The sequence below is a fragment of the Pelmatolapia mariae genome, linkage group LG16_19 (assembly GCF_036321145.2).
Source record: "Pelmatolapia mariae isolate MD_Pm_ZW linkage group LG16_19, Pm_UMD_F_2, whole genome shotgun sequence".
Lineage (NCBI taxonomy): Eukaryota > Metazoa > Chordata > Actinopteri > Cichliformes > Cichlidae > Pelmatolapia > Pelmatolapia mariae.
Genome location: NC_086241.1, coordinates 46,841,947 through 46,962,513, shown reverse-complemented (window position 1 = coordinate 46,962,513; position 120,567 = coordinate 46,841,947). Strand labels below are relative to the sequence as shown.

The 120,567-nt window shown below is 39.9% G+C and overlaps 7 protein-coding genes across 11 annotated transcripts; 3 read left to right on the top strand and 4 right to left on the bottom strand.

Moving 5' to 3' along the window:
* The first annotated feature begins 24,047 nt into the window (after nucleotides 1-24,047).
* Nucleotides 24,048-26,315, top strand: LOC134645034 (nanos homolog 1-like). The gene has a single exon (XM_063498270.1). The coding sequence runs from the start codon at nucleotides 24,164-24,166 to the stop codon at nucleotides 24,848-24,850; it is 687 nt and encodes a 228-aa protein (XP_063354340.1). The 5' UTR covers nucleotides 24,048-24,163; the 3' UTR covers nucleotides 24,851-26,315.
* Nucleotides 26,316-28,986: 2,671 nt separating this feature from the next.
* Nucleotides 28,987-32,010, top strand: neff2 (neuronal intermediate filament family member 2). Its single transcript, XM_063499260.1, has 3 exons — nucleotides 28,987-30,144; nucleotides 30,609-30,733; nucleotides 30,889-32,010. The coding sequence occupies exons 1-3, from the start codon at nucleotides 29,137-29,139 to the stop codon at nucleotides 30,947-30,949; spliced, it is 1,194 nt and encodes a 397-aa protein (XP_063355330.1). The 5' UTR covers nucleotides 28,987-29,136; the 3' UTR covers nucleotides 30,950-32,010.
* Nucleotides 32,011-33,605: 1,595 nt separating this feature from the next.
* Nucleotides 33,606-35,314, top strand: mrps26 (mitochondrial ribosomal protein S26). Its single transcript, XM_063499261.1, has 4 exons — nucleotides 33,606-33,970; nucleotides 34,246-34,392; nucleotides 34,506-34,629; nucleotides 34,715-35,314. The coding sequence occupies exons 1-4, from the start codon at nucleotides 33,750-33,752 to the stop codon at nucleotides 34,844-34,846; spliced, it is 624 nt and encodes a 207-aa protein (XP_063355331.1). The 5' UTR covers nucleotides 33,606-33,749; the 3' UTR covers nucleotides 34,847-35,314.
* Nucleotides 35,315-38,382: 3,068 nt separating this feature from the next.
* Nucleotides 38,383-70,066, bottom strand: loxl3b (lysyl oxidase-like 3b). 5 transcript variants are annotated; one of them, XM_063499256.1, is made up of 15 exons: nucleotides 69,822-70,066; nucleotides 63,116-63,466; nucleotides 61,966-62,129; nucleotides 60,583-60,800; nucleotides 56,412-56,477; nucleotides 52,692-52,899; nucleotides 52,432-52,612; nucleotides 46,472-46,626; nucleotides 44,091-44,246; nucleotides 42,976-43,135; nucleotides 42,477-42,720; nucleotides 41,013-41,128; nucleotides 40,713-40,849; nucleotides 39,258-39,369; nucleotides 38,383-39,151 (listed from the first exon to the last, which is right to left on the bottom strand). In XM_063499256.1, the coding sequence occupies exons 2-15, from the start codon at nucleotides 63,456-63,458 to the stop codon at nucleotides 39,078-39,080; spliced, it is 2,334 nt and encodes a 777-aa protein (XP_063355326.1). In that variant the 5' UTR covers nucleotides 63,459-63,466; nucleotides 69,822-70,066; the 3' UTR covers nucleotides 38,383-39,077. The 5 variants fall into 5 exon arrangements, with proteins under 5 accessions (XP_063355326.1, XP_063355329.1, XP_063355325.1 ...); XM_063499259.1 differs by lacking the exon at nucleotides 56,412-56,477 and adding an exon at nucleotides 45,519-45,689; XM_063499255.1 differs by lacking the exon at nucleotides 44,091-44,246 and adding an exon at nucleotides 45,519-45,689 and having other exon boundaries at nucleotides 69,822-70,064.
* Nucleotides 70,067-71,605: 1,539 nt separating this feature from the next.
* pank2 (pantothenate kinase 2) lies at nucleotides 71,606-77,736 on the bottom strand. Its single transcript, XM_063499433.1, has 7 exons — nucleotides 77,349-77,736; nucleotides 76,480-76,832; nucleotides 75,682-75,935; nucleotides 74,708-74,884; nucleotides 74,232-74,355; nucleotides 73,520-73,645; nucleotides 71,606-73,424 (listed from the first exon to the last, which is right to left on the bottom strand). Exons 1-7 carry the CDS (start codon nucleotides 77,563-77,565, stop codon nucleotides 73,374-73,376), a joined length of 1,302 nt encoding a protein of 433 aa, XP_063355503.1. The 5' UTR covers nucleotides 77,566-77,736; the 3' UTR covers nucleotides 71,606-73,373.
* An 816-nt stretch (nucleotides 77,737-78,552) lies between these two features.
* mavs (mitochondrial antiviral signaling protein) lies at nucleotides 78,553-87,050 on the bottom strand. The gene is made up of 5 exons (XM_063497968.1): nucleotides 86,944-87,050; nucleotides 85,165-85,287; nucleotides 84,454-84,634; nucleotides 82,646-83,385; nucleotides 78,553-80,483 (listed from the first exon to the last, which is right to left on the bottom strand). The coding sequence occupies exons 2-5, from the start codon at nucleotides 85,285-85,287 to the stop codon at nucleotides 79,863-79,865; spliced, it is 1,665 nt and encodes a 554-aa protein (XP_063354038.1). The 5' UTR covers nucleotides 86,944-87,050; the 3' UTR covers nucleotides 78,553-79,862.
* A 17,934-nt stretch (nucleotides 87,051-104,984) lies between these two features.
* LOC134645153 (G-protein coupled receptor 151) lies at nucleotides 104,985-106,757 on the bottom strand. Its single transcript, XM_063498483.1, has one exon. The coding sequence runs from the start codon at nucleotides 106,481-106,483 to the stop codon at nucleotides 105,350-105,352; it is 1,134 nt and encodes a 377-aa protein (XP_063354553.1). The 5' UTR covers nucleotides 106,484-106,757; the 3' UTR covers nucleotides 104,985-105,349.
* Between the last annotated feature and the right edge of the window lie 13,810 nt (nucleotides 106,758-120,567).

Here is a 120,567-nt window from a genome sequence, read left to right as displayed (position 1 = left end):
ACTTGGTGAAGTTGAGCATGGGTAAAGGAAGAACTTGTTACATTTTGGTCCAGATTACCTTTTTTTTTTAACTGTGGCATGGAGCCGTGGTTTGACTACTAGTTTTGGAAATGAGAAAGGAAAAAATCCATGACTAGAAGATCAGAATCTGCTAAAGAATCATGCATTTCAATTCCAGCCAAAGCAGCTGTGCATCCTGTTGCATTTTTATTGAGTTAGAAGTCCTTCTCAGTCACCTTAGGCCAGCCGAAGTTGCCGCGTTTCAGTGAAATGATAAGTAACAATTGCCCTTGAGATTTTATCAAAAGCAAGATTCCTCTAAGCTTAAAATACCTCACTTCAATCTGCCCGAGCTGTTAATGTGGGTGGGATTTGTGTAGATCCCCGCTTTGCTAAGACCCAGTATGTTTGTTATTTGACTCAGGCAGTTCAAGGTCATTTTAGTGACTCCTGTTACACAATGTTTGGGGTGTGAATTACAAAACCTTCCCAATGTTCTCAAAGACCTGAGGAGTTGCCTAAAGACTCTAAAAGTTCGGGGAAAATAGTTATTTCACTGTTTTAAAAAAAGCACAAGTGCTTGATCTGGACCTTGCAGGCAGAACAGCTGTACTCGTGGCCATTAATTGGCTGATGGTGGCATACCTCATGAAGCCCTTTTGATCTGTGTGAGATTTGAGAGCATGAAAGGCCTGAAATACTAATAACATGAACTCTGGTTGAACCCATAAACAACTCTCTGACATGTGGTTGATACATTAACAACTTGCAAAATGGGTCTATATTTAATCTTACTGGTCCGCTTGCCTTTGGGCCCGTGAGAAATCTGTTTAAATGCAGATAAAGTCTGATAAGAGGTTAGGGTTCACAAACCGGCTGGAATCAACATCCCGCCACTCTGAGTCCGGACAAAGCCAATCCCTTACTTAACTAAAGCAAACACCAGGAAGATTAAGTGCATCTTGTTAAGCTAGCACAGTTTGTAGAGCTTTTAACAGAAATTCTCCCTCCCATCCAATAGGAGGAAAAGGGAACAAAAAAACACAGTAACAGACGGAACCAGCAGACACGACACGTTGCTCTCCCTCTACTCTACTTTTTGATATATGGCTATGCAGTAAAAAATCTTCCTCACTCCCCCTCAGGAGAGGTTTCAGTTGCACTAATTGAATGCATTGATTTTAGCATAGGGACACAAAATCTCATTTTTATTCTAATTCTGTGGTTTCTTGCTGCTTGTAAATAAACTATTGATGTGACATGCAGAAGGAGATGACTCATCTTTTGTATCAACGGTGTGATTTGCTTCACAGGCACCCAAAATAAATGCTCCAATGCAGCATTGCAGCCAGCTGGTTTACCAGCCTCTGCTTGAACCTTATAACCTTCCCAGCAGGGCTGCTGCTGCTGTGTGCTTGTCCTCTTTAAAGGAGCGACACTACAAACACATCAGTGTGTGGACTTTGGAGCAACCCACCAAAGTCCAAATCCTACTTTTCCTCACTGCATTTTTCACATCAAATTCTTGCAGTTAGCTCAGTCAGCCTCTTACTGCACAGTCAAAAAGAAGCTACAGTGCCACAAAATTTAAAGTTTTATGTTTTTGCATAGGTTTCTTGATTTACTTCTTTCTTTATGCTCCTTTCACTGGCTTAAGGCTCTGTTGGAAATGCCTTGCATGTCTGTGCAACAACCAAGACTTTGCAACAATATGAATTAAACTCTGATGACAGTTGAAGGGTTGCAACTGCTGCCAAGTATTAACACAATACGCCCACACAGTCCTAAAAAAAAGATTACGAACTGTTTCTTTTTATTGGTTTAGCAATATTTCCGCTATGTTACACCTGTTCAGCTGCTCATTAAAGCAAATAGCTAATCAGCTAATCACATGGCAGCAACTCAATACGTTTAGGTATTCAGACATGGTCAAAATGACCTGCTGAAGTTTAAACCGAGCATCGGAACAGGAAGAAAGTTCACATAAGTGACTTTGAACGTGGCGTGGTTGTTGGTGCCAGACTGGCTGGTCTGTGCATTTCAAAAACCGCTGATCTGCAGGGATTTTTGCACACAACAGAGAATGGAAAAAAAAGAGAAAGTATCCAGTGAGCAGCAGTTCTCTATGTAAAAATGTCTACAGGAGAGTGGTCAGACCTCTTTGAGCCTGATAGGAAGACAATGGTAACTCAAATAACCACTTATTACAACCAAAGTATGTAGATGAATGCACAACACATTAAACTTTGAGGTAGATGGGCTAAAGAACACTACGCAAGAACAGGAAACACTTACATGGTTTCACCAAAACTGGTGAAATAAAATATTGGAAAGAAGTTGCCCGGTTTGATAAGTCTCAATTTTTCCAGCAACATTTAGATGGTGGGGTCAGAATTTCAGATAGAGAAGAAGAAGGTATGGATCCATCGTGCCTTGCATCAACGTTTCAGCCTGCAGGCGCCTTACTGCCACCAGAGCATTGTTCAAATGCTGCAGCATACCTGAGAGTTGCTTTCGACCATCCCTTTATAACCACAGTTTAACAGTCTTCTGATGGCTTCTGATAATGGATAATGAAAACTGTCTGTCTTTTCTCAAATCATCTCAAATAATTAGTGCAATACTTATTTATTTGGTATCAATCTGATACCAAGTAAATACAGGGGCAGTGACGCTGATACCATTACTTTTACAGATAGTTTTAACTTATAAAAGCAGCGTATGTAGGGAAGAGCACTGTGTTGTGATTTATGAGTTAAATCATCATCAATTGGCAACTTCCTTACACATTTTAATGACCTCTAAATCACTGTGATTTTTACTTTCCACAATATTAAGTGAATCCAAGTGTGAGAAAAGTGCAGAATAAAGACAGCATTCATCTTCTGAGGTAAGTCATTAGGATATCCTCAATCTTTCAGCTTTTCATGTACTTTGAAACTGAGTTTTATGGAGACCTGAAATGGAAATGTTCCTGCCTCTAAAGCACTTTAGAGGCAGCCTTAATGTGATAAAGACTAGAAATAAAATTGACTTCACAGTCAACATAAAGAGGTTCAGGCATTTTTTTCATTTCCAAAATAATTTATTTAACCCAACTGAGTGGGTTACATACTGAACTCAGAGGACAGAAACAAAGTATCAATCTTATTGTGCTAGCATTGAACCAATACCAGCTTTAATATCGAACACCAGAGATGTGGTGGAAAGGGAGAGTTACATTAGTGATGTGCAGCTAACAAATCTGCAGCAATAGAGTGATGCTATCATGTCAAAATCTCTGAGGCATGCTTCCAGCACCTTCTTGAATCTATGCTACAAAGAATTAAGGTTCTGAAGTCAAAAGGAGGCTAAATCCCATGCTAGCAAGGCTAATTGCTAGCTGTCCGGTGAGTGCATACTGTTATAGAGACAGACATTTTTGTCTTACCTCTACCTTTATGTCATAGTAAGGTATTTCAAAACACTGAAAAGCATTTTAAGAAAATACTAAAATGACTTGTTATTTTAAAAAAGAAGACGCGTAACATGCTTTAATCAAAATAATGACAACACGTACATTTGGACCAGTTATGTTGGACCAAGCCATTGTTTCACTCCTTAATAAACACGATTCCTGAGATCAACATAATGTTGTGATGGTAGCTGCACACCGTGGGGAACCATCTGGTTGAGTGCAGTCTTTTTCCAACCCTTAGTGGATTCCTTTGTCGCACTGTGAAATGAATACAGTAACTGCCACAATGAGAAATTGACCTTCCCTTTAATCTAGACAGAGGCCCCCTTAACAAGTTGAAATAGCGCAAACCCAATTAGGGAATTGATTGCTTGCTTTCATTTCCCTCATTTGCATCAGGGTCATATAGGGAAGATAAATTAATGCCTGGTCTTTTGTCCACACTGTCGTTGCTGCTTGAGAACTATTTATTGCTAAGAAATGAGCAGGGGGGAAAGTCTTTTGTCTCCCCTTGACAAACTCATCGGTGATAATCTTCAGTTAAACACCAAAAGAAGGAAAGACCTGCTGAAGCCTGAAGGTCCTCACAAGTTTTAATGTTGGGACAATTTGATGGATCATTTAAAGGACAATATGAGCCTTTGTGATTGTTTTAAAAGCTTATCCACAATCATTAATCACGAGACTATTCAAAAGAGGTTTATAGGTAGCAGAGGCTTAAAGAGAACCCTTTCTTTCTGCCACAAAAACAACACATTCGTCCACTCTCTTCTACTTCTTTTGTCTGTCTTTTGCACTCGGCTTCTAGCCCATTAGCTCCCATAAATTATGTAAACCTTTGGATAAGGCTTTAATTTAAAAAAGGCAGCTATTTCCTAAAGCAGCAGGGCCACTGTAGATTTTACACTTGCACACACAAAAGTAAAGAATGCGTTTGTTTGTTTTGCTGTGGCTTAATGCACATTCGGTACCCTGTTAGTTTTAATAGCTACAGCAGGTAAGTCTATGTTGGACTGAATCAAAATAAACTATAGCGCTTTGCCCTGTGGTAGGTTACTGTTGTAGTAAAGGTGGCTGACTCTATAGGTTTTGGACAACAGTGGAGCTGAATGTTATAGAGACAACTGTTGCTTTTTGGCTTTTTCATGGGAACTCTTCACCATAAGAGAAATTTAAACCTTATCTGACATCATGTGCATATTATCTGTAGGCTTATTTGTGGTTCCTAGAGGTTCAAAAAGTTGAATAGGAGACAGACCCTTAAGCACCTTCTTTACTTTAAAGTGAGACTTCAAACTTTCCTTTTTGATAAGGCTTACAGTTAGAGCTGAATCAGGGAATCTTAACAATCCCTCAGTTATGCTATGACACGCTCAGGTTCCTGGGAGTCTCCCCATGATACACTGACGACTTCCCCTCTTCCTCTTTTCACTCTCAATGTGTTTATATCTTACTAACCTTTGTCTTCTCTCCCTCCCATAGTTTGTTTTGTCCATCTTTGGTTTCCTTTTTTCTCTTCTTTTTCCCCTCACCACCCCACCCAAGTCTGGTGCTACCGGAGGGCTCTTGATAGAGGGGTGCCAAGCGCTCACTCGTGGGGGGAACATGTGATTGTTGAGGTTTTCCCTCTAATATTGTAGTCTTTACCTTCCAATATAAAACACCTTGATGTGACTGTTGTTGTGAGCCCTTCTTGCTGTGAGGCAACAGTGCTAAGCACGTTGCAATGAGTTTGTTCTATCTAAATAAAAACTAATTGGAATTCCTTTGTTTTCAGGAATTGCCTGGATTGTTAGAAAAAGCCTCTAACAGTGTCTCTAATGTCTCTAAATGATATTCAGTAATATAGAGCTTCTAACGCATGCTGATAATGGCTAATATAAAAAAAACTGTGACATGGCTTTTATAACACCCAAGTTTTTATGTTTCTGCATTCACATCTGTAATGCCCACTCCTGTTTTATTCATCTAAATAAATTATTCAAGTGTGCAGGCTTCTATGTGTATATGTGCATAATCTGTATGTTTACACACACACACACATGCAGACTACAGGCTGCCAGGGAGGATAATGCCACGGACTTCCTTTGTTGTCGCCTGCTGATAAATGACAGTTTAAAGGTTGAATCTCACATCTCTCTCATCCCTTCCAGACGTGCGCAGGCACAAATTCTGAGCTCGTCACTGTGTTTTGGTCTTTGTCGATGTGATCGATTGAGAGATGGCAGGTATGGGGAGCGTGGCGGCATTAATACGATTAGAGGCTTGTAAACAAAGAAGGCCGCCGGGTTTTTCAAGGCCCCGCCGCTCACAGCGTGATGTAAAGCTGGGCATGCCTTCACCTGCGTTCCCTTCAAGTATTTACGTGACTTAACAGGGGCAGAAATATGTGGCTTCTGTGGAATCATTCAAACATGCAGTCAGGTTGTATTTCATCCAGCAATCGACCTGCATATCTGGAGGTAGCATGTTCAAGGGCATGAAAAATGTCACGGCCTGTAAATCCTCCCATTGTGGCCTGAAGGAGTTTGACTGCCAATAATTGATGCCCACTTCCATACATCACCGGTTCTCAGACCTGTAAAACACGAACGCTTCAAATCTCACACGGACCTCGTCCAGTGGCTGTCTCCTGTTTTTTGTCAAAAACCAGAGATTAACGTGTACAACGGCGAGCAAAATAACGTCACCTTTCATTTGCGGGTTATTCCTTGGACAGTGATTTATAACAGGAGACACTTGTAATAAAATGTAGCCCTCCAGGCTCCTATTTTTTCTTTTTTTAACCAAACTGCATGCATCCTGTGCAAATGAAACCTGTTTCCTTTAATATAGATAATCCTGAGTGGCATGTCAGATCAGTTAAAGGCTTTCATTAAAGAGAGCTGGTGTTTATAAAACCTGCACAGAACAGTAATTTCCTTCTGATGTTTTTCTCACTCATTCCTCTAAGACATCAATCTAGCCAAACCTATCCCGCCACCACACTAAGCTTTATTGTTTAAACACCTTGTGCGAGCAAGAAAAGTCAAACAAGGCAATTTGCTGTGTAATGTTTACCGCCCAGTTAAGAAGCACTGAGGAGGCTTGTTTATCTCTCTTTTGGTTGTAGAGCCTGTGTAGCAACCAGGATGTCTGGGACGATTTAAGACTTCCTCCTGCCCGCCTGCTCGCTCTGCCTGGTTGAAAATGCTGCAGAGGTTCCATCTATTCCTCCCGTTGTAATGAACCTCCCTGGGGGCCCCGGGCGCACCATGTGAAGACGCCTTAGTACCACAGCGATTCATTACCTTGGAAATGTGAGCTTTTGTTCCGTTTTCAGCAGAGCCCCATTAATCTTGGGCTGCCTCCTGGCATGCAGGCCAGGTACTGCTTAGGTAATTACAGTTAATCATCATTCAGACGTGCACATGGACCATGGGATCCTCAGCGGACTCGGTGAAGGAGCACGTGTCACCCCCCCCTCGCTCCGTTGTTTACCTCTAACTGTAACCCTGCATCTCAGCTCCTTCTGTAACCAAATCGCCAGAGTTTTAGTAATTGTGTCCAGTAAGATTTGGCTTTGCGCAACACTAAACATCCCAATCTCCGCTTTCCCACCCCCCACCTCAAACATATACGCTACCCAGCTGTCACTGCTGCACAGTTACCGAAGCCTACTGTTCACCTGCTGTTTGTGATTGTGATTAATGGACAGATTACAAGAAGGATGATTTTTCAGGAGCAACAAGCAGAAAGAGGCCATCTGTATTTTGGCTTCCTGCAGCCCAAGGAAGTGCAGACGACTTCATCACTCAACATTATCGCTGTCTCTGAAAACTGCAAGAACCGTGGTAGATAAAATGTGCCTTTATGTAGGGTGGGAGGCTGATATGTATATTACTCAAAAAGCTGATTTGCACATAATCCAGCTGGCCATTGGATTCAAACCCGGGATATGTTATCAGTTTCTCTGATGACTATGATAATCATCAGATCTAAATTTGGTATTTGATCACATACTTGGCCATTATTAGAACCATCTTAGGGTCTAGGTCTCGTTGTTTGGTTGTTTAAATGTTTCACTTCCAACCTGGAACATCATGGTGGAAATTTTAATCATTAACCCTGTTTATGCGACTTGATGTTGACATCTTTAAGATGAATCTTTCATCATCACAAAACAGCCTAATAGGTTTCCTGTGCTGCTGTGAGTCATTTGCTACAAGTAAGTGTTGCATTTTTACAAAAGGTTACTATTTTATTATTTTACAACAACAAAAAAACACTTTATATGGTGCTCATTCCCAAAAGAATATCCATTCAAAGGCTTTAAAAAAAACCCTCTGAAGAGTCTTTATCAGCTCACTGTCACATATTCCTCTAAAGAGCAGCCACAAGCTCTCAGGGTATTGATTAACATTTTAGATGTGAGCTAAGAAGAGAAGCAGTGTGTGCTGTTCTGCCAGTAAAACATGCCCCAAATGGTTTGTTGTTTGAAATTTGAATGAAGATAAACTTGGCGATTAAAAGGCTTCAGCAGCAGAATGAGATTGTTCTATTGACTGGCTGACCTCCTTCAAGGGAAGAAAAATAAGCCTAGACTAATTCAAAGAAGATGGTGATGTTGTTTGCTTTGCTTGATTGAAAACATTTTTAAAAAGTAAACAAACATATGAGCAAAAAAAAAAAAATCCCCCAAGAAACAACAAACAAAAATACCAACCCCACCCGCTCAAGATCACAATGATCACAAAGTAGGCTGAGGACATTCAGGTCCCGTCTGTTGGAAATGAGAAAAGAAAGAGGGCAGGGCCCCGTTATAAGATGTCAAAGGAGACGGGGAAAAAAAAGCTTTTGTCAGGGTTGTTTCACACCTGTTGGGTTCTGTGTATCGTATACAAAGGAGGAAGACGCTGAAGATTTCCTAACAGTGTGTGTCTCTCCCATAGAGCCACAAACCTTGTTGGATCCGGGTCAGATCAGATAGCGCAGAAGAACTACAATTTGGCAGACAATACCATTGAAAGGTAAGTATTCTAAACATCTTTTTTTGTCTAGGTGCTGAGTCCAAACTCTGTTTGATATCAGCCACTGTCCCTTTAAACCTTCTTGTTTATAACAGTAAAAAGCCAAAGAAATGGCTCTTAGCCAGGTACAAAGATACTGATACTCGAGATGCACTGATTATATCAGAATAACAATTTGGCTTAGTCATAGCCAGATTAATGTGTCAGATAAATACTGGTCACTGACATCCATGAATGCTAGCGGTATCCAACTAATATGTTGATGCATATAAAAAAGAGAGCTAGATTGGAACTGAAATGTTGTGTTTGTTATTAAATTGTGATCATTTTAAACAGACCATTTAAAGTGTTGCAAGTCATTCCCAGGAAGAACTCCATGTCAACAAACTTCCTAAAACAATGAAAACCAACCACAAAGGGATCGTACGACCAAGTATTTCCTTCTAGCTAAAGCCTGATGTTCTTTCCTTATTGTTGTTCAGAAATATTAACATAGAAACTTGAATAATGAGCTGCCGCACTGCACTAAATGACATGCTCTTTCATTTCCTCTACACCAGGGATGTCAAACCCATTTTTGATCTAAAGTGTGCCGGACCAGTGAAACTACATGATATCCATCCATGATAACCATTCACACTCTTCTTCACAAATGAGAATTACTGTGTGTTTGTGTAGTGAACTCACTGCAAAATCAAATTTCTATAGGTCGATAGTGTCATTTCATTGTTTAACTATTACTTAATTACTGTGGTAATTACTGGTATGTCTTTATCAATAGGAAAACATGCAACACTTTTGAAAATAAAATGAAAAGTTTAAAATCTATGCACTCCAAATCTGTCTATGTGAGCAGGATTGGAGTCTTTGCTGGGCTAATTCCAGCCCCCTGCTCTACACCCTTATGAGCTTACTAAATTCATTATAAGTCATTATTCCAGAGTTTCAAAATGTTCCCAATAAAGTGTTTAATTTTGTATGAGCAACACAGTAAATAACTGGACACCATATTTGTGCCCCATTCCTAAACTTATATGGTTTAAAAAACTCTTAAGGGGCTTCCTGCTTTTGGATGTTTTGCGGGATTTATTCAGCGGGAATGATAAGGAATAACACGAGCCCATATCAGCCAAAATGTGAAGTATATAGAATAAGAATAACATAGAATAAAGACATTATCTTTGGTATTAGTTAGAGCGATGATTATGTAATGCTGTTTCAGCTTCTTTGACAGATTTCAGGATTGAACGTTACAGGAAGGACAAGTTAAGATAACACCTTTCTCAGTGAGGCCTCGCCGGCTGTTTACCTTTGTGTCCTCGCCCCTGCCGCCTACAACCGCGAGACACCTGTCCCTTTGTGTGGCACTTTATACACACACACAGTGTGCACACATATCCACTGAAACCTATGGGGGTTTCTGCCCAGTCATTTGGCACATTTTTGATGTTGAATCAAAAAAAAAAAAAAAGACAAAATGAGCGAACGAGTAGGGAGAGGAGGGAGAGGGAGCAATCTAGGCTTTCCACTCCAGTGAAAGGCACTCTTTGTTGAGCACCCCCACGCACACACACACTCACACAACCCCTCCCCTCTCTCCCCTCCAAAGCCTGGGTGGATTTTTCATTAAATGCTATCAGAAATGTGACTGGTCCTATTCATGGGCAGATGGAGGGCTGGCTGTGCGGCTGGAGACCAATACCTTCACTGGAGAATGACAGGAATCTGGGCTGTAGGTGAAGACCGGGCAGACTTTAAAGGACCTGATAAAGGAAGAATAAACAGCAGGAAGCTGCTCTTGTTTGCTTTTTATTTCCTCCTCACATTGCTATTTCCACTGTTATTTTTCTCTGTGTACGCAAGAGGTCCTTTTCCCAGTGCTTAATATGTTTGATATATTCCTTCAGCCTGACGTGTTCTCTCTCCGATTTTCTCCACTAAGTCCTCTTTTGTTTGCAGAGGCAAGACAAACAACCTCACCTCTTTTACATTAAGTGGCAGGTCAGTGTTTTACTTGGCTCCTCCAAGTAAGACCTCCTCGTCCTCGCTTTCTTTTTTTCCCCCTTTTAACGCTACTTAAGATTTAAGAGCACTCTCCCTAAACAAAACAACATATTGTCCCACTGTCGGCTCAGACAAACAAGGTGACTCGATCCATCCGCTGTTCATTTCTCACCAGAGGAAGCAGATGAACCTCTCATTATTGTTAGAGAGTGCTCGATTATGTCACATGACAATGGGAGGCAGCGGGTTGGAAGAAAACACAAACAATGATTTCCGCAACAGCAATTTAATCCTCCGCCGTTAAAACCTGACACAAAGTGGACAAAGGCGAAGAGGCTGGCACGAATAAACCCCAAATCTGAAGATTAAGGGGGGAAAAAAGGGGGGAATCTTTTGTGTAAAAAGGTCCTTTATCTGCTTTTGAAGTCGGTGAGACCTGCCAGCCCGTCCTCAGCTCCTCTTTGTAACCGGCCCCCATGTCCCACAGCAAACCACCGCCTCGCTTTCATCTGCCCGTCATCTTAGGGGGCAATTAATGCCATTCAGGTCTACACGCAGAGGGAGAGAGAGAGCGAGGAAGAGGGTGGGAAAGATCATCTACTTGTTGAAGCAGGAACTTGACAACAGTTTAGCCTAGCCTAATTCGCTGCATATGAAGGAAGGCAAGGGAAGTTTCATGATCTGATCGAATTGCGCTCCCCTCTCCTCTCTCCTGTTTTTATTTATATTTGATTGGGGCTTCTGTTTACAGTGAAGCAGCGTGGAAGTCAGCCAGGCTGTTGCTTAATGAATATTTCACTGCCTCCACACAATAAGCCTCCCATGATAGCCCCGTGAATAAGGTCCCGCTCGGCTCTGCTATTCTGCCATGCAGTGTGCAATAACTCCGACTCGCACTTGATGAAGCTGCGCGTGAGGAGAAGCCTCGGGTTTTACTGTTGACCTTTCTCGCTCTCTGCTGTAGTTCCTTTACTCTGGGGACTCCCACTGTTTCTCCTTTTGCTGCTCTAATGCAGTGGCCCGGGCCCCGGCGTCTCCGAGAGGCAGGGGAAATAAAGCCTCCATTTGCATTACGTAATTTCATGCATTATTCAGAGCTTCAGAGAATCATTTCACCTAGACAACTCCTCAGAGGGCAGTGAGGAGATAACTGTTAGTGACAGGACTGGCTCATGAAATGCAGTGGCTTAACCATGCAATCTGCAGATATTACCCTGGCCTCGATTGGAAATAGACACCGACACGCTTGCACAGATGCGCTCTTAGAGAAATACACACTGGCTTAGTTTCTCTTTCTTTCTTTCTTTGCTTTTTTTAATCGCCGAGTAGGAACAAGTGATATCAGATGCAGATTTTTCTGCTATAGCTGTTTTATGGTGTTGTTGATGTTTCAAGGGGATTTCAAAACCATGGGAAACTACAAAAGAGATAAGCAGTGCTGCATGAGTCTATCTTTTTCTTCTTCTTCATGAAAAAAAAAGCACAAAAGAGGCAAGGATTTTGAATACTGTTAGATAATGATGTTCTATTTCTGCTCGGTGCAGCTCTTCTGCAGCCTATTATGCGGTAGCCTTGTCAAAACGGGGTGCATGTAAAGATTTTATTGTCGTAATCTGTCTTTTTTAATAGGCCGCATTAGTTTGAAAGTGAAGCTCACAGCAGCAGTGAGTCCATCACGAGGCAAAAAAGAGTGGAGACAAGCCAATTAGTGCAATCAAACAGTCACTGGAGCTCGCAGAGCAGGCTGGATAGTGGGGCTGCTCAGAGAAACTGGACATTGTTTCTTTATTGTGCGATGCTCACAACAGAACTGAACAGAGCCGCAGAAATAGCTCGTAGCTCCAGTAGCTCTGCAGTTATCACAGGCAGAAAACACTGCAGCACAACGCTGCTGAGACATAAAGCTTCTTCCTTCTAATCATAGACAATAGAGTGTATTTCATTAAGCCAGATAATGGTGTGTGCATTTCATTACCATAGATAACTAGGAATATTTAGATGAGGGATGAGGTGCTCATAAAGCGCCAGTTGGTAGCCATGGTAACCTGGATCTTGGCAAACAAAAGAGTCGGGTAGAAATGTTTGCTAGGGGAAGGAAAGAAAAGGGGAGAAAAGAGGGAAGGAGGCAGACAGAGAGGAACCTCGGAGCTAAACACAGTCCCAGGCCAAAGCAACCAAGCCGAACACTTCCATGTTGTTTTTCCTTCCTCCTCTCTGAAAGAGACTCAGGTGACCGCCGTGATCCTCCCTTTGTTCTCAAAAGTTAAATATTCTTCTCTCTGTAGGATACCCTGGATAATTACATGCTAATGTAGCCGCGGGCCAAATAATAAACTTAATCACCCAAATGTGGAAATCAATGTGCGGTAAGAAAACCTACCCATCCATCGAGCTCCGCTTCTGTGGTTATTACAACCCCCACGTGCCCCGTTCGCACTGCCAGTCAAACCTGACTTTATTTCGAGTGAATTTCAAATGGAGATGCTTTCAGACAATAAGAAGGGCCTTGGAGCCTAAATCAGTCCAAACCATGACCTTGACCTTGGGAGATGGTTTTTCATTCATCCTGTTTCAGGGCTGTCAGTTTGAGAACAAAAACCAGGATGGTTTATATTACTGTGGATGATGCTAAGGCAATAGAAATTCATTTCTTTTTGGCAGCGTCCTCCATTAAGCTCTGCTCCACAGATGCGAGTCTATCATTGTTAATGTAGAAACATCATTTGGCAGCTCGAAAATTAAAGGTTGGAATAAATGACAGCTCAATGCAGCTGATTTGGCACCGGCAAAATAAAACATTGATTACAGCCGCTCACATTTTTCATCATAAATTGCCCAGTCGAGCTTCTATACACTATAATTACAAGCTAAGTCACCACTGTTTCGAATAATTGAACAGATTAAAACATTCATTTTACGCTATCCTCTCACATATTCCTAAATGAACATTTTTTTTAAATGTGGCATCAGAAAACACATACAGGAAAACTGCTTTAGTTCTAGTTGTTTTGCCATTTTTAGTTACTGCTTTCATTTACAGTACTGTGCAAAAGTCTTGAGCCAAATCTCATTTCAATATTTCTTCCAATTAAATGTAAAAACAAACAATCTTGAGCAGTAGTTCTCCAGGTTCTCTGCACAAACAAAAGAAGTCGTCTCAGGTCCAAAAAACTATCTACAGCAGATGAACAGTATCTGAAAGTCATGCACTTAAGAAACAGGAAAACATCCAGCAAAAACCAAGAGATTCATCTGAACTGCCTGCTACATCAAAGCCTCATTGCAAACTGTCATACCACAGGACTTACACTGATACACTGTGATATTTTAGCACTTCTTCTCCACTCACCACTTTTCACTCCCCATGTATTTATACAGCATTTTGTATGGGACTAAAGTCACTAAAGGTCCAGGTCTAAGAAATACAGACTATATATCAGTCTGAACCTGACACTCCTGTGACCAGAAACACTACAACAGATGATGCAGAAAAGAGAAAATAACTACACACCAGCTACACATGGAGTTCAGCCATTAGGTGAAAGCAGATAGGACTCCATATGGTGGGCGATCATTTTCTTGTTACCCCAGCACTCCACATTGGCAGGAATGTAGCACTGCTGTCAGACTTAAAAAAAAATCAGCTTTTTAAACATTTATTTATCCTGGGAGATCTTTTGGAGAGCATACTGAGTATGATTTCACTAACACCCTGCCTCACATTCAGCTGCACTCATGCATATTTGGGGAGCCTGACTGCAACCTTGATCTGAAAAGCTTGAAGAGCAAATTCAGTTTTTGAGCTCTATCTCTATCAACATTTTAAGATCTCATAAAAAAAAAAGGATTTGCATTCTAAGTAGCCTCATCAGGATTATGCATGATTTTAAATTGTATTTAATATAAGACTGGAAATTAGTTTAGACTGAATATGAGTTTCCAGATATGACACTATGTCATCAAAACTCACTTTATAAATAATATTCACTACTAGCCTTGAAAAACCCATCTGAAAATATGGGCTGTATAATGCACCAGCTTGCACAGGGAGTATTCCCCCATTGTGAAAAAGCAGGGAGGAACCATTGTCCTGAGATGAGAAAACGATTTTCTCAGATAAACATGGGAAACCAACATGAAGTCTGATATTTCCAGTTAAAACAGGAATGAAACCACAGGTGAAAACACACACACAAACCAAAATGAAGCCAGCCTGTGATAGTCAGTCATGATAATGTCGATTCCCCTGATGAAGTATGTGTGGGTGTGTTTGCAGAACCACACTCCAGTCTTGGCCCAGAGTAATAAGATCAGCCTGTTTGGGCCTGACAGGCTGAGCCTCTCTCAGGGTGGCCCATCTGGCCAGCGCCCAAGCCTCGGCGCCAGCCACCGGCTCTACTGTGCAGGGACCCATCTGTGGTCCTGTGTGGTATCGACCACAACACCACCAGGCCTGTTCTCATCTGCACATGGGTCCACTAGTCTGCATATATATGTGAGCTGCAGATGGGATCGTAGGTAAACTAACAGCAGCAAATCGCTCTTAGTGATTGTTTTAACCTGAGGTTTGATAAGTACAGCAGCAACACAGAGATATGTGAGTTGTCAGAAGAGGAAAAAAACAGCAAAATGAAAAGGATAATTTTAACCTCTAACTAGCATTAAGGTCACTAAAACATTTAAAGGTACATGCAGAAAGTCCAGCCTGCCATAGGTTTGAAGAACATGAGAAAGTATTCAAGATTACAAATTACAAACTCCCACGACCCAAAGAACCCTAAAATGTCTGTGTACCTGACACCACAACAACACCACACCCGGATGGATGATTCTGTAGATGTACCTACATACAGGTGGATTTAATGCTGTGGTATATTTCCATACCATGAATAACTGTTTTCACATTTTATTTGAGTTGAGTTAAACAAGGGGTTTGTACCTCTTTAACTACTGAGATAAGCAAACTTTAGTAAAGTTAGTAGGTAGAACTATTTTTGTTAAACAGCTGCTGACTGTGGCTTTATGTTCAACAGACAAAGAAAGAACTTCTATTTTGATCTAACAGGGTGAAAAGGTAATTATTGCGCAAGTGATCATTTAAACAAGTAACTAAAAATGGTGTATTTGATGGTGTATTTTTTATTATTGGTGTCAAAAACAACCAACCTGTTGGCATATCTGTACCACCTATAATAAAATCTGACATCAGGAAAAATCGGGTATTGATGTCAACTCCAAAACAACTTATTTTTGGATACATAATTTCACTCTTTGATATGTACAAAGGACCACTATTATAAACACAAAGACTAAATTAAAAAAAACATACAAAGCTTCATCGAATTATATTCCCCTGCTTATGAATAGACAGCAAGAGAACAAACATGACTGGAGGTGTAGACAGACTGCATTCACAAACAATAAAAAAATATGTTAAAAACAAAACAACATCCTACTTTCTGTCTTTTTTATTTCATCAGACCACCTCCATTAGATCCCAAACCTCCACCTCAATATAAAAGCTAGATCAAATGTGACTATGAAGTATCACATGATAGATGTACAAACCGAGAATGACTTTCCCATTCAGCTATTTAAGCCACAAACCCAAATGAACCCAAAGCTGTTCCCTTTAAGTTTACAGTTTCTTTGTAATTCAGTTTCAGGAAACCAAATGCAAGATGAGAGAGAGAGAGAGCACTGACATGACAGCAGCTGCATAGCTGAAAGATCACAAGAGACAGCCGAGCGTGTGCTGATAGGGCCAAGACACATCTGCCTCAGAGATCTAATGGTCTGGAGGTAGGAGGGATTGAGTTCACTGCATTTTAGAGCTAAACTAAAGGGTTTAAGCACGGAGCAAACAAAGGACAACACTTAACTTGCAATAAGCAGATAATCTCACCACTTCATACACAGTGCACTGAACTCACTTTTACTTTAACACTGTGGATGCATGCATATGGCATTGTTAGCGGTGTAACCAAATTTATGTGCTTAATCAGTTAGCTTCCAGATGTAATGGGAATATCACCAAAATACTGGACTAGCTAAACAGAATGACAGCGCTAAATGCCTGAAATAGTTTTGTATATCATCCTCCAGCTGTCAGTTCACTACACTGAGTGGGCAACTTGAAACAGTCTGTGTTCACTATATGTCAAGATTTTGAAACTGGTAAAGGAAAACTCTGACCTGCTAGTTGTCCTAGGGGGAAAATCGCTAGCATATTAATAGCAATACGCTGCAGACTATGATGAAAGTTTGTAAGAAATTTCACGAAAAGCTATGCAAAAGCTCTTGAGGGTGAACCAAAATGGTAGACTTGGATAACCAACTGCTTTTGCCACTGGCCAGTACACCAATTCAATTCAATTTTTCAGTTTAATTTATATAACACCACCCACAACATGAGTTACCTCAAGTGCTCTATACTGTAAGGTAAAGACCCTTGAAAACCTCAACAATCAGACCACCCCTTGTGACCAAGCACTTGGCCACAGTGGGGAAAAAACCTCCAGCAGAACCAGGCTCAGGGAGGAGGCAGTTATCTGCTGTGACCAGTTGGGGGTGAGGTGAGGGAAACAGGGCAAAACACATGCCATGGAAGAGAGACAGAGATTAATAATAATTAATGATTAAATGCAGATTGGTGTATAAACACTTGGGTGTCAACCATCATCAGCAAGGAAAGTGCAACACAGACAAGACTTATTATTGACTCTAGCTCAACTCTTTCTGAGGCATCAGTTATTCATTTTTTTTTATTATCATGACCGTTTTAAAAGCTTTTTCTGAAAATTAATCTATGAGAAAAGTGTGAAACCAATATCTGTGCAGCTACTTTTTAAGTTTTAGGTCAATTGCGCTGACAATTTCTCTGCAGATCACCTCTGCAACTGAGGAATTCATCACTAAGACTTCAATCTCCACAGCGCTGGAACCACAGGATATTAAACCTTTTACCTTTACAGTCTCACCATCTTATAGTGCTTTGTTACAAACCATTAAACTCAAGACGACTGCATTTATTTAAAGCATCGGTGGCCACAATGGCAATTAAAGCCCAGGCATTATGCTCCAACCATAAAATAGATGTGGATATCAGCATTGTTTTAGCGGAGGCTCTTTCTAGCCTGGCTAAAACGCTACAAACGGACTTCAATCACCACGCAGCCCACTCGCCTGGCTGCACAGTTTAAAAGCTTGACATGATGTGTGGGACAATGGTGGCTCTCGAATGCATTGTGATAATCAGGGCCAATGGAATTTTCCCTGCATCATTAAAAAGGGATTGGCCTGCTCACTGCGTCCATGGGAAGTGCCGTTAGTTAACCCAACAAAGGTGCTCTGGCTGGACCCCCAGAGATGAAGGGCATCGCAGGGGCTCAGTGAATCCACTTCTAATCCCCTCTGCCCCATTGTACCGATATACTCTAAGCCCTTTGACCACTTCCCGCTCTAATCTGCAGATTTGGTGAGTTAAACAAGTTTCTGATCCATGCCCCACAACGTCCCTTCTTCTCCTCCTCTGCTCTCCTTGTGGTGACATGTTTAGTTACAGCCAGTGACCTCAGCAATGGTCCCTTATTTAGCAGTTATATATATATATATATATATATATATATATATATATATATATATATATATATATATATATATATATATATATATATATATATATATATATGCAACTTTAAAATGGTAAATGGCCTGTATTTGTATAGCACTTTACTTAGTCCCTATGGACCCCAAAGCGCTTTAGACTACATTCAGTCATTCACACACAGGTGATGGCAAACTACATTGTAGCCACAGCTGCCCTGGGGCACAGGGACAGAGGCGAGGCTGCCGGACACTGGCGCCACCGCGACCTCTGACCACCACCAGTAGGCAACGGGTGAAGTGTCTTGCCCAAGGACACAACAACCGAGACTGTCCAAGCCAGGGCTCGAACCAGCAACCTTCCAATTACAAGACGAACTGCCAACTCTTGAGCCACCATCGCCCCATCATGGAAGGTACTTTGCAAAGCAGGCACAAAATGAAAATAGCTTCATCTGCCATTTCATATAATATTGTTGTTTTTACTTCATCTGCCATCGTTTTTTATGTGGTGACATAGTAACACACTTTTGGCTTTTGGTCAGACAAAATTAGCCAACTGTAGGCTACACAATCGGGTTAAGCAAGCTATGATTTGTTGCCAAACAAACCCTTAATTTCAATTCAATTTCAATTCAGTTTCATTTATACACCGTCAAATCACAACAACAAGGTGCTTTATATTGTAAGGTAGACCCAACAATGATACATACAGAGAAAAACCCAACAATCATATGACCCCCCTATGAGCAAGCACTTTGGCGTCAGTGGGAAGGAAAAAGTCCCTTTTAATAGGAAGAAAACTCCAGCAGAACCAGGCTCAGAAAGAGGCGGCCATCTGCAGAAATGACCTGGAATTAGCAATAATCCCAGCCTTTCTTTAAAGATGTGTAAAGTAAAAGAAGAAGAAAATTTGCTGATCTGCTGACTGTTTTATAATTTATCAATGAATCATTTTGCAATATCTGTATATAAAACAAAGAAACTGCCAAACTCTATTGGGATAAGGTGGAACCGTCGTAGGTTTGAGGTGTATGCCAGAGATATCGTGAATTTTAAAACACAATACATGTAATTGCTGATTAATTAGTCCAGCTCTCAATTTTAAGGAATGGATTTTAAAACGTGTATCATGGAATCAGCTTTAAATAAAAAAAAATGTCCACCAATCTCAAGATGTACATGCAGATGAACAGTGCTTTCAGTCATACCACTTCAGCCATGTTGAGAGGGTATTAAGTACATGTGTGTGAATACGTGAATGCGTGCTGTTGAGGGGAATGGGTGGAGTCTTGGGGTAAGTAATAGCAGGCGGCATTCAGCGAGTTGTTGGTTGTGACAAAGCACTTGACAGGGCGAAAGACACCCCCTAATTTCAGGTTGACCTTGGCTCGTTTAGCGCTCCCTATTGCTGCTGGTGACAGTGACACGTGTCTGGGGTTGGGCTGAATCTAGGAGCTGGGGGTCTTGGGGGTGTGTGCAGATGGATGACCGTTAGGGGCGCAGGCTTATATTCCCACGAGAGGAGGCAGAGGTCAGGGATCAAAGCCCCAACTGATTCCCTACCCTAGTCTGTGTCTGGGGACAGACAGAGATTGGGAATGAAATGAAGCTCAGGCTGGCCACATTATGCAGTTTATGTAATTAATGCAGCGGCAGGAATGGCAGGGGTCGGCAGGAGCGGTGGGTGTTTGTGTGCATGTGTATGTTAGCATTGAAGGGAGTGTTGTGTGTGTCTCTTGTGCCAGGCTGCTGTAGCTTGCACAATGAAGCAGTGCAGCTGGCACGAGTTACACACACACCACCACACACATTCACACACACACAAACACACTAGAGTCTAGAGAGGTCTTTTAATTAACGGATTTGTTAATTTTCTATTCAACTTGACAGTGATGAATGGGGATGCAGCGGCTGCCCATCTCTGCCTCGGCTGTAGAGCAGACAGAGCTGCCTGGGAGGCCTCTGGGTACCATCATCTCACTCTGAAGCCGTATTTATGCATGAAGATTTTTTTAACCCATTGCAAGCCAGAGTCCCTGCATTTATTGTAGCTTTATCCGTGTAAAACAAAGAAAAAAAAAAAACACTAGCTGTGGCTCGCACTCTGCAATGAGCCTGTGTTGAGGCCAGACAGGGCTGTGAAGTAAACACAGTTAAACAATGGCCACATTTTATGTGAACAAAGCAACATTTGTTACTGCTGGTTGGCTACAATGGAAGTAGTGATTACTTATTGTTATCTTGGCCAGTTACCAGTTTAAGCTTATCGTTCATTGTTTTCAAGTGACTCTTATTGCTTAAAATGTAAATGACGCATTTCAGTTCTTCTTGTTATGTGGCCATTGTGGACAATTTTTTTTTTTTTTTTAAAAAAAGCTAAAATATTAGAAGTTATTGTTTCAAATATCAACTCTGTCTCCAGCGAATGAAACCTAGTAATTTACAACAGCATATTTCTTATCAATGACCTCCATTTAAACCCCAAATACAGCAGTAACAAAGGCAACGCCCCTTTGTGTTTTCCTTAGGAGCATATTGAATGTAAGAAAATCACATGTGCACAATGTTCGTTAATACGAAGTAAACTGTACATAGGATATATCAGAGGTGACGATAACTTTTGATCGTATTACTTCTGCTCTAAAGTTGCACTTTACACTCACGTTCAAAGGTTTTTACTCCAAAAAACATAAATCAAGTACCGTAGGTTTATTCCATCTTTCAGAGAGCAGACCAGCACTGGGCTGCAACTATATTAAAGCTGCAGTAGATGACTACCAGTGATTTATATGTTAGCTTCTCTTAAAGACGTAACATTTAAATCCACAATAAGAGCCACCTTGTTTTCTTTTGTCTTTCTGTGTGGGGTTTGCATGGCTTCACTGTGCCTGCTAGTAAAGCTGCTTCCTCCCACAGTAAAAGACATGCTCTGTGGTTAATTGGTGATTTCAAACTGGCCGTAGGTTTGGATGTGAGTGTGTGTGCTTGTCTCACTTTCTGTGTTGGCCCCATGACAGCTGGGATAGATTCTGGCAGCCCCGTAAGCTTAAGCTAAGAAAATGGATGCAGTTAACTGCATCATGACTTACTAACTAATCAAACATTTCTCTTCTTTACTGCTTTACTGTGTAAAGCACCTATGAGCTGACCTGTCTTTTAAAAGGCTTTTTATAAATGAACTTGCCTATTCTCCTCTCATGCCAGAAACCTTTCTGCTGTTGCCCTGCTTTCAAGTAGTGTGAGTCTGAAATAAAATCTTCTAATGTAAAAATAAATAAATGCATTTCATATTCATTATCAATACTTCCTTTGTTGCTGCCAAACACGTTTTGCATTAAGAATAATAAAGGGTAGGCCCAAAGCAGCAGAGCCACATGTCATATTGGCCCCCGCGCAATTTATCCATTGTGATATGGCAGCCATTCATCTTTTAAATGCTCTCTCATGATTTCCTTTGTGCATGCAGAGCTGGAGGTGACCTTGAAAAGAGACCATGTGGTGTATTCTGATGATAATTTATTCTCACATACAAGAAACTGTCTCGCTAACATGATTTTCTTCATGCTTTTGCGCCGTCTTACACTCACTGGAAACTTTCGCAGCAGCAGCGAATGTAATCGCTTTTAAAAGAAGCCTTCCCAGGATTTATAGGCCCGTGCAAATTTTGGATGCACGCATATTTTCTTGAAGATTTTGGCATGATTTAGAATGAAACTCACCCCCCCCCCTTTTGTGACCCAAATACAGGTCTTATTCCACAATATATATTCCCAGCGGCTGAACATGAACCTATAAACAAGCACATTTATAAGGCGCACCAAAGTGGCTTACAAAACGACGCCGTTTCTGTTTTCCTGTAAACGAATCGCAGAATCATATCCACAGACTAAGTCTAAATCTGCAGCAGACCGTTACGGGTTTTATTTCATCAATGAAAACCACCACAGTCAGAAAATTAATCTGAGCTCCAATTTGAAAATATAAGACATGCAAATGACTTCTGTCTCAATTTTCACTGTCCTTAATATTTCACTTGAGGGTGTGACAAAAATAGTAACACTGTCATTGTCCCAGCAGTCGGGCCAGTTATCAAGCTCTTTTTTTGGGCGCCCTCCTTACAGGGCTTTGACTGACACACACACACACACACACACACACACACACACACACACACACACACACACACACACACACACACACACACACACATACACAGATGTGGCACACTCCGTTTTAATGCATATTAATGAAGTTAAACGGCCTGCTACAGGGACGAGACAATGGAGCAGAGGAGGACTGGTTGTGAGCACCAAGCCGTGGGCTCAGGGGAAGCAGAACATGTGCAGCTTCATGCAGAAGTGACAGGTTCATCATCGGTGAAGGATGGAATCTGCTACAGTGGTCAAGCACAAGATGTTTTTTGTGTGTGTGCGCTTAAAGGTCACTGCTTCTTGAGGCGTTACATCACTATGTCCTACACTTTTTGAATTTTCCTAGTTCCACTATGTGGCACTCTTTTATTTTTTGTCTCTTCAGCTACTGATGTATCCCCAACTCATTCAAACTAGAAAGTTATTGTCATTAAAGTTGTATAAGGCATTGCACAAAACAAACTTTTGGGACTTTTAGTCTAAGGAACAAGCATTAAATCAATTCTCATATGCCCATATGCACAAAAGAAGAGGTTTTGGTTGCTGTAGCGATTCCTCTATCCATATTGGTTATAAGACTCATTCATAATGTGATTCCAGTATGAGATATGGTAGGACAAAGTCTAATATGACCTATTCTTTAAGACACATCATAATCTATTGTTCAGGGCTTGTGACCTCCCTCCCTCCCTAAATCAAAGAGTTCCTACTTGTGACACCTTGTGACAGTTTTGGCATCTTTGTGAGTTTTACTTTTCAGGCTACAGTATGTTATACTGATATTAACAAGCCTCGATTTACAAGTTGAAGATTAAAAAAGAAGCTAAACAAATATCTCATTTAATGTCATCAAAAGTGCAATAGAGCGCAGATGGAAAATTCAACCCTCCTGCCATGATTCTGTGGCTGTGGAGGAGATACATCTGAGAAAATAAGTAAAGTCTGCTGTGCTGAGTTGAGTCTATAAGAATGAAAATATAAGCATGTATCATTCAAATGTAAGGCGGTTTGTCGATTGGTGTGACACAAACAAGGCGAGATTATTCTTATGACCCTTGTGTTGTCCTCGGGATTCCCATATACTTGTTTGCCATTCACCTAGGGGTCATTTTTGACCCGAGGACAACACAAGGGTTAAATATGATGCTGGTCTGAGCAGCACTATTATTAAAAACCAACCAACTACACAAATCCAGTTTGACAACTATCACAATATCTGCATGGATAACAACTTCACCAGGCTGCACTGTAAATCTTTGGTCAGAAAGATCATTCACACTGTTTAGAACCACAATCTGTACTCTCGGTGTGAACTGCTACCATCAGGAGGATGATACAGAATTCTGCAGTGCAGAATGATTTTTAAGAACTCCTTTGACCCTCTATCACGTAAAATTTTAAAAAGCAGCTTAGAAAAAGTTGAGGATACAAAAAATTCACTGGAAGACAGGTCAAATCCACTCTGATCTATCTATCTATCTATCTATCTATCTATCTATCTATCTATCTATCTATCCTAAAAAGCGAAGGGGGAAAAGTAAATTGACAAGATGTCATAAAACCAGTCACATCAGTTCAACAGAGTAACAGCTGATTTCTTTCAAACCCAACCAACAGGGTCGCTTACTTTCTTTTAACACAAAGAGATTTCGGTGCTAATCGTCATATTATGGGAGGGGAAATGATTTCCTAGCTCAGTCACTCCCTGCTCTGTAGACCCTCCTATGGGGCCACAGAGAAAATCAACTTGAACCAAACCACGCCCCCGTGTTTTATTCTGGGCAACTTAACAGCGCCTGCATGCTCAATGTTCTGCAAAGTAGACCCAGCAGGAGCAGAGAGAGGAACCCTCCACTGGATCCCCATGCTGACAGCCATCCAATCCAAAACGCCTATTCATTAGTGTGGACGTTAAACTGTGCGGCTCTGACAGGATGGATTTCTTAGACCGCGGTTACCTGGACGCGCGGTCTCCTTATGATTACACCTTTAATTTTTGGAACGACTACCTCGGGCTGTCGACACTTGTCGCCAAAAATAAGATCAACAGTCCGCCCTTCAGCCCTAACTCTATAACCGAGTCTCTTAAAGCGACTTTGGGACTGGAGGACGATTCCCCGGTTTGCTCCTGCGTAATTGGGCACGGCAGGGACACCAACGACGGACCCTTGGACTGCTACTGCGCGGCCCCGAGCTCCCCGCCGATCTCCATCTATGATCTCAAAGAGCGCATCTCGCTTCTCAGGCCATACGAACACCTCGCTAGTGATTCGCAGCTGGGGGAAAGAGATTCCCCCTCATACAAGGGAAGCTTCTCTGGCTTCGACCTGCTCGCCATGGACCGAAGACGCAAACAGGCTCAGAGGGGCAAACCGGAGCCCAAAGTGTGCGTCTTCTGTCGGAATAACGGCGCACCAGAGGAAGTTTACGGCACCCATATCCTGAAGACAGCGGACGGCAGAGTGCTTTGCCCCATCCTCCGGGCGTACACCTGCCCCCTCTGCAGTGCCAACGGTGACAATGCGCACACCATCAAGTACTGCCCGCTTTCTAAAGACCAGCCGAGCCAGAGAGTGGCAAAGGGGGGCAGAGCGATTGGCAAACGGCTGAAAATCTTCTGAGCGAGCAGATGAAGTTAATGACGTTTGAGTTGCACTGTCTGAAATTACTAATGTGTATGGCAGTAAAATAGCTCCATTTGACGCACAAGACAAGTCTGGAAAAAGAAAGAAACGATCAGAAGAAAACAAGATTTCTATTCTTTTTTTTCTTTTTGTATATGTAACAGCTTCTTTTCCAATGTTTCTGTCTATACTGTAACTGTGGGCACATAGTTTACACTTGGACGCACTGCGCGTAATATAACCCCCAGCACTCTTAAAGACTTGGTGATTAAAAAAATGAACCAAAGTACTGTACAGATCGACCTGTGAATGATCGCCTTCATGCTATAATCAGAAGTTGCTGTGTTTCAAGTAACGCAGTGCCAGTGCAAACAGCCCAGAGTATGTCAGCGGGCTGCTCTTGCCAACATAAATGAATATGCAGCACTCCTGATATGAGGTGAATGTTTAGTCCCACAGCCCATTGGCCCCATGGATGTAAGAAGTGTGACAGGCCGTGCAAGAGATGCAAGATCTACTTCTTTATGTCCTGCACATGTTTTTTTCTCCCTTCCTTGAGATCAATGTTTTCTACCAAAGGAATACACTTTTTGTATTGCAACTTAGCCTAAAGGTAAATTTCTGTAGTTTATACGTCGCTCATGTCTGATATTCTTTATGTGATTTCGTGTAAATAGGCATCTTACACATTTCAAGTGAATGTAAAACACTGGAGGTGAGATCTGACTCGCCGCTCAGTTCCTCTTTCATTTCTGTCATATAGTTCAAGTACACACACTGACTTGTTTTTGTTTTGTTTTTTAAACGTGGAAATGTGCACCTGCAATTCTTGTAAACGTACAAACGATTTTAGCAATGAAAAGCCTGACATTCCAAAGTCTATCTGTCAACTAAAATGTTTTATGTACTTATTTTTACCTTATGTACCACTGGGAAATATATTCGCTGTAAATGACCTCTGAATAAACATGGAATTTGCAGATTTGTTTGACTGTACAAGACTTAAGCTGACACGATCATGATTATGGTATCTGTAGGCAGAGCCTGCAGCAGGTGATGACAGCATCTTAAGTTGAACGTATGCTGTCAAAGGTAAGTGGGGAAATAAATTTATTCACAAAACTATTTCATCTGGAACCATCTACAGCTGCCACACTGGCATGCAGTGCAACTGCGCCACCTAGTGCTCAAAGCCTTGAACGCTTGAATGCAGATATCACTAAAAACGTTTTTAAATCTTTAGACAAAACTTTATGATCCACTGGAAAAGTGTGTGTACGTAAGTCATTCTTTCTCTTTTTATTTTTTAAATTTATGGTCTATGTGTATCTTTTAAAGTCCGTTCTGGTTGATAACATGTTTTAAGCGCTGATCTTATTACAGAAAGCCCCTAAAATCTTCATTCAGATGAGTATGTTATTGTTTTTCACTTCCGCCAAGTAGGTCATGTGACCGGCTCAGTTTTCTGCCTAAGCAACTTTTTATTCATAGAATTTGTCAAAATAAATAAATAAATTAAAAAAAAATAATAATCTGAGTTTCAATCTGAGTTTCAATCCAGGAATTTTTTAAGGGATTCATTATTGTCATGAGATGAAGTCAAATTATATCTTATATTATATGTACATATAATATTGACACAAACACATTAAACTAAAAAAAACCCCAAAAAACTGGAAGACGTTGTCTTGATGTTCTCAAGAAAATATTCCCAGCTAATCTGGTTCCAGATATCCTACTGAATCTAAAGACTGAATCTAAGTTCACGTGTGGTGTGGAGGAATGCACTTTAGGACTGGTCTTTATTGCTTAAGTGACAACCTTAACTATGGAATTAAGCCTTCCACACCTGAACCATGAAACATTTCCCAAAAAATCCAATCTTTGGAAAATTCAGTGTTTATATATGGCTTTTAATGTCTTGCTTTTTTTGGATGGGGGTGGGGGTTGCAATCCATTGCCTTGGGGGGTTTAATGTCATATCATCTCATGGTTGAGGAAGCAGATAATATCACTTCACCCTCCATTGGTCATGGCAGATGGTTGGACGTCCCTGAGCCTGGTTCTGCTTGAGGTTTCTTCCTGTTAAATAAGAGATTTTCCTTCCCACTGTTGTCAAGTGCTTGCTCGTTGGGCGTTTGATTATTATGTTTTCTTCTTTCTAGGTCTTTACCTTACAAAAACACCTTGAGGCGACTGTTGTTGCGACACTATATAAATACAACTGAATTATATAATATCATTAATGGCTGTGTTCAAACATGTCAGTGAGACATAACAGGACACAGAAACAAAAGCAGCATAAGGAGTTTGTTATTAAATGATTTACATTTTAAACCCTTATGTTTTCTTCTAAATCAAGACTATATTTTGTTCAGGATTACTCACAGACCCTTTTAGCCGAGAGCATTTTCATTGCAAAGAAAGTGCAAAGAATTACAGCTGGTAGGTATTTGGCAGAAACTCCTAAATAAAACTTGTGCAGTAAAAGTCTATAGATTTTTGTAATAACTGTCACATATTTTATGAAAGATATTGGCAGTAACATTTTTGATATATAATGTTGTTTTTACAAATCAATTTGAATTAAGCTACCGCACTAACCACAGCAGAGACTTTAAATTTAACACATTTTGCTTCTCTCTATATAATAACACTTATGCATTTCACACGGAAGTATGTAAAACAATACTTCAATAGCCTCTGTTGGGGACTACAGTAAACTACAACATTACATGCTACTTCAATGCAGTCTAAAGTCCGCTCTTCAGTGATGAAGGCCGAATGCTGCCACCTAGTGGCACCGTGTAGCTTATCAGTGCTTTTTAAGGTTCGAGTACAAGTTAAAATGTGATGTTTAAAATACTTATATAAGCACCAAAAAAAGAGTTTTTCCACCTAATAAAAAAAAAAAAAATCTTTAATATAAACAATAAAGTATGGCACTTCATTCTCAAAATGTTTTGTGAGTATCTTGCCTTTAACAGGACGCTGGATGGATTCTCAAAGTTGTAACAGAGTTGTCTTTTTTTAAATGTTTTGCAGACCTTGCCGACATCTTTAGAAACATTTGCTGTGATAAACAGAGTAAAGTGTTTTCTTTAATGGCCAATAAACATGAGCAGAAATTGGAACCATTCGCTAGATCAGCCTGATGCCTCTTTTTAAGTAAATACTAAGGCTGATTAGGCATAAACTCTGACTCATCTCTGAGTGTTAAACAGCCGGAGGGTTTCTGTGTGTCAGCACATACAGATACTGTAGCACTTTCTTCTTCAGTGGTGTCTCCCACACGCACTGTCAGAGTCAAGACAGCTGAAGAACATCCCTGACTCATCAGTTTACAATCTAATTAGATCAAACAGATATGTCTAAAGACACTCTGGAAATAAAAGCAGTATAAGGGTATTGTAGGAGGCTGTATATCTACCAAAGGTCTTTCATAGCAACAGCACAGATGGCAGTTAAGAAAGACGACAATCTAGAGGAAACGTGAATAAGTAATTGTTTGTTAAATATCTCAAAAAGCAATAAACCAACAATGAACCATGTGTTCAGTATTCAGTTCCAATTTATTTTTTTTAAATGTAGTACAAGTCCACCACAAATCCCTCTGATGTCATCTATGTATTAATCTCTGTAGTAATTATTAAATATTGTTCCCTGGAGCATTAAATGCTTTAAATGGCTGTCTGTTCCTTATGGTATATGCCCTTATTCTCTCTATTACTAGTACTATTGATTTTCTCTGACTGGGTTGGGGAGAAGTCTTTGTTTCAAGTCATTTTCATATGTTCTATCCCAGGTTTCTTTTATATTTCATCTAAGCAAGTACCCTGCTTGATAATGCAATTGAGCCTGTGCTGAGTGTATAAAGTAAAGTAAAATACCACCTTTGGGAATTTATAGAGGGATAACAATGATTGATTTCAATGCTATTTTGGAGCACATTAAATAAAAATCTGCCCTACCACACATTCACTGCCTGCTGTGGCTGAAAGTGAATCTCCAAACCAAGCTGCTCTCGCTTCACTGCAGCAGCCTGCTATTGGCCTGGTGAATGCTGACAGCGCTGATGTTTCTCTGTGTTGGAGGGGGGGAGCAACGTGACTCTATAAAAGCTCAGGATCTGCAGCATCACTGAACTGGTGCAGTGCAAAAGCGCTCACTCATCCACACCGATGGTGTGCAGAACAAGGGGGACATAAAAAAAAACCTTCTGAAACATACATTTCCTTTTCTTAAACAAACAAACAAAAAAAAATCCACAACAAAACTTCATCATGAGCTACGATTCCTTCTTCTCCACCCGCCGCCCTTGGGACAGCTACAAAGGCTCCCGAACCACCACCAAATCCTCCGTGTCTTCATCTTTCTACCCTTCTTCACGAGCTCCTCCATCTGGTAAGAGGATCCTAAGGACCTCCTCCTCTTCCTTTCCAGATGGATCTCAGAGGATGAACCTGGCTCAAGCCAGCTCTCTAAACACAGAGCTGCTGGGCCTGCGCTCCCAGGAGAGGGCACAGCTTGTGGACCTGAATGACCGATTCGCCACCTACATTGAGAAGGTGAGGCACCTCGAGCTGCAGAACCGAGCCCTGCTGGCTGAACTAGATGCGCTGAGGAGGCGGCAGAACGATCCGTCCCGTCTGCAGGCGCTCTATGAAGGTGAGGCGCGGAGTTTGAGGGCCATGATTGACTCAGAGAATGGGGAGAAGATGAGGATGGAGGCAGAGAAGGACTACCTGCGCGATGTGTATGAGCAGATGAAGGAGCGCTATGAGGAGGAGGCACGGCGGCGCATGGATGCCGAGGAGGCCCTGCAGAGTGCCAAAGAGGAGGCGAGCAGGGCCGTGGTCTACAACTGTGATGCAGAAGCCACTGTGGCCTCCCTGTGCGATGAGATGGTGTTCCTGAAGAAAGTCTTTGCAGAGGAGCAAGCAGAGCTGCAGGCCCAGCTGCAGGTGGCCAACATCAGCATAGACATGGAGGTGTCCCGGCCTGATCTGTCCACCGCGCTGCGAGACATCAGGGCTCAGTACGAGCGGCTGGCGCACAAGAACATGCAGGCCGCCGAGGAGTGGTACCAGAGCAAGTTTGCAAGCGTGGCAGAGATGGCCAGCAAAAACAACGAGGCCGTGCACGCCATCCGGGAGGAGACCATGGAGTACCGGAGACTGCTCCAGTCCCGCTCCTCGGAGATCGAGGCACTCCGGAATGTCATCGACTCCCTGAATAAGCAACTGGAAGATCTGGAAGAAACACAGGCGAAGGAGGTGGAAAAGTACCAGGTGAGGCAAAGAAATTAGAGCCTGCATAGGGAGAATGGAGTTCAGCCTTATTCTCCAATATGCATTTTAGTTTCAGACTTACAGCCTTCTTCCTTTGGCTATTTTTAGAGTCTTTCTTCTGAAAGAGTGCTGCAGAGAACTGAAAAGGTGGTGTTTACATGGTTAACCAGTACAGCTAAAATGAGAGGAAGCTCAGAAAGCAGCAAGAAGAAATAAAGTTTCTTTCATCTACAGGATGACATGTAGATATATTCTTTGCAGCAGATAACCCTCCCCGTGCTCTACTGCACAGCAGGAAATAATGACAGGCTCACAGTGCAGGTGAACGTCTGCAAGGTTAAAGTCGAAACAAACTGGGAGAGCACACCAAAGCAGCTACTCTTGCTTACCATTTCCCTGCTTGAAGCAGACTGTTGCTAACTGTGACACTTAAACTGAGCTGAAGTGTTTTTTTACTTTTACAGATGAGGATAAGTGAGCTGGAGCGCAATATTGCTGAAGCTAAGCAGGAGATGGCGCGCTACCTGAGAGAGTACCAAGACCTTCTCAATGTGAAGATGGCCCTTGACATTGAAATAGCAGCATACAGGTGACACACACCCTTCTTCCTGCTCATCTACACCAACAGTGTTTGTTTTCAGTAAAGTTTCATGATTTTTTTTCTTACTTTATCTTAATTTGTCTTACTTCAGCTACATATAAAGACATAAACAGTAAACAATCTGTTTTCCTTTACTTTCACAGGAAACTCCTGGAGGGGGAGGAGATTCGTCTGGCGTACCCTTCCCTTCCTGCTCTAAATTAAAACCCTAAATGCCACTGACCCTGGCATAAATCGAGTATATCTTCTTACCTGTTCATCTTTAAGCTGAACACCCTGAGAATTCCTCCCTAACATGACCTCTCTCCCTCTTTCATGCTCTTCCCTTCACTTTCCCCTCTTTCCCTGCAAAATTAATTTCATCTTTACCCAAAAAATCCCAAACTACAAATCAAAGCTCACCTTTCTCAAGACCGCTGTGCCCTTGTGCTAAACAAGAGGTCCACCAGAAGTCCCCCTTCTTCTACACACATTCTGACACTACACATCAAGTAGAAGGCAAACTGCGAAGGGCAGCGTGGCTGCACTGCATTAGTTACACATCTGCGTCGGACAGCAGAGTTGTTTTGGTGGAGTTCCTCTCAGTCAGACGCGTATGACATTCAAGACAACAGTAGAGTTAACCATCTGACCTTTCTGAACCCTCGTTGTGCAAACACCTGACCAATTGTTTGTTAATGAGGATGTAAAAAACCCAACCTATAACTCTCAGTGCTTGGATTTTATATGTGTTTGAGCTGATTTTCCTCAAGGAACTCTTCCAATCAATGAATGTCCTGCATCCCTGGTTTTGTAGTAGTAGTAGTAGTAGTAGTAGTAGTAGTAGTAGTCAGTGAACCAGTAACCTTAAAATTTTCTTTTCATTATGTTATCGACTCATTTGTGTCCTTTTTAGTTTGTCTTCCTCTGCATTGACGTCTACACAAAAGCTGTAAGTAACAAATCAGAGTGAATTTGGGCCTTCCTACTTTTCAGCAAAAACCAATCTGGACATTTAAATGCTGCGGAAGACTAATTGTTACTGGTTCCACCTTATGATCACGTACTGTGTCTTTGAGTCTAACTACACTAGATTTTTTTTGTCCTGTAAGTTCATTCCCAGCTAACCAGTGAAGCCGAACGATAACTGCAGGAGCTCCTTGTTGTTTGTCCGCTGATCGTAGATCTATGTGGTGCTTTACATCTGTGAAAGTAATACAAAGTCTGCACCTGTAACTGGTGTACCTGTAACAGCCGGCAACAAGCTGAATAAACATATAACTCACCTGCAGCACGTGTCATATTTTTTTGTTTCATTTCACACCTTTAAGGATGTTTAGGAGACAAAAAGCTAAAGCACACACCCTGACATTAATACAGCCTGAATTTTAGCTCCAGATGCAAGTTAGCAGTTGAATGACACCTTCTAATGTCCAAAATACATATTAAAGTTAAAAAACTTTTAATCACCAATTTACAAAGCTCAACATCATTCCTTAGTAACACAAATGTGTCCAAAATAATGTCTCATTCAATCATATTTGGGGTTTTGTCAAATATTAAAGAGATTCTGGGAAATTAAAAAATAAAATGTGCAGGAATGATAAAATAATTGCAGCTACCATTTGATACCTGAGACCAGGTTTGTTTTTTTTTATTTGTGTTTAAGGCTGTTGTAAATATCCTACTTGAAAATTCCATATAACAGTAACAATGGTGCCATTTTGCTGTTTTAGATTGCATTCCCACACAGTTTCTTTTTACTTACAGCTCTCAATGTCACCGATCGACACACAGCGGCACTGCACCATTTCCCATCATTCCATGCTGCTGGTGAGCTGGCTCTACCTGTAATGTGTTGATATATTGCCTCAGCAGGATCATCAGTCACCGGTCTGACATCAGGCGTCAAGCTGCTCAACCTTGAAAGAAAGAAGAAGAATCACGAAGACAACAAATGTATACATACAGCTATATTTCCTCTTAAGTGGGCTGAACTAATGAAGATATTGCCTAAAAAGCTTTCAAAATACACCTCAAAATTTGTTTCTTTCAATGTAAAGAAGCTTAACTACACATTTAATCCCTGAGACCTTTTTAAAGGTGTAATTTCAATAATACCTCCTGCAGTAAATCAAAGAAACATGTCAAAGAAACATGGGCTCATTGGGCTTACACTTTAAAGGAAATAAAGAAATGTAGAACTTTGTCCTGTATCAAAAATTATTTGTGAATTCACAGAAACAATTCCATTATTTACTTTTTAACAACTAGGAATTTCTATTTTAAATAGTGAATAGGAAGGAACGTTTCTGTTATTAAAACGAATACCACCAACAGAAAAACTAATTTTCTTGTAATTAACCTTTATCCAGTAGTCTACTTACTCTGGTGTATGACTGGTCATAAGTTATCTCTTCTTCAGTAAAAAGACTAAAACCAAAAACTTAAAATACAGTTTAAGGTTCACCATATATGACCTCCTCCTCTGAAAGTTCCACATTTTCCACAAAGCTATCCAGGGGCCGGACTGGACCCTTTGGAGGGCTCTTTTTGTCCATTTGACACCCCTTCTGATTTATAATTATTCACAATTCTTAATTGAAATACTCCACAAACGTGAAATTATTATCCCACTGAAAATGTCAATCCGACAGATATCAATAAAATAATATAAAATATTTTTCGTAGAAATGGCTTTACTCTTGTGTCTCACATTTAATATATTTAGAAAACAACGTGTATTAAGCTGTTTAACTTAGTTTGTTATCTTGATAACTATTGATAGGTTATTCTGTACCTAACTAACTTTTGCTAACCTCCAGGAGGCAGTCAAGCATGCGCAGCTCGTTCTTTGCTAATCACTTCCGCTGGTCAGAGGGCAGCAAAATGGCTGCCGTGTTAGGTCGATAACATTCGTGCCCTAATGTTAACCTAGACCGCAGATTTCAAACTCAAATGCTCTCATTAAGCGTTACATTTAGCATCTAGGACTCGGCACCTGTTACTACATTTAGACGCTGACATGTTCCAGGTAATCGGCGGGAGGAGCGTGCAGGCGGCGCGGCTCTTTGCGCCCAGGAGCGCCGTGCTCGTGGAAGCTGTCCGGGGCCGAAAGTCCCGCAACGACCCGGTAGCCAAGTCCAAAGAAGGGCGAATTAAAGTGCCTCCCCCCGTCGATCCGGTGGAGATGGTAGTTCTCAAAGAGAGATACACGGAGTACAAGCTGATCATGAGGGCGCTCCGGTACGTTTAAATCACAGTATGTTAAAATCAGTTTCCCGTGACAAATAATGCTCCAACTTAGTGAGCTCCCCGTCAGTCTTAAAGATATTCTGTGTTGCTTAAAAAAAAAGCTGAACTCGAACACAACTTTTTAAACAATTTCTCGAACCTCTTACACACAAATCTGTGACTAAGAGTGTCTCAGAAACATGAAACCATAAATGCTTGGTGTACTTTAAGATTTGGAGTTAACAGACAGTGTAATTGGAGTATTTAGTTTTCTTTATGTTTGTCAGTTTGGAGTTTAAGGAGGAGGTGCTACGAAAGAAGTACGAGGAGGAGACAGGCTCGCAGGCGGAGGAGAGGGCGAGGCAGGAGGCGGAGGAGCACCGAGCCCTGATGGCCTGGAACAACGAGGAGAACCTGCGCATGCTGAAAGCCAGGTGAGCAGAGAAGATAAAGAACATGAATGCACTCTTTGTGTCTTTCTTCCCCTTGTAGAATGGAAACTGTCTCATTCTAAAAGTGATGTTTTTTGGGGGGGAAATCCTTTCAGAATTCTGAGGGTCCAGAAAGAAGCAGAGGAAGCTGAGCGCAAGAGGATTGAAGCTGCCATTCAGCGGGAACAGGAACAGCAAGAATTCATCAAAGAAAAAGAGAGGGAGATTTTGAAGCTGCAGGTAGGGGTTGTTTCTGCATCCAAACCATGCAAGTAGAGCAAAGGGAACATAGTGATAAACTGACAAAACTTTCATTTTCTTTCAGGAGGAAGTAAAGAACTTCATCACCATGGAGAACTTGGATCAACGAATCGAGGAGGCACTGGACAATCCAAAGAATTACAACTTTGCCGTTGACAAAGAAGGGAGAGTCATCAAACAGACAGTGCTGCAGTGAAACGACTGGATGCACAGACATGACTCTGTTGTGGTCCGGACTAATCCCGCAGTTCAGTGATCCAACTCCCTCTGGAGGAGCATTTCAACACCTTTAAGCTGGAAAAAAATCTTCTTTTAAAAAACATTTCCAGCGTGGCATCATCCGCTCACACCTGGACCTAGTAGTTTCACCTCAAGGTCACACAGCCTTTATTTTCCCCATGTGTCTGCTTTATATGGTCCCTTATTTAAGTCATACCTCACCACAACATGTAATCATTGCTGGCATTTGTCATGAGTTTTAGGGTAAATTAATGTAAACAGTATTGAAACGGCTGCTGAAGACCGGGACTTCATTTTTCTGCTTCATTTTGGAGGCTAAGGACCATTACACACCTACATGGTCAGGATCTGTTTATATTGACTTCATGATGATAACTGGTCTTTATGTTGAACCATGGTATTAAAATGCATTTTCTTACCTTGATTGCACATGAAATTTAATCTGATTTCAATATGCACAAAACTTAGGCGGGTCTCTCCCTAAAGGCCCAAAACCCCAATCTGTGCAAGTACAATCTGAGGTTCAAACTACTGGTAATTAATGTTAGCTCTACATTTCCAGGCTGCACACGTGTCAGGGATTGTAGTCCAGTGAAATAATTAGCACGACTCAACAATGGTGCATTCTGCATGCTGAGTAGGATATAGAGTCGTATTATATACATACGTGCCATGCATCCTCTGGTAAGCAAGAGGTCTCATCCCATGTACCGCCATTCTGAGATAATGTTACCTGAGAAAACTTAGATTAAATCGGCTCAAAAGTAAAGCTCAGTCGCACAAGTAAAAATAGGACAGCATCTTCCATGTAGCTACACAAAACATTAAATCAGGGGTCTCAAACTCCAGTCCTCGGGGGCCGCTGTCCTGCAACTTTTCCATGTGTCCCTGTTGCAACACACCTAGTAGGTCATTAGCAAGACTATAGAACTTGACTGCATGCTGAGTTGGCAATTCAGCCATTTGATTCATGTTACAGCAGCTCATGAGTGAATGAACATGGTGCAATAAAAGTATTTTAGAAGTATATGTTTCCAAATACATACATTTACTTAAATTTACTTGAGTAGGTGGGGTTAGGGGTTGCCACCTCAGCATGCAGTCAAGTTCTATACTCTTGCTAATGACCTACTAATTGTATTCAGGTGTGTTGCACCAGGGACACATGGAAAAGTTGCATGACACCGGCCCTCGAGGACTGGAGTTTGAGACCCCTGCATTAAATAAATAAATTAGTGGCTTGCGGTGACTAAATGTTTGTTCACGATCTGACTGAGCCTCTGTCAGTGACAGCAACTCCAGGGGTTTCGACTCAACTGGCTACCAGCTGATTGTATTCTGGTTATGTTCCTATACAAGAGGAAGGTTGCGGAGTAGAAAAGTAATCGTTACATGTGAATTTCTGTCTATGCAGACATCAAAAATATTGGATTTTCGATGATTTTTCACAGTTATTTGCTTTACTATCACAAACAGATTGCATGTAATTGCCAAATTGTTTGCCAATAGAAGCCTGATTCCATCTTACAACAACATTTATGGCAGTTTTGGTGACAATCTCATTTCCCATCCAAAATAAACCCCCCCAAAACTGAAGTGAGATAACGTTATGTCACTGGATAAAACAGATTCTGACTAAATTTAACTGAGGACATAATTTAAAGTTGAAATAAGGTGATAAATCATAATATATTTCATTGCAATACTCAGCATATTGCAAAATGTTGAAATTTGCAATAATATCGTATCGTGGGGTATCTGGCGAGTCCCACCTCTAAATGTTAAATCTGAACAAATTTTCAGATGGGGAGGTTTGTAAAAGTATCCCCAGTGACGCTCAGGCTTAAGGCTGCTTTTTAAAGGCTCACTTTCCGCTTTTCAGCTGCTTTTTTCCTGCTTTTGGCTCCTTGTGATGTCAGTGAGAGTCCATATCCTAAATATGATCTTCTCAAACACAGCAGCCTCACCTACCTGCTGTTTTCCCTTATAGAGAGATGAGCTAGTGTGGCTTGTTTCAGATAGACGACAGACCGAGGGGCTGCTCCAATAAGGATTAGTTTGGATTGTGAATCATGTAGAGCTATCCTAGTAAACCTTAGAGGGGGGAAAGAGATTGAGGCATCCTCTTGGAGTAGATGTACTTTTAGCTGCAGCCCTCTGGGTGGCGCCCATCTCTCTGCATGGGCCTGTCTGATTACTCAGTAGAACATTAGCCAGCTTATGTGTATGACACCGCTCTGCTGAAGCGGCGTAATCCTCTTCTGTTAGGCCAGGTGTGCAGGCTGATGAGATGACGATGACAGGCAAAAACCTTGAGAGAAACCCAAGCAGCCCACAGCAGCTGAAGCAAGAAAAGGCCGCCAATAACATTACATATAAACACAGAGTGTTCCTTTATTGTTTAGTAAACCTGGAGGATTTTCCTTGTTATTTCTTTTCATTTTTGGTCCTCATGCTGCATTGATAGAGTGCACAAAATGATTAGGAAATTCTGCATTTATCCAGTTGTTCCCAAATAGCTTCATTTTTAAACCACATTTCCATGATATCATACATATTAACCTGTTCTAATATGTAAGCAGAAACTTTCTATAGTTCCACATTCTTCAGTGGATCCCGTACATTTCTGTTTCATATATTATGCATCACTGTACATTAAACATTTCTGTTAATAAGCCATTTCAAAGTGTTACCTTTCAAAGTTTAAGGAAGCCGCGATGGCCTTTTTTGTGTGTTTTCTTATACTATAGACACAATTAAGTGATTAAATAATCACATTCAGGGCTTCTTACAAACAGGTGCATACCAGCTCTGCTGCTGAGCCGCTGCAATGTTGCGCACACGGTTGATGTGATTAGTAAGGGAGGTTAACGGGATTGTTCCACCGCAGGCAGGGAAGACTGAGATTAACAGTGGATTGATTTGAACTCTGGGCTTAGAAGCACACAGCTGACAACTGGTTTGAGAGCTCTGTCTTAGTCAGCCCACCTGATTTTCTTTTAATTTAACTGAGCAATCAGCCCTGCAGACCTCTTTGTTTATCTGGCAGATGGGTTGGGGGATTACTGTCTGTCTTTATAACATAGGCTTAGGTTAACAGATCATCTTTTGAAAAACTCATATACCTATCATACTTTAAATCAAAATGATCTTTCACCATAATCTGACTCTTTACTGCTGCAGTAGGTCATTGTTGGATTTGTGCAGTCAGCTGCTGGCTCAGTGCGAGGAACCAAAACAAAAGTGCTATTGTTCTGTTGGAGCATACCCTTGGAGCAGTGGTCCACATGACCACAAAATAATTGCGGGAAAAGTAAAATACCAGCATGATACAATACCAGAGACCAGGTTTTTTTGTAACACCAAAGTATGCTGCTTTTTTTCCACCGGTGTGGCTGGTATATCTGTAGCAGACTGTGTTTACAGGCACTGAAAACAGCTGCTTTACAGCTTCAGTATTGTTGCAGTGAATCATTCCCGGTCAAACGAGTCTCAGGAGGTTTTTCTCTGTTTTATTTGGTGCAGCAGGTGTGATTACATCAGAGTAAATACAACAAATCTAACTGTAACTGTAGCTTTCTTTGGCCTTTGCCCATTAATCTGTCAAAGATTATTAAAGTACGTGTGTGCACTAAAGTTAACGATGGCTTCAAACTGGTCCAAATACTGCTGTTGACCCAGAATGATTCTTTAGTACCTCCATGTTGGCAATAAATACATTCACAAAATACTGTAAACATGAAGGCAGATGTTATTACTTAAACAAGCTGTTTAAAAGCATCTCTGTATATATATATATATATATCTGCAAAAACACTGAAGCTTTTCTCTTTGTGGTGATTAAAAAAATGTAAAAAACCCAGTCATAACTCATAAACGGAACAGAATATAAAAGGTCGATCATACACAGGAGACTGTCTCACTGACTTTATAAAATTTTAATTTGCAGTAAAAATATAGCACGCACTCACCTCAGACTACACGAAAAATTACCACTTGAATATTCAAGTAAAATAATTCACACGTAGAGCACACGCTCGCTGCTTCAGTGACTACAAATCTAGAGATATGTGGTGGGGATCCGTTTTAGCACCTGAAGACAAAAGGTTTGTGTCTTTCTTTCTGAGTTAGTGAGGTGTATCTTTATTCCAGCTTTGGTTTTTAAGTTGCTGGGAAGTTACTGGCGATTAAGAAATCTTGTTATTCAGCTGTCCGGGATATTTCTCAAATCTCCTCTCTGCCTCCTCGCTCAATGCATCCCCTGCAGGGAGATCAAATAATCAGTAAAGGTGGTCAGAGATGCCAATAAGAGTACATTTTATTATCATTATCATTATCTGGTAGTCTTACTGCTTTCCACTGCTTACCAATGTGGCAGTTGTGGAACCAGATCCGATGTCCGTCGTACTTGCAGTTGCACTTCATGGCGTTGTTGGTGAAGTCGCTCTCAGCCACTTCATAGTTTGGATTGATTACAACCTGAACAGAGGAGAAGTATTAAATAAACTATTCTTACTCTGTTGGTTTTATGATCAGACAAGCTGTATGACCCAAAACTAAGTATACTAAGCACACGAAAATGCAGAATGAGACCACAGGGTGATGACAAAATCTAATGCAAGCACTCTGGTTTGAAAGAGCTGAAACTGTCTGCAATTCTGTCCTTTAAAGCAAACCTAAGCTGGATGATAGTGGGCATGCCACTTAGCCATCATTACGCTAAAGATGATTCAGATTTTTTTTCTCTGTAGCAGAATTTTTTTTGAGTATAAGAGAAGTTAAAGAGAAGAGTTCCCCACAGAAAAAGAGTGATAAAGCTGGGACAATTCACACTAAACACTGCTGTATCCACCTTATCACAGTGAAGATGAGTGATGATGTACCTTATTCCCTGGCTCTGGAAACGGGACTTTCAGAGAAATAAAAAAGAAAACTATGGAGATCAACTGTCTTAATCTGCCCTGCAGGTGTTATTATGTGTGGAGCTCTTTAAAAAATTAAGTACTTTTTTATTTCCTTCAGAGAAACACTGAGATTCAGTCCTGCGAAAAACAAAGGTAAAAAGCTAAGTATACCCCATGATTCAGTAGCTTGTAGAAACCATTTAGCAACAATAACATGAAGCAATAATCTGTGACTTTATCAGCCTCTCACATCGTTGTGGAGGAATTTTGGCCCACTCTTCTCTGCAGCATTGTTTCATTTTATTGAATCACATGCACAGCACTCTTAAGGTGACACCACAGCATCTCAGTCAGGTTGAAGTGTGGACTTCTTTTCTTTGTCAACCATTCTGCTGTAGATTTGCTGCTGTGCTTGCGATCATTGTTCCATGACTCAGTTTTGGCCAGGTGTTAAGTTGTTGAACAGATGGCCTCACATTTGGCTCAAGATAGGCAAAGAGTCAAAACATCTCCATTTATAGAGATTGTCACACTTTGTTCAATCAACTCTTTGTACTACAATTAAATTCTGAAGAAGACATAGCCGTGTTGCCATGGCAATGTTTTGTTGTTGATTATGACAATTTGTTTCTAACAGGTATAAGTGCAGTGGTAATAGATCTGCTGGCTTACTGAAGCTCCAGTATTAGCACGATAAACTGAAAGACGGCAGCTGAAGTACAATCAATCAAAGCATCATCTATCCTTGTTTGCCTTTACTAGCACTGAAATATATATATGAATCTGCCAAAGAGCTCTGAAACTGGCCTCATGTGGGTAAAACCAATCTGAATGTCACCATTTTTGGGGTTCTGTGCTTTGAATTTCCACTATAACTCTCTCAAATAGGTTTCTACAAACTGAGTCCCACAGTCTCACCTGCATAATGTAATTTCCAGGTTTGATGTCTGTGATGTCAATCCACTGGCAATCAATGTCATGACGGTACAAATCCCAGCAGCCCACGGTGATGCCCTGATCGCCAAAATTGGCGCACTCGTATCGTTTAGAAATGCCTTAATGTCCCAGAAGAAGAGACAGATTCATTGAGATATGTTTGAAAGACTAGCAGCAATGCAAAAAGGTCATTAGGGAATTTTCTGGTCATGTTTATTTGATAATAAATTCATTAAAAGGAAATCATTGTGACAAAAAAAAAAGAAAAATCATCATTCTGACCTTCTTGACAGTCTGTGTCCTCCAGACAGAAACTGGCTTTGTGTCCCTCTGCCACTTTGGTACCGTTGGCATTCAGCAAATCATAGTGGGTAAATATATCCATACTGTGGTAGTGGCTGTATTTAATATAAAAAGAATTAAATGTTATCTTTTATATCCTGTATTTCTCTTTTGATGACTGACCACACACTGATGTCGAGTTCTCTTGAAGTCTGTGATGGTATTTGTTTATATCTGGAATCTGATAACAGGATGACTTTACAGGAATTTCTGACATGTTGTATATTTGGCAAAATGATAAAAACCAAAGATAACACAGGAAGTGCATTAGTTTGATGCTCATTCTAACAATGCAATACTAGGACATGTTTTTAATAGATATACTAACGCCTCAAATATATGACCTGTGAACACTTATCCCCAAAGTCTAAACACTCAGTCAGTTCATACCAGTCATGTTACTGGATAAACACAATTGGTCCTCTGCTGTTATCTGAATAGCAGACATAAGCAGCCCTTCCTACTTTCTTTCCGCCAGTCTGAGCACATTTTTTGTTTCTCACAGACTAAACAAAAACACACACAGTAGACTGGAGTTATACTAGACTCTAGTCCTTTTTAAATGAAATAATAATAAACATAGTTATCTCCTATGTTCATTTGGTCATTTTATTCATACCTACATTTCTGCTTCAATGGTGAATTTTGTTTTAACACGATTTTGGGAACAGGAAGATACTCCCAAAACTGATTTACCAGTATGTGTGGATCACCTAATGTGTTATAAATATTTTTCTTTTCTTTTTTCAAATAAATCCAGATCAACTTAAGCAATTTGATTTTAATCCCAGACCTTAAAATAAGTAGGGAAAACCCCAACAACACATGATCTCATATGAGTGAGAAATTGGCGACTGTGAAGAACTCCCTTTTAACAGGATGAGACCTTAACAAAGTGAACCTAAACAAAAGTTTCTTCCTTTGTCTTTCCACTGAGACTTTGAGAGTCAGAGACCTTCTGAAATTTTTGCTATAATAAAAAAATGAAACTTTCAAAAACTTATTTTGATCCATCCATCCATCCGTCCTTTTCAGGGTCGTGGGGGGGTGCTGGAGCCTATCCCAGCTGTTATAGGGTGAGAGGCGGGGTACACCCTGGACAGGTCGCCAGTCTGTCGCAGGGCTAACACACAGAGACAGACAACCATTCGCACTCACATTCACTCCCACATTCTCACCTATGGGCAATTTACACTAATCAATTAACCTATCCCCATAAACTGCATGTCTTTGGACTGTGGGAGGAAGCTGGAGTACCTCGAGGGAACTCACGCAAACACGGGAAGAACATGCAAACTCCACACAGAAAGACCCTGCTGGCCTGATGGTGGAATTGTGGTTTAATCTTTAATTCTTTAAGCATATATTGAGGTTATTGTTTTCATAATAGACTTGGTTTCTTACCCGTGACAGGCGTGCCACACCCACGAGTGCCGTCCAGCCTTTGGCTTGAAGTCAGCGCGGCCGATGTTGTGAATCTGAGAGGAGAAACGGAGCAAGCGCCGGTGTCCGTATGGCCAGTTGGCCTTCGCAGCTGATTTAGACAGGCAGTCCTCCTCTGCAGCGCAGTAGAGCATGTGCAGAGGGCGATCCTCGATATAAACTGTCTGCTCAACCAGAGATGCATTCAGGACGAGGTCAGAGGCCGCTAGATAGAGAAGGAGGGTTAGGATTGAGGTATAGTCCTCATTCTTTTTGTGGTAATACATGTGGTCTTTAAAGCACATCAAAGTCTTTCTCTTAATTTTAAAGTGTTATTCTTTCTTTTCTCTGGAGTTTGATGATTGCATTAAGGCTACTGAGTTTCATGAGGTCAGCAGAAGTTTAATCTTGCTGCAGATTTACATAAATATGAACAATCAAGCCACGATGCAAAGCTTTTGTTTGTCTCCGTGTCACTCACTCTCTGAGCAGATTACTCCCGCTGCAAACTTTGCTGCCGCTCTCTGGCAGCTGACAGTTTTGTGGTACTGGCACTGACTCAGAGCCATCTCATTTCCCATGCACTTCACACCGCTCATCACCATGTCTGTCACATTACTGCTGTCCCAGTACCAGGTTTCCTTAAAGAGATATAACAGAACAGGCACACGTGCAAAGACAAAAAAAAACAAAAAAACACGGTGCGTCGATCAGGACAAAATCATTCACAGACTGCTGCAGAGAGTTCAGTGCGCTATTACGTTCTGAAAAACAGATGTTCATGACTCATTTTTGGCTCCTGAATGAGGACACAGTGCAATGCTGACTTTATGACCACTTTGTTCAGATGCTAAGAGACTCAATAGTCTTTCTGCAAGGTTTCTCAACCTCACGCCACAATAGCCTAATCAAACCCTTTAATATAACATGCAACAGTCACTCTCTAGTCATCAAAGTAGAAATCTGCCTCATTAGCTGTAGTGGAAAATTACATCCTTGTAATTGTGCACATCCTTGTCTGCTCTAGCCATTTTTATACTTTAGCCAGTGAGGTTGCACATCTGCACATTTTACTTGGTTTTCTGCTTGGCTTCAAAATATCAGCAATGAACTGAGATTCAAATTCTGTTGCACCAATAACTATAGGTGATCTACTTTTCTGCAAGAATAACATTTTTAAGCAAAATCATTTACAAAAATTGGATTCTGCAAAGTTCAATTTTGAACTTCTACATATTTCTTACAAATAGTTTTTTGTAGGTTTTGAAATGTTAACTTTATATCAGTCAGTGTGACAAATATGAGGGTCTGAAAAGCTTCATTAGCTTTTAGCATTTTCTAAATGCTGTCAGTTAAATTCAGCAGTTTTCGGCATTCCTGTGAGCCTTTCCTCAGACAATAGTTTATAGTAAGGAATCTAAAACACAACATACTTGTAATTCAAATCTATGTTTCTTCAACTTAATAGTGCTTCTACTGCAATCCTGAATATCACATCAGCGAGTCTGTCATGCTATTGTTTTTCACAGTCTGTGCTATCATTACTTCTGTGCATGTTTTGCTCGTGGTGTGATTTAAGTCTTCATTCCTACTTACAGTGATGGCATGCATGGAGTAGCCGAGCCCTAGCTGCCTGCAAACCACCATGGCTTCCTTTGTGGTCCAGCCTGTGCTGCACACTGTGCCCCACTTGGACCCAACCTGAACCTCCACCCGGCCCTCATAACTGCTCCGGCCGCCCACTATCCGGATCTGCAGAGTTTTCCTGCTGGGAGTCAGTGAGGGGACACACTTCCTGTCCTGTCTCTGAACTGTCTAAGCTAAACCTGTCAGTGTTCATATCCAGTCCTCCCGCAGTAGAAAGTGTGTTGTTGAAGCAGCAGTTTGGTTAGTCTTTTCTAGGCGACGAAAACATCGACATGGTTTCCACATGAGGTCACCACATCACTTTGGTGGCGAGCGGTTTTGGGTCAGATTAGAAGCTTCACTTGCACGGAAGTGGGTTGTTTTTTTATTCCCCCAGACAGAGAAAGAAACATCTAACCATATGTAAATTATAATATGCTGTCACATGTTAATGAATGCACGCTCAAATATATTCTTAAAATATATACAGCAACAATTTAAGTCTATGTGTGAGTCATTACTAAAAATGTTATATATTTGAGCATTTATGCACCAAAAGAAAAAAAAGCTGCACACTCAGTGGCCGTTTCATTTATTGCACTCTGTGGTGCGTGTGCCTGTGATGAGCTGATCGCTTCATGATTACGTGCCGGTAAACATGCCCCTGCAGCTACTGCCAGAGAAGCTGGATCCAGCATCTCAGAAACAGAACACCAGCTGGAACTTTTTCGAGGATGTCGGCATCTGGAGTTTACTACGCTACTGTCTTTAAGGCGACAGAGTATTGGTGCTTGGAAGAAAATTGAAAGACTCCTGTCCTCTTAGGCAACATGACCTACACAGCTAAAACTTCGAGGTCTGAGTTTTATCAGAAGGTAACAAGGCAATGGAAAACTACCACATGAGAAGAAACAGGAGATTTTCTATGTATCCATCCTGACTGATTCAAGCAGTAAAGGATGATTTTGGTGATATAATTACAAAAATAATGGACTAGTACTTAAATGACAGCAACCATAAATCAGTAGTCCAATAGAAGACTCAATGATTGTATGATTTCAAATCTAAATCTGCTACCACAGAATCCATGATTGCAGACCACATTTTAAATAGTCCAGGCTCACGTGAGGCAAAATCTATGGCGTGAACACTCCCCAGTCTTAGATTCTGTCTATTTGAGTACACTGTTGCCTTGAATACAGTCAACTGCAGATACAGTCATCTAAACAAAGAGTTTCTTCATTTTTAACAACATTGAAGCCTTAAAAACAAACTAAAATGAAAGGCCATTGGTTGTACATGACAGTATATTATATTTCCATATGATATATATGTACCAAAAAAGACAACAGTTTACTCTATTGCAGAATGTTGTCCTTGGTGGTGTTAATAACCTACTTGCAGGCCCTGGTTAGCGTAGCCCAAGCCCAGTTGCCTACAGGCCACCATGGCCTCCTTGGTGCTCCAGTTTTCACCACAGATCAGACCCCAGCTCTGTGTCCCATTAGGGTCTGAGGTCAGCACCTCGACACGGCCCTCATAGCGGGTTCGTCCTCCTGTGATTCGGATCTGTGCGGGACCAAGGGGTTAGGAACCACAAAGCAAAGTGTAGATGCACAAAGAGACGGGTTTTCTTTTAAAAAAAAAACTCTGTTTCTCTTGTGAATAACCTCTAATTATGTCAAAAATATTACAGGCTACTTTATGAAAAATCTATACATGTTTAACTACGGGTGATAATTAATGAGATTACATTTTCTGAAGGTTTATATGGTTGATAGTATCTAATTTCAGGAGTTTTTAGCCCGCCGTCTGTGTGTATCTACACAAGGGGAAGTGTAACAACCAGAAATACTCAGTTTTCAGAAGAGGTCACTGCTGTCAGAAAAAGCTTTTTCAAACTGATTTGAGATTTTTTAAAAACATTTTGATTTGCTTTTTCAGCAACTCAACAAGGAAACTCATTCAAAGCAGTTAAATGTGAAACTCAAACTGAGGATTTGGCCAATGAGCTTTTTTGTGACAACAGTACCGAAGGATTATTGGTTGAGAACAGATGTGAGATTGTTCTTACTGTTAGCTCTAAATCTCACATTTTTGTGCACAAAGACGAGTAAAGCAGCTTCTACTGAAGGCCAGAAAAGATACTAAAATAAACAGTGTGAAATAAGACAATATTTAACTTCTTTCCTATCCCCCCTGTAGAGGATAGAAACAATCTAAACATTATAATCATTCTGCCTGTTTAGAAAAATAAGTCTATTTGCTATGAATTCCATATAAAACAGCAAAAACTTAACAAATTAACAACTTTTAAATGAAACATTTTAGTGAGAAAGTTCAGGTCTGACCGAGGTCTCGAGGCCCATGTAAGGCACGTTGCAGCGAACAGCAGCGTCCTCCGAGTGCTGGCAGTTCTCTGATGTGATGTTTTTAACGGGGCAGTCCCAGATGGACCTCTCCTGCCCGAGGCACTTCACCTCATTCATGTAGATTGGACCCATTCCTGGACAAGCAGACAGACAGACGCACTGACAACTTTGAAGTTACTTTTGATAGTCTTTCAAGGCAAAATGATGAGACACATCCTACAGTATTTAAGAGCTTGGAAACCTTATCTGAAAACATTGTTTGACAAAAACTGAGGGTTTCACAAAAGTTTTAAATGGTACAAGATCTTTAAGCTGTATGTGGCGGCAACTGCAGTAATCACTGAGCCCCAGGGCAGTTAATTAGGAGCTTAAATCCGATTTAGTACAATCCAGGTCACGACTGCTTTTTGGACCTTTCAAAAGGCTCAATCTGGTTTTGAGAAGCTCAGCCAATAAAGATGAAGAAGCACCCCAAACTAGCAGTACTGAAATTGTAGTCTTTGGATTTTATGGTGGTTATTATAATACACTTGATATGCTACAATATGCAGAATTAAAAGGTCTCTTTTTGCATGGCTTCCAAACTGTATGCAGTACTGAAACAAATACCGAGCTCACTTTTTAACATCGGTCAGCACCACCCTGCTTCATATTTACTCTCTAAACTCTCACTCTGTCTCTGCAAGTCATCGCACCATAAGGTGATTGTGATGCGTAATTTCTGTGGAAGGAATTCCTTCGGCCTCACTCGTTTCCGACTTCAGTGACGTTCAGGAATGTTTCTTGGACTCGCTGAGCCAGGTGGTGGTCTGACAGGAGTCTGAACACACAGCAGAGGTCTGTTCCAGGAAGCATGACTGACAATGTCCGAGTGTAACCCTGCTCTGGATCCACAGCAGCTGATCGGAATGAATTTAATGAAAGAAGCGGCATAAAATATATTTGGAAGGTGCTGAAAATTAAATATTCAAAGATATGTTAACATGGGATAGCTTTAACTCCCAAAAGAGTGCTTTTATAAGAGATATTAATAAATGAATAAATCAATTTAATATCCTGTTCAGTAGATTAACATATAAGTAGAGACAGGATAACAAATGAATGTAGCTCCTGGATTTGAAAAGTGCAGCCAATGCTGTAGTGCTCTAAACCATTAGTCTTTTTAATGGCCAGAAGGGAGTGACTCAAAGTACAAGACACTGGAAATCTATGGGGTAGAGTAAGGGAGAGACAAGAGTTCTTCTTTACTCTGTAGTCGTGGATGAACTGTGGAGCTATGTGAGCAGGGTAAACCCATGCTTATCCCACAGCAGTTTTGCCATTTGAAGCCTCTATATAGATCCCAAGTAGGCCAGCCTGTGTTTGGCCCATCACAATTTTGCCTTTTTGCTAAGAGGGAATTTTGCGAGGATCCCACAATGGCCAGGCCACTGCTGAGGGCTGTGTGGGTCTGCCTATAAAGGCCTCAAACTTGAGTGACAATCCATTCTTAATCCATAGGGTTAAATATGATGTTGGCCCACCCTTTGCAGCTATAACAGCTCTGACTCTTTTGGGGAGGCTTTCCACAAGGTTCAGGAGTATGTTTATGGGAATTTCTGAACATTCTTTCAGAAGTGCATTTGTGAGGCCAAACACTGATCTTGGATGAGAAGGGCTTGCTCGCAGTCTCTGCTGTAGTTTATCCCAAAGTTGTTCTGTTGGGTTGAGAACAGGACTCTGTGCAGTCCAGTCAAGTTCTTCCACAAATTCTCTCATCCATGTCTTTATGGACCTTGCTTTGTGCACTGGTGTGCAGTTATGTTGGAACAGGAAAGGGCAATCCCCAAACTGTTCCCACAAAGTTGGCAGCATGAAAGTGTCCAAAATGTCTTGGTATGCTGAAGCATTAAGAGTTCCTTTCACTGGAACTAAGGGACTGAGCCCAACTCCTGAAAAACAACTCCACACCATAATCCCCCTCCACCAAACTTTATGTTTGGTACAGTGCAGTCAGACAAGTATGGTTCTCCTGGCAACCACCAAACACAGACTCGTACATTGAATTGCCAGATGGAGAAGCGTGATTCGTCCAGAAACATGTCTCCACTGCTCTAGAATCCAGTGGCAACATGCTTTACACCACTGCATCTGATGCTTTGAATTCTGCTTGTTGATATAAGGCTTGATGCAGCCATGGAAACCCATTCTATATAGCTCTCCATCTTCTGTTCTTAAGGTAATCTGAAGGCCACATGAAGTTTGGAGGTCTGTAGTGATTGACTCTGCAGAAAGTTGGTAATCTCTGCACTCTATGCACCTCAGCATCTGCTGAAGCCGCTCTTTGATTTTGTGTACCTGAGTTGCTGTTGTTCCCAATCGCTTCCACTTTGTTACAATACTACCAACAGCTGACTGTGGAATATTTAGTAGCAAAGCTGCATATCTACATGCTTGATTTTACATACCTGTGGCCATGGAAGTGTTTGAAACAACTGAATTCAATGATTTGGATGGGTAAGTGAATACTTTTGATAATATAGGCTTTAAAAGATTCCAGAGCCGGTGCTACCAACATCACCTCCAACAGAGGCAGACTGAGAGAACATCTGCTGCGTGTAATATTTTAAAGGTAGAGTGCTGTTCAGATAAAAATAGTTATTTAAACAAATCAATTTGTCTTCACATTCATATGACAGATAACTGGTATAAACATCTAGACAATGGGAACTTGGTTGGGGTGGTATTCTTGGACTTTAGTGCTGCATTTGATTTGATAAATCATGATCTTTTGATAGACAAACTAAAATGTAATGGATTTTCACCAGCTGCTTTGTGCTGGATGGAAAGTTATTTGTCTGGAAGAAGGCAAAAGGTTTATTATAATGGTTACTTCTCTGAGGGCTGTGAAAGCTGCCTCGGTCCACTTCTCTATTCAGTTTTCACGAATGATCTGCTGTATGTCCTGGATAAATCTCATCTTGTAATGTATGCTGATGATTCTACCATGTTTTATTCAGCCAGTGGCAACTCTGAATTGACAAGCATATTACAACAAGATTTGCTGAACGTGTTTGACTGGATAAGTAAAAACAACATGATTTTAAACGTATCCAAATCCAAACCTATGTTAATAGGAAGTAGAGTACTCTTAGTCAACAGCCCACAACTAAATCTTTCCATAGCTGGATCGGTATTAGAACAGACCACCCAGATTAAATTACTTGGTGTTACCATAAACCACCACCTTTCATGGTCTCAGCACATCGACTCTGTTATTAAGAAAATGGGGCAGGGCATAGCTATGGCCAGGAAATGCTCCTTTTATATTACTTCTTCAATTATGAAAAATGTCATTAATGCACTATTATTATCTCATCTAGAGAACTGTTCAATCATTTGGTCAGCAGCTAATAAGACAGACCTGAACAGACTTCAGTTAGTCCAGAATAAGGCGGCCAGATTAGTGTTAACCCTCTCAAGGCAGGCGTTGCCGATTTGCAACAGTTAAAAACTAACAACCTGATTACCCCACATACATATTTTATGAGTTTTTTTACTCAGAAGTACCACTGCAGGACTTAGTTGTGCATTAGCAACAAAAACTTAATTTGAGCCTGAGAGGGTTAAGGTGTTCATACTATACAAATATTGATAAAATGCATGATAAACTTTCTTGGCTTTCTGTACAAGCTAAATTATACTATGGCTTACTTGTATTTTTAAAGAAAGCAATACTGTTAAACACACCATATTTTTTTTCTGCTCAGTTGCAATATCCAGATGAAATACATAATCGTATTACACGATTTTTAACAAACCGCAATTTAGTAACTCCACAAGTTAAAAGCAACTTTTTGAAAAACTCTGTTATATTTAGAGCATCTTTTTTATGCAATTAGAGAATTAACTTCTATTCATAATTTTAAAAATCACTTAAAAGCCTATTTAGGCAGCTTTTAATTCATTGTAAATACTGTAAGAGGGCAATGTCATTTGTAATGGAAATTCGTGTATTTTGTTTTAGTGTTATTGATATTTATATGCTTATATTTTCACAATTGTAAAACCTTACTGTGGATGTAAGAGCCAAATTATGTGGATATTTGGTATCCACTTTATTGTGTAATATTTTATTTGATTGTATTTGATGGTTTGGGCCCCATGAAGACTAGCAACCACTGTTGTGGAAGCTAATGGGGTTCCTTATAAATAAACAAATAAACAAATAAACATTGATCATGTAAAGAACACCCTGTGTCTTAAAAGCTGAAAACTAAACTCAAGGCATGCTAAGGAACACGTGCCAGTGAGAAGAGCAAGATTTCAGAAATGAACCCAAAGTTTGTGTTACTTTTCTGTCTGGAATGGAAAATCCAGAGTTTATCGCATCTCAGGGTTAATGAATTCAAGGTTTTGACTAAACCTGCTTTCTGGAAGACAGCCCAGGTACACAAAAACTATCTGATGAGCCTCCTTCGCCAACTTCTTCTGTGGTAGATATCATAATGTACACAAACTACAGCAGACATCCCCACCCAGCATTTCTGAGAGCAGGTGTGACGGGTGTGTTCTTTATGAAGTTGCAAGAAACTAATTGTATTATCTATGTGCAGCTGTTGTGTGTGTGTGTGTGGATTGGTTTTAGAAAATTCTTCGAAATTCAGCGCCTTAAACGACCTAACAAAGGCACAATTTGTTCACAAGGACATGTATTTCTTCACACACATACACAAAAAACTGCTTCATTCAGGATTCCCAACCTCCCTGCTCTAAGCCTTCAGTGAGGCTTTTGGAAGCAGATCAGCTTTTCAGCCAAATTTCTTTAACAGTTTCCTACAAGCCAAGGAAATGGACAAAGTGCAGACCAGGGAGTTTAGCTAAACAAATGATTAAAATTGTTATTTAACAATACAACTCACCATAATCTATGCATATATTGTCATAGATTATATTTCTATATGTCTTCAGTGTACACTCATCTTTGACTCTATGCAATGTCTTCTACACCTTGGCAGAAAAAGTCATTCTTGTTGCTCATGTGGAGCCCAGGTGGCTCAGACACATGCTGGCCTTATAAAACTGACTGCCTCGTTGTCACATGAAATGATCCATAGCCCAGCTGGAAAAAAATACTTTTCTGCTCTAAAAGTGCCTGACCACCACTTAGGAATCACAAACACATAAAAAATGCTATTTAATGAATGGGGTACTCAGTAGGAGAATTAATGGATAAAACACACTATGAAAGGCCCATTTTTGTAATGACTTCATCAGAAAATGCACAACATATTTACAGCTCTGTCTCTCATGTCCTCCATTCCTTCAGTTTTATCTTTCTACAAGTGTAGCATTCCTTTACTTTTTCAAAAAGCTTCAAATGATGTTCCGTGTAGGAATGTTAAAGGCAGATTATCAGTTCTGCGGGTTGAAGCGATGACCTGAGAGATTAGAAGGCCAGAGACGGACAGCTGGTGACTGAAGTCCTCTCTGAAGACAGTTATAAACGCATCCTGCCTCAGGTGATGGCTTCAAAGAGATTTAATGCAAAAAAAAAACCTCAAACAGAATCCACTCAATGATCAAAGTCTTATAAAATAAATTTTTTGAATCTGTATAAACATTTCTCTATAAATAACCTCTTCAGTTGAGTTAGATATCTATATGTGGAACCAGATCAGTTAACTTTTATATATGCACTGGTACTGATATAGCACTTTTCTATTAAATTTGAGCCCTCTAAAGCACTTTCTTACTACAAGCCTCATTCACCCAGTCACACACACAAACAGGCAGTTTTTGCTATGCCAAAGTACTTGAAACCTAACATTCACACACTCACGCTCTGATGAATGCATAGGGGGCAGCTTGGGTCTCAGTATCCCACTCAAGGATACTCTGACATGCAGATTGGATGAGCCAAAGATCACCATTGTACAAACTTTTTAATCATTCCTGACCTTGACCCATGCGAGCACCGGTGAGAGCCTCCTTGGCGCTGCCAAAGCCGAGCTCCCTGCAGACAACGCTGGCCGACAGCAGATTCCAGCGGTCGTCGCACACAGTCCCCCACACGTTGTCTTTCAGCACCTCGACCCGACCCTCGCCTACCTTGGCACCTCCCTTCAGCCTCACATTGGTCTAAACAACAAAGAGACACATCACGTTATTCAACTATGCCAGCACATATCTGCGATCACTTCACAAAAAAATACTTTACCGAAATTTTCAGTTTCTTTTTCAAACCGCTGTTTTGCATGAACAGCGGCCCCGGCATGCAGCTAATGACAGCCGGCATGCCGCCTGTGCAGGAGGATGTGGCGTTTGGCTTGTTGAATTCCAGCGGACAGGCGGCCAGATGGACCTCTGTACCTGTACATGCCACAGAGTGAAGAAGGAAGTTGTTCTTCTGACGTTCCAAATACAACCTGGAGGGAGCAGAAGCACGGGCAGGGACTGTGGTGAGTGAAATACTGAGCGAATCAATACCTTGATTGTATTTATGGTACACAGAAAGAAAAAAAGGATATATATATATATATCACACACACACACACACACAATAATAAGAAATGTTGGTGTGGTTTGTTTTAAACACACAAATAAAGATTATGATTATCACTTGGGTTAACAAAGATGTCACATTTTGGAAAATATTCATTACTCTGTCCTGCTGAGAATTTTACAAGAGGATGTATAATCCATATACAATATATAGCTGTAGTTGGTTAGTGTAGCAATAAAGACCACCAACAGGAAACTTAAACGTGCACAAACTTAAATTAAATCTTGGCAAAGGTCTCTGCTTGACTGAGAAAAAAAGTCAGGTAACCTTTTATAAAACAGCAAATGGTTTTTACATTTGCATTTTTCTACTGATTCACTCGATTATAGATTCAGAGCACAGAGAACAGATCAGAGCCTGCTATTTTTTAGTCTTTGTGCTAAACTACGCAGACTACCCGACTCTATATGACAAAAGCTCGAGCTATTTCATCAGTTTTTCAACACCAAAATGCTCTTTATAATAACAAATCTTTGGACATTCAACAACACAATCACATATATGGTACGCACACACATTATGACAATTTCAATATTCAAAATTTTGTTGATTCTACTTCATTTTTTTTTTCATGTCAGTATGTCAGAGTTATTCTCTATAAGTATTCACATGCATGGGACAGGTTGTCATACTGGAGAGAATGAATCTAGTTTAGACAATTTTTCAATTTTTGAAGAGGGGAAAATTCAATATTTTGGCTGCTTTTAGGCTAATCTGGCTGACTTTATTAGCATGTCTGTTGGTCTTTGCAGACAGCTTGAATTTCCCCACTTCGTTGTTCATTCTCAGATTACCTTTTGCCAGGGTTGCTCTGTTTAGACTTAGTGATAGCTTTAGCTTTGGGTGTCTGCCTGCAAGGTAAAGACGGGTTAGAGTGCACAGTTTGGTGAAGAAAGTGATGTGACAAAGTGAAAAATCATTGTAACAAAGACTGCATGATGCACGATAGTGTGTTAGTACAGATACACTCTTCAAAAGGATGTGCTATATTCAACATAGCTGCTAAGCAACTGTCGTTAAACAGTTATAAAACACTGTGTTTTACTGAGGTAATACAGAGTAAAAATGCACAAAAAGCACACAGACTAGTTGAACCAAGCACATCCTTCTTAGATGAATTACAACAAAATTTCAATAAAAACGAAATAGATTGAAAGCAAAACACAACAACATACAATGTTGGGCCATTAGGGCAGAGACACGACAGGTTTAATTAGCATTGACCTAAGTAGATACGCTTTATGGACAAAAGCATACTCAGATTTTTCCTTTCCTTTGTATACAGTTGGTGTGACGATGGTGGCCAGGAACAGAATAAATAGCTATACAGTTGGTATGTCCATATGCTTTGGGCCATAAAGTGTATCACATGTTTAACACGGTCACTGACACATGGTTAGTACAAACTAAGCTACTGTGATTGATGTACTTTTATGTCAGTGTGAACTTTAAGGGTTTTTTATATGGTATGGCATTGCTTTATGTGTGGATGGGCTGCAAACAAAAAGCAGATGTGTCAGTTTCCTGGAGGTCTAATGGTTAAAGGTCACATGACAGTCCATACAGGGTGATCTGTGCTTTGTGTTGATGGATTTTTCAAACCATCTCTGTTAAATGTCATAGAGTTTCTTACTTATCCCAAAAACTTCAAATGTCAAGAACTGAATCAAATAGAATCTGCAAATTGTAAATGTATTGTTTTAACCAGAAAAAAAGAGTATTTCAATGTTGCTTGATTGCCAAACTAATAAGTACACCCTCACTGCTTCAATGTGAATTAAGAGTACGCAGCTTCCAGGTGGTGTAAAGTCTCTATAAAAGCAGAAGCTCGGGCAGGTTGCTAGTCCTTCGGACAGATCAGACCACAGTGGAAATGATGCACACCACCATGTTTGGCAAAAACCAACCACAGCATATCAGCACAAGTGTCTCATACCTACTGTCAAGCACAGTGGTGGACGTAATGATTTGGACTTTTTTGCAGCCACAGGACCTGAGCAGTCATTAGGTTCATGAGATCCTCTGTATACCAACGTATTATAAAGTCTGATAGTTAAAGGTTGGCCAAAACTGGGTCATGCACTGGGACAACAATTCCAAGCACAGAAAAAAATCTACAACAGAATGACTGGAAAAAAAATCTATTTCAAGCTTTGGCATTGAAAACCACAAACTGGAAAAGGAAAAATTAATGTATTCTGATCGTTTTGAGGGATTAGCTGACTTGAAGAAAAAAAAAACAGCATGGTCATTTAAGGCAGCGGTCCTCAACCCCCGGGCCACGGAGTCGTTTGGTTCCGGGCCACGAGAGTTGAGGCTCGGGTGTGAAATTTATGGTTTCGAGGGTTTTTAATCAGTTTTTCGCGTTATTTTTTTATCGTTTTTATCATTAACTCAGTCTCCCTGGGTCTTTTCCCGTGTGTTATGAGTAAATCTTCTTTTTTTTGGTACCGGTACTGGTTTTATTTTGTTGTATTTATCTGCGACACCTTAAAGGCCAGTCCGTGAAAATATTGTCGGACATAAACCGGTCCGTGGTGCAAAAAAGGTTGGGGACGGCTGATTTAAGGTATATTCCTTCACACCACATTTATCTGTTAAGCTTAGCTATTCACTGCAATAATTCATTTTCCTCAGGAGCAAAAGTTTAACCTCAGGACACCAAAAAGTATCATGTAACACATCCAAAAACATCTGTGGTGCGACTTCCTAATACTCACATACCAGGATAAAACAGGATGAACAGGATAAAACAAACACTGTAAATTATTTGCAGATTCTACCAGATGCAGGTCAGTTTCTGTTACATGAACTCTGCAGTCGAATGTCTGCGACTGCTTCAGTTTAAGAACCCAGGATGAAAAGTTGCTGACCTCCTCCAAAAAGCATGCCATAATGAAGAATGGGATTTCCAGCTGTTGCATTAGATTAAAAGGACTAATGCATTAAAACAAACAGGCCTCTGACACTGCACAGATTGACAACATCTGTATCATCAAAAGATTCATTATGTGTTTTGCTATTAATACTGTGGAATGCTAAGAATTTTTAGAAAGAAAGGGTTTGTGCTGATGATATAGAATATATAAAATTTAAGTAATATGCTTTGACTTAGGTATTATTCTCAATCTGTGCTGTCAGCAGTCATGTTAAAAGACAGAAATGGGAAGAAAAGTACCTTAGCACAATGTACCACAACCCCTTCATATGCTCCACACAACATAATAATATGAGATTAGAGAGGGGAAGGGACAACTAGCTAAAAAGAAGGCACTGAGTGGTTATGTTCTACTCCAACTGGAAACCCACTACCAAAACTACAGTAAACAAGAGTACAGACAGACATGGACAGTGGATTTTCCCACGACAGTGTACCTTCCACCGGCTGAAACATTAACCTTTGGCCTGGAGACCTTCTCAGCTGCTCGCTTTTTCAGACGTCTGTAACAGTGAGACAGCCAAATTCCATCACATGCAGGAGAGAAACGACATCCAAGCACACAATTCAACTGGCCGCACACATTCACACTAACGCATACACAGGCTGTCTTTGGTCAATACACACATTTAGTTAAGCTAGTGGAAAGACAGTGGTGAGTAACAGTTCTAGCATTCTGTAAGTACACATACATACACAATACGCACATGTGTGATAACAGCTGAAAGCAAGTCTAACCATTGAGAATTCAGCAGTGCAATGGACATCCTCAGTAAGCAAGTCATCAACACAGTATTGGTTATTGACTAATATAGCGCAGTTATATTTCATAGCTTGAGTGATAAAACAGCCTTGGCCTGTCACAGATGTGTTACTCTACATGTGATCGTACGAAAAGATAAAGCAGGAAAAAAAAAGCTTGAGGTAGTGGTTATTTAGTTTGTCCAGCAAAGCGTGGCTGACTGCACCTTTTGCAATACTTAGCACCATGTGCAGCACATGTGGCAGAGCATGCATCACAGCAGTGTGGCTGCTGTAACGCAGACGCTTTACAATAAGTAATAAAATGAGTTTGTGAATTGCATAATGTAATTTATGTTTGTTTTTTTAGTTTTTTTTTTTAACTCCCTATAAATCAGTATCAGCGCCGGCTCCAAAAATCTATTTTAGTAAGGATTACTACTGAGAAAGGAATTTATTAGTTATTAGTGATTGCAGTTATATATATATTTGAAGGTAATCTCCTGTATTTTGACTTCCACACGCTTCCACACTCATGGCCAGGAACCAACCAGTGCAGAGGCTTTGGAGACGTCCTTGCATGCAGGGCCTCAAAACAGCGCATAGCCTGATGTGGCAGGTCTAATGCTAATCAGTTTAAAATTTGGCTTAAACAGGAAATGGAGTCACAGCAAAGTTCACCACAAATGGGGAAGAGCAGTTTTTTTTACAGTTACAGCTGCAACATATAGAGACTGGTTTGCAAAGTTTTGCAGAGCATATAAAGACTACTGGGTACTTGAATAGCTTGCAGACTGCCTGAGCAAAACAGATCAGGTATCAGTGACATCACACGTAGCACTGATTAGGTCAGCATGAAAGGAGGAGTTTGAGATTTTCCAATTGGAAATGTAGAAAGGTGTTAGCTAAGCCAACAGTTAATGTGAGTTGGACCAGCTGTTATTAGCTTGGACCGGAGGCTGAGTTTTACTTTGCTGATCTGATCTAACGCTCACTTATCGCCTCAGCTTTGTTGCCACATTCTTTATGACTACACACAACTCAAGGTATTTTTAAGTAGTGAAGTATGACTACTGGAAGCTCTTTGTTCTATAAAATATCACCAAAAAGATGAACATTGTGACTCATTTCATGTCCTGGTAGTCTGTTCATTATCTTACCCAGACCCCCTTTCTCTGACTCCAAACCTCCCCCCAAAGCCTCAGCCTTCACACGTGTCTGAGAGAAAACACATTTCCCCTCGTACTACTGTGAACCGTCTGCAGGGGACGAATAAAACGTCCTTGAATGGAGTGCAGCCAGGAATGTCTGCAGTCGCTCTGGAGGGAATCACTGTTCTCATATAACACAGCAGGGTCTGCTCTATCCAGTCTACATAGTTTTAAAACAAAAAGAAAGGCCTGAAATTTGGCTTGATATATGATGTTGGAAGCAAAACATAAAAGTCATAAGATATGTTATGGTTTTTATTGCAATCATAAGACATCAACACTCCAGGTAAAATCTTAACTGGTAATTGTTGTGATAACACAAATCGGACTGTGGTTTCCATTCATGCACACAGTTAACAGTCACTTCAACTTCCTTTGCAAAGTACTGAGTACAGCCCAAGAAGTTTTTCAGCTTTCCAGTCTATCCAAAGAACAACAAAAACATCCTCTGAATGAAGAAATAAGAACCAGAAGAGAACAATCAGACGCTCATACAAAATGCTGAAGCTTTCCTCACACGAGCTGTGCTGCAGACAGCACATGCAGTGTTGGCAGGGGAAGTCTACACGCATTCCCTGTCATAGCCACAGTAAACAGCAGTCACTATAATGTCTGCTCTTTACTGTACACAGATTAAGATCTTGCTTGAGGTTTGGTCAAACTGTTGCCACTTTGGTTTACACACTAAAAGTGTGGGAATAATGTCAGAGAGGCTGCAGCAAATATCCCAAGTGAATGAGGGAAAGAGCAAGTTAGAGCCGTTGTTTACAAGCAGCCGGATTCCCACTGCTGGCACTGAGAAATAAACTTGGAAAAAGAAAGTCCGCTATAACTGAATACATTTTTATAGGCTGTGCAATTGGTTTCTCTTTCCTATCAATTTAAAGGAAGAGTTTGATATTTTAAGAAGTATACTTCTTTGCTTTATTTTAGGGAGTTTGAGATTCATACAGTGGGGGAAATAATTATTTGATCCCCTGTTGAATTTGTGATGTTGTTCACTTTCAAAGAAATGAGCAACCTCTCATTTTTATGGTAGTTTCATTTTAATGGAGAGAGGCAGAATATCAACCAAAAATCCAGAAAAAACACATTAAATAAAGGTCATAAAATGATTTGAAACAAGAATTTGATTCCCAAGCAAAACATCACTTAGTACATGGTGGAGTAGTCTTTGTTGGTAAGAACAGCAATCTCATGAGGGATTTTGTCCCACTCCTTTTCACAGAAACTCTCTAAATCCTTTAGGTTTCATGACTCCACAGATTTTCTATAGGACTGAGGTCTTGAGACATTCTATGACCTTAATGTGGTTCTTCTTTATCCACTCCTTTGTTCCCTTAGTGATACTTTTTGGGTCACTGTCATGCTGGAAAACCCATGCACTACCTATCTTTAGGGTTCTGGCTGAGGGAAGGACGTTCTCATCCAAGATATTACAGTACATATCTCCAACCAGTGATCCCTCAATGCACTGAAGTCATCCTGAATCAACCCCAAAAGCATGTTTGCACCTCCGTGCTTGACTGTGAGGATGGTGTTCTTTGGGTTATACTCTGCATTTCTCTTCCTCCAAACACGGAAGGCTGAGTTGTTGCCCAAAAGATCAGTTTTGGTTTCTTCTGATAGCAGCACTTTCTCCCAAGCCTTCTCTGAATCATTTAGATGTTCTCTGGCAAGCTTAAGATAGGCCTCTGCATGTGCCTTCTTGAGCAGGTGAACCTTGCGGTCAGGCCAAGATTTCAATTATTACAGCACAGCGTATTACCAGTGGTGTTCTCAGTGACTGTGAGAGCACCATTGACTCCTCTCTTGGTGGTGAAGAGGTTGGAATTGAAGGAACTGATGGACAGGTGCTTCATACATATGCCAAGTTGAGATCTGTAATTCAATGATTGATTGATTGAAATCTGTGTGCCGCATGGGCACAAAGACAATCTGTGGGAGAACGAATTTTGGCTGCTTGAAGAGGATCGAATACTTATTTCACTCAATAACCTAAACATGTATGACCTTTATGTAATGCATTTTTTCTGGATTTGTGGTTGAAATCCTGCCTCTCTCTGTTAAAATGAAAATACCATCAAAATAAAGCCTGTTCATTTCATTGGTAGTGAGCAAACTTACAAATTCAGCAGAAAATCAAACAATTATTTCCCCTACTCTGTCTTGGTCTTAAACATGAAGCTACTGCCAGCAGCCTTTAACATAAAGACCGAAAGTAGATGAAAGTAACAAAGGAGGAATAACTGAAACAAGCGTCTAGGTCAAGCTTCACATTTACTATACAGACATGTGATCGTCTCATCTGAGTCTTGGCAACAAAACAAATGTCTGTCTCGAGATTAGTTGAAGATTATTATCAATAAATGGGGGATTTGCTTGTGTTTTTGCTGGTTTTTCTCAGGATCTTGGGTTTCTCCCACTATTAAAAAACATGCTAGTTTAAAATGGCCTATCTTGGCCTAAGACTCTCTCTCTCAAAAGACAGCCTTTGTCTCCAGAGTTTCACTTTCTTGCTAAATAAAGGTTCCAAAAGCAACCAAACGAAAAACACAAACTTGAGATACATCCTTTCCCCTTTAAAGTAGTGTGGGGCCTCTCTTGCTGAAATGATATACACGAACAGCCTCATAACCTGATGCAATTCACTTACCTGTAGAAGTTTTTGTTGACCTTCCTCTCATGAGGGAACCCCAGCATGCCACAGACCACGCGGGTGTTTTTGGCTGTCCAGCCTACATCGCAGATCTGTGCCCAGCCATCTTTGTATTTCACCTCCACCACACCTTCCGTGATGGGCAGCTTCTTTTTGGCCACGCCAACCACTGGCCTGAGTCGCACCTCTTCTACTTTGTTCTGATCAACTTGTGCCTTGCAGAACAGGAATAAATAACAAATATATTTATTTATAAAGGATCACAAGTTGCTCTTGGAGCTAAATTATATGGATGAAAGCTAAATTATTTATAAAACTTGTCCTGCATGAGAGGACCAGACTACACACTGACTCACGTCTGTACCGGACAGTATTTTTCAGGTCTCGTGCTCTCACTAACAGCTCACGAGTGGTAAACGTGACTCCGAATGCCAGCGATGCACTGAGTCACTTCCGCTGCTGTTTATTTGGAAAAGAAAAATCTGGCTCTGGTCGTAGATTCAAGTCTGGATGCCACATTTAAGCAACCCTCACTCACAGCAACAAAGAAAAAGAGGGAAGATGGTCATGTATCTGAAAATCCACTCACTTACTCTTATGAAGCTTTTTGTTTTTAATGCAATCTTCCTGTGTCATCTGCTCATTTAGTCAGTGGAGACGAGTCACCAGAATAACCTTGTTCACCTGGGACCATTCAGTTATGCAAACAACATCAAAGACAGAGACCGACTGGAAAAAAATCTCAGCCAGCAACCCACCTATGTGTGTGTCCTGAGAGGCTCTGAGTTGCACATCTTTATTTATTAAATGAGGGCATGGTTTAACTTTGAGCTTGACATTCATGTATTCTGTATAATGTAAGCCGAGGTGTTAGACGCAGAAGTCTTGCCTCAAGTACAGAAACTCATAAATGAACTGGTGACATCCACTGGCAATTGGTACAAAACGCTTTTACTGCAAAAATAAAAATACAGATCAAGGTGTTGTTACCAAAACTACACAGACCTAGATGAATGGTCAAATTAAAGAAGCAACATAGCCAGAAATTTACTGGATCACCTTTTAAGTGTTTTGCCCAGCTATAACTGACTGTAGCTGCTAAGTTTATTACAATTTCAGCTCAGGAGTATACACTTGGAGAAGCTTTTGCTTTCAGCAGGTTAGACACATGTTATAGAAAAAGAGCTAATCAGCACCATGTGTGCTAGCCACAGGTGGAGCTGCACAGAGGCGTTAGATTTCTTCCATGTGTGTAGTCCTTATATATCAAGTCTATAAACTGTGAAGAAAAAGGATTGTTTATGAACAAGCGACGGCTTCTTAATCGACTCTAACTTTGACTGCAACATAATGTCTCTTAAATATGTTTCGGCAACTTACATCAATAACATTCGAGTCCACGAAGCCGGGTATCCTCTCATCTTTGCAGACAACTCCGGCATCTTCATCGTGAGTGCAGTCGCTGTTGCCCCAGCCACGGGACTTGCAGAATTCGATGCTCTTCTCACCTCCGTGACACTGCACGTTGTCCAGCCAGATTTTTCCTACGCAGGCGACAGACTGTTAGGGAAACTCCACCACACTCCCAGGAGGGAGAAAGCAATAAACCCAAACCTGGAAGTAGCACTTGTTTGCAACACTGGTGGTCTAGGAAAAAACGTTTGCAGCTGTACTTACGATTAAAAAAACAAGTGAAAGAAAAACGGTGGTTATAGTTTTATTAAAGTCTAGGGGGACTCTTCAAGAAATTCAAGATTTTTTAAGGCTAGACATGGCGGCTTTCTAAGGTCGAGCTAAATGCTAACATTGACGTCATTACTTACACACAAAGACAATGCTAACATGTTCATGGAATGTTAGCATGGCAACTTAATTAGTTCCAAAAACCTAAGTACAGCTAGAGGTGATGGGAATGTTATTATTTTTACAAATATTTATTCATAAACATCTGGAAACATACTTCATTTTTTATTGTGTAGGACTACAAAAAATTGTCCTAATGCTAAGTCCTAAAGGCATTTCACAGTTACTACAATTTAGGTAGTAGTCACTGAGGTGAACAAAAATACAACCCCAATTCAAAAAAAGTTGGGAAGCCGTGCAAATGGTGATAAAAAACGATTCTACTCAATCATTTTCAACACATTACACAAAAACCTAAAGACATCAATCTCATGCTTAGTAGTTTGGATCACCAAAGTCAGTACGGGTATCGTGGAGGACGATGACTGTCTAACCCAGTCCAACCCTGTGGTTCCTGAGGTACTTCATTCTTGAGCAAGAATTATTCACTAAATATTAATAATATAATACTGGGTTTAACTTTATATGTAAGTATTATCTTCAAGTGCTTCACACTGGGGAGTCTAGACAAACAAAATTTTATGTTGGCACATAATTTGGTTGGAAACAACTACTTTTCTGAACACCCTTATGTGTGTTACATCATGTAAAACACAAATGGATGATCACACAGTATATTTAACTGAATGCTGAAATTAGACACACTCATGGCTGAAGCCACCCTTACCTTGGCCTTTGCCATATTTAGCACTGTGGGTCCATCCTGTGGCTGAGACGAAGCCCAGATGGCGGCAAAGTACGTGGGCGTTAGCTATCGTGAAGTCGTCATCACAGATGGTTCCCCACTCTCCCTTGTAGAACAGCTCTATCCGTCCCTCGTTGTGTTTTCGAGGATATCCAGACAGTCTGACCTTTAGTCTTTCGGGCCGGGGGGATGGGGATGGTGTCGGTGTCAGTGTGGGCTTTGACGTGACGGTGTTTGACGGTGTAGTTTGAGTTAAACAGTAAGGCAACCATAACCCAAGCAGGAGGCTGAATGCTAACTGCTGCTTGTATCTTGATTTATCCATTATTTCAGCTGCATATAAAAAAAGGTGCAAGACAGTTATTATATACTTCTACATTTACACAGAGAGAAAACACAACACAGATATCAGAGTTGTACTGATTTTTACAACTCGTTTTTCACTGGGAAAAAAGTCAGTTTGTGCTATAATTACCAAATATTCCTTTACATCAATTCAGACAGAGATTTAACTCTTTGAAGTATTTTTTGAAAAAGTCTACCCCTCTTTCTTAGTTAGATCAGCTCCCACTCTAATATGGTTTCATTGATTGGTACAAAAAGGTGACCCCAGAATTTTAACCCTGATTCCTTGAAGAGTCTCTGGGTGCCGCAATGCAGTGTAATGAAAAAGTACTAACCCTCTCTGTGATTTCTTAGTTCTTTTTCCATATTTCTCACATTTTCACCCCTTTTTAAATCATGATTTAACTGAGATTAACCACTATCCTCACACTGGTCTCTTTACCAGACCTGATGAATCCAGAACTCCCTACAAAAGAACCTGTCTGACAAAGTGATGTAGCTTAAAAGATCTCAAAAAAAGCAAAACATTATGCCACAAACTACAGAAACAGCTGAGAAATTGAGTCATTGACATCTGTTAGTCAGTGGAAAGGGTTACAAACCAATTTCAAATGCTTTGAGAAACCACAGCGAGAGTCCTTATTTACAAATTGAGAAAACTTGGAAAAATGGTGAACCTCCCCAGGAGTGGCTGGCCTAACAACTTTACTCCAAAAGCACATCAACGACTCTTTCAGGAAAAGTTCACAAAAGAACCCAGAACGACATCTAAAGAACTGCAGGCCTTTACACCGTTAAGATCAGTGTTCATGGTTCAACAATATGAAAGAAACTGGGCGAAAATGGCGTCCAATACAAAAACCACTGCTGACCAAAAAGAACACAAAGGCTCATCTCACATTTCCCAAAAAACATCTTGATGATCTCAAAGACTTTTGGGGAGGTATTCAGTGGACTGATGAAAAAGAAGTTGATCTTTTTGGAAGGTTTGAGTCCTGCTACATCTGACATAAAACTAACACAGTATTTCATAAACACAGCCAAACATGGTGGTGGTAGTGTGATGGTCTGGGGCTGCTTTGCTGCTCTGTTGCTTCAAGACGTGGACTTGCTGTAATTGATGGGACCATGAATTCTACTGTCAAGCAGAAAATCATGAAGGAGAATTTTCGGCAATGACTTCCTGCCCTGAAGCTCAAGCACACTCGATACCAGCAAGTCCACCTCTGATTGGCTCAAAAAACAAAACAAAATGAAGGTTTTGGAAAAGTCCAGATTTAAACCAGATTGAGATTCTCTAGCGTGACCTTACTCGGGCCGTTCATGCTCGAAAACCCTCGTGACTGAATTTAAACAATTTTGCAAAGAAGAACAGGCAAATACTCCTCCACAGCAACGTAAAAGATCATTACTAGATATAAGAAATGCATGATTGCACTTCCTGCTGGCAAGAGTGACACAACGAGGTATTATGGTTAGTGGTCATTTACCCTTTTTGGATAGGGCCACACAGGTCACATATAAAATTTATAAATAACTTTAAAATAAATGAAATCCTAATTTTAAAACTATATTCTGTATTTACTCAGGTTAGTTCTGTCTAATATGAAAATTTGTTTGATGAGCTGAAACACGTAAGTTTGACAAACATGCAAAAAATTAAGAAATCAGAAGGGGCGCAAATACAGTAATTGCAACAGTATTTTCAGCACATTGCACACAACACACAATCTGCTCGCCCTCAGTGTATTTTCTAAATAACTGCAGCTACTACTGAAAAAAAGCGCCTCAAATATGCTCAACACATGGAAGGATTGATGTTAAGAGTGTAGAGTTGCTCCAGCAGTCTGATTCAAACCATCTGGTCAATACTTGATTCTGATGTGTGTGAGGGTAGGAGGAGATCTTTTTAAAAGCGTAGGTTTTAATGACCCCATGATCTGGCTGAATTTAAAGGCCACATGAATGTTTATATCTATTAAATTAATTAAAGTGTCCTTGTCCCATTGTGTAGTTTTCTGTTCAACCTTTTTCAATTTGTGCGTGCTAATGTTTCACAATGCTGAACAGACAGTACTCTGGGTTAATAATTAATAAATTATTAATAAATGTTTTTTTTCTATGAAATACCAAAAGTCTGATTTTTCTCAGAAAACCTCATTCTGCTCTTTTTGGCAGTGGACACGGCATAGGCCTGCTATTGATAACCTGACAGCCACGCTCCTTTTGAGCTTTTAGCAAGTGGATGTCTGTCCCTCCAGAGACACAAATGCAGCAGTGTGGTGTGTTTGTACAGAAACCACAAACTTAAGTTAACCTTTCCAAAACATGGTCCAAGGCTGAGTACATCATCTGAATCCAGTTTCACGCCATATGGAAGGACACACACATTCACAGTTGGTCAGAAGAGGCTTTTAACGGCATAGCCAGCACGTCTGAAGCTGCTTATTTGTGTGATCTGTGTCTTGAATCGTTCTCAAAAATGTTTTTTAAGAAGAAAATCAAATGCAAACACTGTTTCCTTACATACAGGTAGTTAGCAGAGCATATCGCTGCAAATATTTCCCTTACAGAACTATAAACTGACGTTTACATACTTCCTTGCAGACATTTGTTCTTTTACAATTTGTCTTCTTGTTCTGTCAGACACACAATTTGAAAGCTGCTGCGCTTCTTGACTATGGTCTGTGAGACCCAGTGAGGCTTGTAAGGATGTGTGTGGTGAGCAGATGGAAGCTGGAAACTAAGAAGGACTGAACGAGTTTGATTCATGAGTTTGGCTACAATGAATGAGTTTGATGAGACACCTCAAAGCCAGAAGAGTTACTGACTTTTTGCATATTTTCATTAAATATTTTTAGTGGGTGACAAACTTGGACTACATAATTGTCTCCTTTACTGCAGAATGATGCTGTTATAATATGTGCATATAGGTTGAGCATGGCTTTACTTGGAATGGATGCTATTTAGGTGAAAGGATTTGTTTATATTATATGTCCTTTAGCATTAATGATGTCTTCACAGATGCACAAGTTATCCACGCCTTGAGAGGTAATGAACTGTTAAAGGTTCATGGATGCTGGCTTTTGAAATATGAGGTGCTAACAAGCCAGATGCTCTTCAGCACCAGAGGATGTGGTATCAACTATTTACAGATTTTCATTTTCTTATCATAGAGCAGACATGAGAGCTGAGAATCTGGGTTATTCAACTGTGACTTTTCCCCATGTCAGTTGTATACAGGAAGCCCTAAATTCTCTGTAATTTCAAGCTAAGAACTATTTTTGTTCGGAACCATTTTCCCATCCTGACTATGACTTTGGAGAACTCAGGATCTCTGGAATGCTTTTCCCCCTCTACCCAATCATTTTACTGGCCTGATTCTAATCAACTTCATTGTTAGCGTATTAGTTTCTTTAGTTAGCATCACACAGTTTCACATAGTTTCAACATAGGATACATTTTTGAACTACTTTTTGCATTTTGCATTAAATGATTTGCTTCACTGTATTTTGTTCCCCGTTTTTTCAGGTTTCTTTTGTAGATTATTATAGAGTAAAGGTTGTAAACAAGGTAAGTTTTGCTAAAATATGTGGCAGACCAACACTAACATTTTAACTCTGTTGTAAACATCCATCAGAGTTTACAGACAGCTTCCTGTTTTTAGACATACACATAATTTTTGTGTGTAAAGACCTATTATTATCACCATTTCAAATGTGCTAACTTTTGTCAGTAGTTTAAACCATTTACAACCCACTGTGTGTCTTTGCCTTTACTTTACTATTGCAAAAATCACCATGTTTTCAGATCTCAGGCAGTACTTTGGTCAGTATAGAGTTATCATAATTGACAGATGTGAGACCCAAAAAAATAATGACCTCCAGGTTACGTGACATAGAATCATCCCATATGGAAGCAAGGATACAGAACAATGCAAAGGTATTAGGTCACCCTTAATTTCTTTATGTCTTTGAAGGAAAATGAGAACTAGGTGCTGGGACTTATTAAAAGCTGTGTAAAAATAAATACAAACATAATATATAAGGCAAACAAAGACTTTGTACAATTATAACAAGCTTGAAAAGCAATATTTGACTGTCTACAACATAGCCTGAACTCTCTTAGACAAGCTTTCTTTAAGTAGTCTTCAGGAATAGTTTTCCGGGCTTCTCAAAGGCCATTCAAAGCACTTTGGATGTTGGCTGCCTTTTGTTGTGTTCCCTGTCAAAGATGATCCCATACTGCTTCAATAACGCTGAGGTCTACAACCTGGGGAGGCCAATCTTTTTCTATTCAGGTATGTTTTAGTGGGCTGACAGTGTGTTTGGGATCATTGTCATGGAGATAAATTAAGCAGTTGCCAATCAGATGCTTTCCAGATTTTACCACATGGAAGATCAGATCTGATGATGTTTTTCTGTTTATAATTCCATCAGTTTTGATGAGACCTCCAACTCCACTGGTTGAATTCCAGCCCCAAACCATGACAGAGCCACCACTGTGTTTTACAGATGGCTGTAAAACACTGTTGTACCTTTTTCCTGATCACCTCTGTACATATTGACAATGGTTTGAACCAAAAATTTCCAACTTGGATTCCTGACTTCATATTACCTGCTTTCACTGATTTGTCACTGATTTTCAGTGTGGTTTTCGTATAATTTGGTATACCTTAACCTTTTCTGTTATTGATTAAGGATGCAAAACGTAGATACTGGTCATCTACTTTAGATAGCTTTATTTTAGGCCACTTTTGCGTTTGTCCTCCACTTGTTCAGTTTCCTCAATTTTTTAAAGAACACACTGCACACCATGCCACGTTTTCAGCCAACAGCTATTTGGGAAGTACCTAGACTGTGCAAAGATACTATTTTATGCCGGCCAAACTGTGTTATCTTTGAGAAATAAACAAATTATGTGTTTTTGCAACAGCAAGAAAATATCTAAAGATACCATTTAAAACCAGTTATTTCGTAAAATGTCTGTCATGTATAGACACAAAATAGATTCATCCATTGAGCTAGGTGGAAGACCTCCAGAAAGCCTGAAGAACTAGTGGAGTACAAACAATAACTAGTTATTTTCTGGTTTCTGTAGCCTTAATTAAAAAAGAACCTCCATACAAAGTCTGAATCTGATGTTTCTGATCCAATCACCCATTTTCTCATCCTACTGTTTCTATTTCTATCATCAAAGCAGCCACTCTCCATACCAATGTGCTCATGGATCATGTCTTGTGAAAGGCTCAAATCAACCGGGCAGCAGTTCACCAAATCAGCACAGCTCTGACTCACCCACATACACAACACTCTTGGCCATTATAAAGTCTTACCCTGCACAACATCATGCCCACATTCCCACCAAAAGCCACACATATCTCATTCTTAATCTCTAAATACTTGCAGAAATCTGTACTGTGCTGTACTTTCACAGACTGAAAATAAACTGGCAGTTTGGGCTGTGTGGGCTAAAAAAAGTTTTCCCTGCCTTTTTGTAACATGCTATTGACTTTTGGGGTACTTTGTGAAACTTTATACTAAGAATAGTCCACATGAGCCACAAGGAGTTGGATGGATGGAGGACAAAACTGACCTATAAGCCTGTTTCAATAAAGCAGCACAACATGGAAATCTGTGGTGGCTAAACATTTCCTGGACATTTTGACACAGTGCAGTTTAAGTCTGTTGGCTTTCTGGTTCATCTAAATGCTAAGAAGGGAGTTAGACTATTTAATCTGGATGATTAACTGGCTGTTAAAGCCTTATGAGCACAAATCAATTTATCAATATCTTAATATAAAAAGGATTTACAGTATTTATTTATTTTTTACAAAGACAGAAGATAAGTACCAACATAATAGAATTCCCACACACTGCCATCCAAAGCATCACTCTAATTAATAACTTCCGACTTTATACTGATCTATGAATAAATAAAGTTGCAACTTATTAACCAAATATGAAGGGTTTCTTACTAGAAATTATTCCAGCTTTAAAAAAAAAAAAAAAAAATCTCAGTAAATGGTTCTTCAAATCCAGATCCACATCAGCACCTCACACCACGCAAGAAGTTTCTTGTGAATGGACAGACGGATTTTTCCAAAGTCACTGTTTGTCTTTCCTGTCGCAACATTCCTCACATGTTTGATTCTGCATCCCAAAAAACTGCTCAGAGAAACAGCCTGTTTTACCACTCTGCGTACTGGGAGACCATACGGCGCAGACGGTAAGGCAGCTTCACAGCTTTCAGATAATACAGTATAGTTTTGGTTTTAAATCCAGACTATGACTTGTATAAAAAATTGCATCAAATAATCTGACTAATCATGAAGCAGTCTTACCTTATATTGCCACGGTGTAAAGGTTACAGAGGGTCTAATGGAGAGAGGGAGATGTGTCCTGAAGTTTATTAACTGAACCCAGAGGAAGAATAAAATCCCAGTTCTTGTGCTAAATCGTCCCCTCCATCAGACACAGGTTTCATTTGTAGGGCAGTGGTCCACCTTCGGCCAATGACTTCTTCAAACGTTGTTGTCCGTAAATTGGCAGCTGCCCTCACCCGAGGAGGAGGAGGAGGGTACGGAACTGAAGGGGGCTGGATTTTTTAATTTTTTTTTCCCTGGAAAGACACAGACTCTTTCATGGATGGTTCTGTAACAGACTGTCTTGCCTTTCGTAACTTCCCCCAAAAAGAGGAAAAAAATCACTTCGCCAATTTCACTCAGAGCCTACGTGTCTGTTAAAGCGCACAACGTGTCAGCGGCAGATTTACAACCGGGGTTAAAAATGTGCGACCACATCGACAGTTCCAGCTGTAATGCCTCTGCTAATGGTTTTTGCAATCCACTTGATGTTACCAGTAGTGCTGGCCAAGTATTGGTAGATTAAATCCTCCGATTATATCTCGAAAAGAAAAAGAAACTGGCCAAACTGCATAGACTGTCTGTGCCAAATGGAATAAAGATACACTTTAAGATTTTATATCAATCAACATTAGACAGACATTTCTGTCAAACTAAAGGAGGCGGAGGCGTTTTGGTAAGTTTAAACCAGCAAAGTCAAAAAATAAATAAATAAATAAAAGCGGGAATTATGCATTAAATATTTTCAGTGGTAAATCACTAAAATATTGGTGTTTTGCGGTATTGGAAATTTTGGTATCGATCCCCAGCATTGCTGATACCAACACCGATACTTTTAACCTTTTAAAAACAGCTTATGTAGGGGAGATAGTGAGGCATGATTTATAAGATGAATAATCATCAATTTGCACATTTTGGACACATTTTAATGACCACAAAATTATCACTGTGATTCTTACTATTTTTACATGGCTTTCAGCTTTTCATGTATTTTGAACCTGGCATTTTTGGAGACCTGGAATGTTGGTTAAATGTGCTATAAGATATACATAAAATAGCCGTGACAGTCAAGACAACAAATCTTCAGGCATTTTTCAAAGTGCTTGTTTGAGGTGTATTTTTAGTATCAATCCCATACCAATACCACCACTGTTATTGATACTATCAATATTTTGATCGATCTGCTCAGCTCCATAAAATATGCATTCACTTACCTGAAGCGAAGTTGTTCCTTAGTGCCACGCCAGTGACTCTAAGTTTTCTACACTTATTGTATCCCACTATTTGGCACTTGTCAGGTTAAGTAATAGAAAAACAAAACATCCCACAAACCCAACTTATGCAAAGTCCCAGAAACAGCTAGAAGACCAACTAGCTTATAGAGCAATTAGATGTAGCTTATTGTTAGCTTAGCATGAACAGTAGAAAGCAAAAACCTGGCTATGCCCAAGCATGAAATTTACCCACAACCTCGTTAGTTTTTAAGCTGTGCAATACACTATAGTATAATATACTGCAGTAGAAAAAGTGCTATTTTAAAGAGTGGCTGCTTAGTAGCCAAGCTAATCTGTAACCACATAATTTCCTTTGACATTAATAAAGTAACCTGATTTTCACTATTCTGAAGTGGCTGGTTGAACCTTTTAGCTTAGCTACAGTCTCAGCCATCTCCAAGTAAAAATACATTTTAAAAATGAACTTGTCATTTAAAAATCCCCAAATGATATGTACACGTTTAGTTAGAAACATGAAGAGTTTGCCAAGTTGGTATTTAATAGGGAAATTCAATAAGTAACGCGACATTACTCTATTACAAAAAAGTACAAAGTTTTCTTTGTATAAGCAAAAGGAGGGAGAGCTTGAAAAACAAGTTTTAATTTTAAAAATCACATTGCTGAATACTATACTGTATTCGGTACAAAAACATGTGAGGCACTTCATTTAAAATCAGCTTAGTGTATCTACAACTTGCTCATAGATCTCTAATAACTGACACCTGAAAAACCGTGTCTCCAGCTATTTACCAAGTCATCTCTTCACTGCTTAGATTAACTTTATGGACCCATAATCGATGGATGGACTCGTTACTAAACAGAAAACAATAAAACCGGACAGATAATGAAATTCTAACAGTGTTTCAGTTTTCTCAGTTCAATATTGATATAACCTTAATAATGAAAGATTGTCACAGCAAGTAGTAAATTCACTCAATACCTGACAGCTTACTGAATAGGAGAAAACTAAACTGGGATCACAGCGTTTAAACACCTCTGTTGTTGGGAATCAATCAAGTTTCTGCTTTAAAATGCCCGTTTTATTTATGTGGGGAAATACAGGAGAATGATGCCACGAATATTACCTGTACTTCACATGCTCGTTCATCAATATTTGTCTAATCAATTGCTCTGATTTCTCTGTAGGAATAGACTGGTTCAAGAACAGTTGACACCCAGCAGTGCAGATATCCTAATACATAACACAGTTTTTGATTACCAGCACTGAAATCTCAACTGGGAAGAGCATTTTAAGAGTGCTATATTACTCTTCACTGAGGCAGAAATCATATAGAAATGTTATATAATCTATAACAGTAACAGATCTGCTTAAAGTAGTGGCCTGAAATGTATTTTTCTTTTCTGTTAAATATTTTCATTTCAAATCCAACAATGACATTGAAATGTTACATAAGAAAACACACAGAAAAGAAAAAACAAAAACAAACAGTAAATGGTCATAATTATTTGCAGTGTTAAAGCTTATCAAGGCCACCAGGTGGATGGGAGATCCATCAGGTTAATAACAGAAACTCTAAACTCAATCCATTATGAATTCATCATTTATTACATTACAGTTTTAGAGAGCAGTTACTAACTCCTAAGGTAAAGCTGATACTTTCTTTTTCCAAGAATAACCAGCAGTTGTTTCCATTCAAAACTGTAGAAAAGCTCAATTTTTCTAATGCCAGAGAAAGCATTTAAAATACATTGTGTGTGTCTGAAATTAAGTTGGTGATTTTATAGTCATTTTCTAAAATTTAAGCCACATCACACTGACGAATTATACTTTCATTACTTCTTCCATCCACCTGGTCCCACATTGGGTAACATACACAGTTAAAAATGATCGCAAATATTTGGACAAGAACCTGATACCCACTGAGGGGTAAAGAAAGTCAACATGACAGGACTGCCTGCTGAAAAGTACTTTTTAAATGAAGTGTTTCAGGCAACCCCGGTGAATTTCCTTGAGGTGCTGCAGACTAAACGTCGCTCATTTCTGCAGAGTCCTGCACACAATAACTGTCAGCTTTGCTGTGTACAACTTCATGGCAGGAAACCGGTTTATTTCATCTACTGACCAAAATAGCAGATGTGTAGAAAAACCTAGAAGTGAATTTCACCACTTAAACTTTACAAGATTTACCAGCAACTGGTGGGTGGCTGGAATAACATCTCACCCTGGAACTAATTGGTAACAGTCTAAAGTGCTAATGGTCTTTGCAGCAGATTGACAGGTACTTCTTTGGGTGGATTAGGACGGATGCAGAAGCTCTAACAGGGCTCCAACTGCACCAAAGTAACCCTAAAAACAGCAACAAATGGCACAAGGTGGCAGTTAGAAGTTAGAAGATACTATACATGTGGTCTTTGATGGGAGTGAGGGGTAAACTTACTAACCTCATGGCGAAGGAAGAGTGCCTTGAGCTGACCTTTAGACCAGTAGTCCATGGCATAAGCCAACAGCTTCATAGAGAGAGTGTTCACTCTTAGGAAGTTCCCAACAAACAACACAGTCTCGATGTTCTTTACAAAAAAAACAAGAATAGGGATGGAAATTATTAGTGCCTAAACAACTGATGAGAGACACCAGAGTTTTAGAATAACTGATATCACACTAGAAAAACAAGGGAAATAATGTAACTCATAGCTCAAGGAAAGAAGATCCACAATGCAGTTTACCTCCTCTACGCCTTCATAGCCCTGTACAATGCTGCTTGATCAAGACGGCACAAGGCAGCACCGTAAAGAGGCTGAACGCAAAGAGGAAACAGACAGTAGGAACTGCAGGGGGTAGGGGGCAGACTGTTCAACAGAGGAAGACAAAAAAATCTCCTCAAATCTTTTTATAGTTGTGCAACTGGGAACACAAATCCTAATTCCTTGCAGTCTCTGAATGAACAATGAGGTAGATGGTAGCATATATACTCTCTAACAATATTTAACATGTAAGTGTAGCTGATTTGATCATTTAGAGGCTACACAGCATCCTCCATCTAGGTGGCTCACCTGACAGCTTTACATCATATATATCTGCAATCACGGCCATTAGACTCACAGTGCAACAAATGCACACTTAAGGTGTGGCTGTTACATTCTCATCACTACTAACCTCATTCAGAGCACACATTCTGGTGATGGAGCCGATGTTATTGGTGATGGTGACCAGTGTTGCCCTGGCCAGGTCCTCTTTAGAAACAGACTCCCTCTTTTCTTTAGACATCATGTTGCCGAAACTGCCAAAGCAAGGCAAGATTTATGTTTGGAAGGTCGCTCAATTTTAGAAGCTGAGCAATTATAATTCTGCCTTTGATGTACAGCAATACTGAACATCTTATAAACAACACCAAAGCGGACAGAATACGTCAAAGTAAATTAGTTTTTAAGACAGATATAGCTAAACATTGAAAGCTGCAGTGATGGATCTGTAATTTAGAGCTTACTTTTTACTAAGTTTCAATTGTGAGATTCAAAATTAAGTAAACTTAGCACAGTCCTGGTTCCTTGAATCATCTACTTATGCTGGAACATATCACAAACAGGGTCGTGATATAAAGAATGAACAAAGGCAGCAGCTTTAAAACGCACCTTGAGGCCACAGCCCAGCCTGGCAGCCCAAACCTCTCATAGTCCCCTCCATAGATGTCTCGCACCAGCTTGTCCACACGCGTGCTCTCCCCCTGAGAAGCCATTTCTAAGGCTTCCTCAAATGTAGAACAGCCGGTCAGCAGGCAACACAGGCCAAGGAAGGTCCCACCACCAAGACTGTGAACACATGCAAAGTGACATGTAAATCAAGACATCTTAGAGTAAAATAAAGTGTTTAGGTTCTGAAATTACAGGGAAAAGACATGTCTATGCATTAGAGACTGCTCATTCAAATACATGAGTTCTTTCCCAGTACAGAGAACAGAGGGCCATTATGTGGAGAGAGAAACAAGCATTCATGAGTCCCTTTCAAAGCCAGCAGACAGAAAAACCACATGTGAAAACAAACTAGAGGGCAGACTACAAAGGATTTTTTTTCTCCCTCTACCTAAAGAAAAAAAATGACTATAATTGACCATTTTAAATGTACGGACTAAATCCAGAACGAATTAATTATTTTTTTGTCAAGAAAGCAGTTTGTAATGAAAGTGGAAGGTAACGGGAACGTCACACAAAGGCACCGACTCGACTGGACTGCACCTTCCTGAATCACATTAATCTGGTGTCACGTAGTTTACCCTTTGCTAGTGTCACAATGCATTTTCTGTTACCCTGCTCTTCTCTAATTCATCTTCCTCTCTTAGGACCAAGGGCTGAAACAAAAAAAAACGATGAAAGGTAGGAAAACCCAGCCGGTGTCCATGCTAGTCATGGCTTTTTAGACCTCAAAAGTTGCACTTCACCTAACCTGTAATATCCAACCGTAACCCAAGATTATCAAATTACATTTAATATACAAGTTGCCTTTAAGGTTACTAAATGTAGGCAAATGCTATTTTCCACTTCACTCCTACTCACTTCCCAATAGCACAGAACCTGTTAAGCATCTCATCTGCCGTCCAGCTCATCATTACCTGGTCCCAGTGACTCGTTTGTAGTTGTTCTCAGAGTAGACTGCCAGGATACTGACCCCAGACCCTATATTGACCAGCAGCAGGGGATAAGGATTCTCCAGTGTACATGGCTTCTGGACACAGTGGTCTGGGTCTGCAGGATTTTCAAAGTAGTAACACTCTGAGGGACCGCTAGACATCACCGAGTCGAGGTACAGCACCCCCCGAATCAAACAGTCCAGCTCATCCAGCTTGTGAAGCTCCAGGTCAGCCATCTTTGTTTTTCCCCCCGAAAGGAGAGAGGGAAAAAAAAGAAGTGGGAGAAGGAGCAGAGATAACATCAGAAAAGTGATGTGGTCTGGAGAATACAGAAGCAGGAAAGTGGATGATGGGGAGGGGATAGGGACAAAGATCAGTGAGCAGGCATTTTTATTATAATATAATAAAAATATAATAATTTGTCCAATCCAATCAGTTCATTGGAAAGTGAGTATGTGTGTGTACATGTTTGCTCAACTTCCAACACATTTTTGCTTAGATGAAGCCAAAAACAGTGCTACAATTCATGGCTCATCTCATGATCTTTACTGACCCTAGACTGCCAGCCCCACCCAGCAGAAGTAGCATATTCTCGGTCTCACCAATCTCTCCAGTGTTTCCAATGGATATTGTTTGCTCTGTCTCTATGCTCATCTCATTTGCCTGCCCCCCACCCCTCCTGATCGACCAAGGCAAATAGCTGCCTTTTATTCCAATCTATACCCAACGCCCTACAAGATACCCCCCACCCCCCAAAACAGAGCACAACAGCAGACCCACCATACGGAAATCAGACTCAAACTTGTACGCCCCCCCTCCGGTGGCGCACAGGGTGGTGTGAAGGCTGGAGAAGTGCTTATCGCGGCCCATCTGCAGGAAGGCTGGGAGGTCGTGCGTGGGAAAGCGAATAAAGTGCAGGTTGCCCTTCCTGCCACACAGCGTCAGGTCCTGCAGCTCCAGGTGAACGTCCCTGATGCCAGTCTTGCCATAGGCGGTGTTGGAGGTCAGGTAGCGCCGGATGCTCTTCAGATTCTCCACCTCTTCCTGCTCCTCTTCCGCTGTGATGTCTTTGGGCTCAAAGTAAACGAGCTTCACCAGAGTGCCTCCGATGTCCATCCCAAACCAGGGGAATGCTACATTATGTGAGATAACACATGCAAAAATTATGTTCGTTTTTTTAAAATAAAAATATTTTGCACAGTGATGAAAAATACATACATCTACAAATATAAAATATTTATGGTAAAGGGCACATATAAAGCTGAGTTCTCAGCATTCACCCAGATGATGGCAAAGCTGCTTCATCCATAGATGCAACAGTACAGTGTGTACCGCTAACGCCATCTTGTTGCAAAAAGAAAAAAAAAAAGATTCTGGCTATGTACTGCCACTACAGCCCACCAATAATAAATACGTCGCATGCCAAATTAGTCACACATTTGCTATAACCCCAGTACAGTGGAAGGCCAGTGCAAATATACATTTTTTTAATTTATGTGAGCAACTGCAGGGTTTTCTTGCCAAACCTATATTACCAACAGCGACTGTCTTTAATGGGGAACGCCTCTGATTTTTTTTATTGTAGACATACAGCAACCCCCTTTTCCCAGTAAATACACCAAGCCCACGCTGCCAACATTAACACATACGCGGCCTCGTTTTCTTCACAGAGTCGTGTCGATGCCTCGTCGCCGACTGGGAAGTCCGCCGGTCGGATGTGGCCCTTCCTGCGGTAGTGGCACCCTCACTGTTGGGCTCGTTTCTGAAATGAACGGGCATCTCCTTGTCGGACCGCGGCTGCTTCGAGGGCGTTTCGTTTTCGTCAATAATATCATCGTCGTCTCGCTGGTGGCCATTGAACGCCATTGAAATGACTAATTAGCTACATATAGGCTGACTGTTCGGTCAAATGAAACCAAATGATTTATGAGGACAATGAATTTTGAAGCCCAACGAGGTAGCTAATTAGGTAGCTAAGTAGCTAACAGTCCTTTGAAAAGGCTGGGCTACATGTCCTTTTTGTGTTCGCTGTCAAGACAGAGGTGGGCGGGGTTAACGTGTTAGTGAAGGACGCAACGACCAATCAAACGGCGACATTGACAGTCGGGAAAACAGTTTATAAAAAGAGGCTGATGTCACTTTTTTTCTTGATAGTATGAAAAACGTGATGTCTGGGAGTAGAAAATAGGTTAAATATACACAAGTCAGACTTTGTATTGTTATGTTTTCTCTTATTTAAATAGCGCAAATAAAAAATAGGAAAAAATAAACTTGAACTTTGAAAACTAAAGTAAAATATAGACAAATAACCGTAGTTTTAGTATTTAATTATATTATAAAAATAAAATTAAGACCAAAACTAATAAAAAGTAAACTAAAACATTCAAACAACAGACTGAAACAAGCAAACCAACTGAAACTAAGATGAAATAAAAACAGTCAAAATGAAAGGGAAAAAAATTACAAATTACATAACTATCTAATAACTTAGATGCAAATAGCTAAATCAATCTACCTACTTTTCAGTAAATTAATAAACTAAAACATGCATTTTGCATGAAACATGTAATTCAGTATGATCATTTTTTAAACATAAAATCAAACTGTTTAAACCTCCTGTGTTGTATCTTATATTACAGACTCATATACAGATAGACAGAGAAGCATAGTTATGGAGGCATTACTAGTAACACAATTTCATAAAATACAGTAAATATAATGAGACAATCTGAATTTTATTTAATGGCCTATTATGCCTGATTATATGCAACTATTTCCTAAAGGAATTCAGTAGTTACAGTTAAAAATAAAATTTAAAAAAATCCATACATCTTTTCAGAAATTCAAGTTTATTGATGTGAATGATGAAGTGCAAAGCCAAGTCAGTGCATATAAATTTCAGGTGGAACTTTTACATTTTTACAGATTACATAACCACATGAACTGTAATTATGTCATCACCTCTGCAGCTCAAAAAGGCTCTTAAAAAAGGGCCAAAAATATTCTAAATGAAACATTTCCTTAAAATTTCATTATTGACAACACTATGTACAATAAAACCTCTCAACTTACAGAACAAACCTAAACAGGTTTTTATTTAAAGGAGAAAAATCATCTATTGACAACTTAAATGTTGAATCAAACATTTGCACCATATAAGACAACCTTAGGCTTAAATTGTGCCAATTGTTGCAAAAGTAGGTGCCAGTTGCAAAATATAGTTATTGACATTTTTTAACCGTAAAATAACACTGATTAAATTTAAACATGCATTTACAAGCATGGAAGCAGAAGAGGACACGTGCCAAAAGCCATAGACAAACACCCAGGTTATGATACAATGATCACTGCCATGATAAGAAAACACTTACCTGCTGTTAAAAAAAAAAGAAAAAGTGGTGGGTGGTGCCATGGAATAAAAAGTTCCTACCGAGAAGCCTCATAGCGCTAAGGAAGTTCACAGGCAATGACTTTTTTAAAAAAAAAAAATTTATGCAGGGATTAGCTGACTGACTGCTTGATTGCTGAGTGTTTGTTTTTTTATGTTAACAGCACATCAATCTTTCTTAAAATAAGTAATTAGGTATCTATATAGCACATATATATATATAAATATTTACAAATAAATACATTTAAAGCCATATTTCCCCACTATGAGTAGGGGAAAACAAAGAATTTACACTGTGGGGAACTACTGGTACTCCTGCCTCCACAGTCCCCAACAAGCCAAACTCAGGTCCTTGATTCATTAACTCATGCTGGATGACAGCCAACAGTCTTATCTAGCTTGTCAGAGAACATGCAAACAATGATTAATACACACCTTTAAAAAACACACATTTGCATCGCACAAGTGCATAAATAACCTGAGATTGCAACCCAGTTCTATGAAGTGACCCAACTAGAATAGTAAGGGTAGATTTAGTTTTTGTTCCCTATAGTCAACCTCACTCAATAATAAAGACATAAAATGTCAAACTTAAGAACAGAATGGTAATTAATGACGTGATCAAAGGTCTGCAGAGCCAGCTGTAATTACTGTAGGTAATTATTAAACTGCTGCCTCATGCCAAACCATGGCAGTGATTTCATTAAGGCACCTAAAATCCTTTTCAAAAGCCTTAAAGTCTAATCTTCTCTTTCATTCCAGGTATTATATCCCCTTATTTGTTAAACCTCCACGCCATCAGCAATGCACAGGCACCCACTCCTGCAGCGGCCAGAATGTACTTTGCATTAGGTGATTGGCTGAGAGGGGTCCACGGAGCTGAAGTATCTGTTGGCTCTTCTTCTGCTTTGAAGGTGGTGTTTAAACTTCCAGAATCAGCAGCAGCATGAGTGAACAACGGTGGTGCCGAGGAGATTTCTTTGGCCGTTTCACCATTGACGTCTAGGTTAGGGATAGATGGATCACCGGACGCATGTATCACCAGCTCCTGTGTTTCAAAGCTTTGACACGGCGACTCATACTGGTTCTCCTCAGGTTCGTTATGGTTGAGATTAGCGAAGCCGGTCTCCTGGCATGGCAGTGGCGTGACTTTAGTAACTGTGGAGTCGAAAGAGGACACGTCATCCGGTGGAGCTTCACTTATTTCCAGACGCTCACTGTTGCCCGAGTAGGGCTGCGGCTCTGAGCTGGACGCGAGGATAGTAGGACTGGGTTGATTTTGCGGTTGGATGCTGACAAGTTGCCCTGGCTTGCTCAGACAAACATCATCATTAAGAGAGGCCTCCATCACCGGAGTACCAGGCCTGGGGGAGGCTTCAGCTGCAGTTTCAACAATCTGGGGGGAAAATTCATAACAGAGGTCAATTTTATTGCCCTGCAATTTTTCAATGTCCTAACTTTCAGGTATGTGTAAAACCTTATAGGTGCGTTAAAAGCACCTATATGGAGGTCTGGTAATAACACTAATACATACTACTGTCAAAAATGCTAACTTAAGTTTCCATTAAATATAACACATGTCATACAGGAAAACTTTTATACCGGATTTTCTCACTTGTACAAGTTTAATTGTATTCTAGAGTATTTTCCTCTCTGAAATTTTGAATGAAATCATCATTACCAAAAGTTTCTTTACTTTGTCTAAGTTTACAAATAAATGGGTTTTATGAAAAGATGCCTTGTGAAAGACTAGGCTTATAAGACTGCAAGAAAGGAATTGTTTTTGTGTGTGTGCCTTCCAGTTTTTTATGTATACCCTGCAGTAATTTGAGCATGTGGCTTAATGGCACACGTCCAATGGTGTTATGCCCTTCCAGTGACTGTCAGCTGGAGACTTTTACTCGCCAGGAAATACAGTAATGTCACAACAAAGGTCAAACTAGCAAGGCCCTTTAACATATTACACATTTATCAACATACTTTTTAGGGTTCAAGGATATACACAATATATATTTGGATCATAAAAAAAAGTTAATTACTTAAAAAAAGAAGAAAAAAAGGCTACTATCGTACTGTAATACTATTAGCAAAGGTTATTTTTCTATGCATTTGGAAACAATTGTAGCAACCCTTTGCATGTTTTTCTCTGTCCACAGATTACTGTTCTTAGTATAAATAATGTAATGTAACTTTATATTTATAGAAATGAAATTTCTCTTGAAAAGAGAAAAAAATGCCAAGTATACCACTCAAAGAAACCACAGAGGTAAGGCTTCTCATTTTGAACTAAATGCTGCCTAATTTACTAAGGTGGTTTAAGCACCAAGCTAAGTTAAGTGAATAGTAGACAGTAGTGATGGGATTTCCGGCTCTTTTTAGAGAACCGGCTCTTTCGGCTCAGCTCACTAAAAAGAGCCAGCTCTTTCGGCTCCGAACTGGCTCCTCAGGTTGTTTTGTTGCTTTAATTAACTTATTATTAACAATAATATAAAATTGTGCACAAAAGGAATTACTAATGTAAAAAAAAAAAGTGGTTTTATTTATATATGTTTATATATAAATATATGCGGTGGCCCCTAGAGACAAAGCACGTACAAACTCCAAAACACATTTCTAGTGTTAACTGAACTTCCAAAACAGAGCTACCTAGATCACTTAAATTACACAATTGAAAGCATATGTGTATTGTTTGTGTATTTATACACAAGCACTCATATATATTCTAATAATTTAAAAAAAATGTTCATTTACCTGTTACTACCACACACCAAATCCGGTCATTGGTACTTCCTGGCTTGTGTAGCCACTAGGTAACAAAAGCTCAACACTGCGCCTAGCATCCTGGAGCACTTCTGTTGTCTTTTGTACGTTTTTTGGAGTTTTTACATGTTTTGGAGTTTTTACGTGTTTTGGAGTTTTTACGTGCTTTGTCTCTAGGGGCCACCGTAAATATACTTTTATTTATTCACTCCACATAAAATGTAATAAATAAATCATATAATACAAAAACCAACTATTCACATTTCAACTTTTAACTATTTAAATTTTCAGCTTTTTCCTTTTAAACAAATTTAAAGTGAAACAACACAAAACACTGCAAACCACAACACAATTAAATATAAATTAAACTATGAAAACAAAAACCATGCATATTCTCTGTCATATGTTCCTGCATGAATAAACTTTCTGAATTCTTTATCATCCGCAACTGAAAATAGTTGTGGATGATTACTATACCTTTCTCATGGGAAGTTGTTGTCCCTGGCTCTCTTTCTCTCTCTCTCCCTCCCGCTCTGTTCCTGTGCTACTGCGAGTGTAACTACCGCCCCTCCCCCCTCTGCCCAGCGCAAATGGAAAAAAAGTGCGAGAGAGAGGGTGAGAGTAAGAAAAAAAAACAAAAAACCCACAGCTCACAATAAGGAGCCGGCTCGCGTCGTTCACGTCAAAGATCCAGCTCTAAGAGCCATTTCGTTCGCAACCGACACATCACTAGTAGACAGCACTGCTGCAGGAGGTGCCATTATTCAAGTCTTAAAATGATCATATTTTAGTATTCACCTGTGTAGAAGGAGGCCCAGAAATCTCTTCAGGCTGTGAGACAGCATCAGGATTTTTGTTCAATGGAGGAGTGCTGTCCTGGACCGGAGGCTTCTCTGGGGTCCTTGTGTAGAAAGAGGGTCCATCAGTCACATCAGAGTTGATCTGGGCTTCAGGTGGACTCTCTGGCTCCTTGATCTTTTTGGTAATCGTGCTTTCGAGAGGATCTGCTTCATGGTGTTCAGTTGGATGTGGTGGTGGAGGAGTGGTTTCCCTGTTAACAGAAATGGCACCATCTCCGGAGCCCACCTGAGCTCCAGGATCAGCAGCAATATTTTGGATATCTGATTCAGAGTTTTCCTCTGGCTCCTGGCGAAAATTAATATCGCCCTCTGTGGATGTCACCTGAATGTGTGTGGTCTTGGGGGAAGCAGGAGGTGTTGATGGAGGATGTGCCACTTCAATCTGTGTTGACTTTGGAGGCTCAGGGACAGGCTCAGGTGGGGAAACCACTTTGGGACCTGGGTCTGCTGCACTCGGGGGGGTTTGTGGCGGTGTTGGAATTTTCGGAGAGGGTGGGGCCTGGATAGCAGGCTCTGGGGGAGCTGGAGGAGCTGAAGGAGCTGCAGGAGCTACAGCTGGCGGAGCTAGAGCATCCCGACTGTTATCACCACTCTCTGGAATGGGCAGATGACCGGCAGATGGTGCCGGGTGGACGTGTGCTGTGACAACAGACGTTGGAGAGGAGCCGGGGTTGGAATCTAGGGCAAAGGAAACAGTTCTGCTATTTAAATCTCTCATGATATCCTATCAGTAAATCTCTGTGAAATCCTGAAGGACTACCTAAATGTAAAACTGTACAGAAATGAATTTGTCATGAACTCTGTGATGATGCATATACACATATATATACATTTTCATTTTAAAAATGAAAATGTATATATTTATTCTATATGCAACATGCTCTGCGTAGTGTTCTTCAAAAAGGAATCCATTTAAATTGTAACAGTTTTCCAAGCAGTGTTTACAAATGATGAATCCAATATACTTTAGTCTTGGATCTAAATACTCAGAGTAATGTTTGTTGTATAATAATGTATATATAATCACTTTTCTGAGCAACCGTAAACATGTTTGGGTTGAAACATATATGGATTATCTGCACAAGCTGTTTATGTTTTGGAGAAGGTTGAGTTCAAACTGTTATTTCCAGCACGCTGAGTAATCCAACAAACCAGGACATAAAAAAAATAAATAATCTGGTCTAGATTAGCAAAAACACAGGATATATTACAGCATGTCATTACTTATTTGATAAAAACTGTGCCAACAATGGAGAAATTGCTTGTGAAAACATTTTGCAGAAATAACTTATATTATTTTCTGTATGACTATCAGTCTCTCACATCGTTCTTCCACCCTTCTTCACAGCGTCACTTCAGTTTACTGCGGTTTGCAGGCATTCAACTTTTCAGTTTTCTACTTGTCAATAGGTGTTTTCACTGAAGAATGAAGAACTTCAAAAATGGACTAGGAACCGTTCCCATACTGCTGGACAGGAACAGGATCATTGCTGATGTCTTTCCTCTGGGGAACTGAATGCTTCAGATTTAAAAATGGCCTTTATAAACTGCTTTTGTAGAGGTTTTCACACTTGCTACTTAGTAATTCACACATTACTTCTGCTCTATAGCTTAGTTTTTGTTATGTAAATAACGACAAGTGTGATATGTCATGTCAAAAGTGTGTACCAAGACTGTATCCGTTACTGCTTACATAAACTTCAACACTATCATGTACGGTGCTGGGTAAATTATTTGGCAACTTACTGTTAACATCTGTCAGAGTGTTGTATTCTGCTCTGATGTCAGCTGCAATGTTTGTCTGCTCACATGCCTCAAGCGCCTCAATGAACTGCTCGGGCCAGTTTTCTCTTCTTTTCAGGCAGTCCAAAAGAAGCATCATGCCATTATAATGCCCACTTGTCTCAGTTTTTGCCTCAATGACATCCTAAAAATTGTTAAAAAAAATAGATCAAGGGAGAAAACAAACTCAGTTTAATAGAGGAATAGTCAAATCATCAGTAGTTTAGTCTTTAAAATATGCCTTTACCAGTGCTAATGCCCTTTACTGTTTGGTTATCAATAAACAACCAACCAATCAACCAAAAAGCTAATTTAATCAGTGACACTAGTGGGTTTACCAAAACAACAAATGTCATTTTTACAGTGAGAGTTGTGCAAGGATTGGCAAAATAGTTTGAGGCCTTTTTTGGGGTTGCCTAACTAACAAGGCTTGTACTGCTCAATGTGTTTCCATAGGAGCATTAAATAGTCATTAAAGACAGCAAATAATTGGTTGGTTTAAATTAACACTTTCTGATTTAAATAAAGAAATGCAGGCTACTGTATTTAAACACAGTTCACGTGTGGCTATACAACATGGTAATATACAGAAAAGAAGGTATCAGACTGAGTATACTTGGGGTGCATCTAAACAGAACAATAAAATTCTTAGTCTGTGAGCTTTCTGAAACATACCCTGTCGTGAGCAGTCAGGCAAGGCAGATGCATCATTATTTCTCTCGGTTTCACCTTGGAAACGATGATTGCCATATTCCGCCGTATGTATCCATTGTACAGTTTGTCACAGGCGAACGACATCTGGAAAAGTCAAAGGGCAAAAATATTAAAAATGTTTACTTTTGTTATCAACTCTCAGATTCTACAGCTATTTACAGCTGCACACCCAGATAAACACTTTACTACATTTCAAAATGTCAGATAACACCATTTTATATTTTATTTTTTTAGAGTCACTACAAATGATGTGTGAAAGTACCCTAAAAGTGAAACCATGAAACCGGATCTATGTGGGCTACGACTATTGAAAAGCACAATGAGGGGATTCTTTTCCAATGAAAGTGAAAGTGAAAGAGAAAATGCAAGCAAAGGGCAGCAAAGGAGGGAAAGTGCTATTCTTTCATTTAGAAACCTCTTTTTTCCTTTTAGTCTTGACAAAGCCAAAAATCCCCTCCCAAAGGGAATAATACACTCATAATACACTCATAGTATCAAAGTTGCAGCCGCCTGGAGTAGGAAGAAAGAAAGCAGGCCCCGACTAGTCACTGATTAATCATCTCCAGGATCCAGTTTAATACCTGACTTTCCAATGTGCAGTATTAAGCCCCTGTTCTAAAACACAGTTGCATATTTTCAGGGTCAAATGAAGGCCTGGGATCACTTATTTGTGTGTTGAATACACTTTAAGCCCTTTCATTTGTTTTTACCTAAACAGCTAGATTAGCATCTGCTCTGAGGGGGAGTCATTTTCACAGAATATCAGTGTCACTGCTAGCTTTAAAAAATGATATGGGACTCTAAAGTTCTGAATAAATGTGGGACATTAGCAAAAGCAGTCTGCCTGTGACTCAAAACGGAAGTGATGTCAGGGGGAGCAAACAAAGCGCAAAGTCTTCCTGGCTGTCTTAATAGCCCACAGAGGACATGGTTTACCTGACAGGTAGACAAGGCGTTGAACCTTAAGATTAACAGGAAGAAGTTTTGAGAGTGTGCATTATTTCCAAGCTGGCGTCTAAGTATAAAGCGAGGAAAGATTGTAGATTAACAAGACAAGGAAGGACACAAAAAAATGCACCTTGATACAAGGACAGTTTCTGAACAGCTGAGCCGAATGAATGACCTCTAACGTGGCAGGTCATTTCTTGCCAATATCCTTGGCTTTCCAAGTCTCAGGATCAAGTTTCATAGACAGGTCTGCTCCAGTAACATATTACCACCGCAGCTATTTTAGTCCAATAAAAACTCTCAAGACAAAAAGAGGTCACAAGAAAGAAAGAAAGACATTGAGACGTTTGTGGGGCAATAACTGCTCCAACCCGTTTTGGAGGAAAACACCCAAAGAAGGTCAGGAAGGAGGAAATAGGGTGCACACAAACTACACGTACGACCGCGTGTCAGTTACTGTAATATCACGTTAAACTTTTCAAATCTATTTTGGGGGTCAAACAACACGAAGTTTGGAAATAAATGTAAAAAGGCTACACAGCGACATCACACAGAAAAGGACAGACACCTGCCTGTAAATGATCGAAACCTGTCTGAAATAAAAGAGTATGTGCTAACTAAATAGAAATAGCAGTTAACTGCTGCTAACAAGAAATTAGATAGTCACGACACTCTCCAGCTAAAACGAATTGCTAACATTAGAGCTAAAACATTAAGTAAAACATCGATTCTGTTGAGCAGCACAGTTAATTTAGCTTCATAAATCGTAATGTTACATAACGTAGTGCTCACCTTTACTTTTTCGTGCCCCTGCAGTTCGTCACTCCCTTTCTACAGCGATTCCTGCACTCAATAAGAACCTGCGTCCTCCTCGTCTTCTCACACACACATCTGCTCAGCGGTTTCCCCCCACGAGGGCTCCCTCCTGCTCTCCTATTGGAAAACAGCGCCATCAATCAAATATTGGGCCAATAGAAACTGTAATGAAGACGTAATAAAGGCGTGGCTTGCTTATACTTGACCCTAACCCTGACCTTTCTTCTGCTGTGATGGGACGGCAGCCGTATTACATTGGATCTCGATTTCTGGTTTACATCTGTCCCTAATCCCTGATCCTAATCTGTGCACTCACTCACACACACGCTGCTGTTTTAAATAGCATTTTAAAGCTGCTGCTGGATAGGGTCCAGCTATGTTTATTTTATATCACTTATAGTGACTATAACAACAACGCTCGAATTTTGCAGGATTGCCATATGCAATACGTATGAGCAACAAATTAAAAATACTGGGAAAAAAATGGCAGCAAATAAAGTATTTGACTAAATATACTTTAATATTTTCATGCTTAATCATAAGGAAATAATCCTGGTCACCAAAGTTACACTTTTATCCAGTACTAGAGGACAATAATACTCCTGTGGCTGTTTTAAGAATCACTGTGATTTGTACAGGGGTGAGGGTAAACACTCTTCAAACTACAGTACTGTGCAACAGTTTTGAGCCATATCTCATTTCTTTATATTTTGCTTCTAATGATACACTATCTTTTAAGGTGGTCCCCAGCAATAGTTCTCCAGGCTTCCTGAAGGTCTTTCAAGGTTTTTCTTTGGATATTGGCTGTATTTTAATTCATTTTTGGTCGAGTCCTTGTTTCTAATGATTTTCAGAGAAAATTTTTCTTTTTAATTTTTTTGTTTGTTAAGTCACCTAACACTGAGTGAATCATCCAAGCATAAAAAAGGCATCTTACTCAAGGGAAGAGCCAATGATATGTCTATGCACTGCAGACATTCTAGCAAGAACCACTTTTGAATGACATCTTTAGGCTCTTTTTTACAAGCTGTTGGTCACAAAAACACATCATTTGTTCTCATTTCTTGAATTGACAACAATGTGATTCCAAAGACAACACAGTGTGGCAGGTATAACACAGTATTTTTGTACCAACAGTGTGATTCCCAATGAGCTATTGGTTGAAAACTTTGCATATCTCAGTAGAGTGCAGTATTTTCTCAAACAAATTGAGGAAACTGGACAAATGGAGGACAAAAGATGTGGCACGCCTAAAAAAGTGAGCTACAGGAAAATAAACATTATCTGAAAGACCTGATACAGGACCTGAGAGATGAATCTGGGCCTTTGGCTGAACCTTCTGCTGTTCGAATACATATCAGAAAGGGTGTCAGTGGAAGGGTGGCCTTCAAAAAGTCATTTTTAAGGTAAGAAAACAGGGAGAGGCAGAGGTATTACAAATTACACAAGAACTGGACTGAAATTCAGTGGCAACAGATTTATAGAATGATGAATCTATATTGGATTTTTTAATTCAAATCATTGTCAGTGTGTATGTAGGAGGTTGGAGAGTGGTACAACAGTCAGCATTGTACCATGTAAAACATGTTGGTGACTCTGTTATGGTTTGGGGTTGCATTTTAGTCAGTGGTGTTGGAGATCTTGTCAAAATTAATGGATAATGAGCGAAGAAAGGTACCACTGGATTTGGATCCACATGCAATACTATCTAGAAAACATCCAAATACCATAGAAAAAAAAACACAAGAGCATGAACCTCATCATTACTGAAGCAGTGTGGGATAATCGTGACAGACAACAGAAAAAAGGCAGCCAAAATCCAATGAAGAGCTTTGAATGCCCTTCAACAAGCCCAGAGAATTATTTCCGAAGACTTAACGAAATTATAATATTGTTATATTCATTTTCAAGCTCGTTAGAATTGCACAAACTCTGCTTTTGTCCTATTTTTCTAGAGGCTAAAGCTAAAGCAGAGAAAGATCTTTCACTTGTTTGCTACATGCAGGGGCAATGAACTGCTGAAAGAGCTGCAGTTGCAATAATCCATTTTCTTGAGTGAGTTTGAAGTCCATTATTGCACCTATACCTGCACTTGTATCTGCACTTTTATAGTTATATCTCAGCTAAATAAACTGTAGTTCTCACACTATTTTCACACCAAACTTGATTAAGTTTGTCAAAGGGTAATATGAAAGTGAAAGCAGCAAACAGGTTTGTTAGAGTCATAAAAAATAAAACACAATTTTACAGCACAGAAGAAGCAAAACTAAAGCAAGTCAAACTTAAATCTTGGCATATGCTTATTTTAAACCAGAAGGTGGAGCTAGTCGCTCACTCTCAGAGGCTTACTGTTTATTTAAGGCACTGAGGGATGTGTTTAAAGATAAGGTCGCCCTTAGTGTCACAGTATCATGTCATGAACATGTTTCTGTGTGTTAAAAACATTAAAAATGATACAAATTACTGGAGGAATTTGAAAATGTGTAACATTAACTAGTTCATTTTATTTTATTTTTTTAAATATATTTATTAAGATTTTTGATATAAATAAAAAAAAACAAAACAGACAACGCAACAACAAGGGCAACCCCCCACAAAATTGTCGTTTGTGCAGCAGAACTGAGATGAAAAGGTAAGAGGAAGATCCAAACAATGCAGTTATTGGGTCCGGCTCTAATGTGCAGTTGTACATATCAGAAAAACATTTAAAGATGTCCAGCCAATAGTTGTGCAATTTGGGACCAGAATAAATGGGTAAGAGAGCCTTTTCCAAGTTTACAATGATCGCATATTGGACTAATAGTAGGAAAAATCCTGTGCAATTTACTTTTTGAATAATGAAGTCTGTGAAGCACTTTGAATTGAATTAACTGATGCCTTGCATTTATAGAACAAGAATGGATCCTACACAGACTCCTCTCCCACACCTCATCTCCAATTAGCAAACCAAGCTCTTCCTCCCATGCTGTCTTCAAAAAGTCAGATTTAAAAGTCAAATACTCTGAAAAAGCGTTCACAAAACCAGAAACCAACTTTTTAGAAGCCGGAGAACTGGAAAGTTGAGGATACTCTGACGAACATAGTTTCTTATCTGTAAATAATGTGATGCAGGGACCGAGAACTTGTTCTGCAACTGGGTAAATGATGCAAATTGCCTGTCAATATATAAGTCTTTAAGAGAAAATATACCTTTCTGTGTCCAGACCTCAAAAGAGGCATCTAAACATGAGGGTGGAAATGCAGGATTACGATATATTGGAGTATGGATTGAAGTGTCTGGTAACATTAACTAGTTTATAAGACACTTACTGCACTACAACAAAGGTTTTATAGTATAAATGTTTTAAAACTGCAGTAAGTGAAAGTGCATTCCACAGATGATGCCTCATTGTAACTGTGCTCGCAGCTTTGAGTTGATATCTCTCAAAGTACGTTAGGAAAAAAAAAAACACGTTTCGTTGTCTTGGCCAATTCATTTCCTGCAAATATATATTAACTTTTTTCAATTTTCCTTATTAAACTGGAACTACAGGAACTACAGCTTTCTAATTTCACACATTACGATTAGTTTTCTCTCCACAGGGGGAATTATTACTCTGCCTGTGAAACACTATTCTATTGTCTTCCACTACTCTCAGGGGAACTTTGTCAAGTCTGGAGTCACAAATGTAATTTTCTCAGCATGGGGTTGGAGGTCACACATTTATTTTAAAACCTGGACTAACAGTTTTTTTGTTGTTGTTGTTTTTGTATCCACTTGGGGGCAGTCGAAATAAACTGTGAACACAAGACAAGAAAAATACTGAAAATATCTGCTTGTTGCAATCAGAACAATGAGAAATGTGTGTATAAAGAACCTTGAAGCTGCAATGACACATTTCATATTATCATTAGAAAATGGATTTCCTTATGTTGTTTCTTCCTCCTCATTTACAATATAGAAAATGATATGAGTGAAAATGAAATGAGAGAATATAATTAAGGCGGTGTAATCATTACAATGACGCACCTATAGATATATTTGGTTGTACAAAGGTGATATGTTACTAAATTAAGTATGCTAAATTCATTCATTTTATTTAACCCAGGGTTATGGATGGAAATATTCAACAAGTCAAATTCAAGTCAAATGTACAGATTATTCATTTCAGGAAAAAAGGCACTCCAAGCAGAAAAATATAAAATTTCAGTTTTGGAAAGTCCAGCTGAGAAAGCAATTATTTTTTTCTTTCTCAGTCATTCTGTTGTGGATTTGCAGATGTTCGTGGGATCACTGTCCTGTTGCATGGCCTCACATTTGACTCTAGAAGATGAGATTCTTGTTTTATACTAACTACTGTATGGTTTGTGTAGCATCAGTGGGCGGAGCCAGCCTGTGATGTCTTTCGGTGCATTCCTTTTGGATGTTTCTGCAAATGTGGTGGCGCTCTTTGTCTGTTCATCACTATTTAAAGTGTTCATTTTGAACTACTGGACTGTGAATGAAAAAACAGGTCACAGCCAGGCAATCCCAGGAGAGACAAAGAGAGGCTGAAACACAGTTGTGTTCAATCAGCTGCAGCATGAAGAAATCCAGATGTGTTGTATGAAATTGTGACAGGTTAATATTATAATTAGACAATACTCCTCCTCACTTTGTGCCAAGATAGCATGGTTTAGCATGAAAAATATCTATGAAAGCAAACTGGATGTTTCATTCTTTTGTAATCCTTTTTAATCCTCTGTAAATGAGTCAAAAAATAATCTAAAGTGGTGAGAATCACCTCCTTAAAAGCCTAACTGTTTGGTAACATGCGGGATTATAATTGTGAAAAATCTGGTATTTACTGTAAGAAAACATCAATATTTGACTGAGACCTTTTATGTTTTGTTGGACAAACCCTCTGTAGCAGGAGGAGGACACAGAAAGGCAAATAAAGCCACAGTATGAGCCCAAGGCAGCATCACCAACCCATCACAGTTGAATAGGGGGGAAAGCAGCATGTACATCTAAATAAAAGAGAAGGACTGTACTCTTGTCACAGCCCCTTGGCTGTTAAAAAAACCCACAAACTACAGCATCCTGCATGACAGGCTTGTCATGTAAGGCCACAATAAAGGCTTTGGTATTATAGCATTTTGCACTTTGATGCTCTTAAAATTTTGATCAAAATCATTTTTGAAAAACAGTACTCTGTTAGGTAAATATAAGTTGGAACATCCCATCAGAGTATTCAAACTGTTGGTTATTACATGCTTGGATGTGAAATGAAAACAGTGACCTCTGAAAGCATGCACAGATCTGACAGTCTTTGAACTTAGCTCCGAGGATGATTTCTGGAGGAAACCCTCTGCAAAATAACGAAAAATGTCTCGTGTGGTTAAAAATATGGAAAAAAATCTTCGTTTTTTCAGATTTTTTTTTACTCTGAAGGAATGTGTGTTGAAAAGAATGGCTATGTCAAACTTCAGTCATTGAGACTGAAAAATTAAGCTGAAGCGAAGGAAGCTGCAACTAATAACTTACTGCTCCACCATGTTAACAATGAAGGTTCAAAATGTGTCATCAGAGACCAGTGGGTGAAATCACAGTGGCTCCATTTTACATGAAATATATGATTCCATGTAAAAAAAAAATGGGGGCAATATACCCCCCACAAAAAAGCCTAAGAAGACAAAAATACAGTCATAAGGTTAAAGGTTTCACAGAATTAACCTTTAAGGACCATTCCTGACTTCCTAAGCCTTGGAGATGATGAACCTGGGGTGAACCCTCGTGGCTTTGGGGAGCCATAATTAGACAACTGCAGGATTAGCCCCACATGGGAAAGAGCCAAGAAATCTGCGAACCAGGTTAATGACTACAGTTTCTTTTTTGTTCAAATACAGCTGCATCTTTCACAGAGGACAAGGAAACAGGAAGGAGGCAGACGTGGCTTTTTGCTGAGAACTCCAACCTGATTATCCACTAAGTGGTTAGAGATTATGAATGCCTCAACCCTATGTGCTTCTGATCTGCATCCTGAAAAGCTCAGACATGCACTTACATCACCAGGGTCGTAAGTTGGATCTCTGCTATAAAAGAGAGACATAAAGGCAATTTGTTACATAAACAAAAATGGTTATGCAGTTAGTTGGGGCAGAAAATGCTCTGGTGAAAAACCGATCCCCCCTTAATAAAGCCACATGGACATTAAATCCTAGCCAAATCAACAATAGGAAAAAAAAGAAGCATAATGCGATCAGCAGATTTGTTAGCATTAGATAAATGTAATGTTGTAAAGGCCAAACTGTAGCCCTGCATGAAATGATTGGCTATGAGTCAGCGGTCTAAAATTGTCATTACCTGGATCGTTAAGTTGAGTTCCCTGACTGTAGGGACCATTGCAATCACAACTGAAATGTTTAATCAAACAAGCATGAAGGAATATAAAAGTAACTTAAAATGTAAAAACTGTCAAATAAACTCAAATTTTTATGTTCTTCTTTTTTTCCTTTACAAACTGTTTTCTAAATTACTCCTGTTGGCTCAAAAAATGAGCCATAAATTGTAGCTGTAATGAAAAACTTTTTTTTTCATTTCTTAGGGTCTGGGGGGCATTACAGTGAACTTTACCACCCCGCTGCTTGTTTACTAAAATATAAATGTCCTGGGCAGTGTTTTTATTCTGGGATTAAATGAAAATCTGCTATTACCCCCAGAGATGTTGGAACTGCCTGCCAGATGTGATGCAACACTAGCCTCTTTTTAAAAGAGTTCTGTAAAGCCACTGATAAGGCTGATAAGGCTCTCTCTCCTTCTCTTTTTCAGATCGATAGATAGATCAAGGGTGTCAAACCTAAGGCCCGGGGGCCAGAACTGGTTCGGCAACGACTCCAATCCAGCCCAACTGGATCAAAATATGATAGGGGGACTTTGGACTTTCAACTGTATTTTCATAAGTTTTGCAGCTTTTCCTACTAAAAAAGACCTGTCCAATCATATTCATATTACACCAAATTAATTTAGTAATAAATAATTGGTTAAATGATAAAAACATAGGTCAAAAAAAAAGGAAAAAGAAAAGAAAGAAAGCAAGCAAGAAAGAAACTTTCTGTGAATTAGAAAAGAACTTTCTGGCCAGTAAGCCATCAGATGTTTTTCTGTAATCATACACATTTATTACTTACAATTTCAATTCTTCATCATGTAGGAACAGTGCATCCTGTAACTATTCACAACATTGTATTTAGTTCCATATTTTGTCATGTCACAGCCTTTTTGGATTAAATTCATTTTTCACCTAAACATTCTATACACAGCACCCCATAATAACAAATTGCAAAATGTTTACTTGAAATTCTCAAAAATGTATTAAAATTAAACTGATTAGAGTGATTGGACATGATTTGCAAAAGCACTCACCTGTCTATATAAGACACCATAGTTGACAATGCATGGTAGAGCAGAAACCCAGCCATGAGGTCCAAGGAATGTTCTTTAGACCTCAGAGACAGGAATGCATTAAGAAACAGATCTGGGGAAAAACTTCTGCTGCACTGAAGAGCCCAATAATGACCTCACTGGCCTCCATGATCCACAAATGGAAGACATTTACAACCACCTGGACTCTTATTTGGCAGCCTGGGCAACCTGAGGAATCAGGGTAGAATCAGGCTTCAATCAATCCACCAATCGGGCTTGTTTGGTATAGTGGCCAGTCCTCAATAAAAGGCATACGACAGCCAGCCACATGTTTGACAAAGGCACCCGCTTTGAATTTCTGCTAATAATGCCCATTGTATGGATTGATAACTTCCGAAGCGAGTGGGCAAAGGACACCCGAAGGACTCTGAGACCATGAGAAACAAAATTCTCTGGGGTGATGAAACAAAGATTGAACTTTTTTGCTTGAATTCCAAGTGTCACATCTGGAGTAAACCAGGCAGTGCTCATAACCTGGCATCACTACAGTGAAGCATGGTGGGGGCAGCATCATACTGGGGGGGGGGGGGGGGGGGGGGGGGGAGTAATGCAGCAATGTACAGAGACATCCTATATGATAACGTGCTCTAGAGTCCTCTGGACTTCAACAGGACAACAACCCCAAGCACACAGTCAAGATAACAAAAGAGTGGTTTGGGGAGCACTCTGTGAACATCCTTGAGTGCCCTGTCTGAGCCCAGACTTAAATCTCATTTGTAACACTCAAACATGAACAACATTTACTCTATGAAGAGGTCCCAGATTTTACAATAATGATTACTTTTTGAGTGCATTAGATTAAGTAGTTTACTTAGGTTTAAGCAGTAGTTAATTAGTAAAATCTTATAAAACATACACCCTTTAATTAAATAAAATGTCAAAGAAAGAGGGAATAATGCTGCACGTATCTCTATCAAAACTGACTGGCTGACAAAAAAAAAAAAAAAAGGTCTGTTATTTGGTTTAGTATCCTAGGATGTTGAAAACCCCTAAAAATAAAGTGAATATAAAACCAAATGACCCAGGGGCAGACATTTGGAGACATGGTCTACTGCCAATGAATAAATTATGTGCAAGAGCACAATCATACTGAAGAGCTTTAGAGGCTCATTTTTTTTCCTCTTCAACCTGTAACCTTTCTTTTCACTCAGGCAGACTAAAATGTCAAATTTGCCGGGGCATTGGAGCCACAGGCGGCCTCTGCTTTACTGGTAAACACACAGATGACTAAAAGCAGGTTTCTTTTCACAACCACTCAAAGGTTAGACTGTTGACGCAACTGATGTGGGTTAATGGTGGTGCTGGTGACCACCTGACTATCCACATCCATCTCTACTAAGCTGTAATAATCTGTCAAGAAATTATTATTATTATTTTAAAAACGGTTAGTCAGTTTTTACATAAAAAAGGTCTGTACACTTTTACATGACTGTATTTATTTTGGATTTATCTTCCTAAAGGTAAAAAAAACATGAATATAAATCAACTTGATTACAATTTATAACAAGTATACAGTAATATAGTTGTAAGTATTAATTTTGGGGGGCTTCCCAAACCAGTGATGACATGGTGAGACTTTTGCAGCTAATATACAAAAAACAAATACATTTTAAAAAGCATATACATCCTTGCATTTGAGTTTTGAAACTGTTTTTGTTGTGCCACATTTTTATTTATTTGTTCTTTATCTTTTGCAATTCTCTGTTTAGTCTTATTTAGTTTTGGCACAAGGGTTTAAATTTTTGTGTTGGACAGCTGCAAGCCCAGACTGTCTTCCTTCCCTTCAGATGCTCATATGGCTCAGCATCAGTGGCAGATGGTAGGATGGTAGCAAGATGGGGAGAGAGAGGGAGCCCTGGCATCAGGCAGTACCAACTCTTGGTCTAAGAGCTTGAACTGATACAGCTCAGGTCCATGATACTCCTCCGCTACCATAATTACTGCTTCAGGGGATACTACAGGAGAAGAGCAGAGACCTCAAAAGATGCGACAGAAGTTCCATCTGATTATTTCTCTGGCCTGAGGATTGCTGAGCAATTTGTGCCTCTACATTTAGATCTCTTCTCATACCCCCTAAAAGTCACCATTTCATTGAATAACCAGAAACTACTTTGTAGCCAAAAGGATTTACACCCTAATGAACTTGACTGACCCTCCGTTTTTAATCCATAGGGTTTAATGTGATGTTGGTCAAACATTTGCAGCTATAAAGGCTTCAACTCTTTTGGAAAGGCTTTCCACAAGGTTCAGGAGTGTTTATGGGAATTTTTGACCGTTCTTCCAGAAATGCATTTGTGAGGACAGAGACTGATATTGGATGAGAAGACCTGATTCACAGTCTCCACTATAATCCATTCTAAATGTGTTCTACAGCTCTCTCCACAACAGCACATATACAGGTCGGTTCATTGAAGCAGGCGTTTATTGCTCGAGTCTTTCTCTGATACTTCTGTACTACGAAACACATTACAATACACAGTTCTTAGCATGTATGCACATGAAATAAAGCACAAGACAATTGTACCCAACAAATAGCAAAATACTTCATTCCCGCTTGATTTGCAAAGAGGCCATTAAACTTTGATTGAAAATTTAAACCTTGAATACAACATAGCAGAGCTGACCTGCAGTCCATGGGGGAGTGTCACGGTCTGCGGAGACCGAGTGAAGGTGTGTGTGGACCCAGGCGTGGACACAGGCAAGGAGACGGGAATAACTTTAAACAAGGGCGAGCCTTTTATTATGGCTGAATAACAGAAAACAAAGCAAGGCAGTAAGGACAGTGGCGAAACTTAAATTGGAACCTAAACTGGGGAAACTAAAAACTGTGACGACTATGAACAAGACTTTGTGCCAGAACATGAAAGAACTATGAAACACATAGAAGAACAAGCAACATGAACATGACCTGCATAGAGTCTTGAAACCTGACATTACATGAGGAGTGGAACACAGACAGTTTACACTGACAAAGAGAAACACGGGGCTTAAATACACTGAGGGATAACGAGGGGAATGAGACACAGAAGGAAAGCACACCTGAGAGTAACCTGACATGACCAAGAGGAAGCAAAACTCAATATACTGACATAGGGCACAGACTTTCAAAGTAAAACAGGAAACATAACAGACGCGGACTTGACTAGGGGATACACCTGACAGGGGAGACAGCGACCATGGAACGTAGAAACAGAAACCAAGATAAACTATGACAAAATCAAAATTCAATAATGATACAAAACTCAAAACACTGGGTCACCCAGGGCCGTGACAGGGCAGGTCTCCTACTTCCACTAACTCCCAGTTCATTCTTGTGAGAAATATTAACCTACTTCTTAAAGTTCCTTAATGATGACAAAATGAACTGTAACACATGAATTTACAGTATATTCGTACAGCTTTTTGGGATGAGACAAGAAAATGTCATTCCTGCATCGCTGTTCGCTGCATCGTTGTTTACAGATGCTTTGCCTAAGACTTTCTGCATGATCCTAATATGACAGTATTAGGTAAGGACATGGTTTGCCGTTTTTTAAGACATAATGTAGAATTTGATGATGAGTCTAAATCTGATGTCGGTCATATGGTCTAGATGTCATGGTGCCTGGGTCATTAACCCAGTGTATTGAGTTTGTTTGTTTATGATGTATTTCTGACATTTTAGCTTGGTATTATTTCCCTGTGCGCCTTAGTTTAGTTATCCATGTTTCTAGTTCTTAGTTCCTTGTCTGATTTAGTTAGTTCCCTTTCATGTCCAGTCTGTCCCTGTCTCATCTGTGTCTATGTGTGTATGTTGTAGTGTTCGTCTCTGTCTTCCGTGTTTGTCACTTCTGTTTTGTTAGTCTCAGTCTCGTCTGCATTATGCTCAGTTTTGCTTCGTCTTTCTTGTCAAGCCTAATTTGTTCCTTGTGTGTTCCCCAGCTGTTTCCACCCTTATCACCCTACAGTGTATATATGTCTCAGTCTCCCTTTGTCCATTGTCATGATCTCCCTCTGTGTCTCCTGTTGGTTTGGAAGTTTCTGGTTTATTTTCTTGGTTAGTGTTTCCAACAATCTTCTCAGTACAATCTTTGTATTTCAGTTCTTTGTGTTCTAAGGTTAGTCTTGTCTCAGAGTCCTGCACCTTGGGTCCTCACTCTGCCTGCCACACACAACTTACTATGACACTAGAATTAATTTCCATCAAGAACAATTAAGCTATCTATTAATAGATCAGTGGCCTGTAACACTTAGCCCCATGGTGAGACATGTGGTTTCGTTCTTTGGTTTACTTCACCATTTAAAAGCTGATTACTCATAACCCCATGCATCTTCAATGAAGAAGGTAAGAAAAGTGTTGTCATGACCACTGGTGGTTGACCAGGTTTTGTAAAGAAAAATAAAAAGATCCATTAGCTGTTCGCCCACCTGCTCCTAAACAAGACAAACCTGTGGTTAGTCATCTATGCCAAACAGTTCCAGAGGAAACCATTTAGGACGAGTAAAATGGAAAATTTTGGTTAATGCACTTTAGAAGAAGTGGCAAATGCTAAGAAATAGCTGCTCTAACCAGCCTATTTTTTTTAATAGAGGGGCTTTTTATCTTCTCCTCCAGTTTATACTCAAAAGATAAGAGAGGAAGCTCAATATAAGTGTCTTCCTCAGGAGGTGTCCTTTATGTTCCCAGCTGGAGGGCTGGAACCATGCCTTTTATGTACTGGAGGTTTTAATCTGTATCTTCACCTTACTCAAGGCTTTCATTTAAGAAATACCAAAGCCTGGTATCCAAGGTTGGCAGACCTGTACAGCCATTTCCAAGATTTCCAGTTTTTTGATAGCATGTTATTTTGTCTGCAGCGTTTCTCTGATTGAACTCATTTAGAAGCAGCTGTCAGATAAAAATGGGACACTTTCAGAGAAAAATGTCTAACATTCTGCTTATGCTGTGAGTCTGCAGCAGGAAGCGGCAGAGGAGGAAAACAAGAGGAGGAAGGCTTTGCCCTTTAAAGAAATAAACAGGACAAACACAACTCAATGATAGATCTATGGTCGCCATGGTGTCGTGGCGCTCATAGCAGGTAGTTAATTGGTGGCTGTTCTGTGTTGGCTGGGAGCTCGTGTCTTGGCTGTGGAAGCAGATTTGGACAAAGTTCAGAAGGACACTGCACAGCTGGAGGACAGGAATAACCATCTGCTTTCTAATCTCAGGCAGAGAGTGAAAATCAGCTTGTGGACTCTTTAATGCATTTATCTCATTAAAATGTGTTCAGACAACAAATAAAAAAAATGCAATCATATCATTATACAAGGCTGTACAAATAATTTTTCTCCAAACAATAAGGATAGAGAAGAAATGCAAACAAAGTATATTCTAGCCTGGAACAAACCATAAAAGGTATGTAAAGAATTTGCTTCAAACTGATTCCTAAACCCACCTAAACTGAGAATGAGTGGGTTTTACTTCAAAGGTAAAACTTCCCAGTTAACCTTGATGTTACATCAGGTATATAGAAGCTACTTTCAGCTCCTCCTTTACTCACAAAGGGTTGCCATTGCTGGTAGCGCTGCATATTTGATTTGGCAGATTATCTTGACCTTCCTGATACAACCACACAGGGATTTATATCTCCTCCTGATCTCGATCCAGGGACCTTTTGCATGTGTAAACCACTACAATATGGAGCCAAATGTTCAAATCAATTGACTATGGAGCAGCTGCAGTAGTGACAGAAACCAAAACCTGCAAAGAAACGCTAAGAGACACGCTCAAAAGAAGCGAGGGATTCATCTGAGGGACAAAAAGATGGAAGGTAATGTGTGTTTTAATCCAATGACTCTTATAAAACTGTACATTTGTGTTAGCTATTAGCCATTTACAGTTAGCTTGTTGCTTTGCCGGTGGTCCGTCACGTTATTGTGCTTTATGAGGCATTTTTGAGCTTTTGCAGTTTTTTCCTATTTCTGTTCTATTGTTATTAAACTTCCACTGTGTTTTGTGCTTTTGAAGCATTTGTCTATTTGCTAGCATTTCCAGAGTTGCAGTGCACTTGATGTCTCAGGGTCACCTGTTATGAATGGAGGTTTTTCACCCAGGAAGCCATTCCCTGGGCATAACAGCAAAGGGAAATCTACACCTTGTAGTGTGTCTTTCCAGAGTGGAAAGGCTCCATCAGAAACAAAGATGTTAAGCTAGGTTCCTTGGTAGTTAGCTCCTGATAGTGGAAGATGAGCAAGCAATTGGACTGAGGTTGACTGAATGGCTAAAAGCTGAATTGCTATTCTGGATTTGACCATCATTACCAGGAGAACTAAAGTGAAAATGTCCTTGTTAATGTAGAATCACTATGGAAACCAGAGTAGTAGGAGCTTTGAGAACAATATGTGTACTATCCATGGACTACAGTCGCCTTGAGAGGTCAAAAGCAGAGTAAACATCAGTCAATAGGACATTTGTATTGTGTACTTTCTACATCCTTTGTGTTTTATTCAACTTCTCTTGTGTTTTGTGTGCTTTTGCACTGTTTTTTTCTTTTCTATTTGGTGGTGTTTTCTTAAGTTGCAGAGCATTTGAGCTCTCAGATAATGAAAAATAGTAAAGCAAAAAGTATAAATAGAATAAAATGGCATTTTTTAAAATAATTAAATATGACAAATTTTCTTTTGAGACACATAACATCGTTGAACATTTAATCATATCGTTAGCAAGAGGATTTTTACGGGTGTGTCTGTTTGTGACAGGCGCCCTAATCAGACTTGACACAACAATTATGAAACTGACACTTGCCAGAGACAGATGGACAGGTGCTCTGCAGCTGAGACTGTAGTTGCTGTCTAACCGTGAAATTCTGCCACAGATCTTAGCCAACAGGTCATCAGAGCGGGGCCTCAAGTAACGCTCTCTCATGACAGTCATGTAGACACAGTTGCTGCAGAAACATCGTGTACCTCTGGATGATACTATAAAGCCACACACACCAGTGTTTCCAGCATAACTGGGACTTTCACAACAGGTGCCAGGCAGCAACTCTTTAAACAAATTTCTGGACATGATCCTGTACAAAAGGAAAATCGGACTTCAGTAATTTAGATGCATTTTGCCAAGATGCTGCTAAACAGTGTGCACATTCGAAACACATCACACAGGTCTAGTTTGATATTTTTGGAATTAATGTACATTTCAAATGTCACTAAAGCTATATTACCTTAAGAATATTTAGCAAAGTAGCAAGCAACACTTCTAAATTTGAGATTAAACAACATAATTCATCTATATTAATATTATATCATGTTAATTAATCCTTCTTTTATAAAACTCATTCAGTCTCATATATACAAATTCTTATTTTTTACTTTTTTTAATTTGTCAGAAATTTCAATAAATACTACACTTTAAAAAAATGTATGGCAAATATTTCATAGTTCAGGCTTCAAAGGGATATTCCAACTTGTTAGACTAAGAAAACTGTCTGTTTTGTGTCAGACTTCTCCCTCCTACTATTGCTTTTCTGTGCAGTGTTCACCTGCTGCATCACTGAGTGTGCTTGGTGCTCTGTATCAGCCCATCATAGCAGCTGTGCCATCAGTTGCAAGCCAACAGCACAAAAACAATAACATTTTTTTTCCTGAGATGTCCTGCATAACCATGGTTTCTCACAGCATCACAACTCTGAAGCATGATGCTAAAAAAACATTTAGTGGAGCGAATAATTTTCCCCCCACAGGGCATATAAAAATAATTCAGCAGAGGCAAAGATATCTAGATCAGAGGGCGGGACAAAGGTTTGATGTAGGTTTGTTCAGTCTCATCTTGAGTGGGCACTCCACTCAGGTTATGCTGTTCTAGGTGTTTTTATTAATCTAACGGTGACCATGATTTACTAAATGAAGAAGATGTTATTTTCACTAAGAAGATCATCAGGCAAGCGTTTAGTGAAATGTTTGATCAAAGTAACTAAAGAGTTGATTTCGACTTCTGTGTTATAAACTTTAGGCACTACACCACTGGCTTCATTTTTCAAATGCTAGTCTTTTAAATGTTGCCTTTAAAAATGCCAAAAGTATTCAAATGTGAATCTGCCAGCCAATGGATGACACCAGTTACTGTAGGATGTACTCATCTATACAACTTAGAGCAAGCAGAGCATGCTTTTCAGTTACTGAAGACAAAACTGAAGGCAGAGAGAGCCGCAAACAAGCAGCAACTGATGGTGTCTGCAGTTAAGACCTAGCAGAGCATCTCAAGATACTGTGTTAGTTTGTCCAGTTATTTTTTAACATCTGAAAATGGGGCACTATGTATCAATTCCAAATGCAATACTGTGGTTAAACCCCTTAAATAAAAGCCCAAAGTCTGCACTTCAATCCCATCTTGAATAATATAAAATCATTGAAGATGGGATTGAAGTGCAGAGGCAAAATGACAAATAATGCACCTAACTGTATTTTAAACTGGGTTGAAAATAATTGTTAATGGCACTAATGACACTGTCTGTGTCATTGCTGTTTACTCCCAGATTGTTACGTTTGCTGTTCAAGCCTATAATTGTCAACCAAATAGAATTCGACATATGAATAGCGTATCAGGCACGGTTGCTGACATCCATGCTTTCCTGTGACAGATTGACTAGTTCACTGAGCCACAGGGAAAAAATAAAACATGCAAAATGGCCCCGGAGCTGCAGGTGAATTATTCATCATGTGTCACACTTGTCAGTACTTTTACAATATTTTCAGGCCACTTATGCAAAAGGTTGCAAATTAGAACTAAAGGATTGAATAAATCCATAGTGACCGATGTCAGGAATCATATTTCAGAGGTTAAAAAATTTGATAATAATCAACCTACCAATATTTATTTAGTCACCTTTTAGATGTAAACACATAACCTGTAAATGACTTATTAAAGCAGGCTTCAAGAAGTGTAATGACTATGTGTGGTAGTTTCTTTGTGATAACCAAGAATCAGAGCTGCAAAAATGGAATCAGTGTGAAAAAGTGTTTGCTCCATTCCTGATTTCCTGTTTTTTTTGTATGTTTGTCACACTTGAATGTTTCAAATGATCAAACAAATTTAAATAACACAAGTAAACATAAAATGCAGTTTCTACATGTAGGTGTTTATTATCAAGGGGGAAAAAATCCAAACCTACTGTAAAAGTGATTGCCCTAAACCTAGTAACTGACTGGGCCACGCTTAGCTGCAACGACTGCAATCAAGCTTTTGTGATAACTGGCAATGAGGTTTTTTCAACTGTGTGGAGGAATTTTGACACCCTCATCTTTGCAGAATTGTTGTAATTCATCCACATTGGAGAGTACCACTGTATTGAGGTCATGCCACAGCATCTCAATCAGATTCAGGTCAGGAGCCTTTGACTAAGCCACTCCAAAGTCTTCATTTTGTTTTTCTTAAGCTATTCAGAGGTGGACTTGCTTGTATGTTCTGGATCATTGTCCTGCTGCAGAACCCAAGTGTGCTTTAGCTTGAGGTCGCACAAATTCTCCTTCATGTTTTAGTAGATGCAGAATTCATGGTTCCATGTGCCACAGCAAGTCTATCAGGTCCTGAGGCAGTAAAACAAACAAAGAGTATCACACTACCACCATCATATTTTACTGTTAGTATGATGTTCCTTTCCTAAAATGCTGTGTTACTTTCAAAGCAGTTGTAATGGGACACACACCTTACAAAAAGTTAAACTTTAACAGGCTCAATCAAAACACAAAATGAGGGAACATATTTTGGAAGAATGGTGCTTCATTCCCACTATAGAATTCCAGAGACTTGGAGTGTCACTACCAAAGTACACTGAACCTGTTCTGGTGGCATGTAGTGCCAGAAGACCTTACAGAGACACTTCATGTTGGCTTTCCTTTCATTTGAAATGTGCTTGTTTGATTTTACTTTGGACGGCATTCCAGTTTATATGCAGTGAATAAAGATTTATAGAATGGTTAAAAATATGCAATAATGTGTCTGGTATTCCTGGTATGAGTATCTATAAGAAAGTTAAGCTACACTTTTATTGTGCACTAAAAACTATGCTATAACGATCTACAGTTTGATTGCAGTCTGTTATAAAACATTTGCAAAATGCATATATAATGTTCCACTCCTTTTATTACAACTATTTCTTATATTGGCAGTCATCCTCTGTTTGCTAGAAATAAATTATCTTTTTTTCCCCTTTTAGAAATAAATTTTGAAAAAGAGTTGGGTATAATTTTGACATATATCTATTTATGTGATCAGCCATTTTTAGCTACTTTACACTCAAACGGGGAATTATTGCATTTTTTCTTTATCACTTTGTTGATTCATAAAGGTGAAAAAAGGGTCATTGAGTGTCCAGCTTATGCACTACTATTTTCTAAAAGTGAATGCTGCTTTCAGTGAAATATCATTATTCACTTGACCCAAATTATGCAGCTGGATTAGTTGTGAATTTAATATGGAGGAATGATCTATTTGTACAGAGCATGGCATGTCAAAACCTTTTGAATTAAATGGAGCGATTTGATGGTCGAATTGTATTTTATCAGTGATTAAGGTGGGGTGGGTGTTTCAGGGGGAAAAACGAAACAGCGATTCGTATTTGAGAAGGTTTTAATATCGATGATATGCATCACATGTACACAATCACAATTTGAATGTTCTGAGTATTTACACTGGCTTCTTATCTGTACAAATCTCCTCTGCTACATATTAAACATGTTCTAAGTGACAGCGTAGCAAAACTGCGGGCAAATAAAAGAAATATTCAAATCAAAAGAACAGAAATATGCGTAACACCGAAACATACTGTATGAGTTTATTTTACATCTAGTCAAGCTTACGATAGCAAACAGGCCACTACAGACTTTCAGCCAGGGTCTGCGTTGTGGGTCAAAAAAACTAGCAACCAGTCCAGAACAAGCAGAAATATTCTGCTAAAAGAAAAAAAAAAAAGATACTTCTGATTACAACATTTTCTCCTCTCTCTCCCATGGAACCGGGTCCTGGTCCTCTTCCACGTGTGTATTTCTGCGCCCTGTCCAAAAGTGCTCCACATCTGGGAACGTCTTCTCGTTCCCTGGTGAGATCGCGTTGGTGACGGCGTTTGCCCCGACCTCTGCTCCGTTCCCCTCCGTTTTTGGACATTTTTTTCGGGGCACGCGCTTCTTGCGTCTGCAGGTCCCGATAAACCAGATGCTGATCAGTCCCTGACGCACATCGTCGTACATGGTCATCAAGATGACCGGGGACAAAGAGCTGCATGCGTAAAGGAGGACTTGCGCGAACATCATTAAACCCACGGGTGGCCTGGAGTAGCCGAGTCTGATCCAGGTGAATGTCCCCCACTCTGGCAGCAACATGAGCCCGAGGGCTCCGCTCAGACACAATAAAACCAGGATAACTTTGCTCTGGTGCTGCGGTCTCGGTGCGTGGTTCACCGCAGTGTGCAGCGTTTTAGTGTAGTAGGCCACTGTGTAGATGACTGGCACAACAAAGGTTGCAGTCGGATAAATCTTGTAGAACAAACTCATGAAATCAGACGCGCACGCTGGCATTTCGGAGACGCAAATATTGTCGCGGCCATACGGCAGCATGGAGGCAAACAGCATCTGAGGGATGGGAAACATCATGGACACTATCCAAATGAACGCCAGGGCTCCGTGAATCCACGTCGGGTTGTGCAGACCCCCCGTGGCGTTGCTGGGAACCAAAGTGTGTTTGGCTCTGGTGGTGAATGCGAGGATTAAAGTTTTTGCAACCACACACGAGTGCTGGAACCAGTCTGTGGTGCTGCACACAAAACTCCCCAAGGTCCAGGTCTGCTTATAGTAGGTGATGGCGCGCACGGGCGCGCACAATAACAGGATCACCAAATCCGTGGAAGCTAACGAAGCGAGAAGTGCTTTTACCTCAGAGCCCTTTCCGTTCCTGAAGTCACGGATGAAAATTAGCAAAACGAGCAAATTCCCAACCGCTCCGGACACGCAGACACCGATCAAGAGGACAGGCATGGCTGTCCGGGTGTTCTCCCCTTGAAGAAGTTGAACTCCTCCAATGAAATCAAAAAAGGAGACATTTGATGGTCTTTCAGTATTCATCTCTCCCACCGTGACTTGAAAGTTTGCCTTCGTTAAAGTAACAAAACGTATTCAGCAAATGTCCCGCAGACGCAAATCCTGGAAGCAGAGCAGTCGGAGGAGCTGTCCGGGGCACCGCGGTGCTGAAGCGCTTCTGATGGGGTCGTGAGCGCATCAGCGAGTGGGTGAGCGGGCAGGCAGGTAGGCTATTTCAAATGCTGCCATTTAGTATCGTCAAGCACTCACGTCACTTTAACAGTGTCGCTCCAGGCTGCAGCCAACCCAAAATGTGAGCGCAGCGGGACATGGTTTACATCCACAACCTCACAAACGTAGTCATGCAAGAGTAATCGTGCCCTAATAAGCCTGCGCTACCGTAAATCCACCAATATATGCCTCAAATTTTCGAATTTTGCCAAGTGATATAAATATAATTCAGTTTTAGGGGAGGGAAACTTGGGTCAACGTGGGGACCAAATTCGTAATTTTAGGACTTCAAAAATTACTAAATATATTATATATAGTGTCAAATTTTAATGTTATAGTTTATTTAGTGTAAAGGTAAGATTAAAATAATAATAATAAGTAAAAGCAACATTGTGTGACTTTTGACATCAAATCAAATAGTGAAGGCAGGGCTAAGGCATTTGTGAACCGTTGCTCATAGTGACCAATAATGCCAACTTTAAAATGGTAAATTCTTCTTTTCTTCTTCCACTAATGCATTTATAATGTATGAATCCTATCTATCTATCTATCTATCTATCTATCTATCTATCTATCTATCTATCTATCTATCTATCTATCTATCTATCTATCTATCTATCTATCTATCTATCTATCTATCTATCTATCTATCTATCTATCAAATAAAATCAATATTATCATTCATTTTATTATAACTCTTCTCTCCCAGTCACTATGATTGCAAAGTGAACTATAGTTACCTACAGCAGCTAGAGATTCCTTGAAGCAGGTACTTTGGTATGAGGCACCTAAATGAGAAATGATTGAAAATCAGAATTAAATATATTGGGAAATATTAGAATATTAGAATTGCTGTTACAGATAAGTTAGTTGCCCTAAAAAATATGTTTGAGGATTTAAGAAAAACAGCATGAAATCAAAGAAAGAAAGTTTTTACATTCTGATGTCCCATCACAACAGCTTGGAGGCAAACAGCATCTGAGAGATGGGAAACATCATGGACAATATCCCATTGTAACGCCAGGGCTCTGTGAATCCACCAATCCATCTTGGTTCATGATGATTCCTGATGGTAGCAGAGTTCACTGTCTAACATAACAGCCCAAAAGCTCTTGTGTGGATCCAACTGAGTTTTGGCTCATATTGTTCTCATACCCATCAAATACCCACTTCACTGTCATCCCCCACAGCATAATAAATCCACCTTTAGGTAAAAGATTTTACCAACCTAAAAGATGGCTAGTTTTATTGTCATCACACTGTTCAAACTTTAAAATATCAATAATTGTCTAAATCTCTGCGGTGTAGCTGGCACATCATGGAAAGTCCATCTGCAGTATTGTCACTTTAGATCTGTTTAGTTCACATATACGCAGTGCTCGCTAATCAGCTGTTTCTACATGCAAAGTCCATAACATCAACTTTTAACACAGTGGAGTTTGAACATTTGTACATTTGCTTGGTGAATCATTTGAAAGTAACAAGCCAGTAAGAATCTCTTATTTAATTAGCATGTTCCTGAAACTAATCAGATGTCACTCTTTCTAACTTAAGTCACTCCTTATAACTGAGCAGTTTTATTGATGTCCTTAGTTATGCTAAAAACTCCTATCAGTGACTGTGTGATATTTACTGCATTTAATGATCACGTCATGGCCCATACACTTGCCTAACTCATTAGATAAGGTTAGTGTCAGGCCCACTTATAGTCTAGCCTGTAATATTTAAGCATCCCTAACAGAAAGGGTAAAGATCACACCTGATTTATTTTTTTGTAACCCATTCAAGTGTTAATAAATCATTCAAGAAGTATTAATAAGTTATTAGGTAGAAGTCTACTGTATATATAGATAAAAACACAACCGCCTTTAAAGCAAATAGAGTCAAATATATTATGTCCTGTTTAACCAGAGGCACCCATGTGGTGGTTCAATGATCCAACTATGAATGGAAGTGTAGCATTGAACTCATTATTCAGTGATGTTATCATTCTAATACGGTGAACTGCATACACAAGTGCACTCGGCACACTGCGCCACAGAGTGAGGTCTGTTTACTTGACTTGAAGAGCATCCGGTTGGTGGAGAGAAGGGAGAGGGTGTTGGAGGTGTTGGAGGGGAGGAGCGGGGGGTGAATGTGTAGAGGTGAGGGTGCCCACTCAAATGCTGTCACCTCCTCTGAGAGGACCGGTTGCTAGGAGACCGGCACCACCATCACAGTATGGGGTTAGGAAGATGTAAGGCATCACAAAGTAGTGCGAGATGGATAGAGAGGCTTTAAAGCCACTCCGGAGCTTCAGATCTAATGAATGAATAGTTACAGCGGTGTAATTGCAGTGGGGGCAAAGGCTCCTGTGGTATTTAAAGGGATTATATAATAGCATGAGCAGGGGTGCAGCCCTCAAGGTGTGCAGTAATCAGGGATAATTGATATGTTATGGTGTGTGCAAGGCTGTGAATGCAAACAGATTTCAGCGCCCACTTGTTTCACCTCTGACAAACTGGAGCGGAACCACAGATAGTAGCACTGAGCAAAATAAATAAATAAATAGCAACAGTTACAATAAAATGGGAAAATAATACAGTTAGCACGCCAATGTTTGCAGTGGATATGACCTCAATTTTATTTCATATGCATGCTAAAATGAGCAACTTAGCACTAAAAACTAAGTTTGTCAGAGGTTGATGGGAAAGTCAGCAGTTTTGAAGTTTCATTGTATTTGTCCATAAAGTGAGGAAGTACAGAAAAGCATTCAAAGGCAGAGAAAATGTGGAATAAGTAGAAAGATAACAAAAGCAGACAAGAGTACTTTGAGGCTTGGTGCACGAGAGAGGTGGACAAGGGAACGATAAAGACATTAAGCTGGACACTAAGTTAAAAAGAGTTGTACTGATCGGCTGAAAGAGAGATTGAGCTGGAGAGAATGTGCAGCAGGTTAGGGTGATAAAGAACAGAGCCTGCAATTTACCAACAAGTGAAGAGAGTGCAGAGAACATGGATGGAGTACTTTGAGGAGCTGATGAATGAAGAAAGTAAGAGGATGAATGGAGGACAGTTAGTGAATCATGAAGGTCAGGAGGACGTGAGAGCGTCTACAAAGAGTGGAAAGACAGCTGGTCAGGATGCCATAGATGTGGAGGTAGGGAGATGTCCATGAGAGACGGCAGTAGACTTTTTGACCAGATTGTTTAACAGGAATGGAGACGAAGTGTACTGTTACTGATTTTCAACAAAGCTGATGTGCAGAGCTGTAGTACAGAGTGATAAAGTTTGATGAGCCATGCCATGAAGATATGACAGGATTGACGCTGGCTTCATGCTGAGAAACAGCTCTTCAGATGGGATGCTTGCTTTGAAAGAGTTGATGGAGGAGTAAGTAGAAAGAATATATGGAACGAGTTGCACTGTGTCTTTGTGTAACTTTAAAAATTATATGATAGTGGTGCTGTATGAGGAAGTCAGGAGAGGCAGAGAAGCATGTGAGGTTGTTGCAGGAGGACAGTGGTTGACTCATGATGTTGACTGACATCAGGGTTGAACTTATGACCTTCTTTCTGTGAGGCAACAGTACTACCAACTGCACCACTGTACATAGCAAACAACCACATTTACTTACATGGAAGTCAGCCCAAGTGTTATTATCAGCTCGATTATTGTCCGGCCATCTCCAGACCTGAGGCACTCACTTCTTTCATGGGTCTGCCATCAAAGGCACAAAGCCTGTCCCACGGTACACTTCGAATACGTCTGTTTACATGATGAAGAAATGAATGCAGAAATACTAAGTAAAGAAGAAGAAAAGAAGTAAATCCATTTATAAATTCTGAAATCATAATTCATCATCTTAATGAAACTGAAAATGAAATAGCAAAGTCTGAAGTATTAATCTGTGTCCCACGTTTATAATGAATTAATGCCCCCTTCTCTTATTATTTTTGATGCATTTAGTCCCATAGTCATTTATATCGTTTATTTTGGCAGCGTTGGTCCTCCAAAATTAACAAAGGTGATGAATGTAAACATTGTAGCCTCTGGACCTTGGGCTTTAATTATGATCACTTTGAGCCAATAGTATTACTCTGACTGACTATAGACTCAGAAAACGGCAAAAAAAAATAAAAATAAAATAAAAGTAATCATTGCTATTGTTCTTTTAGGATTTTAATTAATTTTTTTCTTTCTTTCTGTTTTTCTGCTGAGGTCATAAAATAGGATAAAATACAGAATAAATCTTTTAATGGTGTCTCTCAAGGATGAAAGACTTTTTTTTCCAGTTGTTTTATGCCTTCATGTAACATTCACTTATTTTGACCATCATTGTAAACCTTTCTTTTATTTCTTTGTTTGTTTGTTTGTGGAAGGGTGGAGGATAACTTAAACCAGCTGAGATGCAAACAGCAAATTCCCATGAGTTTGTACCCACGACTCAGCCTAAATCAAATGTATTGTGTGAGGCTCAAATCACTCAGTGTCCCCAGGGATGAGCCGGAGACAGGCAGAATAAGAGTAAAAGGGAAGAGGAAAGAGAGGAAGGGGAGTGCCTGAACAAAAACTCAGAGTCTAAATGAGCTCCAGTAATGTTCCCTTTGGAGATATTCCCGAGAAAAAACAAACGTGAAGTACTTTTTTGACCGCAGGGATAATCTTTTCTAAAAAGCAGACCTTTCCATGACAAATGTCGGTTCGCAGATCCCTTGATGCAGAAAAGCTTTTACAGTATAAAAGAGAGCAAGTGCAGGTTTTTGTTATTGGTGTCATTCAGAAAGATCAAGGGTCTCCCTGGCAACGGTAATTGATGTTATTACTCAGAAGTGGAGAAGCGAGTCGCAATTTGTTGTTAATCTTGCAACTGTTTTACATGAAAACTGACTCCTTTCAAGTCCCCCTCTTCCACCCCCCTCGCCCCCCAGCCATCAAACGGAGCGGATGGCTGCTCGCATCAGGTTGCTACTATATGGTGCCAAAATGGGGAGTTACCACGACAACCTGTAGATGGAAACCACTTGACTTGCAAAGGTGAGAGTTGTCACGCTTGAGACAGCAGCAGCTCTTTATCACTTTTAATTTGTCTGTATTAGCTTTGTGATACACAGGAAACAGCATCACCTTCATTACGGTTTTGTTCATTTGAAATCAGGTATAATTCCAAAGGGGGGTAAATGACTCCCTTTAGCAAAAGGGCAGCCTCCTGCCTGCAAAACAGCAAATAATTAATGTCAGGCTTTTTTATAGTGTGTGTGAGAGGGCGGGGGAGCGGATGGAGATGCAACCCACCCCCCGCCCTCATAACCCACCGCATCCCATGCCTTTCTTTTTCTTTCCTCTTTAATCATAAGCACATTAAAAAAGCCAAGACACTGCTACATAAATGCCTTGGAAACATGGCATTAACAGGTGCTGTGTACATTATGGGTTTGGTTGTTTGCATCAATCACCAACTTATGAAATATGTATCGTCTTCTTTTTTTAATGCTGAATGTTGCAGACTACCTGCTGTGGTTTCCTGCTGTCTGCTGCTACAACCGTTTGAGTGGCAGCTTATTAGAAAGCTCCACCAAACATAGGTGAACCAGTATATATATATTTGTTTAAACACATTTATTTGATGATTGTACTTAAATTTCTTACATTACAGATGAAGGTGAGGCTCTTGCATGTATGTGTGTGTGTGTGTGTGTGTGTGTGTGTGTGTGTGTGTGTGTGTGTGTGTGTGTGCGTGTGTAAATAATTGTTTTCTAAATTTATGAATGAGTAGAGTGCAAACTTTTGTTTATTTGTGCCTATTTTCACCCCTCTTTTATGTTTATTTGTAATCATTTTGGGCTATAAGAGTTCCCATAATTGTCAAATTACTGTAAACGATGCCTTCTTAGTTCCAGTTACGTGAATCAGGAATTCTATGATAATGCACTTATTATAAGTTATTACAGTTGCCTTCGAGACATCACTTTTCAGTGGCTTCATAAAGCAGAGCTTCACCAGCCTCAGCCTCCTTCAACACCCATATTAGAAGCTGAAACACTTGTTGTGTCTCACGACAATCTAGTGTTGTGATACTAATGGGTTTAATGGTCTTCTTATCAGTTATTAGTGATAAATAAGATACCAGGAGAAATACTGATGGGAGAATGCCACCATGTGGCAGAGGGAGGAAAAACATTTTAAACATAGAATCAATGCCAGATATGTTGTTCAAGAAGTTATTTATTTTCAGTACATTGTAAGTTTTATTATTTGGTGTCTTGAAAGAATTGCAAAGATAAGGAATGTCTTTGTCTGTGTAATTCTTCTTCTTCTTCTTCTAATCTTTAGTATGATTGTTGTTGTTGTCATTATCCCTCCATTAGTGTAACATTTGTAATAAAAGCAACACTTTAATTTAAATTGTTCACACGCTTTGTGCTTATTTAAAGATCTTGTTTCAGTATCAAACTGCCAGTACCTGATATCAACGATAGGTGGCAGCAGAGGATATCGTTTAAAAATCATCAGAAAAGCATTAAAGCCTCTGAGCCACTAGATGGAGGCTTCAGTGTGTAGGTTTTTAAAAGAGGGGCCGTGATTCAATTCCATCTGTTTGAATCATGGAGATATTACATGAGAGGATTAACGGATGAGGATTTAATTGAACACTAGAAATTATGCTGGGGGGGAGTTAAAAGCTAACTGAAAAGACAGGAAAACGGATCAAAGGAGTTTAAAAAAAGTTTATAAAGACATCAAGATGAAATGAAAATAATCCGGTCTTAAAATTAGGTAAATCCGAGAAATGAAGTAAGAAGGTAAATAGTTTCCAGGTGCTGCTTATCAAATTAATTTAATTAATTGATCATGAGTAAGTGCACCACCCCTAGAAATACAGAAGCTTTGGCAATTTGCTGGTCCGGGCCATTCAGGTGTGTATTAACACAATGAATAGGAGGAAAGAGATCTGGGAAGATTTATATTTCCATTTCAAAACAATCTGAAGTCCATCATTCTACAGTAAGAAAGATTATTCACGAGTGAAAAACATTTAAGAGATTTGTCTGGATTCCCAGGAAGGGTGACTCTGCAAATTCTGTTGGTCAAAGTTCAGCTCATGTAATGCTTAAAGAATTAATAATAATAATAATAATAATAATAATAATAGGAGTAGTAATAGTAGTAATAAAAGACTGGTTAACATGTAAAATGTTAAAGTTCATGTCAGTACAACAAGAAAAAGACTGCACAAGTAGTCAAAGTCAAAGTAAACTTTATTGTCATCTCTGCTACATACAGTACAGTACATAGAGAGACAAGACGACGGGGCTCCAGTTCCATTCAGTGCAAAAACAACAATAAATATAAGAAGAGTAACAAATAAATATACACTTTAAGACTAAGGTAAAATGAATAAATATACACTTTAAGGTAAAAAGGATCAATAACAGTATGAGTGTTTTGGAAGAACCAGAAGAACATGGCAGCACAGCTTAGGTTTGCAAAGTTGCACCTGAACAAAAAAAAAAAAAAAGACTTCTGGAACAATGAACAGATGAGACCTAAGTGGAGATATTTGGCCATAATGACCAGTACCACGTTTGATGAAAACCAAACGGCACATCAACACAAACACCCAATAACAACTGTCAAGCACAGTGCTGAGTTGATTATGAATACCCTAAAATATTATTTTTAGGGTCAAATATGAGGCCGTCTGACTAAAGCTTAGTCAACTGGGTATGCAACAGGAAGGTGACCCTAAGCACACCAGCAAATCTACAGTAGACGGTCTGAGAAACAAACGCACATAAAGTGTTCACAATGTTTTGCTGGGCAAGATGTTCTCTGGTTTATTTGGACTCAAACCCTCAAACATAACTCTATTTTTAGAAATACTAAAACACCAAATATATATTAATCTGCACTGTAGAGTTTATCTGTAGACAGGCAAAAACAAGAGCACACTGCTGTCAGTGCATTCCCTCTTTGGTTGATGAGAAGAGCCACAAAGAAGAGCATTTTACTTACAGTAACACCAAAATACACCCAGGCAGACTCATCTTTTACATATGTGGAGTCTTTTTATGTACATAACTAGAGACAATCTTGCAGCTGGGATTACTGTTAATGTGCTGATGTTCTGACTCGTGAAAACTCAGTAATACTAGATTATTACCAGGTGGAGAAACTGTAGCTGGTACTGCTTTCACTTTGTCACTTACCGACACCTTGGAACTCATTTGGGTTATTATCTTGAGTATTCATCATTCATAAACCTTCATTGTTTGGCTTGTTTGAGCTTAACTAAAGACTTATTATTGCATTATTGCAGTGGTAAAATTGATCCAGAGACAGAGAAATATACACTCAAAAAGATAAAACAAAATAATAATAATGAAATTTATATATTTGCAAGTAATGTGATTACATGTAAATTTTCGATCAAATCTAATGAAATCTGGTCAAATGAAATTTACTTGATTGGTATACATTCAGATTATACAAAGCACATTTTCCTTAATTATTAATTATTTGGATTTAAAAAAAAACTTTTATATATTTTAATTACATATTAGTCAAAATTGTTGCTTCATATTTATGAAGACCAAGAATCTTTTTTGAGTGCAGAAACATATACACACCTGCTTCCATTACATCTGTTTCATGTGTTGACTGATTAATAATTGGTTCCAATGTGTAGTTTCAGCATGTTTTATGAAACAGTTTAAAAAGAATGAAGGCCTGCAGTGGTAGCACTGTGTTTGCACGCATGTCAGAAAGTCTATGATATTAACATGCAGATGAAAACACACACACAGTCAGTCTGTTTAAAGTTAAAGTTTTTAATGCACGCAATAAGAAACCAAATGTGTTTTGTTTTTAGATCTCTGCTCGCTTTATTTAATCTAGATGACTTGTATGTTCTCGCCTTTATGCACGCAAGGCCCCGCTAATCTTGTTCTCCATCGGCCCCTGTGCATAATGAAAAGGGGCTTATCGTGATGCTGGCCTCGGGGTGACGTCGACTTTCTCCATTTCCGCCGCGAATAAGGTGAATGCCACTTAAACCACGTGACTGGCGGAAATCTCCCAGGACCCATAGGTGCCATTGCGGGCTGGAATGGGAACAATAACTCAGAGAGAATAAAATGAAGAGTTCAATTGGGAAGCGATTAAAATGAATAGAAGCTCTGACTAGATAAGACACATACCATTTCCTCATCTATTTAACATTCATTGAATTGAATAATCCGGTCTTATTATCGTAAATAGTCTGCATATTTACCCTGAATATGCTAATTTATGTTTGCTGCAAGCGCTCAGCGACTTAATAATTTTTTCATCAATATATGCATATCTCTGGCTTTCTCCTATAGCTATTTCTAAAGAGGAGTGGAGAGAGAAAGAGAGGGAGAGAGTCAGAGAGACCTAGAGACCCAGCTCTATAGTGCTTATTGTTTCTGTAACTTTTTTTTTTTGCTCTTTGCCCAGGGCCAACCCAGTTACATTTCAATCAAAAGATTCATTGTAAAGTCATTATCCCAAACTAGGCCCCGATAATTGGCTGTCATTTTGCATAGTGGTGGCACTCTGGCTTTAGGGCAAATGAGTGCAGTCTTATCTTTCACTTTTAAGGAAAAATAATGGACAATTTATCATTAATCTTTTCCCGGAAATAATAACAAGTTAAATGTCATTCCCTGTGTCATGCCTTACAAATAAAATTATGTTGCTCTGGGCCTGGGCTGATCACTGACTGACCTATCCCCTTCACTGTGAAGGCAGCGTTGAAGTTCAGCATATGCACAGAAAACATCACCACAAATCCTCTGCAGTGTGTAAATATACATGTAATGTTGACAATTAACGGCATTTTCCTTGTTTTAGGCATCAAAGTGGGAACATGGCACTTACATATTAGCTGTTTTGAAGTTGCTTTCTTCTTAAAGGTACCTCACAGGTGTATGCTAATGTATGCTCATATTTAAATAAAACATCAATTTCTCTCACAGTCAGTTGTCGACTGAATGCTTTTTTTTACCACCTCACTCAGGACATGGGTGAAAACGTGTAAGTATGTACACTATATTCAAAAAAGACTACATATCAAGTGTTGCACTGCCAATTGGGAAATGGCTTTTGTCTTTTGAAAACTGTCTGCGCATTCAGTCACCTCAAAGCGCTTTACATGGAGAGGTAGACTCTACAATGATACATACAGAGAGAAACCCAACAATCATATGACCCCCTATGAGCAAGCACTTTGGCGACAGTGACAAGGAAAAACTCCCTTTTAACAGGAAGAAACCTCCAGCAGAACCAGGATCAGGGAGGGGCAGCGATCTGCTTCACTGGGACTCTTTTACTACAAACATGTGGAACATGTGCAGAATGTGGTTTGGCATTCAAAGCATTCATAAAAACTCACAGCATCTGTGTGGCAGCATATGTTGTTTCAAGGCCTGTAATCAACATCCAGCATCAATGGTGCCTTCACAGATGTGCGAGCTATCCCCGGCATGTGCGCTAATGCACCCACCCATGCATCATTAATGCTGGCCTTTCAGCTATGCATCAGTAATAAGCTGGCCTGTCCCTCCCGTCTTTAGCTTTAAAAATGTGGTGTCCATAAACAAATGCACATTTTGCTTAATCATACTGTTTTAGTTTTCCCATTGTGCCTCAGTCCATCTCAAATGAGCTCAAGCCCAGAGAAGGAGGTGGCATCAGTGGATCTTATGTTTTATGTGTATATAACCAAAGTTCAAAGCAAAAGGGTGGATTAACAGTCACTGTGATGATTAAATATGTCTCTGTATCATCAGTAGTGATATAACATTTGAAAGATTTGTAATGACAGGACTCAGAGGATCATGTTATGCATTTGCCTTAATGGATCATGTAATGGAATCAGTTTTGAGATCAGATTACTTAATTATGATTTGTATTCACTGCTGTTTTAATTATTGTGCCTTTCCCCATAGTAAAGGCTCAAAGCTGCAGGCCTCTGTGAGTGACCCTGTCCTCAGTCACCATCACCGGGGCCTCATCAGCAAACAATCTGAGATAAATGGCAGAGTGAAAGGTTGACATCAGCAGAGGACGACACTCATTCCCATTCGTTTATCGGATTAGGCTGCTGTGGGAGGACGGGGGAGAATGACTCATTTGGCATTCAGAGGCAACTGTGGCCCAAAGAAAGCCTGTTTGAACAGAGATCAATTATCAATCAGTCTACCGTCGAGGAGCGGAGATTACCAGAGCTACACGAGCCATGTTGACAAATAACCTCGGAGATCTTGTCAATGAATGCAAACGGACAAACGTCTTTGGCTTTGACACTGGCCACTGCTGAAATTCAGATTAGAGTCCATCTCATCAGCAGATTGGAGCTCGTTATGTTTGCCCAATCCTCACGCATTATTTCGATTGTCATGTAGCATTAACGCCGCGACTGGATCCTGCACAGGCAATCATGTCCTTGAAAGCTTACGGGTAACTTTCACTTTGTCAATAAATCACATTTTAAGTTAAAAACCATTAAGTGCATCCATATTTTTTCTAATTATGTCATCATTGCACTAGAATAAGGAAAACAATCTCACTTAAAATGGGGCTTCTGCAATAGTTGTACACTAAACTAGACTAAAATAAACATGGACAGTGACTTGTTTTTGTGGTTCAGAGTGTGAGACACTGGGAGTCAGTTAACATAAATGAGATAATGTGAGTAATAACTAAACTCGTATATTAGTGTTTGTTTTGCACTTATGGAAATATAAATCATTTACTAGCTACAGATAGTGTGACGGAATTTGGTTTGTACAGATTTTTATTCTTTGTTTATTGAACGGTTAGGTGAACAGAGCCATCCCGCCTTAACATCAACCCAATTTTTTCCCCAATGCAATTAGTGCTCACCTAAGTATAATTCAGCAAGTGCCAGAAACAGAAACTACAGTTGTGCACACTGTGAACATAAAGTAAGGAACAGCGGTTGCTATGGCATTGGTATTGTTACTGTCACAAATCGGATGAATTCCCTAAATGCATTTCAAAACAGCGGTGTGTGTGTCATATGAAGGGCTCGACTGTTTACCCGGATACTATTTATAATGATACACCAATGAGGCCTAACATTATGAGCACCTGACAAAATAGTCCTGACTCACTGAGGCATGGACTGCACTAGATCCCTCAAGGTTTGCTGTGGTATTTGGTGCCAAGATGTTAGCAACAGATCCTTTGACTCCATGTTGAGCCTCCATGGTTCGTCCATCACATCCCACAGATGCTTGATTCAACTGAGATGTGGGAAATGTGGAGGTCAAGTCAACACCTCAAAGTCGTTGTTGCACTTCTCAAACCGTTCCTGAACCATTTTTGCTTTGTGGCAGGGCACATTATCCTGGTGGAGGCCACAGACATCAGGGAATACCGTTTCCATAAAATGGTGTACATGGTCTGCAACAATGCTCATCTAGGTCGTACGTGTCAAAGTAACATCCACATGGATAGGAGGGCCCAAAGCATCACACTGCGTACCCCAACTAGCCATTGTACATCTTGGTGCCAGGTGTTCCACAGGTAAGTGACACACATGCACCCGGCCATCCACATGATGTAAAGAAAATGTGATTCAACAGATCAGGTCACCTTCTTTTATTGCTGTGTGATCCAGAGAGTGGACAGTGGTTAGCATGGGCACCCTGAGTGGTCTGTGGCTATCCTGCCCCTTAAGCAGCAAACTGTGATGCACCGTGTATTCTTATGTTTTTCTATCAGAACCAGTATTAATGTTTTCAGCAATGCACGCTAGAGTAGCATGTGTGTGTATTGAGCCACATGGGCCAGCCTTCATTCCCGACATTCATCAGTGAGTCTTGGCAGTCCATGACCCTGTCTCTGGTTCACTACTGTTCCTTCTTTACACCACTTTTCATAGATACTGACCACTGCAGACCAGGAACACCAGTCGTCTAGCCATCTGAATTTGGCCCTTTTCAAACTCATTGAAATCCTTACGCTTGCCCATTTTCCCTTCCTCTTAACACATTAACTTTCTGGATAAAATGTTCACTTTCCCACTCACTAACAGGCACCATGATGAAGAGATAATCATGTTATTCACTTGTGGCAGTGGTCATAACGTTATGCCTGAGGGATATATTTTAGACTGGTCTTTAAGGTTGAACTTGTCTTAACTAGTCTGGTGCAACAGGCTGTTTCAGAAGAATAAAGATGGACTAATTTAAGCCTAAAAACTCAGACGCCTTACCTTCCGACTAACTCAACCCTGGGTCTGATGTTACTATGGTAACAATAATTGACAAGCGAAGCAACAAAAAAATGGTAAATGAGGCTCAGAAAGTCTATCAGCGATTACAGTCACTGGAAAGTAGGCAGTGAAGACATTGTTAGCCATTGATCTTTGCCCATAAGAGCCATCTTGAGTATGAGTGAAGAGTTAACAGTAGTAAAGCCTACCACACTAACAAACAAACAAACAAAAAAAAACATTGGTAAGCTCTACATCCTAATAAATCAGCTCCTTTAGCTGCAAATGATTTAGTTTCAAATACATGAATTTCAACAACTGCAGGAAGTAAACGTCACATAACAAAGAACATGCTTCACTTTTAAATTCATCAGATGCACATCTGAAGCAGCCAATGTGTTATTTTCTCCTCTTTAACTATGAATGAGAACCTGCCTCAGCTTTATTGTGAAAAATTTCATCAGATTAGGTTAATTTGACCAAATGCTGCTGTTTGCTGATGCTAATGCTAATACCACGAATAAACCTCTGCGGCCCTTCTGTGATGAAAGAGGAATTTGACATTGCTCCGAGTGCTGCTGTGCTTCACGGCTGCATCAATACCAGCAGTCAGTGTGTCTGTTTGGAGGGCAGGTTGAAGGTTACATGGGGC

Coding starts and splice junctions, on each gene's coding strand:
- neff2 (XM_063499260.1), top strand. CDS start 29,137: ATGAGCTACGATTCCTTCTTCTCCACCCGCCGCCCTTGGGACAGCTAC. Junction 30,145..30,608: donor AGGAGGTGGAAAAGTACCAG/GTGAGGCAAAGA, acceptor TTACTTTTACAG/ATGAGGATAAGTGAGCTGGA. Junction 30,734..30,888: donor ATTGAAATAGCAGCATACAG/GTGACACACACC, acceptor TTACTTTCACAG/GAAACTCCTGGAGGGGGAGG.
- mavs (XM_063497968.1), bottom strand. CDS start 85,287: ATGTCGTTCGCCTGTGACAAACTGTACAATGGATACATACGGCGGAAT. Junction 83,386..84,453: donor CACTCTGACAGATGTTAACA/GTAAGTTGCCAA, acceptor CCTTTGCCCTAG/ATTCCAACCCCGGCTCCTCT. Junction 80,484..82,645: donor CTGGGCCTCCTTCTACACAG/GTGAATACTAAA, acceptor TTTTCCCCCCAG/ATTGTTGAAACTGCAGCTGA.
- mrps26 (XM_063499261.1), top strand. CDS start 33,750: ATGTTCCAGGTAATCGGCGGGAGGAGCGTGCAGGCGGCGCGGCTCTTT. Junction 33,971..34,245: donor CTGATCATGAGGGCGCTCCG/GTACGTTTAAAT, acceptor TATGTTTGTCAG/TTTGGAGTTTAAGGAGGAGG. Junction 34,630..34,714: donor GGGAGATTTTGAAGCTGCAG/GTAGGGGTTGTT, acceptor ATTTTCTTTCAG/GAGGAAGTAAAGAACTTCAT.
- LOC134645034 (XM_063498270.1), top strand. CDS start 24,164: ATGGATTTCTTAGACCGCGGTTACCTGGACGCGCGGTCTCCTTATGAT.
- loxl3b (XM_063499259.1), bottom strand. CDS start 63,458: ATGGATAAATCAAGATACAAGCAGCAGTTAGCATTCAGCCTCCTGCTT. Junction 52,613..52,691: donor AAAAGAAACTGAAAATTTCG/GTAAAGTATTTT, acceptor TTTGTTGTTTAG/ACCAATGTGAGGCTGAAGGG. Junction 44,247..45,518: donor ACGCTAACCAGGGCCTGCAA/GTAGGTTATTAA, acceptor AAAACTCTGCAG/ATCCGGATAGTGGGCGGCCG.
- pank2 (XM_063499433.1), bottom strand. CDS start 77,565: ATGGCGTTCAATGGCCACCAGCGAGACGACGATGATATTATTGACGAA. Junction 75,936..76,479: donor TTGAGTCTGATTTCCGTATG/GTGGGTCTGCTG, acceptor GGAAAAACAAAG/ATGGCTGACCTGGAGCTTCA. Junction 73,425..73,519: donor CACTCTTCCTTCGCCATGAG/GTTAGTAAGTTT, acceptor TGCTGTTTTTAG/GGTTACTTTGGTGCAGTTGG.
- LOC134645153 (XM_063498483.1), bottom strand. CDS start 106,483: ATGAATACTGAAAGACCATCAAATGTCTCCTTTTTTGATTTCATTGGA.